General features: G+C 41.8%; 5 protein-coding genes and 2 long non-coding RNA genes across 11 annotated transcripts; all 7 read left to right on the plus strand.

Moving 5' to 3' along the window:
• Nucleotides 1-2,576: 2,576 nt before the first annotated feature.
• LOC140587716 (uncharacterized) lies at nucleotides 2,577-9,732 on the plus strand. Of its 2 annotated transcripts, none has more exons than XR_011989395.1 (13): nucleotides 2,577-3,404; nucleotides 3,662-3,801; nucleotides 3,905-4,109; nucleotides 4,216-4,628; nucleotides 4,718-4,859; nucleotides 5,520-5,605; nucleotides 5,876-5,956; nucleotides 6,210-6,295; nucleotides 7,302-7,365; nucleotides 8,719-8,785; nucleotides 9,001-9,159; nucleotides 9,268-9,378; nucleotides 9,560-9,732. It is a non-coding gene; the product is annotated as an uncharacterized lncRNA (long non-coding RNA). The 2 variants fall into 2 exon arrangements; XR_011989394.1 differs by having other exon boundaries at nucleotides 2,580-3,404; nucleotides 9,001-9,155.
• Nucleotides 9,733-16,048: 6,316 nt separating this feature from the next.
• Nucleotides 16,049-24,143, plus strand: LOC140587717 (uncharacterized). 4 transcript variants are annotated; one of them, XR_011989397.1, is made up of 14 exons: nucleotides 16,049-16,222; nucleotides 17,201-17,813; nucleotides 18,071-18,210; nucleotides 18,314-18,518; nucleotides 18,625-19,037; nucleotides 19,127-19,268; nucleotides 19,929-20,014; nucleotides 20,285-20,365; nucleotides 20,619-20,704; nucleotides 21,711-21,774; nucleotides 23,127-23,193; nucleotides 23,409-23,563; nucleotides 23,676-23,786; nucleotides 23,968-24,143. It is a non-coding gene; the product is annotated as an uncharacterized lncRNA (long non-coding RNA). The 4 variants fall into 4 exon arrangements; XR_011989398.1 differs by lacking the exon at nucleotides 16,049-16,222 and having other exon boundaries at nucleotides 16,734-17,386; nucleotides 17,471-17,813; XR_011989399.1 differs by lacking the exon at nucleotides 16,049-16,222 and having other exon boundaries at nucleotides 16,734-17,813; nucleotides 23,409-23,567.
• A 12,374-nt stretch (nucleotides 24,144-36,517) lies between these two features.
• LOC140587718 (uncharacterized) lies at nucleotides 36,518-38,707 on the plus strand (the record flags this gene model as incomplete). The annotated part of the gene is made up of 4 exons (XM_072709255.1): nucleotides 36,518-37,568; nucleotides 37,826-37,965; nucleotides 38,069-38,273; nucleotides 38,380-38,707. Coding segments are annotated over 4 exons (1,548 nt in total), but the record flags the coding sequence as incomplete, so codon positions are not given.
• Nucleotides 38,580-44,916, plus strand: LOC140587737 (uncharacterized; the record flags this gene model as incomplete). Its single annotated transcript, XM_072709264.1, has 10 exons — nucleotides 38,580-38,792; nucleotides 38,882-39,023; nucleotides 39,122-39,769; nucleotides 40,040-40,120; nucleotides 40,374-40,459; nucleotides 41,466-41,529; nucleotides 43,903-43,969; nucleotides 44,185-44,339; nucleotides 44,452-44,562; nucleotides 44,744-44,916. Coding segments are annotated over 6 exons (1,182 nt in total), but the record flags the coding sequence as incomplete, so codon positions are not given.
• A 15,970-nt stretch (nucleotides 44,917-60,886) lies between these two features.
• LOC140587738 (uncharacterized) lies at nucleotides 60,887-83,177 on the plus strand. The gene is made up of 15 exons (XM_072709265.1): nucleotides 60,887-60,907; nucleotides 75,711-76,791; nucleotides 77,049-77,188; nucleotides 77,292-77,496; nucleotides 77,603-77,707; nucleotides 77,822-78,015; nucleotides 78,105-78,246; nucleotides 78,345-78,992; nucleotides 79,263-79,343; nucleotides 79,597-79,682; nucleotides 80,689-80,752; nucleotides 82,164-82,230; nucleotides 82,446-82,600; nucleotides 82,713-82,823; nucleotides 83,005-83,177. Exons 1-11 carry the CDS (start codon nucleotides 60,887-60,889, stop codon nucleotides 80,698-80,700), a joined length of 2,715 nt encoding a protein of 904 aa, XP_072565366.1. The 3' UTR covers nucleotides 80,701-80,752; nucleotides 82,164-82,230; nucleotides 82,446-82,600; nucleotides 82,713-82,823; nucleotides 83,005-83,177.
• Nucleotides 83,178-94,529: 11,352 nt separating this feature from the next.
• Nucleotides 94,530-102,915, plus strand: LOC140587739 (uncharacterized; the record flags this gene model as incomplete). Its single annotated transcript, XM_072709266.1, has 14 exons — nucleotides 94,530-95,571; nucleotides 95,829-95,968; nucleotides 96,072-96,276; nucleotides 96,383-96,487; nucleotides 96,602-96,795; nucleotides 96,885-97,026; nucleotides 97,125-97,766; nucleotides 98,037-98,117; nucleotides 98,371-98,456; nucleotides 99,463-99,526; nucleotides 101,899-101,965; nucleotides 102,181-102,335; nucleotides 102,448-102,558; nucleotides 102,740-102,915. Coding segments are annotated over 10 exons (2,649 nt in total), but the record flags the coding sequence as incomplete, so codon positions are not given.
• Nucleotides 102,916-112,157: 9,242 nt separating this feature from the next.
• LOC140587719 (uncharacterized) lies at nucleotides 112,158-120,557 on the plus strand (the record flags this gene model as incomplete). The annotated part of the gene is made up of 14 exons (XM_072709256.1): nucleotides 112,158-113,208; nucleotides 113,466-113,605; nucleotides 113,709-113,913; nucleotides 114,020-114,124; nucleotides 114,239-114,432; nucleotides 114,522-114,663; nucleotides 114,762-115,409; nucleotides 115,680-115,760; nucleotides 116,014-116,099; nucleotides 117,106-117,169; nucleotides 119,544-119,610; nucleotides 119,826-119,980; nucleotides 120,093-120,203; nucleotides 120,385-120,557. Coding segments are annotated over 10 exons (2,664 nt in total), but the record flags the coding sequence as incomplete, so codon positions are not given.
• Between the last annotated feature and the right edge of the window lie 8,223 nt (nucleotides 120,558-128,780).

Genomic DNA, 128,780 nt, shown 5'->3' on the forward strand with positions numbered 1-128,780 from the left:
GATTATTAGGAACACCATACTAATATGGTGTTTGACCCCCTTTCGCCTTCAGAACTGCCTTAATTCTACGTGGCGTTGATTCAACAAGGTGCTGAAAGCATTCTTTAGAAATGTTGGCCCATATTGATAGGATAGCATCTTGCAGTTGATGGAGATTTGTGGGATGCACATCCAGGGCACGAAGCTCCCGTTCCACCACATCCCAAAGATGCTCTATTGGGTTGAGATCTGGTGACTGTGGGGGCCATTTTAGTACAGTGAACTCATTGTCATGTTCAAGAATCCAATTTGAAATGATTCGAGCTTTGTGACATGGTGCATTATCCTACTGGAAGTAGCCATCAGAGGATGGGTACATGGTGGTCATAAAGGGATGGACATGGTCAGAAACAATGCTCAGGTAGGCCGTGGCATTTAAACTAGAGATGGGCGATCCACGTTTTTTCAGTTCCGATCCGATTTCGATACACAACTGCCGATACCGATACAGATTCCGATACAAGAGCTCTTTTTACTTTGTTATACTTTACATATTATTTTTTTTAAGCTAGTAAATACAGATGGAAAAAATGTATGACAAAAAATATTTAATTAGGCTACTACAAACATACATAACGTACTGTTCCACCTCATTTGTTTTAAGCGTTTTTGAGGCATTTGCAGTTCAATATGAATATCTTCAAAGCAAATATACACAAGTGGCGAATGCTTAAAATTTTAACAGTTTTTCTCCCATTGGCATCAGCGCAGTTACACTTTTGTTGCGATGGCAGCCCCTCTTGTATCTCAAGCAATGAGTTCGCAAAACAGTCCAATTAAGTTAGCGACTCCCAAATCATCCATTGCTTTGTTTTGTCTCGCAGTTGCGTGCGCTTTGTTAAATGGGATTTTCCATTAAACGCTATTCCCACCTCAAAACCTTATTTTACATAGATTGCAAAACGCTGTGCTTCCGATTTCTGTTAAAAGCCTAAAATACTCCCAGATCGTCACGTCTTATCTTACGCTCCTCGTACTGCGAAGGGTATGCGCATGACCTCACAGCAGGCGGAAGTCACTGTACTCACACCCACTGAGTAGCAAAAAAGACTTAGGGGCAGTGATAGCGTTCGATTTGAATTCCGCAAAAACACACATGTAAAATGGGAAAGAGCTGTCGTGCGATTGATTGCCAAAAACTAAATAAGTAAGTATAGGACGTGGATCGGTCACGCATGGCCGATTCCCGATCCGTCAAATAGGTCTGGATCGGCGCCGATACCGATCCGAATATCGGTATCGGTGCATCTCTAGTAGAAAACAGACTATGACAGGTGCTTTTGAGTTTTTCTGATTATGATGACCGAATTGTTTTATTAAGAGTTATGGAGTATGTGACCGATACAGTATATTATTAAATTACACCAGCAACCTCAATGGTATTTATGTAAAAATAGTATATTATGATTGTTAATTATGCAGATGTTTAGGCTATATTATGATGCTCAGGATACCCAAGTTAATGCTGATGATATGAATGCTATATAAGATATTTTATCGATATCACAGCTGATAACCTTACAAGCTGCATTACTTCTGCATGCATGTTATGTTGTTAGAATGAGCGTGCACCTCAGAGTAACGGTAAGTTTACACAATGTTTTATTGTTTATGTTTTAAAGCATCCAACGCATTTACAGGCCAGTCCTGATGCAACAAGGTTTTGCCTAGATGGTGTGTTCAGATGCCCATGCTGCACTTATGCAACTGACCAACAATTCAAATTTACAACACACATTCAGAGCCACGTGAGACATGCAGTACAGCATAGAGGTAATTCCTAATGATGTTTATTGGTCTATTGATTTTGGTGGTTTTAAAACATACACATGCTTAAATGTAGAATGCACTTCTTACAATCAAGATAGACAAAATGATGTGGAGTTCCTTAGTGGGAGTCCCTGAAGTCATGTGAATATTGGTAAGCTAATTTACCTATGTTTGAGTTTTGTTTGACACTGTAACTTTCTGATCAGCTACTCCTGACCTCACTCCCCCAGTCCCGTTCTGTGTATACCTTTTTTTTCTGTTGATAGCTTTGGTCTTCATGTTGCCGTCTTGCAGGTTTCTTCATCAGCAAATGCAACAATTATTGCAGACCCACAGGACACTTTCATTGTCTTTATTGCAGCCAAACAATAATACGCAAAGACCAGTTTAAACATCATGTATCCCAATGCATCAGTGAAACCAAGCCAACCACAACGGAAGCGCATCAGTCACCTCCCGCCTCTCCTGCTCCCTCCTTTACTGCTTCTGAAGCTGCATGTCCCCCTCCCCCAGTCCCCATCCTCCACCCCTCACTTTCTTCATGTTCCTCTGATCCTGGCTCCTCAGCAGCACCAGCACTACCACCCCCTCACCCAAAGAAAGCAGAAAACAGTGAAGTGTACTAGCTGTGGCCTAATCCTTAATAGACGGAACCTACGGATACATCTTCGAAGACGTCACACTCCCATCAAAATGGACATTACGGCACAGAACCACCTCAGTGCTCAGTGTGTTGATTACACAAATGGAGTGTTTGCAGTAGCAAAGTCTTTTATAGCACCCAGCACACCAGTACGTGTCATTAAAAGGACATGGGGTCCTGACCAAAAAACAATGTGTGAGCTGGATATCTGCAGAATTAATGCAGAGTTTGCAGAGAGGTCAAACCTTCGTCCATTTGAGTGCCACCACATTCAGTCCCTCGTGTACTGCCCTCCAGCCAAAATGGACACTCCATCACTTACAGAGGATGTTTTGCAGGTGATGGTACATGACAAGTGGTTTGGGGAAGACAAAAAGGAAAGGTGTTTGGTACGTCAGAGAGAAGCAAATGATGCAGGAGTCCCGTTGTCCTGTCTGGTGACTGTGTGTGGACCCCCCTCCAAAAAGCACATTTCTGTATACGAGTCAACTATCTCCTATTACAGCCGGCTTGGCAGAGTGGTGGTAAGGTACAATTCTAAAATCATTTCATGGCATTGTCCTTGCGTGAACCCAAGGCAGTCATGCATACCTAAATATGTTGCCAAGTGGCATTTATTTGAAACAGACCAGGCACTCTTCAGAAAAACCAGAAGTGTGGAGGAGAACATCACAGAACATTTTCCAATTGACATGGAAAGTTTTGACCTAGAAGAAGGAGCTCCATACCCACCTGAAGGCAAAAAATCTGTCGCGGATGGTTCAATACATTTTTCATAAGAAGAAACTGCCTGCGATTTTCCCCTCAGACGTGGTCAAGACCATTCATTTCCCTGTGCACTTCATACCATCAGAAACCTTTTGCTCAGAATGTTTAGAGCCCACTCCTCTAAGCGAACCTGTGCTGATTACATCTAAGGCTAAAATCCTAACAATCACTGATGTCATAGAAGGTATGTTCTCTCTTTATTTAAATATTTATTATCGATATTTTAACATTTCATTACTCACTACATGTACTGTAAATGTCAGTGTAGCCATGACTTCCACTATCAGCAGCTTAGCCTCCTTCCCAGCAATTCACACTTGTATGCTTACTGAGATAATTTCATACACTGGCTTTTAGTACTGTGCAAAGTATAGAGACATGTCACAGTGTAAAATGGTGAAAGATAAATGTGTAACATTTACTGGTGCTTGTGTCCATTAGGAATTTCAGTGTACAGAAAATGGTGCTACAGGTGTGGTATGGCATATCGATACCAGGAGTGGACTGATGGTGTCCACAATTTCGATGACCACACACTTCTGTCCATATACATGTGCCATTTTCTACGCAATACACTTCAGGTAGGAACCATGTTCTGTTGTTTTAATCATTTAAAACAATTACGAATACTTTATCAAAATAATATATTGTAAAGCCTTTAAATGTCATACATCAATTTCACAGACTCATCAGGCAGTAGGGAGTGCCATGGATGTGTTGGAGAAGACCTCTGGTAAAACCTATCCATCCAGGGAAAGGGTCCTGCAGGCTTATTTAAGCTTTGAAGCACTGTCAGACCTCGGTTACACATATGCTTGTGTATCGTGTGGTTATCATCCAGTATCTGTTGTGATGGACCTTCATGAGAAGGGCGTTTTTAGCATGCCTGGTAAGTGAACACATTTATTCATTTTCTTAGTCTTACATTGTTTCAAGCACCACATATCCAGCTATGACTGTTTGGAACATGCTTACTTAAGTCTTGCTTTCCTTAGTGAGCAGCATTGAGGAACCATCTCAGACTTTTGATGGAAAGGTAAGTGTTGAAAATTTCTGGGAGATGGTTTCCCTTGAAATGATCAGCCGTGGGTTGGTCCCAAGTAAGTACAGTCCGCACAATGTTCTAGGTGGGATGACAGTATTCTAGCATTTACTTTGTTTATCGTGGAATAATGTACTGTTATGTTAATAATATTTTCTAACATCATTTAAAGGCAACAAGTCAAACCCATTTGTCGTCCATCCCAGTTACCATAGTTGGGCTCCGTGGATTGGTCCTCACACAAGAGATAGGGATGTTGTACTCAACACTGAATACAAAGAAGTGTATTCTGCTTGTAGTGCAAAGGAGGAATCTGAGTTTAACCTCACAGAGGACCGACTGACTGATGAACTTCTTAAGCTCAAGGTACTGAACTTAAGTCAATTTTTGTCAGTTTTGTCAAAGATGTGTGTTTTTGAACCACGCCAGACCAACTATACTAATGTTCATTATAGATGGAAGCTGTGCGTGCTCTGTGCCGACAGTGTGGCATAGACCCCAAAGGCTCACGGATGGACCTGGTAACGAGACTTCAACAAGAAATGAAGAACAGAGCGAGTTATGATAAGGTGTTTTCACAGATCTGGGGAGCTTCTGGTAAGTTGTGTTCTATTACTGAGAGACCGTTTTTACAGACAGTTCTTAGTTTCATTACTTGGAATGGTTGCACTCTGATTTACAGTTTCCTTAAACAGGTGGATGGGCTGTGGTCACCTGTCCTTGTGCTGTGGTGTATGGTGTTAAGTTCAACATAAGGGCTGAGAGCCCCCGGGACTTTGCTGACCTTTTATTGTCGATGAAACATTTTCCAAACATTGTATTATATGATTTTGCGAGAGGGTTGGCAACACATACCAACCTAAGAGATCCAGAATCATTACCCTTCAAACCTCATGGGGGTAGGTTACTTGAGCCTACTGAAGATAACATCAGATGTGCCACTACTGGACAGATAAAAGTGAGCTTGCCATGGCTAGTCACCAAGAAGCCAGTTCCTGATGAAAATGGCCACCCTATAACTGGATCGTCTGAGCATTATGCTCTTTATGATAGATTTCATGAGGCAAACTCAAAAGATGCCAGGGATGTCTTGCGAAAGGTGGAACTGGTCCCAGAGTTACGTGGTTGGATCAACAGCCCGTGTGCTGAACAGCTCTTTGCTGGAATGAGGAAAAACAATCATTTTCTCAACATGATGACTCCCTCATCGCATGTCTTTTTGATGCGAAATATTTTGTGTCACTACAACAATGCTAGAAATTCAAGAACCATAGAAAGCATGAAGAAGAGATTGGGCAAAGGAGTGGACATACAGTTAAATTCCAATGGTCAGACAGTTTTGGGTATGTATTCCACCCTCATTCTAAATTATTAGTGGTAATGTCATGTTTATGTCATGTTTATGTAATTTTGCTGTCCGGTGCCGTGAAGTTATATTTGTCTTTTAATTGTAGGTGATTCCTCATGTTTATTTTGCAATTTGAAAGATCATAAAGCTATAACTTACAAATCTGTCAGAAATGCTAGACAGCATAGCGTTGATGAGAAATGCATGCAGTACAACCGATTTAACTCATTCTAAATCATTTGGTTTAAAATGTGCTTTTTTGCAGCACCAGCTGAAGCACCAGCCGAACAAGCACAAACAACAACAGCAGCACCAGCTCATGGTATGACAACTGCAGCATCCCCTGGTATGAAGACAATATATATTTTTTGAGGGCCTGGTTGTACAACTTAATAAAAACCTTAACACATCCATGTCTTTTAGAATATGTATACTTATGTATGTTTGCAGTGGGTACTTGATCTGCAGCTAAATGTATACCAACCTTCAGCCACCCTAAGAAAGTGTTATATGCTTCATAAGATGGCTCAGTATCACAGAAATGTGGTGAAACACTTATTTGGTTAATATTTTCATGCATGGTCTGATATGTATGACAGGAGATCTACCAGTGTGCAGTGATGACTGCTGGGGACTACCACATCTGGAGCACACAAGTGCCCGATCGGAAATCAGAGACTCAGAGGTGCATGTTTTATGTTTTGTTCCTCCGTATTTGTTTGTTTGTTTATATATTGATTGACTCATTTGATTGATTGCCGCATGGGCTCTCTTAGTCGCAAATTTGGAAACCATTTAACAATTGGCAACCATTTCATGTAATACAGTTGTCATTGTTTATGGGTGTTATAACTTTTAACATCTAATGTATCGGTTATTATATTATTTATAACTTGGAAACAAACTATTCATTAATCAGTAATACAATTCCTTTTGTGTCATACTTTTTAAATATTTTCTGTGATGCCTCGTAGTGCATGGCATATAAGTGAAGTGATTAGTTGTCATTGACACACCACAGCACACAGTGCACAACAACAAAATGTGTACTCTGCATTTAACCTATATGACACCATGACATTGCAGAGGAGAGCAGTGCTTGGGGGTGGTACCTTGCTCAGGGTACTTCAGTGGCACCTTTCGATTACAAGTGCACTTCCCTATCCATTAGGCCACCACTGACCCTATTACAAACAGCAGCATAATTTAATGGAGTCAGATTAATTGGTCTTAGTGATCTGATCTGAAGGTGGGGATTAGGGTTGTAACGGTATGAGATTTTCACGGTATGATAATCGTCTCAGAAAATATCACGGTTTCGTGGTATACGGTATTAAACTATCATTATTATTAGTATAATCATCAGCTACAATGACCCTTAAATGAATAAAAAGAGATATGGTTTTTGGATGAACATGGTTTATTGTAACAAACTTTTTTTTAATGAAAATAAAAAAAACTTATGGAAGTATGAGTCTAACTTTTGGGGGAAAAATAAATAAAATAAAGCTGCGCATCTCCCATTTGAACAAAATAAGGAATAAGTTATTTCTCTTTATATTAGACAAGAATAAATCAAACTGTCCTTCCTCTTTAACAGCATATATGGGAGAGCAATATGTGCAGGGTCATGTTTGTTAATATTTTCCTGAGATTATCATAGCAGCATGCATTTCTTTGCTTTTTTTCAGGTCAGATTATGATGAAGAAATGTAAGCATGTTGAGATTTTCAGGGCTCAATCTTGACCGCTGAGGTGAGAGAATGTGTCCACTTGTACTAAACACCTATGAGTTTTCAGTTAGTGTATTTGATGATTATTCTTTTAAATAAAATTATAAAATGATCATTAAGTGTTCTCTTGAGAGTAGCTCTGGATATGTTCATGTGTTCACGTCTTCACATAGTGAATGAGACAGCAGACGCTTTAAAAACCATGACCATCATGCAGTGGCGGTTTTAGGCATGGGCGAACGGGGCAGCCGCCCGGGGCGGCACTTTTTCATGTCACGTGGGGGGCGGCACACGAACTTGGAGGAAAACAAAAATAATCTAAATAAAGCGTTTTTCTAGAGGATGGGCGAGCGGAGACGATAAGGGATGAAGTTGGGAGGGCGCCGGGAGGGATTCTATGGGGGGCGGCACACGAACCTGGAGGACAAAATAATCATCTGTGCCGCTGTGTGTGTGTGTGTGTGTGTGTGGGGGGGGGGGGGGGGGTAGTTGGTTAATGAGCAAGCGGCAGCCTTTTTGCGCTGTATATTCACAGACGCACATCGCGATTTAATTTGCTGCACAGCTATATTTTGATTTATTCATCCATCTATCTATCAAATCGGACATTTTACGTGGCATCTGAATTATACTGTAATTGACTCCAATTACATGACTGGATTCCGGGATTCCCTCTGCATCACAGAAATAATACGGCTTTAAGTTATAAATGGAACTTACCTTTATCTTCACGGAGGGATGGTGTTCGCGAATATGGGAGAACATGTTCGACGTATTTCCTCCTTTTGCGGCCACTGTTCGTCCACATTTCTTGCAAACTGGATATCCACCCCACGATCATTTTTCGGATACCCAAAATATTCCCATACTGCAGATTTTAATTTTTTTTTCGGCAGGAAATAGAGATTAGAATTTGCAGCCACTATCGGACATTTTCGCCGCTGTGCATTTATGGGTGGAGTCTAAGCAGTAAAGCGGAAAGAAGTTGCATATACACAGCAGCGCAGGTGAGATCTGGTTTCTTTTTTTTTTTTCCAAACCGCGGATAGGCAAATGTGCATGATATGATAATCGTACATGTCAATATCACAATAAACCGCCATACCGGTATACCGTTACAACCCTAGTGGGGATTGATACACCTTACAAAGTTGATGCTGTAATATTTATCACTCTGATGCATTGTTCTGACCCATATGCATATAAGCCTTTCAGTCTGACAAGCTGGTAGTATCATGACTGCCTTTTTCCAGGTCTGGTGCCCAACGTGATCAAATTGTTTTACACCTGTGCCCTCAGGTGGAGTCAACTCTATGTGATACCATTACAATATGTCATAGTTTTACAATAGTTGTGACAATATAATTTCTTTTAGGAAAATTCAATGTGTTGAAAGCACAGATGGTAGAGGAGGAGGAATGGGTTCCATCTCCATTGAACAGGTATTTATGTAGCTGATCTTACAGCTGAACCTGCTGTTTTTCTCTTTTTTTCTCTGTGCTTACTGTGCTGTACCCTACAAAAATGTGAAAACAATGAGCTTCATTTTAAGCAGTTGGAGTTGGAATGTAGAAGTCATGCTATTTTTGTCTGTTTTTGTTATATTACAGAACTATTGTAAAATAATATTTGCGTGCTTGTATGATTTCTTTCACAGATCCCCCTCGACGTCCTGGAGGATATCCTTTTAGAAGTAGTCCTGTTCGAGGGTGACAAAGCTTTTTTAAAGCTGTCACTTGTTTGTCACCTTTTTTTGGGACTTAGTCGGAAGGGAAACATTCCGTGCCCGAGCGCATTTTCAGTGGCTTGACAGTAGGTATAAAACATATTATGATATTTGAATACCCTTTGAGTTAGGATGTTTGTATTCCCATTAACAAGGGATTTTACTCTAATGAATCATTCTTAAATTTGAAACCTACAGGTGTAGTCCCATGGAAACTGTACAGTGCGGCCTATCAAGCACAATTCCGACGATTGTATCGCCTGGAATGCTGCCAGCACTGTCTAGAGACTTATAAGAACAGCTTACCAGGTATGCATACTGTGTAAGAATGTTGACAATTGTTGCTGAAGTCAGTGGTTGCAAAAAGAAAGTCACCAGAACAATTTATTGTGTGTCAGGTCCTGAATATTTTCTTGAAAGTATGCAATGAAAAACATTGTTGCTCTGTTTTGATACTAAGTATGCTTGCTTATTATTTATTGTCCCATAGGCTACATTGAGCGTGGAAGACGAGGGGAACTTCACACAGCCTGGGTTCTGCAGCGAGTTCTGCAAACACCTTACGGAAGACTTGGGTGTGTGAATGGGTGGGTGGGTCAGTGAGTGAGTGAGTGAATGGGTGGGTATGTAAGGAAAATAGCAAATTGGATGACTTTGGAATAAAAAAATAACAGCTACTATGCCTCTGTTTCCTTGTCTACACACAGACTACACACATGACCGAACCACATTTTAAGTTTTATCAGCTTTTCATTAAAAAGCACAGTGGCACCCAATTGTGATGAGTTACTGTATGTGGAAATGAGTGGCACCTCTGTATCATTTGTGAATAATTTGTCATATCGACATTAAATCATAAGTTTATTTAATTTTAATGTTGGCACAGAAATAAGTTACAGTGCCTTTGGAAATGCAATAAAATGCTCATTTGGAAAACGTTTAACTATCCTTTGTAATTGAGTAAAATTATGATAACTGAATACTTTTATAAGGCACTGTATACTTGATTGCAATGGGTTTTATTACTTTCCGGCTATATTAATACACCAATCAATATGTTAACCAATCATCACAGACAAGCATTACATCGATATCGGATTGAAACTATATTATGGCCATCCTACAGCTACATAAACAAGGGTAAATAGTCCTACTTTCACTGTCCTGGAGAGAGAGAGCGAGAGAGACAGAGATGTAAACATGTAAGCAGCAGCAGAATAAAATAGAAATATGATTTCAGAATGTTTTACTTACTGTATGCAAATGTCATTTTCGAGAAATGTTTGGCTCGCATTATCACCAAATTGATGACAATATCACCATTTACTACAAAACTTTGAACTCAATAATTAACAAAATAATATATAAGAAATAAATTGAGAAACTAAATTTCCTGTTACAGACAATTTATCTTAAAATAGTTTGATGTTCAGAATGCTCCTCACTCCACTTCACGCAACTTTAAAACACGCAAGGACCATGTTAGGCCAAAAGCTGAACAATGTTTGTGGGCAACACTCTTGATTTCCCCAGGAGATCTAGACATAGCATATATGCTCACCTAAAGGATTATTAGGAACACCTGTTCAATTTCTCATTAATGCAATTATCTAATCAACCAATCACATGGCAGTTGCTTCAATGCATTTAGGGGTGTGGTCCTGGTCAAGACAATCTCCTGAACTCCAAACTGAATGTCAGAATGGGAAAGAAAGGTGATTTAAGCAATTTTGAGCGTGGCATAGTTGTTGGTGCCAGACGGGCCGGTCTGAGTATTTCACAATCTGCTCAGTTACTGGGATTTTCACGCACAACCATTTCTAGGGTTTACAAAGAATGGTGTGCAAAGGGAAAAACATCCAGTATGCGGCAGTCCCGTTGGGCGAAAATGCCTTGTTGATGCTAGAGGTCAGAGGAGAATGGTCCGACTGATTCAAGCTGATAGAAGAGCAACTTTGGCTGAAATAACCACTCGTTACAACCGAGGTATGCAGCAAAGCATTTGTGAAGCCACAACACGCACAACCTTGAGGCGGATGGGCTACAACAGCAGAAGACCCCACCGGGTACCACTCATCTCCACTACAAATAGGAAAAAGAGGCTACAATTTGCACGAGCTCACCAAAATTGGACAGTTGAAGACTGGAAAAATGTTGCCTGGTCTGATGAGTCTCGATTTCTGTTGAGACATTCAAATGGTAGAGTCAGAATTTGGCGTAAACAGAATGAGAACATGGATCCATCATGCCTTGTTACCACTGTGCAGGCTGCTGGTGGTGGTGTAATGGTGTGGGGGATGTTTTCTTGGCACACTTTAGGCCCCTTAGTGCCAATTGGGCATCGTTTAAATGCCACGGCCTACCTGAGCATTGTTTCTGACCATGTCCATCCCTTTATGACCACCATGTACCCATCCTCTGATGGCTACTTCCAGCAGGATAATGCACCATGTCACAAAGCTCGAATCATTTCAAATTGATTTCTTGAACATGACAGTGAGTTCACTGTACTACAATGGCCCCAACAGTCACCAGATCTCAACCCAATAGAGCATCTTCGGGATGTGTTGGAACGGGAGCTTCGTGCCCTGGATGTGCATCCCACAAATCTCCATCAACTGCAAGATGCTATCCTATCAATATGGGCCAACATTTCTAAAGAATGCTTTCAGCACCTTGTTGAATCAATGCCACGTAGAATTAAGGCAGTTCTGAAGGCGAAAGGGGGTCAAACACCATATTAGTATGGTGTTCCTAATAATCCTTTAGGTGAGTGTATGTGTGTATGTGCACAATGAATGAATGGAATAAGCTGCTACAGTTACATTGAACCATGTGCTTGTGCTCATGTGCACAAGCACACACACACACACACACACACGCCGATGGGCTTTAAAGTTTAACTTTAGGTTTGTGAAAGCAGACATAATTATTTCTGTCAGGACCTCGATGTGTATCCAAGCCCCAAAAACACACTAACTCAGGCGTTCACGCAACTTATCGCGAAAAACCAGACAGAAATAGACTTGAAAATTTTAAAGAAAAGACATTAGCGGTTTTTGTTAATGTTTAAAGGTATAAAAAAAAACCTTTGCTGCCTTTCTTAAATGGCTAGAAAACATTGCCTCAACACTATTAAACACGGAATCCGCTGTTTGTAAACGGTCCGCATTTTACCCTCACCGCTAAAATAGTTGTGCTTGTTTCACACTTTCTCTTGTTTCGCTTGGGTATGCCTCTACTTAAATATTGTGTCTCTAGTTAAAAGTTTGGGACCTGTGTCTCATTCACATAGGCTTTCACATATGCAAATTGCCACCCCTCTTCTGGGCTAATGCCGTACGCTCATTTTGACAACGAATTGCCAGCGTTATTCGTTGATTTTTTTTGTCTAAAATGTTTATTATTCACATTGGTAGAAAAGTGCTTCAATACTTTAAAAAAAGGTCATGGTTTATTTGAAATAACTGGGCACTCCGTTTGTTGCTGCCATATTTTGAAATGGGTTGTCTAAGGAATCCTTATTCTTTGTTTGATGCCCCGGTTTCGGGTAAACATCCGCGACGGTTTATGACTACACCACATGGCCAAAGTGGCCTGCGAACGGACGATCACCCTGATAACAAAATACAACTAAATACATCTTTGTCAGGATGTGGGGCGGGGCAGGTCTATGACATTCGGGCTAAATGGGGGCAATAGCTTGGGGAGCCAGCCTATCTCAAAGCCTGTGGCCTGTTTGATTCTACCCCATGTTTCCTCCGTGTATGTCCGCTGTGATATGCTTAACAGACACGTTTGATGGCATTATTCTAACATAGCATGTTGCTAAATACCGCTCACTAGTTCCTACAGCTATTAAATGTATTTAAATGAAATCGGGGCATCTTGTTTAGAATAAAACTAAGAAAATACAGGAGATCGATCTTTCGCGTGTGTTGCTGCCGCCGCCATTTTGAAAGGCGCGTCTGCGTCACTGCGCATGCGCAAGCTTCGCATCCCATAAGGCAGTTATTTCGCCCGCATTGTTCAAACGGGTGGCACGCGCCTGGCCCTGCTCCTTGGATAATGGCAGCCTAGATCACGCTAGCTTTGTGCTACACTGACGGGACCCAGAGCCGCTATGGATGGATCTTCGCCTTTGGTGAAGTGTTTTTTTTTCTCTTTGACATTGAAATAAAACTGTTAAACTGATTACGGCTTTTTCTCATTTTTAAAAACTTGGGCTAAAGTAGTTGTGCTTGTTTCACACTTTCTCTTGTTTCGCTTGGGTATGCCTCTACTTAAATATTGTGTCTCTAGTTAAAAGTTTTGGACCTGTGTCTCATTCACATAGGCTTTCACATATGCAAATTGCCACCCCTCTTCTGGGCTAATGCCGTACGCTCATTTTGACAACGAATTACCAGCGTTATTCGTTGATTTTTTTTGTCTAAAATGTTTATTATTCACATTGGTAGAAAAGTGCTTCAATACTTTAAAAAAAGGTCATGGTTTATTTGAAATAACTGGGCACTCCGTTTGTTGCTGCCATATTTTGAAATGGGTTGTCTAAGGAATCCTTATTCTTTGTTTGATGCCCCGGTTTCGGGTAAACATCCGCGACGGTTTATGACTACACCACATGGCCAAAGTGGCCTGCGAACGGACGATCACCCTGATAACAAAATACAACTAAATACATCTTTGTCAGGATGTGGGGGGGGGGAGAGGTCTATGACATTCGGGCTAAATGGGGGCAACAGCTTGGGGAGCCAGCCTATCTCAAAGCCTGTGGCCTGTTTGATTCTACCCCATGTTTCCTCCGTGTATGTCCGCTGTGATATGCTTAACAGACACGTTTGATGGCATTATTCTAACATAGCATGTTGCTAAATACCGCTCACTAGTTCCTACAGCTATTAAATGTATTTAAATGAAATCGGGGCATCTTGTTTAGAATAAAACTAAGAAAATACAGGAGATCGATCTTTCGCGTGTGTTGCTGCCGCCGCCATTTTGAAAGGCGCGTCTGCGTCACTGCGCATGCGCAAGCTTCGCATCCCATAAGGCAGTTATTTCGCCCGCATTGTTCAAACGGGTGGCACGCGCCTGGCCCTGCTCCTTGGATAATGGCAGCCTAGATCACGCTAGCTTTGTGCTACACTGACGGGACCCAGAGCCGCTATGGATGGATCTTCGCCTTTGGTGAAGTGTTTTTTTTTCTCTTTGACATTGAAATAAAACTGTTAAACTGATTACGGCTTTTTCTCATTTTTAAAAACTTGGGCTAAAGTAGTTGTGCTTGTTTCACACTTTCTCTTGTTTCGCTTGGGTATGCCTCTACTTAAATATTGTGTCTCTAGTTAAAAGTTTTGGACCTGTGTCTCATTCACATAGGCTTTCACATATGCAAATTGCCACCCCTCTTCTGGGCTAATGCCGTACGCTCATTTTGACAACGAATTACCAGCGTTATTCGTTGATTTTTTTTGTCTAAAATGTTTATTATTCACATTGGTAGAAAAGTGCTTCAATACTTTAAAAAAGGTCATGGTTTATTTGAAATAACTGGGCACTCCGTTTGTTGCTGCCATATTTTGAAATGGGTTGTCTAAGGAATCCTTATTCTTTGTTTGATGCCCCGGTTTCGGGTAAACATCCGCGACGGTTTATGACTACACCACATGGCCAAAGTGGCCTGCGAACGGACGATCACCCTGATAACAAAATACAACTAAATACATCTTTGTCAGGATGTGGGGGGGGGGAGAGGTCTATGACATTCGGGCTAAATGGGGGCAATAGCTTGGGGAGCCAGCCTATCTCAAAGCCTGTGGCCTGTTTGATTCTACCCCATGTTTCCTCCGTGTATGTCCGCTGTGATATGCTTAACAGACACGTTTGATGGCATTATTCTAACATAGCATGTTGCTAAATACCGCTCACTAGTTCCTACAGCTATTAAATGTATTTAAATGAAATCGGGGCATCTTGTTTAGAATAAAACTAAGAAAATACAGGAGATCGATCTTTCGCGTGTGTTGCTGCCGCCGCCATTTTGAAAGGCGCGTCTGCGTCACTGCGCATGCGCAAGCTTCGCATCCCATAAGGCAGTTATTTCGCCCGCATTGTTCAAACGGGTGGCACGCGCCTGGCCCTGCTCCTTGGATAATGGCAGCCTAGATCACGCTAGCTTTGTGCTACGCTGACGGGACCCAGAGCCGCTATGGATGGATCTTCGCCTTTGGTGAAGTGTTTTTTTTTCTCTTTGACATTGAAATAAAACTGTTAAACTGATTACGGCTTTTTCTCATTTTTAAAAACTTGGGCTAAAGTAGTTGTGCTTGTTTCACACTTTCTCTTGTTTCGCTTGGGTATGCCTCTACTTAAATATTGTGTCTCTAGTTAAAATTTCCGGACTTGAAATGCCCTTAGATTCAGAACATGAGAAGGGTAACACATTGAATAGACTAAAATGAAATTTGAATAAATAAATCATGTATATATGTTTTGTTTTAGGGCGTAACACTAGAAAACGCAGACGGTACGTTTTGCTGCTAGGTTGTTTCTCTTTTGTTTCAGGGACCGCAGGTCTGGGCCTTATGTCCTAAAAATTATATGACAATATTGCAAAATATTTATCACAAATGCATATGTAGAAAACAGACTACGACAGGTGCTTTTGAGTTTTTCTGATTATGATGACCGAATTGTTTTATTAAGAGTTATGGAGTATGTGACCGATATATTATTAAATTACACCAACAACCTCAATGGTATTTATGTAAAAATAGTATATTATGATTGTTAATTATGCAGATGTTTAGGCTATATTATGATGCTCAGGATACTCAAGTTAATGCTGATGATATGAATGCTCTATAAGATATTTTATCGATATCACAGCCTGATAACCTTACAAGCTGCATTACTTCTGCATGCATGTTATGTTGTTAGAATGAGCGTGCACCTCAGAGTAACAGTAAGTTTACACAATGTTTTATTGTTTATGTTTTAAAGCATCCAACGCATTTACAGGCCAGTCCTGATGCAACAAGGTTTTGCCTAGACGGTGTGTTCAGATGCCCATGCTGCACTTATGCAACTGACCAACAATTCAAATTTACAACACACATTCAGAGCCACGTGAGACATGCAGTACAGCATAGAGGTAATTCCTAATGATGTTTATTGGTCTATTGATTTTGGTGGTTTTAAAACATACACATGCTTAAATGTAGAATGCACTTCTTACAATCAAGATAGACAAAATGATGTGGAGTTCCTTAGTGGGAGTCCCTGAAGTCATGTGAATATTGGTAAGCTAATTTACCTATGTTTGTGTTTTGTTTGACACTGTAACTTTCTGATCAGCTACTCCTGACCTCACTCCCCCAGTCCCGTTCTGTGTATACCTTTCTTTTCTGTTGATAGCTTTGGTCTTCATGTTGCCGTCTTGCAGGTTTCTTCATCAGCAAATGCAACAATTATTGCAGACCCACAGGACACTTTCATTGTCTTTATTGCAGCCAAACAATAATACGCAAAGACCAGTTTAAACATCATGTATCCCAATGCATCAGTGAAACCAAGCCAACCACAACGGAAGCGCATCAGTCACCTCCCGCCTCTCCTGCTCCCTCCTTTACTGCTTCTGAAGCTGCATGTCCCCCTCCCCCAGTCCCCATCCTCCACCCCTCACTTTCTTCATGTTCCTCTGATCCTGGCTCCTCAGCAGCACCAGCACTACCACCCTCTCACCCAAAGAAAGCAGAAAACAGTGAAGTGTACTAGCTGTGGCCTAATCCTTAATAGACGGAACCTACGGATACATCTTCGAAGACGTCACACTCCCATCAAAATGGACATTACGGCACAGAACCACCTCAGTGCTCAGTGTGTTGATTACACAAATGGAGTGTTTGCAGTAGCAAAGTCTTTTATAGCACCCAGCACACCAGTACGTGTCATTAAAAGGACATGGGGTCCTGAACAAAAAACAATGTGTGAGCTGGATATCTGCAGAATTAATGCAGAGTTTGCAGAGAGGTCAAACCTTCGTCCATTTGAGTGCCACCACATTCAGTCCCTCGTGTACTGCCCTCCAGCCAGAATGGACACTCCATCACTTACAGAGGATGTTTTGCAGGTGATGGTACATGACAAGTGGTTTGGGGAAGACAAAAAGGAAAGGTGTTTGGTACGTCAGAGAGAAGCAAATGATGCAGGAGTCCCGTTGTCCTGTCTGGTGACTGTGTGTGGACCCCCCTACAAAAAGCACATTTCTGTATACGAGTCAACTATCTCCTATTACAGCCGGCTTGGCAGAGTGGTGGTAAGGTACAATTCTAAAATCATTTCATGGCATTGTCCTTGCGCGAACCCAAGGCAGTCATGCATACCTAAATATGTTGCCAAGTGGCATTTATTTGAAACAGACCAGGCACTCTTCAGAAAAACCAGAAGTGTGGAGGAGAACATCACAGAACATTTTCCAATTGACATGGAAAGTTTTGACCTAGAAGAAGGAGCTCCATACTCACCTGAAGGCAAAAATCTGTCGCGGATGGTTCAATACATTTTTCATAAGAAGAAACTGCCTGCGATTTTCCCCTCAGACGTGGTCAAGACCATTCATTTCCCTGTGCACTTCATACCATCAGAAACCTTTTGCTCAGAATGTTTAGAGCCCACTCCTCTAAGCGAACCTGTGCTGATTACATCTAAGGCTAAAATCCTAACAATCACTGATGTCATAGAAGGTATGTTCTCTCTTTATTTAAATATTTATTATCGATATTTTAACATTTCATTACTCACTACATGTACTGTAAATGTCAGTGTAGCCATGACTTCCACTATCAGCAGCTTAGCCTCCTTCCCAGCAATTCACACTTGTATGCTTACTGAGATAATTTCATACACTGGCTTTTAGTACTGTGCAAAGTATAGAGACATGTCACAGTGTAAAATGGTGAAAGATAAATGTGTAACATTTACTGGTGCTTGTGTCCATTAGGAATTTCAGTGTACAGAAAATGGTGCTACAGGTGTGGTATGGCATATCGATACCAGGAGTGGACTGATGGTGTCCACAATTTCGATGACCACACACTTCTGTCCATATACATGTGCCATTTTCTACGCAATACACTTCAGGTAGGAACCATGTTCTGTTGTTTTAATCATTTAAAACAATTACGAATACTTTATCAAAATAATATATTGTAAAGCCTTTAAATGTCATACATCAATTTCACAGACTCATCAGGCAGTAGGGAGTGCCATGGATGTGTTGGAGAAGACCTCTGGTAAAACCTATCCATCCAGGGAAAGGGTCCTGCAGGCTTATTTAAGCTTTGAAGCACTGTCAGACCTCGGTTACACATATGCTTGTGTATCGTGTGGTTATCATCCAGTATCTGTTGTGATGGACCTTCATGAGAAGGGCGTTTTTAGCATGCCTGGTAAGTGAACACATTTATTCATTTTCTTAGTCTTACATTGTTTCAAGCACCACATATCCAGCTATGACTGTTTGGAACATGCTTACTTAAGTCTTGCTTTCCTTAGTGAGCAGCATTGAGGAACCATCTCAGACTTTTGATGGAAAGGTAAGTGTTGAAAATTTCTGGGAGATGGTTTCCCTTGAAATGATCAGCCGTGGGTTGGTCCCAAGTAAGTACAGTCCGCACAATGTTCTAGGTGGGATGACAGTATTCTAGCATTTACTTTGTTTATCGTGGAATAATGTACTGTTATGTTAATAATATTTTCTAACATCATTTAAAGGCAACAAGTCAAACCCATTTGTCGTCCATCCCAGTTACCATAGTTGGGCTCCGTGGATTGGTCCTCACACAAGAGATAGGGATGTTGTACTCAACACTGAATACAAAGAAGTGTATTCTGCTTGTAGTGCAAAGGAGGAATCTGAGTTTAACCTCACAGAGGACCGACTGACTGATGAACTTCTTAAGCTCAAGGTACTGAACTTAAGTCAATTTTTGTCAGTTTTGTCAAAGATGTGTGTTTTTGAACCACGCCAGACCAACTATACTAATGTTCATTATAGATGGAAGCTGTGCGTGCTCTGTGCCGACAGTGTGGCATAGACCCCAAAGGCTCACGGATGGACCTGGTAACGAGACTTCAACAAGAAATGAAGAACAGAGCGAGTTATGATAAGGTGTTTTCACAGATCTGGGGAGCTTCTGGTAAGTTGTGTTCTATTACTGAGAGACCGTTTTTACAGACAGTTCTTAGTTTCATTACTTGGAATGGTTGCACTCTGATTTACAGTTTCCTTAAACAGGTGGATGGGCTGTGGTCACCTGTCCTTGTGCTGTGGTGTATGGTGTTAAGTTCAACATAAGGGCTGAGAGCCCCCGGGACTTTGCTGACCTTTTATTGTCGATGAAACATTTTCCAAACATTGTATTATATGATTTTGCGAGAGGGTTGGCAACACATACCAACCTAAGAGATCCAGAATCATTACCCTTCAAACCTCATGGGGGTAGGTTACTTGAGCCTACTGAAGATAACATCAGATGTGCCACTACTGGACAGATAAAAGTGAGCTTGCCATGGCTAGTCACCAAGAAGCCAGTTCCTGATGAAAATGGCCACCCTATAACTGGATCGTCTGAGCATTATGCTCTTTATGATAGATTTCATGAGGCAAACTCAAAAGATGCCAGGGATGTCTTGCGAAAGGTGGAACTGGTCCCAGAGTTACGTGGTTGGATCAACAGCCCGTGTGCTGAACAGCTCTTTGCTGGAATGAGGAAAAACAATCATTTTCTCAACATGATGACTCCCTCATCGCATGTCTTTTTGATGCGAAATATTTTGTGTCACTACAACAATGCTAGAAATTCAAGAACCATAGAAAGCATGAAGAAGAGATTGGGCAAAGGAGTGGACATACAGTTAAATTCCAATGGTCAGACAGTTTTGGGTATGTATTCCACCCTCATTCTAAATTATTAGTGGTAATGTCATGTTTATGTCATGTTTATGTAATTTTGCTGTCCGGTGCCGTGAAGTTATATTTGTCTTTTAATTGTAGGTGATTCCTCATGTTTATTTTGCAATTTGAAAGATCATAAAGCTATAACTTACAAATCTGTCAGAAATGCTAGACAGCATAGCGTTGATGAGAAATGCATGCAGTACAACCGATTTAACTCATTCTAAATCATTTGGTTTAAAATGTGCTTTTTTGCAGCACCAGCTGAAGCACCAGCCGAACAAGCACAAACAACAACAGCAGCACCAGCTCATGGTATGACAACTGCAGCATCCCCTGGTATGAAGACAATATATATTTTTTGAGGGCCTGGTTGTACAACTTAATAAAAACCTTAACACATCCATGTTTTTTAGAATATGTATACTTATGTATGTTTGCAGTGGGTACTTGATCTGCAGCTAAATGTATACCAACCTTCAGCCACCCTAAGAAAGTGTTATATGCTTCATAAGATGGCTCAGTATCACAGAAATGTGGTGAAACACTTATTTGGTTAATATTTTCATGCATGGTCTGATATGTATGACAGGAGATCTACCAGTGTGCAGTGATGACTGCTGGGGACTACCACATCTGGAGCACACAAGTGCCCGATCGGAAATCAGAGACTCAGAGGTGCATGTTTTATGTTTTGTTCCTCCGTATTTGTTTGTTTGTTTATATATTGATTGACTCATTTGATTGATTGCCGCATGGGCTCTCTTAGTCGCAAATTTGGAAACCATTTAACAATTGGCAACCATTTCATGTAATACAGTTGTCATTGTTTATGGGTGTTATAACTTTTAACATCTAATGTATCGGTTATTATATTATTTATAACTTGGAAACAAACTATTCATTAATCAGTAATACAATTCCTTTTGTGTCATACTTTTTAAATATTTTCTGTGATGCCTCGTAGTGCATGGCATATAAGTGAAGTGATTAGTTGTCATTGACACACCACAGCACACAGTGCACAACAACAAAATGTGTACTCTGCATTTAACCTATATGACACCATGACATTGCAGAGGAGAGCAGTGCTTGGGGGTGGTACCTTGCTCAGGGTACTTCAGTGGCACCTTTCGATTACAAGTGCACTTCCCTATCCATTAGGCCACCACTGACCCTATTACAAACAGCAGCATAATTTAATGGAGTCAGATTAATTGGTCTTAGTGATCTGATCTGAAGGTGGGGATTAGGGTTGTAACGGTATGAGATTTTCACGGTATGATAATCGTCTCAGAAAATATCACGGTTTCGTGGTATACGGTATTAAACTATCATTATTATTAGTATAATCATCAGCTACAATGACCCTTAAATGAATAAAAAGAGATATGGTTTTTGGATGAACATGGTTTATTGTAACAAACTTTTTTTAATGAAAATAAAAAAAACTTATGGAAGTATGAGTCTAACTTTTGGGGGAAAAATAAATAAAATAAAGCTGCGCATCTCCCATTTGAACAAAATAAGGAATAAGTTATTTCTCTTTATATTAGACAAGAATAAATCAAACTGTCCTTCCTCTTTAACAGCATATATGGGAGAGCAATATGTGCAGGGTCATGTTTGTTAATATTTTCCTGAGATTATCATAGCAGCATGCATTTCTTTGCTTTTTTTTCAGGTCAGATTATGATGAAGAAATGTAAGCATGTTGAGATTTTCAGGGCTCAATCTTGACCGCTGAGGTGAGAGAATGTGTCCACTTGTACTAAACACCTATGAGTTTTCAGTTAGTGTATTTGATGATTATTCTTTTAAATAAAATTATAAAATGATCATTAAGTGTTCTCTTGAGAGTAGCTCTGGATATGTTCATGTGTTCACGTCTTCACATAGTGAATGAGACAGCAGACGCTTTAAAAACCATGACCATCATGCAGTGGCGGTTTTAGGCATGGGCGAACGGGGCAGCCGCCCGGGGCGGCACTTTTTCATGTCACGTGGGGGAGGCACACGAACTTGGAGGAAAACAAAAATAATCTAAATAAAGCGTTTTTCTAGAGGATGGGCGAGCGGAGACGATAAGGGATGAAGTTGGGAGGGCGCCGGGAGGGATTCTATGGGGGGCGGCACACGAACCTGGAGGACAAAATAATCATCTGTGCCGCTGTGTGTGTGTGTGTGTGTGTGTGGGGGGGGGGGGGGGGGTAGTTGGTTAATGAGCAAGCGGCAGCCTTTTTGCGCTGTATATTCACAGACGCACATCGCGATTTAATTTGCTGCACAGCTATATTTTGATTTATTCATCCATCTATCTATCAAATCGGACATTTTACGTGGCATCTGAATTATACTGTAATTGACTCCAATTACATGACTGGATTCCGGGATTCCCTCTGCATCACAGAAATAATACGGCTTTAAGTTATAAATGGAACTTACCTTTATCTTCACGGAGGGATGGTGTTCGCGAATATGGGAGAACATGTTCGACGTATTTCCTCCTTTTGCGGCCACTGTTCGTCCACATTTCTTGCAAACTGGATATCCACCCCACGATCATTTTTCGGATACCCAAAATATTCCCATACTGCAGATTTTAATTTTTTTTTCGGCGGGAAATAGAGATTAGAATTTGCAGCCACTATCGGACATTTTCGCCGCTGTGCATTTATGGGTGGAGTCTAAGCAGTAAAGCGGAAAGAAGTTGCATATACACAGCAGCGCAGGTGAGATCTGGTTTCTTTTTTTTTTTTCCAAACCGCGGATAGGCAAATGTGCATGATATGATAATCGTACATGTCAATATCACAATAAACCGCCATACCGGTATACCGTTACAACCCTAGTGGGGATTGATACACCTTACAAAGTTGATGCTGTAATATTTATCACTCTGATGCATTGTTCTGACCCATATGCATATAAGCCTTTCAGTCTGACAAGCTGGTAGTATCATGACTGCCTTTTTCCAGGTCTGGTGCCCAACGTGATCAAATTGTTTTACACCTGTGCCCTCAGGTGGAGTCAACTCTATGTGATACCATTACAATATGTCATAGTTTTACAATAGTTGTGACAATATAATTTCTTTTAGGAAAATTCAATGTGTTGAAAGCACAGATGGTAGAGGAGGAGGAATGGGTTCCATCTCCATTGAACAGGTATTTATGTAGCTGATCTTACAGCTGAACCTGCTGTTTTTCTCTTTTTTTCTCTGTGCTTACTGTGCTGTACCCTACAAAAATGTGAAAACAATGAGCTTCATTTTAAGCAGTTGGAGTTGGAATGTAGAAGTCATGCTATTTTTGTCTGTTTTTGTTATATTACAGAACTATTGTAAAATAATATTTGCGTGCTTGTATGATTTCTTTCACAGATCCCCCTCGACGTCCTGGAGGATATCCTTTTAGAAGTAGTCCTGTTCGAGGGTGACAAAGCTTTTTTAAAGCTGTCACTTGTTTGTCACCTTTTTTTGGGACTTAGTCGGAAGGGAAACATTCCGTGCCCGAGCGCATTTTCAGTGGCTTGACAGTAGGTATAAAACATATTATGATATTTGAATACCCTTTGAGTTAGGATGTTTGTATTCCCATTAACAAGGGATTTTACTCTAATGAATCATTCTTAAATTTGAAACCTACAGGTGTAGTCCCATGGAAACTGTACAGTGCGGCCTATCAAGCACAATTCCGACGATTGTATCGCCTGGAATGCTGCCAGCACTGTCTAGAGACTTATAAGAACAGCTTACCAGGTATGCATACTGTGTAAGAATGTTGACAATTGTTGCTGAAGTCAGTGGTTGCAAAAAGAAAGTCACCAGAACAATTTATTGTGTGTCAGGTCCTGAATATTTTCTTGAAAGTATGCAATGAAAAACATTGTTGCTCTGTTTTGATACTAAGTATGCTTGCTTATTATTTATTGTCCCATAGGCTACATTGGGCGTGGAAGACGAGGGGAACTTCACACAGCCTGGGTTCTGCAGCGAGTTCTGCAAACACCTTACGGAAGACTTGGGTGTGTGAATGGGTGGGTGGGTCAGTGAGTGAGTGAGTGAATGGGTGGGTATGTAAGGAAAATAGCAAATTGGATGACTTTGGAATAAAAAAATAACAGCTACTATGCCTCTGTTTCCTTGTCTACACACAGACTACACACATGACCGAACCACATTTTAAGTTTTATCAGCTTTTCATTAAAAAGCACAGTGGCACCCAATTGTGATGAGTTACTGTATGTGGAAATGAGTGGCACCTCTGTATCATTTGTGAATAATTTGTCATCTCATATCGACATTAAATCATAAGTTTATTTAATTTTAATGTTGGCACAGAAATAAGTTACAGTGCCTTTGGAAATGCAATAAAATGCTCATTTGGAAAACGTTTAACTATCCTTTGTAATTGAGTAAAATTATGATAACTGAATACTTTTATAAGGCACTGTATACTTGATTGCAATGGGTTTTATTACTTTCCGGCTATATTAATACACCAATCAATATGTTAACCAATCATCACAGACAAGCATTACATCGATATCGGATTGAAACTATATTATGGCCATCCTACAGCTACATAAACAAGGGTAAATAGTCCTACTTTCACTGTCCTGGAGAGAGAGAGCGAGAGAGACAGAGATGTAAACATGTAAGCAGCAGCAGAATAAAATAGAAATATGATTTCAGAATGTTTTACTTACTGTATGCAAATGTCATTTTCGAGAAATGTTTGGCTCGCATTATCACCAAATTGATGACAATATCACCATTTACTACAAAACTTTGAACTCAATAATTAACAAAATAATATATAAGAAATAAATTGAGAAACTAAATTTCCTGTTACAGACAATTTATCTTAAAATAGTTTGATGTTCAGAATGCTCCTCACTCCACTTCACGCAACTTTAAAACACGCAAGGACCATGTTAGGCCAAAAGCTGAACAATGTTTGTGGGCAACACTCTTGATTTCCCCAGGAGATCTAGACATAGCATATATGCTCACCTAAAGGATTATTAGGAACACCTGTTCAATTTCTCATTAATGCAATTATCTAATCAACCAATCACATGGCAGTTGCTTCAATGCATTTAGGGGTGTGGTCCTGGTCAAGACAATCTCCTGAACTCCAAACTGAATGTCAGAATGGGAAAGAAAGGTGATTTAAGCAATTTTGAGCGTGGCATAGTTGTTGGTGCCAGACGGGCCGGTCTGAGTATTTCACAATCTGCTCAGTTACTGGGATTTTCACGCACAACCATTTCTAGGGTTTACAAAGAATGGTGTGCAAAGGGAAAAACATCCAGTATGCGGCAGTCCCGTTGGGCGAAAATGCCTTGTTGATGCTAGAGGTCAGAGGAGAATGGTCCGACTGATTCAAGCTGATAGAAGAGCAACTTTGGCTGAAATAACCACTCGTTACAACCGAGGTATGCAGCAAAGCATTTGTGAAGCCACAACACGCACAACCTTGAGGCGGATGGGCTACAACAGCAGAAGACCCCACCGGGTACCACTCATCTCCACTACAAATAGGAAAAAGAGGCTACAATTTGCACGAGCTCACCAAAATTGGACAGTTGAAGACTGGAAAAATGTTGCCTGGTCTGATGAGTCTCGATTTCTGTTGAGACATTCAAATGGTAGAGTCAGAATTTGGCGTAAACAGAATGAGAACATGGATCCATCATGCCTTGTTACCACTGTGCAGGCTGCTGGTGGTGGTGTAATGGTGTGGGGGATGTTTTCTTGGCACACTTTAGGCCCCTTAGTGCCAATTGGGCATCGTTTAAATGCCACGGCCTACCTGAGCATTGTTTCTGACCATGTCCATCCCTTTATGACCACCATGTACCCATCCTCTGATGGCTACTTCCAGCAGGATAATGCACCATGTCACAAAGCTCGAATCATTTCAAATTGATTTCTTGAACATGACAGTGAGTTCACTGTACTACAATGGCCCCAACAGTCACCAGATCTCAACCCAATAGAGCATCTTCGGGATGTGTTGGAACGGGAGCTTCGTGCCCTGGATGTGCATCCCACAAATCTCCATCAACTGCAAGATGCTATCCTATCAATATGGGCCAACATTTCTAAAGAATGCTTTCAGCACCTTGTTGAATCAATGCCACGTAGAATTAAGGCAGTTCTGAAGGCGAAAGGGGGTCAAACACCATATTAGTATGGTGTTCCTAATAATCCTTTAGGTGAGTGTATGTGTGTATGTGCACAATGAATGAATGGAATAAGCTGCTACAGTTACATTGAACCATGTGCTTGTGCTCATGTGCACAAGCACACACACACACACACACACACACACACGCCGATGGGCTTTAAAGTTTAACTTTAGGTTTGTGAAAGCAGACATAATTATTTCTGTCAGGACCTCGATGTGTATCCAAGCCCCAAAAACACACTAACTCAGGCGTTCACGCAACTTATCGCGAAAAACCAGACAGAAATAGACTTGAAAATTTTAAAGAAAAGACATTAGCGGTTTTTGTTAATGTTTAAAGGTATAAAAAAAAACCTTTGCTGCCTTTCTTAAATGGCTAGAAAACATTGCCTCAACACTATTAAACACGGAATCCGCTGTTTGTAAACGGTCCGCATTTTACCCTCACCGCTAAAATAGTTGTGCTTGTTTCACACTTTCTCTTGTTTCGCTTGGGTATGCCTCTACTTAAATATTGTGTCTCTAGTTAAAAGTTTGGGACCTGTGTCTCATTCACATAGGCTTTCACATATGCAAATTGCCACCCCTCTTCTGGGCTAATGCCGTACGCTCATTTTGACAACGAATTGCCAGCGTTATTCGTTGATTTTTTTTGTCTAAAATGTTTATTATTCACATTGGTAGAAAAGTGCTTCAATACTTTAAAAAAAGGTCATGGTTTATTTGAAATAACTGGGCACTCCGTTTGTTGCTGCCATATTTTGAAGTGGGTTGTCTAAGGAATCCTTATTCTTTGTTTGATGCCCCGGTTTCGGGTAAACATCCGCGACGGTTTATGACTACACCACATGGCCAAAGTGGCCTGCGAACGGACGATCACCCTGATAACAAAATACAACTAAATACATCTTTGTCAGGATGTGGGGCGGGGCAGGTCTATGACATTCGGGCTAAATGGGGGCAATAGCTTGGGGAGCCAGCCTATCTCAAAGCCTGTGGCCTGTTTGATTCTACCCCATGTTTCCTCCGTGTATGTCCGCTGTGATATGCTTAACAGACACGTTTGATGGCATTATTCTAACATAGCATGTTGCTAAATACCGCTCACTAGTTCCTACAGCTATTAAATGTATTTAAATGAAATCGGGGCATCTTGTTTAGAATAAAACTAAGAAAATACAGGAGATCGATCTTTCGCGTGTGTTGCTGCCGCCGCCATTTTGAAAGGCGCGTCTGCGTCACTGCGCATGCGCAAGCTTCGCATCCCATAAGGCAGTTATTTCGCCCGCATTGTTCAAACGGGTGGCACGCGCCTGGTCCTGCTCCTTGGATAATGGCAGCCTAGATCACGCTAGCTTTGTGCTACGCTGACGGGACCCAGAGCCGCTATGGATGGATCTTCGCCTTTGGTGAAGTGTTTTTTTTTCTCTTTGACATTGAAATAAAACTGTTAAACTGATTACGGCTTTTTCTCATTTTTAAAAACTTGGGCTAAAGTAGTTGTGCTTGTTTCACACTTTCTCTTGTTTCGCTTGGGTATGCCTCTACTTAAATATTGTGTCTCTAGTTAAAAGTTTTGGACCTGTGTCTCATTCACATAGGCTTTCACATATGCAAATTGCCACCCCTCTTCTGGGCTAATGCCGTACGCTCATTTTGACAACGAATTACCAGCGTTATTCGTTGATTTTTTTTGTCTAAAATGTTTATTATTCACATTGGTAGAAAAGTGCTTCAATACTTTAAAAAAAAGGTCATGGTTTATTTGAAATAACTGGGCACTCCGTTTGTTGCTGCCATATTTTGAAATGGGTTGTCTAAGGAATCCTTATTCTTTGTTTGATGCCCCGGTTTCGGGTAAACATCCGCGACGGTTTATGACTACACCACATGGCCAAAGTGGCCTGCGAACGGACGATCACCCTGATAACAAAATACAACTAAATACATCTTTGTCAGGATGTGGGGGGGGGAGAGGTCTATGACATTCGGGCTAAATGGGGGCAATAGCTTGGGGAGCCAGCCTATCTCAAAGCCTGTGGCCTGTTTGATTCTACCCCATGTTTCCTCCGTGTATGTCCGCTGTGATATGCTTAACAGACACGTTTGATGGCATTATTCTAACATAGCATGTTGCTAAATACCGCTCACTAGTTCCTACAGCTATTAAATGTATTTAAATGAAATCGGGGCATCTTGTTTAGAATAAAACTAAGAAAATACAGGAGATCGATCTTTCGCGTGTGTTGCTGCCGCCGCCATTTTGAAAGGCGCGTCTGCGTCACTGCGCATGCGCAAGCTTCGCATCCCATAAGGCAGTTATTTCGCCCGCATTGTTCAAACGGGTGGCACGCGCCTGGCCCTGCTCCTTGGATAATGGCAGCCTAGATCACGCTAGCTTTGTGCTACGCTGACGGGACCCAGAGCCGCTATGGATGGATCTTCGCCTTTGGTGAAGTGTTTTTTTTTCTCTTTGACATTGAAATGAAACTGTTAAACTGATTACGGCTTTTTCTCATTTTTAAAAACTTGGGCTAAAGTAGTTGTGCTTGTTTCACACTTTCTCTTGTTTCGCTTGGGTATGCCTCTACTTAAATATTGTGTCTCTAGTTAAAAGTTTTGGACCTGTGTCTCATTCACATAGGCTTTCACATATGCAAATTGCCACCCCTCTTCTGGGCTAATGCCGTACGCTCATTTTGACAACGAATTACCAGCGTTATTCGTTGATTTTTTTTGTCTAAAATGTTTATTATTCACATTGGTAGAAAAGTGCTTCAATACTTTAAAAAAAAGGTCATGGTTTATTTGAAATAACTGGGCACTCCGTTTGTTGCTGCCATATTTTGAAATGGGTTGTCTAAGGAATCCTTATTCTTTGTTTGATGCCCCGGTTTCGGGTAAACATCCGCGACGGTTTATGACTACACCACATGGCCAAAGTGGCCTGCGAACGGACGATCACCCTGATAACAAAATACAACTAAATACATCTTTGTCAGGATGTGGGGGGGGGGGAGAGGTCTATGACATTCGGGCTAAATGGGGGCAATAGCTTGGGGAGCCAGCCTATCTCAAAGCCTGTGGCCTGTTTGATTCTACCCCATGTTTCCTCCGTGTATGTCCGCTGTGATATGCTTAACAGACACGTTTGATGGCATTATTCTAACATAGCATGTTGCTAAATACCGCTCACTAGTTCCTACAGCTATTAAATGTATTTAAATGAAATCGGGGCATCTTGTTTAGAATAAAACTAAGAAAATACAGGAGATCGATCTTTCGCGTGTGTTGCTGCCGCCGCCATTTTGAAAGGCGCGTCTGCGTCACTGCGCATGCGCAAGCTTCGCATCCCATAAGGCAGTTATTTCGCCCGCATTGTTCAAACGGGTGGCACGCGCCTGGCCCTGCTCCTTGGATAATGGCAGCCTAGATCACGCTAGCTTTGTGCTACGCTGACGGGACCCAGAGCCGCTATGGATGGATCTTCGCCTTTGGTGAAGTGTTTTTTTTTCTCTTTGACATTGAAATAAAACTGTTAAACTGATTACGGCTTTTTCTCATTTTTAAAAACTTGGGCTAAAGTAGTTGTGCTTGTTTCACACTTTCTCTTGTTTCGCTTGGGTATGCCTCTACTTAAATATTGTGTCTCTAGTTAAAAGTTTTGGACCTGTGTCTCATTCACATAGGCTTTCACATATGCAAATTGCCACCCCTCTTCTGGGCTAATGCCGTACGCTCATTTTGACAACGAATTACCAGCGTTATTCGTTGATTTTTTTTGTCTAAAATGTTTATTATTCACATTGGTAGAAAAGTGCTTCAATACTTTAAAAAAAAGGTCATGGTTTATTTGAAATAACTGGGCACTCCGTTTGTTGCTGCCATATTTTGAAATGGGTTGTCTAAGGAATCCTTATTCTTTGTTTGATGCCCCGGTTTCGGGTAAACATCCGCGACGGTTTATGACTACACCACATGGCCAAAGTGGCCTGCGAACGGACGATCACCCTGATAACAAAATACAACTAAATACATCTTTGTCAGGATGTGGGGGGGGGGGAGAGGTCTATGACATTCGGGCTAAATGGGGGCAATAGCTTGGGGAGCCAGCCTATCTCAAAGCCTGTGGCCTGTTTGATTCTACCCCATGTTTCCTCCGTGTATGTCCGCTGTGATATGCTTAACAGACACGTTTGATGGCATTATTCTAACATAGCATGTTGCTAAATACCGCTCACTAGTTCCTACAGCTATTAAATGTATTTAAATGAAATCGGGGCATCTTGTTTAGAATAAAACTAAGAAAATACAGGAGATCGATCTTTCGCGTGTGTTGCTGCCGCCGCCATTTTGAAAGGCGCGTCTGCGTCACTGCGCATGCGCAAGCTTCGCATCCCATAAGGCAGTTATTTCGCCCGCATTGTTCAAACGGGTGGCACGCGCCTGGCCCTGCTCCTTGGATAATGGCAGCCTAGATCACGCTAGCTTTGTGCTACGCTGACGGGACCCAGAGCCGCTATGGATGGATCTTCGCCTTTGGTGAAGTGTTTTTTTTTCTCTTTGACATTGAAATGAAACTGTTAAACTGATTACGGCTTTTTCTCATTTTTAAAAACTTGGGCTAAAGTAGTTGTGCTTGTTTCACACTTTCTCTTGTTTCGCTTGGGTATGCCTCTACTTAAATATTGTGTCTCTAGTTAAAAGTTTTGGACCTGTGTCTCATTCACATAGGCTTTCACATATGCAAATTGCCACCCCTCTTCTGGGCTAATGCCGTACGCTCATTTTGACAACGAATTACCAGCGTTATTCGTTGATTTTTTTTGTCTAAAATGTTTATTATTCACATTGGTAGAAAAGTGCTTCAATACTTTAAAAAAAAGGTCATGGTTTATTTGAAATAACTGGGCACTCCGTTTGTTGCTGCCATATTTTGAAATGGGTTGTCTAAGGAATCCTTATTCTTTGTTTGATGCCCCGGTTTCGGGTAAACATCCGCGACGGTTTATGACTACACCACATGGCCAAAGTGGCCTGCGAACGGACGATCACCCTGATAACAAAATACAACTAAATACATCTTTGTCAGGATGTGGGGGGGGGGAGAGGTCTATGACATTCGGGCTAAATGGGGGCAATAGCTTGGGGAGCCAGCCTATCTCAAAGCCTGTGGCCTGTTTGATTCTACCCCATGTTTCCTCCGTGTATGTCCGCTGTGATATGCTTAACAGACACGTTTGATGGCATTATTCTAACATAGCATGTTGCTAAATACCGCTCACTAGTTCCTACAGCTATTAAATGTATTTAAATGAAATCGGGGCATCTTGTTTAGAATAAAACTAAGAAAATACAGGAGATCGATCTTTCGCGTGTGTTGCTGCCGCCGCCATTTTGAAAGGCGCGTCTGCGTCACTGCGCATGCGCAAGCTTCGCATCCCATAAGGCAGTTATTTCGCCCGCATTGTTCAAACGGGTGGCACGCGCCTGGCCCTGCTCCTTGGATAATGGCAGCCTAGATCACGCTAGCTTTGTGCTACGCTGACGGGACCCAGAGCCGCTATGGATGGATCTTCGCCTTTGGTGAAGTGTTTTTTTTTCTCTTTGACATTGAAATAAAACTGTTAAACTGATTACGGCTTTTTCTCATTTTTAAAAACTTGGGCTAAAGTAGTTGTGCTTGTTTCACACTTTCTCTTGTTTCGCTTGGGTATGCCTCTACTTAAATATTGTGTCTCTAGTTAAAAGTTTTGGACCTGTGTCTCATTCACATAGGCTTTCACATATGCAAATTGCCACCCCTCTTCTGGGCTAATGCCGTACGCTCATTTTGACAACGAATTACCAGCGTTATTCGTTGATTTTTTTTTGTCTAAAATGTTTATTATTCACATTGGTAGAAAAGTGCTTCAATACTTTAAAAAAAAGGTCATGGTTTATTTGAAATAACTGGGCACTCCGTTTGTTGCTGCCATATTTTGAAATGGGTTGTCTAAGGAATCCTTATTCTTTGTTTGATGCCCCGGTTTCGGGTAAACATCCGCGACGGTTTATGACTACACCACATGGCCAAAGTGGCCTGCGAACGGACGATCACCCTGATAACAAAATACAACTAAATACATCTTTGTCAGGATGTGGGGGGGGGGGAGAGGTCTATGACATTCGGGCTAAATGGGGGCAATAGCTTGGGGAGCCAGCCTATCTCAAAGCCTGTGGCCTGTTTGATTCTACCCCATGTTTCCTCCGTGTATGTCCGCTGTGATATGCTTAACAGACACGTTTGATGGCATTATTCTAACATAGCATGTTGCTAAATACCGCTCACTAGTTCCTACAGCTATTAAATGTATTTAAATGAAATCGGGGCATCTTGTTTAGAATAAAACTAAGAAAATACAGGAGATCGATCTTTCGCGTGTGTTGCTGCCGCCGCCATTTTGAAAGGCGCGTCTGCGTCACTGCGCATGCGCAAGCTTCGCATCCCATAAGGCAGTTATTTCGCCCGCATTGTTCAAACGGGTGGCACGCGCCTGGCCCTGCTCCTTGGATAATGGCAGCCTAGATCACGCTAGCTTTGTGCTACGCTGACGGGACCCAGAGCCGCTATGGATGGATCTTCGCCTTTGGTGAAGTGTTTTTTTTTCTCTTTGACATTGAAATAAAACTGTTAAACTGATTACGGCTTTTTCTCATTTTTAAAAACTTGGGCTAAAGTAGTTGTGCTTGTTTCACACTTTCTCTTGTTTCGCTTGGGTATGCCTCTACTTAAATATTGTGTCTCTAGTTAAAAGTTTTGGACCTGTGTCTCATTCACATAGGCTTTCACATATGCAAATTGCCACCCCTCTTCTGGGCTAATGCCGTACGCTCATTTTGACAACGAATTACCAGCGTTATTCGTTGATTTTTTTTGTCTAAAATGTTTATTATTCACATTGGTAGAAAAGTGCTTCAATACTTTAAAAAAAAGGTCATGGTTTATTTGAAATAACTGGGCACTCCGTTTGTTGCTGCCATATTTTGAAATGGGTTGTCTAAGGAATCCTTATTCTTTGTTTGATGCCCCGGTTTCGGGTAAACATCCGCGACGGTTTATGACTACACCACATGGCCAAAGTGGCCTGCGAACGGACGATCACCCTGATAACAAAATACAACTAAATACATCTTTGTCAGGATGTGGGGGGGGGGAGGTCTATGACATTCGGGCTAAATGGGGGCAATAGCTTGGGGAGCCAGCCTATCTCAAAGCCTGTGGCCTGTTTGATTCTACCCCATGTTTCCTCCGTGTATGTCCGCTGTGATATGCTTAACAGACACGTTTGATGGCATTATTCTAACATAGCATGTTGCTAAATACCGCTCACTAGTTCCTACAGCTATTAAATGTATTTAAATGAAATCGGGGCATCTTGTTTAGAATAAAACTAAGAAAATACAGGAGATCGATCTTTCGCGTGTGTTGCTGCCGCCGCCATTTTGAAAGGCGCGTCTGCGTCACTGCGCATGCGCAAGCTTCGCATCCCATAAGGCAGTTATTTCGCCCGCATTGTTCAAACGGGTGGCACGCGCCTGGCCCTGCTCCTTGGATAATGGCAGCCTAGATCACGCTAGCTTTGTGCTACGCTGACGGGACCCAGAGCCGCTATGGATGGATCTTCGCCTTTGGTGAAGTGTTTTTTTTTCTCTTTGACATTGAAATAAAACTGTTAAACTGATTACGGCTTTTTCTCATTTTTAAAAACTTGGGCTAAAGTAGTTGTGCTTGTTTCACACTTTCTCTTGTTTCGCTTGGGTATGCCTCTACTTAAATATTGTGTCTCTAGTTAAAAGTTTTGGACCTGTGTCTCATTCACATAGGCTTTCACATATGCAAATTGCCACCCCTCTTCTGGGCTAATGCCGTACGCTCATTTTGACAACGAATTACCAGCGTTATTCGTTGATTTTTTTTGTCTAAAATGTTTATTATTCACATTGGTAGAAAAGTGCTTCAATACTTTAAAAAAAAGGTCATGGTTTATTTGAAATAACTGGGCACTCCGTTTGTTGCTGCCATATTTTGAAATGGGTTGTCTAAGGAATCCTTATTCTTTGTTTGATGCCCCGGTTTCGGGTAAACATCCGCGACGGTTTATGACTACACCACATGGCCAAAGTGGCCTGCGAACGGACGATCACCCTGATAACAAAATACAACTAAATACATCTTTGTCAGGATGTGGGGGGGGGGGAGAGGTCTATGACATTCGGGCTAAATGGGGGCAATAGCTTGGGGAGCCAGCCTATCTCAAAGCCTGTGGCCTGTTTGATTCTACCCCATGTTTCCTCCGTGTATGTCCGCTGTGATATGCTTAACAGACACGTTTGATGGCATTATTCTAACATAGCATGTTGCTAAATACCGCTCACTAGTTCCTACAGCTATTAAATGTATTTAAATGAAATCGGGGCATCTTGTTTAGAATAAAACTAAGAAAATACAGGAGATCGATCTTTCGCGTGTGTTGCTGCCGCCGCCATTTTGAAAGGCGCGTCTGCGTCACTGCGCATGCGCAAGCTTCGCATCCCATAAGGCAGTTATTTCGCCCGCATTGTTCAAACGGGTGGCACGCGCCTGGCCCTGCTCCTTGGATAATGGCAGCCTAGATCACGCTAGCTTTGTGCTACGCTGACGGGACCCAGAGCCGCTATGGATGGATCTTCGCCTTTGGTGAAGTGTTTTTTTTTCTCTTTGACATTGAAATGAAACTGTTAAACTGATTACGGCTTTTTCTCATTTTTAAAAACTTGGGCTAAAGTAGTTGTGCTTGTTTCACACTTTCTCTTGTTTCGCTTGGGTATGCCTCTACTTAAATATTGTGTCTCTAGTTAAAATTTCCGGACTTGAAATGCCCTTAGATTCAGAACATGAGAAGGGTAACACATTGAATAGACTAAAATGAAATTGGGTATGCCTCTACTTAAATATTGTGTCTCTAGTTAAAATTTCCGGACTTGAAATGCCCTTAGATTCAGAACATGAGAAGGGTAACACATTGAATAGACTAAAATGAAATTTGAATAAATAAATCATGTATATATGTTTTGTTTTAGGGCGTAACACTAGAAAACGCAGACGGTACGTTTTGCTGCTAGGTTGTTTCTCTTTTGTTTCAGGGACCGCAGGTCTGGGCCTTATGTCCTAAAAATTATATGACAATATTGCAAAATATTTATCACAAATGCATATGTAGAAAACAGACTACGACAGGTGCTTTTGAGTTTTTCTGATTATGATGACCGAATTGTTTTATTAAGAGTTATGGAGTATGTGACCGATATATTATTAAATTACACCAACAACCTCAATGGTATTTATGTAAAAATAGTATATTATGATTGTTAATTATGCAGATGTTTAGGCTATATTATGATGCTCAGGATACTCAAGTTAATGCTGATGATATGAATGCTCTATAAGATATTTTATCGATATCACAGCCTGATAACCTTACAAGCTGCATTACTTCTGCATGCATGTTATGTTGTTAGAATGAGCGTGCACCTCAGAGTAACAGTAAGTTTACACAATGTTTTATTGTTTATGTTTTAAAGCATCCAACGCATTTACAGGCCAGTCCTGATGCAACAAGGTTTTGCCTAGACGGTGTGTTCAGATGCCCATGCTGCACTTATGCAACTGACCAACAATTCAAATTTACAACACACATTCAGAGCCACGTGAGACATGCAGTACAGCATAGAGGTAATTCCTAATGATGTTTATTGGTCTATTGATTTTGGTGGTTTTAAAACATACACATGCTTAAATGTAGAATGCACTTCTTACAATCAAGATAGACAAAATGATGTGGAGTTCCTTAGTGGGAGTCCCTGAAGTCATGTGAATATTGGTAAGCTAATTTACCTATGTTTGTGTTTTGTTTGACACTGTAACTTTCTGATCAGCTACTCCTGACCTCACTCCCCCAGTCCCGTTCTGTGTATACCTTTCTTTTCTGTTGATAGCTTTGGTCTTCATGTTGCCGTCTTGCAGGTTTCTTCATCAGCAAATGCAACAATTATTGCAGACCCACAGGACACTTTCATTGTCTTTATTGCAGCCAAACAATAATACGCAAAGACCAGTTTAAACATCATGTATCCCAATGCATCAGTGAAACCAAGCCAACCACAACGGAAGCGCATCAGTCACCTCCCGCCTCTCCTGCTCCCTCCTTTACTGCTTCTGAAGCTGCATGTCCCCCTCCCCCAGTCCCCATCCTCCACCCCTCACTTTCTTCATGTTCCTCTGATCCTGGCTCCTCAGCAGCACCAGCACTACCACCCTCTCACCCAAAGAAAGCAGAAAACAGTGAAGTGTACTAGCTGTGGCCTAATCCTTAATAGACGGAACCTACGGATACATCTTCGAAGACGTCACACTCCCATCAAAATGGACATTACGGCACAGAACCACCTCAGTGCTCAGTGTGTTGATTACACAAATGGAGTGTTTGCAGTAGCAAAGTCTTTTATAGCACCCAGCACACCAGTACGTGTCATTAAAAGGACATGGGGTCCTGAACAAAAAACAATGTGTGAGCTGGATATCTGCAGAATTAATGCAGAGTTTGCAGAGAGGTCAAACCTTCGTCCATTTGAGTGCCACCACATTCAGTCCCTCGTGTACTGCCCTCCAGCCAGAATGGACACTCCATCACTTACAGAGGATGTTTTGCAGGTGATGGTACATGACAAGTGGTTTGGGGAAGACAAAAAGGAAAGGTGTTTGGTACGTCAGAGAGAAGCAAATGATGCAGGAGTCCCGTTGTCCTGTCTGGTGACTGTGTGTGGACCCCCCTACAAAAAGCACATTTCTGTATACGAGTCAACTATCTCCTATTACAGCCGGCTTGGCAGAGTGGTGGTAAGGTACAATTCTAAAATCATTTCATGGCATTGTCCTTGCGCGAACCCAAGGCAGTCATGCATACCTAAATATGTTGCCAAGTGGCATTTATTTGAAACGGACCAGGCACTCTTCAGAAAAACCAGAAGTGTGGAGGAGAACATCACAGAACATTTTCCAATTGACATGGAAAGTTTTGACCTAGAAGAAGGAGCTCCATACTCACCTGAAGGCAAAAATCTGTCGCGGATGGTTCAATACATTTTTCATAAGAAGAAACTGCCTGCGATTTTCCCCTCAGACGTGGTCAAGACCATTCATTTCCCTGTGCACTTCATACCATCAGAAACCTTTTGCTCAGAATGTTTAGAGCCCACTCCTCTAAGCGAACCTGTGCTGATTACATCTAAGGCTAAAATCCTAACAATCACTGATGTCATAGAAGGTATGTTCTCTCTTTATTTAAATATTTATTATCGATATTTTAACATTTCATTACTCACTACATGTACTGTAAATGTCAGTGTAGCCATGACTTCCACTATCAGCAGCTTAGCCTCCTTCCCAGCAATTCACACTTGTATGCTTACTGAGATAATTTCATACACTGGCTTTTAGTACTGTGCAAAGTATAGAGACATGTCACAGTGTAAAATGGTGAAAGATAAATGTGTAACATTTACTGGTGCTTGTGTCCATTAGGAATTTCAGTGTACAGAAAATGGTGCTACAGGTGTGGTATGGCATATCGATACCAGGAGTGGACTGATGGTGTCCACAATTTCGATGACCACACACTTCTGTCCATATACATGTGCCATTTTCTACGCAATACACTTCAGGTAGGAACCATGTTCTGTTGTTTTAATCATTTAAAACAATTACGAATACTTTATCAAAATAATATATTGTAAAGCCTTTAAATGTCATACATCAATTTCACAGACTCATCAGGCAGTAGGGAGTGCCATGGATGTGTTGGAGAAGACCTCTGGTAAAACCTATCCATCCAGGGAAAGGGTCCTGCAGGCTTATTTAAGCTTTGAAGCACTGTCAGACCTCGGTTACACATATGCTTGTGTATCGTGTGGTTATCATCCAGTATCTGTTGTGATGGACCTTCATGAGAAGGGCGTTTTTAGCATGCCTGGTAAGTGAACACATTTATTCATTTTCTTAGTCTTACATTGTTTCAAGCACCACATATCCAGCTATGACTGTTTGGAACATGCTTACTTAAGTCTTGCTTTCCTTAGTGAGCAGCATTGAGGAACCATCTCAGACTTTTGATGGAAAGGTAAGTGTTGAAAATTTCTGGGAGATGGTTTCCCTTGAAATGATCAGCCGTGGGTTGGTCCCAAGTAAGTACAGTCCGCACAATGTTCTAGGTGGGATGACAGTATTCTAGCATTTACTTTGTTTATCGTGGAATAATGTACTGTTATGTTAATAATATTTTCTAACATCATTTAAAGGCAACAAGTCAAACCCATTTGTCGTCCATCCCAGTTACCATAGTTGGGCTCCGTGGATTGGTCCTCACACAAGAGATAGGGATGTTGTACTCAACACTGAATACAAAGAAGTGTATTCTGCTTGTAGTGCAAAGGAGGAATCTGAGTTTAACCTCACAGAGGACCGACTGACTGATGAACTTCTTAAGCTCAAGGTACTGAACTTAAGTCAATTTTTGTCAGTTTTGTCAAAGATGTGTGTTTTTGAACCACGCCAGACCAACTATACTAATGTTCATTATAGATGGAAGCTGTGCGTGCTCTGTGCCGACAGTGTGGCATAGACCCCAAAGGCTCACGGATGGACCTGGTAACGAGACTTCAACAAGAAATGAAGAACAGAGCGAGTTATGATAAGGTGTTTTCACAGATCTGGGGAGCTTCTGGTAAGTTGTGTTCTATTACTGAGAGACCGTTTTTACAGACAGTTCTTAGTTTCATTACTTGGAATGGTTGCACTCTGATTTACAGTTTCCTTAAACAGGTGGATGGGCTGTGGTCACCTGTCCTTGTGCTGTGGTGTATGGTGTTAAGTTCAACATAAGGGCTGAGAGCCCCCGGGACTTTGCTGACCTTTTATTGTCGATGAAACATTTTCCAAACATTGTATTATATGATTTTGCGAGAGGGTTGGCAACACATACCAACCTAAGAGATCCAGAATCATTACCCTTCAAACCTCATGGGGGTAGGTTACTTGAGCCTACTGAAGATAACATCAGATGTGCCACTACTGGACAGATAAAAGTGAGCTTGCCATGGCTAGTCACCAAGAAGCCAGTTCCTGATGAAAATGGCCACCCTATAACTGGATCGTCTGAGCATTATGCTCTTTATGATAGATTTCATGAGGCAAACTCAAAAGATGCCAGGGATGTCTTGCGAAAGGTGGAACTGGTCCCAGAGTTACGTGGTTGGATCAACAGCCCGTGTGCTGAACAGCTCTTTGCTGGAATGAGGAAAAACAATCATTTTCTCAACATGATGACTCCCTCATCGCATGTCTTTTTGATGCGAAATATTTTGTGTCACTACAACAATGCTAGAAATTCAAGAACCATAGAAAGCATGAAGAAGAGATTGGGCAAAGGAGTGGACATACAGTTAAATTCCAATGGTCAGACAGTTTTGGGTATGTATTCCACCCTCATTCTAAATTATTAGTGGTAATGTCATGTTTATGTCATGTTTATGTAATTTTGCTGTCCGGTGCCGTGAAGTTATATTTGTCTTTTAATTGTAGGTGATTCCTCATGTTTATTTTGCAATTTGAAAGATCATAAAGCTATAACTTACAAATCTGTCAGAAATGCTAGACAGCATAGCGTTGATGAGAAATGCATGCAGTACAACCGATTTAACTCATTCTAAATCATTTGGTTTAAAATGTGCTTTTTTGCAGCACCAGCTGAAGCACCAGCCGAACAAGCACAAACAACAACAGCAGCACCAGCTCATGGTATGACAACTGCAGCATCCCCTGGTATGAAGACAATATATATTTTTTGAGGGCCTGGTTGTACAACTTAATAAAAACCTTAACACATCCATGTTTTTTAGAATATGTATACTTATGTATGTTTGCAGTGGGTACTTGATCTGCAGCTAAATGTATACCAACCTTCAGCCACCCTAAGAAAGTGTTATATGCTTCATAAGATGGCTCAGTATCACAGAAATGTGGTGAAACACTTATTTGGTTAATATTTTCATGCATGGTCTGATATGTATGACAGGAGATCTACCAGTGTGCAGTGATGACTGCTGGGGACTACCACATCTGGAGCACACAAGTGCCCGATCGGAAATCAGAGACTCAGAGGTGCATGTTTTATGTTTTGTTCCTCCGTATTTGTTTGTTTGTTTATATATTGATTGACTCATTTGATTGATTGCCGCATGGGCTCTCTTAGTCGCAAATTTGGAAACCATTTAACAATTGGCAACCATTTCATGTAATACAGTTGTCATTGTTTATGGGTGTTATAACTTTTAACATCTAATGTATCGGTTATTATATTATTTATAACTTGGAAACAAACTATTCATTAATCAGTAATACAATTCCTTTTGTGTCATACTTTTTAAATATTTTCTGTGATGCCTCGTAGTGCATGGCATATAAGTGAAGTGATTAGTTGTCATTGACACACCACAGCACACAGTGCACAACAACAAAATGTGTACTCTGCATTTAACCTATATGACACCATGACATTGCAGAGGAGAGCAGTGCTTGGGGGTGGTACCTTGCTCAGGGTACTTCAGTGGCACCTTTCGATTACAAGTGCACTTCCCTATCCATTAGGCCACCACTGACCCTATTACAAACAGCAGCATAATTTAATGGAGTCAGATTAATTGGTCTTAGTGATCTGATCTGAAGGTGGGGATTAGGGTTGTAACGGTATGAGATTTTCACGGTATGATAATCGTCTCAGAAAATATCACGGTTTCGTGGTATACGGTATTAAACTATCATTATTATTAGTATAATCATCAGCTACAATGACCCTTAAATGAATAAAAAGAGATATGGTTTTTGGATGAACATGGTTTATTGTAACAAACTTTTTTTTAATGAAAATAAAAAAAACTTATGGAAGTATGAGTCTAACTTTTGGGGGAAAAATAAATAAAATAAAGCTGCGCATCTCCCATTTGAACAAAATAAGGAATAAGTTATTTCTCTTTATATTAGACAAGAATAAATCAAACTGTCCTTCCTCTTTAACAGCATATATGGGAGAGCAATATGTGCAGGGTCATGTTTGTTAATATTTTCCTGAGATTATCATAGCAGCATGCATTTCTTTGCTTTTTTTCAGGTCAGATTATGATGAAGAAATGTAAGCATGTTGAGATTTTCAGGGCTCAATCTTGACCGCTGAGGTGAGAGAATGTGTCCACTTGTACTAAACACCTATGAGTTTTCAGTTAGTGTATTTGATGATTATTCTTTTAAATAAAATTATAAAATGATCATTAAGTGTTCTCTTGAGAGTAGCTCTGGATATGTTCATGTGTTCACGTCTTCACATAGTGAATGAGACAGCAGACGCTTTAAAAACCATGACCATCATGCAGTGGCGGTTTTAGGCATGGGCGAACGGGGCAGCCGCCCGGGGCGGCACTTTTTCATGTCACGTGGGGGGCGGCACACGAACTTGGAGGAAAACAAAAATAATCTAAATAAAGCGTTTTTCTAGAGGATGGGCGAGCGGAGACGATAAGGGATGAAGTTGGGAGGGCGCCGGGAGGGATTCTATGGGGGGCGGCACACGAACCTGGAGGACAAAATAATCATCTGTGCCGCTGTGTGTGTGTGTGTGTGTGTGTGTGTGGGGGGGGGGGGGGGGGGGGGTAGTTGGTTAATGAGCAAGCGGCAGCCTTTTTGCGCTGTATATTCACAGACGCACATCGCGATTTAATTTGCTGCACAGCTATATTTTGATTTATTCATCCATCTATCTATCAAATCGGACATTTTACGTGGCATCTGAATTATACTGTAATTGACTCCAATTACATGACTGGATTCCGGGATTCCCTCTGCATCACAGAAATAATACGGCTTTAAGTTATAAATGGAACTTACCTTTATCTTCACGGAGGGATGGTGTTCGCGAATATGGGAGAACATGTTCGACGTATTTCCTCCTTTTGCGGCCACTGTTCGTCCACATTTCTTGCAAACTGGATATCCACCCCACGATCATTTTTCGGATACCCAAAATATTCCCATACTGCAGATTTTAATTTTTTTTTCGGCGGGAAATAGAGATTAGAATTTGCAGCCACTATCGGACATTTTCGCCGCTGTGCATTTATGGGTGGAGTCTAAGCAGTAAAGCGGAAAGAAGTTGCATATACACAGCAGCGCAGGTGAGATCTGGTTTCTTTTTTTTTTTTTCCAAACCGCGGATAGGCAAATGTGCATGATATGATAATCGTACATGTCAATATCACAATAAACCGCCATACCGGTATACCGTTACAACCCTAGTCTTCACATAGTGAATGAGACAGCAGACGCTTTAAAAACCATGATCATCATGCAGTGGCGGTTTTAGGCATGGGCGAACGGGGCAGCCGCCTGGGGCGGCACTTTTTCATGTCACGTGGGGGGCGGCACACGAACTTGGAGGAAAACAAAAATAATCTAAATAAAGCGTTTTTCTAGAGGATGGGCGAGCGGAGACGATAAGGGATGAAGTTGGGAGGGCGCCGGGAGGGATTCTATGGGGGGCGGCACACGAACCTGGAGGACAAAATAATCATCTGTGCCGCTGTGTGTGTGTGTGTGTGTGTGTGTGTGTGTGTGTGTGTGTGTGTGTGTGTGTGTGTGTGTGTGTGTGTGTGTGTGTGTGTGGGGGTAGTTGGTTAATGAGCAAGCGGCAGCCTTTTTGCGCTGTATATTCACAGACGCACATCGCGATTTAATTTGCTGCACAGCTATATTTTGATTTATTCATCCATCTATCTATCAAATCGGACATTTTACGTGGCATCTGAATTATACTGTAATTGACTCCAATTACATGACTGGATTCCGGGATTCCCTCTGCATCACAGAAATAATACGGCTTTAAGTTATAAATGGAACTTACCTTTATCTTCACGGAGGGATGGTGTTCGCGAATATGGGAGAACATGTTCGACGTATTTCCTCCTTTTGCGGCCACTGTTCGTCCACATTTCTTGCAAACTGGATATCCACCCCACGATCATTTTTCGGATACCCAAAATATTCCCATACTGCAGATTTTAATTTTTTTTTCGGCGGGAAATAGAGATTAGAATTTGCAGCCACTATCGGACATTTTCGCCGCTGTGCATTTATGGGTGGAGTCTAAGCAGTAAAGCGGAAAGAAGTTGCATATACACAGCAGCGCAGGTGAGATCTGGTTTCTTTTTTTTTTTTCCAAACCGCGGATAGGCAAATGTGCATGATATGATAATCGTACATGTCAATATCACAATAAACCGCCATACCGGTATACCGTTACAACCCTAGTGGGGATTGATACACCTTACAAAGTTGATGCTGTAATATTTATCACTCTGATGCATTGTTCTGACCCATATGCATATAAGCCTTTCAGTCTGACAAGCTGGTAGTATCATGACTGCCTTTTTCCAGGTCTGGTGCCCAACGTGATCAAATTGTTTTACACCTGTGCCCTCAGGTGGAGTCAACTCTATGTGATACCATTACAATATGTCATAGTTTTACAATAGTTGTGACAATATAATTTCTTTTAGGAAAATTCAATGTGTTGAAAGCACAGATGGTAGAGGAGGAGGAATGGGTTCCATCTCCATTGAACAGGTATTTATGTAGCTGATCTTACAGCTGAACCTGCTGTTTTTCTCTTTTTTTCTCTGTGCTTACTGTGCTGTACCCTACAAAAATGTGAAAACAATGAGCTTCATTTTAAGCAGTTGGAGTTGGAATGTAGAAGTCATGCTATTTTTGTCTGTTTTTGTTATATTACAGAACTATTGTAAAATAATATTTGCGTGCTTGTATGATTTCTTTCACAGATCCCCCTCGACGTCCTGGAGGATATCCTTTTAGAAGTAGTCCTGTTCGAGGGTGACAAAGCTTTTTTAAAGCTGTCACTTGTTTGTCACCTTTTTTTGGGACTTAGTCGGAAGGGAAACATTCCGTGCCCGAGCGCATTTTCAGTGGCTTGACAGTAGGTATAAAACATATTATGATATTTGAATACCCTTTGAGTTAGGATGTTTGTATTCCCATTAACAAGGGATTTTACTCTAATGAATCATTCTTAAATTTGAAACCTACAGGTGTAGTCCCATGGAAACTGTACAGTGCGGCCTATCAAGCACAATTCCGACGATTGTATCGCCTGGAATGCTGCCAGCACTGTCTAGAGACTTATAAGAACAGCTTACCAGGTATGCATACTGTGTAAGAATGTTGACAATTGTTGCTGAAGTCAGTGGTTGCAAAAAGAAAGTCACCAGAACAATTTATTGTGTGTCAGGTCCTGAATATTTTCTTGAAAGTATGCAATGAAAAACATTGTTGCTCTGTTTTGATACTAAGTATGCTTGCTTATTATTTATTGTCCCATAGGCTACATTGGGCGTGGAAGACGAGGGGAACTTCACACAGCCTGGGTTCTGCAGCGAGTTCTGCAAACACCTTACGGAAGACTTGGGTGTGTGAATGGGTGGGTGGGTCAGTGAGTGAGTGAGTGAATGGGTGGGTATGTAAGGAAAATAGCAAATTGGATGACTTTGGAATAAAAAAATAACAGCTACTATGCCTCTGTTTCCTTGTCTACACACAGACTACACACATGACCGAACCACATTTTAAGTTTTATCAGCTTTTCATTAAAAAGCACAGTGGCACCCAATTGTGATGAGTTACTGTATGTGGAAATGAGTGGCACCTCTGTATCATTTGTGAATAATTTGTCATCTCATATCGACATTAAATCATAAGTTTATTTAATTTTAATGTTGGCACAGAAATAAGTTACAGTGCCTTTGGAAATGCAATAAAATGCTCATTTGGAAAACGTTTAACTATCCTTTGTAATTGAGTAAAATTATGATAACTGAATACTTTTATAAGGCACTGTATACTTGATTGCAATGGGTTTTATTACTTTCCGGCTATATTAATACACCAATCAATATGTTAACCAATCATCACAGACAAGCATTACATCGATATCGGATTGAAACTATATTATGGCCATCCTACAGCTACATAAACAAGGGTAAATAGTCCTACTTTCACTGTCCTGGAGAGAGAGAGCGAGAGAGACAGAGATGTAAACATGTAAGCAGCAGCAGAATAAAATAGAAATATGATTTCAGAATGTTTTACTTACTGTATGCAAATGTCATTTTCGAGAAATGTTTGGCTCGCATTATCACCAAATTGATGACAATATCACCATTTACTACAAAACTTTGAACTCAATAATTAACAAAATAATATATAAGAAATAAATTGAGAAACTAAATTTCCTGTTACAGACAATTTATCTTAAAATAGTTTGATGTTCAGAATGCTCCTCACTCCACTTCACGCAACTTTAAAACACGCAAGGACCATGTTAGGCCAAAAGCTGAACAATGTTTGTGGGCAACACTCTTGATTTCCCCAGGAGATCTAGACATAGCATATATGCTCACCTAAAGGATTATTAGGAACACCTGTTCAATTTCTCATTAATGCAATTATCTAATCAACCAATCACATGGCAGTTGCTTCAATGCATTTAGGGGTGTGGTCCTGGTCAAGACAATCTCCTGAACTCCAAACTGAATGTCAGAATGGGAAAGAAAGGTGATTTAAGCAATTTTGAGCGTGGCATAGTTGTTGGTGCCAGACGGGCCGGTCTGAGTATTTCACAATCTGCTCAGTTACTGGGATTTTCACGCACAACCATTTCTAGGGTTTACAAAGAATGGTGTGCAAAGGGAAAAACATCCAGTATGCGGCAGTCCCGTTGGGCGAAAATGCCTTGTTGATGCTAGAGGTCAGAGGAGAATGGTCCGACTGATTCAAGCTGATAGAAGAGCAACTTTGGCTGAAATAACCACTCGTTACAACCGAGGTATGCAGCAAAGCATTTGTGAAGCCACAACACGCACAACCTTGAGGCGGATGGGCTACAACAGCAGAAGACCCCACCGGGTACCACTCATCTCCACTACAAATAGGAAAAAGAGGCTACAATTTGCACGAGCTCACCAAAATTGGACAGTTGAAGACTGGAAAAATGTTGCCTGGTCTGATGAGTCTCGATTTCTGTTGAGACATTCAAATGGTAGAGTCAGAATTTGGCGTAAACAGAATGAGAACATGGATCCATCATGCCTTGTTACCACTGTGCAGGCTGCTGGTGGTGGTGTAATGGTGTGGGGGATGTTTTCTTGGCACACTTTAGGCCCCTTAGTGCCAATTGGGCATCGTTTAAATGCCACGGCCTACCTGAGCATTGTTTCTGACCATGTCCATCCCTTTATGACCACCATGTACCCATCCTCTGATGGCTACTTCCAGCAGGATAATGCACCATGTCACAAAGCTCGAATCATTTCAAATTGATTTCTTGAACATGACAGTGAGTTCACTGTACTACAATGGCCCCAACAGTCACCAGATCTCAACCCAATAGAGCATCTTCGGGATGTGTTGGAACGGGAGCTTCGTGCCCTGGATGTGCATCCCACAAATCTCCATCAACTGCAAGATGCTATCCTATCAATATGGGCCAACATTTCTAAAGAATGCTTTCAGCACCTTGTTGAATCAATGCCACGTAGAATTAAGGCAGTTCTGAAGGCGAAAGGGGGTCAAACACCATATTAGTATGGTGTTCCTAATAATCCTTTAGGTGAGTGTATGTGTGTATGTGCACAATGAATGAATGGAATAAGCTGCTACAGTTACATTGAACCATGTGCTTGTGCTCATGTGCACAAGCACACACACACACACACACACACACACGCCGATGGGCTTTAAAGTTTAACTTTAGGTTTGTGAAAGCAGACATAATTATTTCTGTCAGGACCTCGATGTGTATCCAAGCCCCAAAAACACACTAACTCAGGCGTTCACGCAACTTATCGCGAAAAACCAGACAGAAATAGACTTGAAAATTTTAAAGAAAAGACATTAGCGGTTTTTGTTAATGTTTAAAGGTATAAAAAAAAACCTTTGCTGCCTTTCTTAAATGGCTAGAAAACATTGCCTCAACACTATTAAACACGGAATCCGCTGTTTGTAAACGGTCCGCATTTTACCCTCACCGCTAAAATAGTTGTGCTTGTTTCACACTTTCTCTTGTTTCGCTTGGGTATGCCTCTACTTAAATATTGTGTCTCTAGTTAAAAGTTTGGGACCTGTGTCTCATTCACATAGGCTTTCACATATGCAAATTGCCACCCCTCTTCTGGGCTAATGCCGTACGCTCATTTTGACAACGAATTACCAGCGTTATTCGTTGATTTTTTTTGTCTAAAATGTTTATTATTCACATTGGTAGAAAAGTGCTTCAATACTTTAAAAAAAAGGTCATGGTTTATTTGAAATAACTGGGCACTCCGTTTGTTGCTGCCATATTTTGAAATGGGTTGTCTAAGGAATCCTTATTCTTTGTTTGATGCCCCGGTTTCGGGTAAACATCCGCGACGGTTTATGACTACACCACATGGCCAAAGTGGCCTGCGAACGGACGATCACCCTGATAACAAAATACAACTAAATACATCTTTGTCAGGATGTGGGGGGGGGGAGAGGTCTATGACATTCGGGCTAAATGGGGGCAATAGCTTGGGGAGCCAGCCTATCTCAAAGCCTGTGGCCTGTTTGATTCTACCCCATGTTTCCTCCGTGTATGTCCGCTGTGATATGCTTAACAGACACGTTTGATGGCATTATTCTAACATAGCATGTTGCTAAATACCGCTCACTAGTTCCTACAGCTATTAAATGTATTTAAATGAAATCGGGGCATCTTGTTTAGAATAAAACTAAGAAAATACAGGAGATCGATCTTTCGCGTGTGTTGCTGCCGCCGCCATTTTGAAAGGCGCGTCTGCGTCACTGCGCATGCGCAAGCTTCGCATCCCATAAGGCAGTTATTTCGCCCGCATTGTTCAAACGGGTGGCACGCGCCTGGCCCTGCTCCTTGGATAATGGCAGCCTAGATCACGCTAGCTTTGTGCTACGCTGACGGGACCCAGAGCCGCTATGGATGGATCTTCGCCTTTGGTGAAGTGTTTTTTTTTCTCTTTGACATTGAAATAAAACTGTTAAACTGATTACGGCTTTTTCTCATTTTTAAAAACTTGGGCTAAAGTAGTTGTGCTTGTTTCACACTTTCTCTTGTTTCGCTTGGGTATGCCTCTACTTAAATATTGTGTCTCTAGTTAAAAGTTTTGGACCTGTGTCTCATTCACATAGGCTTTCACATATGCAAATTGCCACCCCTCTTCTGGGCTAATGCCGTACGCTCATTTTGACAACGAATTACCAGCGTTATTCGTTGATTTTTTTTTGTCTAAAATGTTTATTATTCACATTGGTAGAAAAGTGCTTCAATACTTTAAAAAAAAGGTCATGGTTTATTTGAAATAACTGGGCACTCCGTTTGTTGCTGCCATATTTTGAAATGGGTTGTCTAAGGAATCCTTATTCTTTGTTTGATGCCCCGGTTTCGGGTAAACATCCGCGACGGTTTATGACTACACCACATGGCCAAAGTGGCCTGCGAACGGACGATCACCCTGATAACAAAATACAACTAAATACATCTTTGTCAGGATGTGGGGGGGGGGAGAGGTCTATGACATTCGGGCTAAATGGGGGCAATAGCTTGGGGAGCCAGCCTATCTCAAAGCCTGTGGCCTGTTTGATTCTACCCCATGTTTCCTCCGTGTATGTCCGCTGTGATATGCTTAACAGACACGTTTGATGGCATTATTCTAACATAGCATGTTGCTAAATACCGCTCACTAGTTCCTACAGCTATTAAATGTATTTAAATGAAATCGGGGCATCTTGTTTAGAATAAAACTAAGAAAATACAGGAGATCGATCTTTCGCGTGTGTTGCTGCCGCCGCCATTTTGAAAGGCGCGTCTGCGTCACTGCGCATGCGCAAGCTTCGCATCCCATAAGGCAGTTATTTCGCCCGCATTGTTCAAACGGGTGGCACGCGCCTGGCCCTGCTCCTTGGATAATGGCAGCCTAGATCACGCTAGCTTTGTGCTACGCTGACGGGACCCAGAGCCGCTATGGATGGATCTTCGCCTTTGGTGAAGTGTTTTTTTTTCTCTTTGACATTGAAATAAAACTGTTAAACTGATTACGGCTTTTTCTCATTTTTAAAAACTTGGGCTAAAGTAGTTGTGCTTGTTTCACACTTTCTCTTGTTTCGCTTGGGTATGCCTCTACTTAAATATTGTGTCTCTAGTTAAAAGTTTTGGACCTGTGTCTCATTCACATAGGCTTTCACATATGCAAATTGCCACCCCTCTTCTGGGCTAATGCCGTACGCTCATTTTGACAACGAATTACCAGCGTTATTCGTTGATTTTTTTTGTCTAAAATGTTTATTATTCACATTGGTAGAAAAGTGCTTCAATACTTTAAAAAAAAGGTCATGGTTTATTTGAAATAACTGGGCACTCCGTTTGTTGCTGCCATATTTTGAAATGGGTTGTCTAAGGAATCCTTATTCTTTGTTTGATGCCCCGGTTTCGGGTAAACATCCGCGACGGTTTATGACTACACCACATGGCCAAAGTGGCCTGCGAACGGACGATCACCCTGATAACAAAATACAACTAAATACATCTTTGTCAGGATGTGGGGGGGGGGAGAGGTCTATGACATTCGGGCTAAATGGGGGCAATAGCTTGGGGAGCCAGCCTATCTCAAAGCCTGTGGCCTGTTTGATTCTACCCCATGTTTCCTCCGTGTATGTCCGCTGTGATATGCTTAACAGACACGTTTGATGGCATTATTCTAACATAGCATGTTGCTAAATACCGCTCACTAGTTCCTACAGCTATTAAATGTATTTAAATGAAATCGGGGCATCTTGTTTAGAATAAAACTAAGAAAATACAGGAGATCGATCTTTCGCGTGTGTTGCTGCCGCCGCCATTTTGAAAGGCGCGTCTGCGTCACTGCGCATGCGCAAGCTTCGCATCCCATAAGGCAGTTATTTCGCCCGCATTGTTCAAACGGGTGGCACGCGCCTGGCCCTGCTCCTTGGATAATGGCAGCCTAGATCACGCTAGCTTTGTGCTACGCTGACGGGACCCAGAGCCGCTATGGATGGATCTTCGCCTTTGGTGAAGTGTTTTTTTTTCTCTTTGACATTGAAATAAAACTGTTAAACTGATTACGGCTTTTTCTCATTTTTAAAAACTTGGGCTAAAGTAGTTGTGCTTGTTTCACACTTTCTCTTGTTTCGCTTGGGTATGCCTCTACTTAAATATTGTGTCTCTAGTTAAAAGTTTTGGACCTGTGTCTCATTCACATAGGCTTTCACATATGCAAATTGCCACCCCTCTTCTGGGCTAATGCCGTACGCTCATTTTGACAACGAATTACCAGCGTTATTCGTTGATTTTTTTTGTCTAAAATGTTTATTATTCACATTGGTAGAAAAGTGCTTCAATACTTTAAAAAAAAGGTCATGGTTTATTTGAAATAACTGGGCACTCCGTTTGTTGCTGCCATATTTTGAAATGGGTTGTCTAAGGAATCCTTATTCTTTGTTTGATGCCCCGGTTTCGGGTAAACATCCGCGACGGTTTATGACTACACCACATGGCCAAAGTGGCCTGCGAACGGACGATCACCCTGATAACAAAATACAACTAAATACATCTTTGTCAGGATGTGGGGGGGGGGGGAGAGGTCTATGACATTCGGGCTAAATGGGGGCAATAGCTTGGGGAGCCAGCCTATCTCAAAGCCTGTGGCCTGTTTGATTCTACCCCATGTTTCCTCCGTGTATGTCCGCTGTGATATGCTTAACAGACACGTTTGATGGCATTATTCTAACATAGCATGTTGCTAAATACCGCTCACTAGTTCCTACAGCTATTAAATGTATTTAAATGAAATCGGGGCATCTTGTTTAGAATAAAACTAAGAAAATACAGGAGATCGATCTTTCGCGTGTGTTGCTGCCGCCGCCATTTTGAAAGGCGCGTCTGCGTCACTGCGCATGCGCAAGCTTCGCATCCCATAAGGCAGTTATTTCGCCCGCATTGTTCAAACGGGTGGCACGCGCCTGGCCCTGCTCCTTGGATAATGGCAGCCTAGATCACGCTAGCTTTGTGCTACGCTGACGGGACCCAGAGCCGCTATGGATGGATCTTCGCCTTTGGTGAAGTGTTTTTTTTTCTCTTTGACATTGAAATAAAACTGTTAAACTGATTACGGCTTTTTCTCATTTTTAAAAACTTGGGCTAAAGTAGTTGTGCTTGTTTCACACTTTCTCTTGTTTCGCTTGGGTATGCCTCTACTTAAATATTGTGTCTCTAGTTAAAAGTTTTGGACCTGTGTCTCATTCACATAGGCTTTCACATATGCAAATTGCCACCCCTCTTCTGGGCTAATGCCGTACGCTCATTTTGACAACGAATTACCAGCGTTATTCGTTGATTTTTTTTGTCTAAAATGTTTATTATTCACATTGGTAGAAAAGTGCTTCAATACTTTAAAAAAAAGGTCATGGTTTATTTGAAATAACTGGGCACTCCGTTTGTTGCTGCCATATTTTGAAATGGGTTGTCTAAGGAATCCTTATTCTTTGTTTGATGCCCCGGTTTCGGGTAAACATCCGCGACGGTTTATGACTACACCACATGGCCAAAGTGGCCTGCGAACGGACGATCACCCTGATAACAAAATACAACTAAATACATCTTTGTCAGGATGTGGGGGGGGGGGAGAGGTCTATGACATTCGGGCTAAATGGGGGCAATAGCTTGGGGAGCCAGCCTATCTCAAAGCCTGTGGCCTGTTTGATTCTACCCCATGTTTCCTCCGTGTATGTCCGCTGTGATATGCTTAACAGACACGTTTGATGGCATTATTCTAACATAGCATGTTGCTAAATACCGCTCACTAGTTCCTACAGCTATTAAATGTATTTAAATGAAATCGGGGCATCTTGTTTAGAATAAAACTAAGAAAATACAGGAGATCGATCTTTCGCGTGTGTTGCTGCCGCCGCCATTTTGAAAGGCGCGTCTGCGTCACTGCGCATGCGCAAGCTTCGCATCCCATAAGGCAGTTATTTCGCCCGCATTGTTCAAACGGGTGGCACGCGCCTGGCCCTGCTCCTTGGATAATGGCAGCCTAGATCACGCTAGCTTTGTGCTACGCTGACGGGACCCAGAGCCGCTATGGATGGATCTTCGCCTTTGGTGAAGTGTTTTTTTTTCTCTTTGACATTGAAATAAAACTGTTAAACTGATTACGGCTTTTTCTCATTTTTAAAAACTTGGGCTAAAGTAGTTGTGCTTGTTTCACACTTTCTCTTGTTTCGCTTGGGTATGCCTCTACTTAAATATTGTGTCTCTAGTTAAAAGTTTTGGACCTGTGTCTCATTCACATAGGCTTTCACATATGCAAATTGCCACCCCTCTTCTGGGCTAATGCCGTACGCTCATTTTGACAACGAATTACCAGCGTTATTCGTTGATTTTTTTTGTCTAAAATGTTTATTATTCACATTGGTAGAAAAGTGCTTCAATACTTTAAAAAAAAGGTCATGGTTTATTTGAAATAACTGGGCACTCCGTTTGTTGCTGCCATATTTTGAAATGGGTTGTCTAAGGAATCCTTATTCTTTGTTTGATGCCCCGGTTTCGGGTAAACATCCGCGACGGTTTATGACTACACCACATGGCCAAAGTGGCCTGCGAACGGACGATCACCCTGATAACAAAATACAACTAAATACATCTTTGTCAGGATGTGGGGGGGGGGAGAGGTCTATGACATTCGGGCTAAATGGGGGCAATAGCTTGGGGAGCCAGCCTATCTCAAAGCCTGTGGCCTGTTTGATTCTACCCCATGTTTCCTCCGTGTATGTCCGCTGTGATATGCTTAACAGACACGTTTGATGGCATTATTCTAACATAGCATGTTGCTAAATACCGCTCACTAGTTCCTACAGCTATTAAATGTATTTAAATGAAATCGGGGCATCTTGTTTAGAATAAAACTAAGAAAATACAGGAGATCGATCTTTCGCGTGTGTTGCTGCCGCCGCCATTTTGAAAGGCGCGTCTGCGTCACTGCGCATGCGCAAGCTTCGCATCCCATAAGGCAGTTATTTCGCCCGCATTGTTCAAACGGGTGGCACGCGCCTGGCCCTGCTCCTTGGATAATGGCAGCCTAGATCACGCTAGCTTTGTGCTACGCTGACGGGACCCAGAGCCGCTATGGATGGATCTTCGCCTTTGGTGAAGTGTTTTTTTTTCTCTTTGACATTGAAATAAAACTGTTAAACTGATTACGGCTTTTTCTCATTTTTAAAAACTTGGGCTAAAGTAGTTGTGCTTGTTTCACACTTTCTCTTGTTTCGCTTGGGTATGCCTCTACTTAAATATTGTGTCTCTAGTTAAAAGTTTTGGACCTGTGTCTCATTCACATAGGCTTTCACATATGCAAATTGCCACCCCTCTTCTGGGCTAATGCCGTACGCTCATTTTGACAACGAATTACCAGCGTTATTCGTTGATTTTTTTTGTCTAAAATGTTTATTATTCACATTGGTAGAAAAGTGCTTCAATACTTTAAAAAAAAGGTCATGGTTTATTTGAAATAACTGGGCACTCCGTTTGTTGCTGCCATATTTTGAAATGGGTTGTCTAAGGAATCCTTATTCTTTGTTTGATGCCCCGGTTTCGGGTAAACATCCGCGACGGTTTATGACTACACCACATGGCCAAAGTGGCCTGCGAACGGACGATCACCCTGATAACAAAATACAACTAAATACATCTTTGTCAGGATGTGGGGGGGGGGAGAGGTCTATGACATTCGGGCTAAATGGGGGCAATAGCTTGGGGAGCCAGCCTATCTCAAAGCCTGTGGCCTGTTTGATTCTACCCCATGTTTCCTCCGTGTATGTCCGCTGTGATATGCTTAACAGACACGTTTGATGGCATTATTCTAACATAGCATGTTGCTAAATACCGCTCACTAGTTCCTACAGCTATTAAATGTATTTAAATGAAATCGGGGCATCTTGTTTAGAATAAAACTAAGAAAATACAGGAGATCGATCTTTCGCGTGTGTTGCTGCCGCCGCCATTTTGAAAGGCGCGTCTGCGTCACTGCGCATGCGCAAGCTTCGCATCCCATAAGGCAGTTATTTCGCCCGCATTGTTCAAACGGGTGGCACGCGCCTGGCCCTGCTCCTTGGATAATGGCAGCCTAGATCACGCTAGCTTTGTGCTACGCTGACGGGACCCAGAGCCGCTATGGATGGATCTTCGCCTTTGGTGAAGTGTTTTTTTTTCTCTTTGACATTGAAATAAAACTGTTAAACTGATTACGGCTTTTTCTCATTTTTAAAAACTTGGGCTAAAGTAGTTGTGCTTGTTTCACACTTTCTCTTGTTTCGCTTGGGTATGCCTCTACTTAAATATTGTGTCTCTAGTTAAAAGTTTTGGACCTGTGTCTCATTCACATAGGCTTTCACATATGCAAATTGCCACCCCTCTTCTGGGCTAATGCCGTACGCTCATTTTGACAACGAATTACCAGCGTTATTCGTTGATTTTTTTTGTCTAAAATGTTTATTATTCACATTGGTAGAAAAGTGCTTCAATACTTTAAAAAAAAGGTCATGGTTTATTTGAAATAACTGGGCACTCCGTTTGTTGCTGCCATATTTTGAAATGGGTTGTCTAAGGAATCCTTATTCTTTGTTTGATGCCCCGGTTTCGGGTAAACATCCGCGACGGTTTATGACTACACCACATGGCCAAAGTGGCCTGCGAACGGACGATCACCCTGATAACAAAATACAACTAAATACATCTTTGTCAGGATGTGGGGGGGGGGGGAGAGGTCTATGACATTCGGGCTAAATGGGGGCAATAGCTTGGGGAGCCAGCCTATCTCAAAGCCTGTGGCCTGTTTGATTCTACCCCATGTTTCCTCCGTGTATGTCCGCTGTGATATGCTTAACAGACACGTTTGATGGCATTATTCTAACATAGCATGTTGCTAAATACCGCTCACTAGTTCCTACAGCTATTAAATGTATTTAAATGAAATCGGGGCATCTTGTTTAGAATAAAACTAAGAAAATACAGGAGATCGATCTTTCGCGTGTGTTGCTGCCGCCGCCATTTTGAAAGGCGCGTCTGCGTCACTGCGCATGCGCAAGCTTCGCATCCCATAAGGCAGTTATTTCGCCCGCATTGTTCAAACGGGTGGCACGCGCCTGGCCCTGCTCCTTGGATAATGGCAGCCTAGATCACGCTAGCTTTGTGCTACGCTGACGGGACCCAGAGCCGCTATGGATGGATCTTCGCCTTTGGTGAAGTGTTTTTTTTTCTCTTTGACATTGAAATAAAACTGTTAAACTGATTACGGCTTTTTCTCATTTTTAAAAACTTGGGCTAAAGTAGTTGTGCTTGTTTCACACTTTCTCTTGTTTCGCTTGGGTATGCCTCTACTTAAATATTGTGTCTCTAGTTAAAAGTTTTGGACCTGTGTCTCATTCACATAGGCTTTCACATATGCAAATTGCCACCCCTCTTCTGGGCTAATGCCGTACGCTCATTTTGACAACGAATTACCAGCGTTATTCGTTGATTTTTTTTGTCTAAAATGTTTATTATTCACATTGGTAGAAAAGTGCTTCAATACTTTAAAAAAAAGGTCATGGTTTATTTGAAATAACTGGGCACTCCGTTTGTTGCTGCCATATTTTGAAATGGGTTGTCTAAGGAATCCTTATTCTTTGTTTGATGCCCCGGTTTCGGGTAAACATCCGCGACGGTTTATGACTACACCACATGGCCAAAGTGGCCTGCGAACGGACGATCACCCTGATAACAAAATACAACTAAATACATCTTTGTCAGGATGTGGGGGGGGGGAGAGGTCTATGACATTCGGGCTAAATGGGGGCAATAGCTTGGGGAGCCAGCCTATCTCAAAGCCTGTGGCCTGTTTGATTCTACCCCATGTTTCCTCCGTGTATGTCCGCTGTGATATGCTTAACAGACACGTTTGATGGCATTATTCTAACATAGCATGTTGCTAAATACCGCTCACTAGTTCCTACAGCTATTAAATGTATTTAAATGAAATCGGGGCATCTTGTTTAGAATAAAACTAAGAAAATACAGGAGATCGATCTTTCGCGTGTGTTGCTGCCGCCGCCATTTTGAAAGGCGCGTCTGCGTCACTGCGCATGCGCAAGCTTCGCATCCCATAAGGCAGTTATTTCGCCCGCATTGTTCAAACGGGTGGCACGCGCCTGGCCCTGCTCCTTGGATAATGGCAGCCTAGATCACGCTAGCTTTGTGCTACGCTGACGGGACCCAGAGCCGCTATGGATGGATCTTCGCCTTTGGTGAAGTGTTTTTTTTTCTCTTTGACATTGAAATAAAACTGTTAAACTGATTACGGCTTTTTCTCATTTTTAAAAACTTGGGCTAAAGTAGTTGTGCTTGTTTCACACTTTCTCTTGTTTCGCTTGGGTATGCCTCTACTTAAATATTGTGTCTCTAGTTAAAAGTTTTGGACCTGTGTCTCATTCACATAGGCTTTCACATATGCAAATTGCCACCCCTCTTCTGGGCTAATGCCGTACGCTCATTTTGACAACGAATTACCAGCGTTATTCGTTGATTTTTTTTGTCTAAAATGTTTATTATTCACATTGGTAGAAAAGTGCTTCAATACTTTAAAAAAAAGGTCATGGTTTATTTGAAATAACTGGGCACTCCGTTTGTTGCTGCCATATTTTGAAATGGGTTGTCTAAGGAATCCTTATTCTTTGTTTGATGCCCCGGTTTCGGGTAAACATCCGCGACGGTTTATGACTACACCACATGGCCAAAGTGGCCTGCGAACGGACGATCACCCTGATAACAAAATACAACTAAATACATCTTTGTCAGGATGTGGGGGGGGGGAGAGGTCTATGACATTCGGGCTAAATGGGGGCAATAGCTTGGGGAGCCAGCCTATCTCAAAGCCTGTGGCCTGTTTGATTCTACCCCATGTTTCCTCCGTGTATGTCCGCTGTGATATGCTTAACAGACACGTTTGATGGCATTATTCTAACATAGCATGTTGCTAAATACCGCTCACTAGTTCCTACAGCTATTAAATGTATTTAAATGAAATCGGGGCATCTTGTTTAGAATAAAACTAAGAAAATACAGGAGATCGATCTTTCGCGTGTGTTGCTGCCGCCGCCATTTTGAAAGGCGCGTCTGCGTCACTGCGCATGCGCAAGCTTCGCATCCCATAAGGCAGTTATTTCGCCCGCATTGTTCAAACGGGTGGCACGCGCCTGGCCCTGCTCCTTGGATAATGGCAGCCTAGATCACGCTAGCTTTGTGCTACGCTGACGGGACCCAGAGCCGCTATGGATGGATCTTCGCCTTTGGTGAAGTGTTTTTTTTTCTCTTTGACATTGAAATAAAACTGTTAAACTGATTACGGCTTTTTCTCATTTTTAAAAACTTGGGCTAAAGTAGTTGTGCTTGTTTCACACTTTCTCTTGTTTCGCTTGGGTATGCCTCTACTTAAATATTGTGTCTCTAGTTAAAAGTTTTGGACCTGTGTCTCATTCACATAGGCTTTCACATATGCAAATTGCCACCCCTCTTCTGGGCTAATGCCGTACGCTCATTTTGACAACGAATTACCAGCGTTATTCGTTGATTTTTTTTGTCTAAAATGTTTATTATTCACATTGGTAGAAAAGTGCTTCAATACTTTAAAAAAAAGGTCATGGTTTATTTGAAATAACTGGGCACTCCGTTTGTTGCTGCCATATTTTGAAATGGGTTGTCTAAGGAATCCTTATTCTTTGTTTGATGCCCCGGTTTCGGGTAAACATCCGCGACGGTTTATGACTACACCACATGGCCAAAGTGGCCTGCGAACGGACGATCACCCTGATAACAAAATACAACTAAATACATCTTTGTCAGGATGTGGGGGGGGGGGGAGAGGTCTATGACATTCGGGCTAAATGGGGGCAATAGCTTGGGGAGCCAGCCTATCTCAAAGCCTGTGGCCTGTTTGATTCTACCCCATGTTTCCTCCGTGTATGTCCGCTGTGATATGCTTAACAGACACGTTTGATGGCATTATTCTAACATAGCATGTTGCTAAATACCGCTCACTAGTTCCTACAGCTATTAAATGTATTTAAATGAAATCGGGGCATCTTGTTTAGAATAAAACTAAGAAAATACAGGAGATCGATCTTTCGCGTGTGTTGCTGCCGCCGCCATTTTGAAAGGCGCGTCTGCGTCACTGCGCATGCGCAAGCTTCGCATCCCATAAGGCAGTTATTTCGCCCGCATTGTTCAAACGGGTGGCACGCGCCTGGCCCTGCTCCTTGGATAATGGCAGCCTAGATCACGCTAGCTTTGTGCTACGCTGACGGGACCCAGAGCCGCTATGGATGGATCTTCGCCTTTGGTGAAGTGTTTTTTTTTCTCTTTGACATTGAAATAAAACTGTTAAACTGATTACGGCTTTTTCTCATTTTTAAAAACTTGGGCTAAAGTAGTTGTGCTTGTTTCACACTTTCTCTTGTTTCGCTTGGGTATGCCTCTACTTAAATATTGTGTCTCTAGTTAAAAGTTTTGGACCTGTGTCTCATTCACATAGGCTTTCACATATGCAAATTGCCACCCCTCTTCTGGGCTAATGCCGTACGCTCATTTTGACAACGAATTACCAGCGTTATTCGTTGATTTTTTTTGTCTAAAATGTTTATTATTCACATTGGTAGAAAAGTGCTTCAATACTTTAAAAAAAAGGTCATGGTTTATTTGAAATAACTGGGCACTCCGTTTGTTGCTGCCATATTTTGAAATGGGTTGTCTAAGGAATCCTTATTCTTTGTTTGATGCCCCGGTTTCGGGTAAACATCCGCGACGGTTTATGACTACACCACATGGCCAAAGTGGCCTGCGAACGGACGATCACCCTGATAACAAAATACAACTAAATACATCTTTGTCAGGATGTGGGGGGGGGGGAGAGGTCTATGACATTCGGGCTAAATGGGGGCAATAGCTTGGGGAGCCAGCCTATCTCAAAGCCTGTGGCCTGTTTGATTCTACCCCATGTTTCCTCCGTGTATGTCCGCTGTGATATGCTTAACAGACACGTTTGATGGCATTATTCTAACATAGCATGTTGCTAAATACCGCTCACTAGTTCCTACAGCTATTAAATGTATTTAAATGAAATCGGGGCATCTTGTTTAGAATAAAACTAAGAAAATACAGGAGATCGATCTTTCGCGTGTGTTGCTGCCGCCGCCATTTTGAAAGGCGCGTCTGCGTCACTGCGCATGCGCAAGCTTCGCATCCCATAAGGCAGTTATTTCGCCCGCATTGTTCAAACGGGTGGCACGCGCCTGGCCCTGCTCCTTGGATAATGGCAGCCTAGATCACGCTAGCTTTGTGCTACGCTGACGGGACCCAGAGCCGCTATGGATGGATCTTCGCCTTTGGTGAAGTGTTTTTTTTTCTCTTTGACATTGAAATAAAACTGTTAAACTGATTACGGCTTTTTCTCATTTTTAAAAACTTGGGCTAAAGTAGTTGTGCTTGTTTCACACTTTCTCTTGTTTCGCTTGGGTATGCCTCTACTTAAATATTGTGTCTCTAGTTAAAAGTTTTGGACCTGTGTCTCATTCACATAGGCTTTCACATATGCAAATTGCCACCCCTCTTCTGGGCTAATGCCGTACGCTCATTTTGACAACGAATTACCAGCGTTATTCGTTGATTTTTTTTGTCTAAAATGTTTATTATTCACATTGGTAGAAAAGTGCTTCAATACTTTAAAAAAAAGGTCATGGTTTATTTGAAATAACTGGGCACTCCGTTTGTTGCTGCCATATTTTGAAATGGGTTGTCTAAGGAATCCTTATTCTTTGTTTGATGCCCCGGTTTCGGGTAAACATCCGCGACGGTTTATGACTACACCACATGGCCAAAGTGGCCTGCGAACGGACGATCACCCTGATAACAAAATACAACTAAATACATCTTTGTCAGGATGTGGGGGGGGGGAGAGGTCTATGACATTCGGGCTAAATGGGGGCAATAGCTTGGGGAGCCAGCCTATCTCAAAGCCTGTGGCCTGTTTGATTCTACCCCATGTTTCCTCCGTGTATGTCCGCTGTGATATGCTTAACAGACACGTTTGATGGCATTATTCTAACATAGCATGTTGCTAAATACCGCTCACTAGTTCCTACAGCTATTAAATGTATTTAAATGAAATCGGGGCATCTTGTTTAGAATAAAACTAAGAAAATACAGGAGATCGATCTTTCGCGTGTGTTGCTGCCGCCGCCATTTTGAAAGGCGCGTCTGCGTCACTGCGCATGCGCAAGCTTCGCATCCCATAAGGCAGTTATTTCGCCCGCATTGTTCAAACGGGTGGCACGCGCCTGGCCCTGCTCCTTGGATAATGGCAGCCTAGGTTTATGACTCACATTGGTAGAAAAGTGCTTCAATACTTTAAAAAAAAGGTCATGGTTTATTTGAAATAACTGGGCACTCCGTTTGTTGCTGCCATATTTTGAAATGGGTTGTCTAAGGAATCCTTATTCTTTGTTTGATGCCCCGGTTTCGGGTAAACATCCGCGACGGTTTATGACTACACCACATGGCCAAAGTGGCCTGCGAACGGACGATCACCCTGATAACAAAATACAACTAAATACATCTTTGTCAGGATGTGGGGGGGGGGAGAGGTCTATGACATTCGGGCTAAATGGGGGCAATAGCTTGGGGAGCCAGCCTATCTCAAAGCCTGTGGCCTGTTTGATTCTACCCCATGTTTCCTCCGTGTATGTCCGCTGTGATATGCTTAACAGACACGTTTGATGGCATTATTCTAACATAGCATGTTGCTAAATACCGCTCACTAGTTCCTACAGCTATTAAATGTATTTAAATGAAATCGGGGCATCTTGTTTAGAATAAAACTAAGAAAATACAGGAGATCGATCTTTCGCGTGTGTTGCTGCCGCCGCCATTTTGAAAGGCGCGTCTGCGTCACTGCGCATGCGCAAGCTTCGCATCCCATAAGGCAGTTATTTCGCCCGCATTGTTCAAACGGGTGGCACGCGCCTGGCCCTGCTCCTTGGATAATGGCAGCCTAGATCACGCTAGCTTTGTGCTACGCTGACGGGACCCAGAGCCGCTATGGATGGATCTTCGCCTTTGGTGAAGTGTTTTTTTTTCTCTTTGACATTGAAATAAAACTGTTAAACTGATTACGGCTTTTTCTCATTTTTAAAAACTTGGGCTAAAGTAGTTGTGCTTGTTTCACACTTTCTCTTGTTTCGCTTGGGTATGCCTCTACTTAAATATTGTGTCTCTAGTTAAAAGTTTTGGACCTGTGTCTCATTCACATAGGCTTTCACATATGCAAATTGCCACCCCTCTTCTGGGCTAATGCCGTACGCTCATTTTGACAACGAATTACCAGCGTTATTCGTTGATTTTTTTTGTCTAAAATGTTTATTATTCACATTGGTAGAAAAGTGCTTCAATACTTTAAAAAAAAAGGTCATGGTTTATTTGAAATAACTGGGCACTCCGTTTGTTGCTGCCATATTTTGAAATGGGTTGTCTAAGGAATCCTTATTCTTTGTTTGATGCCCCGGTTTCGGGTAAACATCCGCGACGGTTTATGACTACACCACATGGCCAAAGTGGCCTGCGAACGGACGATCACCCTGATAACAAAATACAACTAAATACATCTTTGTCAGGATGTGGGGGGGGGGAGAGGTCTATGACATTCGGGCTAAATGGGGGCAATAGCTTGGGGAGCCAGCCTATCTCAAAGCCTGTGGCCTGTTTGATTCTACCCCATGTTTCCTCCGTGTATGTCCGCTGTGATATGCTTAACAGACACGTTTGATGGCATTATTCTAACATAGCATGTTGCTAAATACCGCTCACTAGTTCCTACAGCTATTAAATGTATTTAAATGAAATCGGGGCATCTTGTTTAGAATAAAACTAAGAAAATACAGGAGATCGATCTTTCGCGTGTGTTGCTGCCGCCGCCATTTTGAAAGGCGCGTCTGCGTCACTGCGCATGCGCAAGCTTCGCATCCCATAAGGCAGTTATTTCGCCCGCATTGTTCAAACGGGTGGCACGCGCCTGGCCCTGCTCCTTGGATAATGGCAGCCTAGATCACGCTAGCTTTGTGCTACGCTGACGGGACCCAGAGCCGCTATGGATGGATCTTCGCCTTTGGTGAAGTGTTTTTTTTTCTCTTTGACATTGAAATAAAACTGTTAAACTGATTACGGCTTTTTCTCATTTTTAAAAACTTGGGCTAAAGTAGTTGTGCTTGTTTCACACTTTCTCTTGTTTCGCTTGGGTATGCCTCTACTTAAATATTGTGTCTCTAGTTAAAAGTTTTGGACCTGTGTCTCATTCACATAGGCTTTCACATATGCAAATTGCCACCCCTCTTCTGGGCTAATGCCGTACGCTCATTTTGACAACGAATTACCAGCGTTATTCGTTGATTTTTTTTGTCTAAAATGTTTATTATTCACATTGGTAGAAAAGTGCTTCAATACTTTAAAAAAAAGGTCATGGTTTATTTGAAATAACTGGGCACTCCGTTTGTTGCTGCCATATTTTGAAATGGGTTGTCTAAGGAATCCTTATTCTTTGTTTGATGCCCCGGTTTCGGGTAAACATCCGCGACGGTTTATGACTACACCACATGGCCAAAGTGGCCTGCGAACGGACGATCACCCTGATAACAAAATACAACTAAATACATCTTTGTCAGGATGTGGGGGGGGGGGGAGAGGTCTATGACATTCGGGCTAAATGGGGGCAATAGCTTGGGGAGCCAGCCTATCTCAAAGCCTGTGGCCTGTTTGATTCTACCCCATGTTTCCTCCGTGTATGTCCGCTGTGATATGCTTAACAGACACGTTTGATGGCATTATTCTAACATAGCATGTTGCTAAATACCGCTCACTAGTTCCTACAGCTATTAAATGTATTTAAATGAAATCGGGGCATCTTGTTTAGAATAAAACTAAGAAAATACAGGAGATCGATCTTTCGCGTGTGTTGCTGCCGCCGCCATTTTGAAAGGCGCGTCTGCGTCACTGCGCATGCGCAAGCTTCGCATCCCATAAGGCAGTTATTTCGCCCGCATTGTTCAAACGGGTGGCACGCGCCTGGCCCTGCTCCTTGGATAATGGCAGCCTAGATCACGCTAGCTTTGTGCTACGCTGACGGGACCCAGAGCCGCTATGGATGGATCTTCGCCTTTGGTGAAGTGTTTTTTTTTCTCTTTGACATTGAAATAAAACTGTTAAACTGATTACGGCTTTTTCTCATTTTTAAAAACTTGGGCTAAAGTAGTTGTGCTTGTTTCACACTTTCTCTTGTTTCGCTTGGGTATGCCTCTACTTAAATATTGTGTCTCTAGTTAAAAGTTTTGGACCTGTGTCTCATTCACATAGGCTTTCACATATGCAAATTGCCACCCCTCTTCTGGGCTAATGCCGTACGCTCATTTTGACAACGAATTACCAGCGTTATTCGTTGATTTTTTTTGTCTAAAATGTTTATTATTCACATTGGTAGAAAAGTGCTTCAATACTTTAAAAAAAAGGTCATGGTTTATTTGAAATAACTGGGCACTCCGTTTGTTGCTGCCATATTTTGAAATGGGTTGTCTAAGGAATCCTTATTCTTTGTTTGATGCCCCGGTTTCGGGTAAACATCCGCGACGGTTTATGACTACACCACATGGCCAAAGTGGCCTGCGAACGGACGATCACCCTGATAACAAAATACAACTAAATACATCTTTGTCAGGATGTGGGGGGGGGGGGAGAGGTCTATGACATTCGGGCTAAATGGGGGCAATAGCTTGGGGAGCCAGCCTATCTCAAAGCCTGTGGCCTGTTTGATTCTACCCCATGTTTCCTCCGTGTATGTCCGCTGTGATATGCTTAACAGACACGTTTGATGGCATTATTCTAACATAGCATGTTGCTAAATACCGCTCACTAGTTCCTACAGCTATTAAATGTATTTAAATGAAATCGGGGCATCTTGTTTAGAATAAAACTAAGAAAATACAGGAGATCGATCTTTCGCGTGTGTTGCTGCCGCCGCCATTTTGAAAGGCGCGTCTGCGTCACTGCGCATGCGCAAGCTTCGCATCCCATAAGGCAGTTATTTCGCCCGCATTGTTCAAACGGGTGGCACGCGCCTGGCCCTGCTCCTTGGATAATGGCAGCCTAGATCACGCTAGCTTTGTGCTACGCTGACGGGACCCAGAGCCGCTATGGATGGATCTTCGCCTTTGGTGAAGTGTTTTTTTTTCTCTTTGACATTGAAATAAAACTGTTAAACTGATTACGGCTTTTTCTCATTTTTAAAAACTTGGGCTAAAGTAGTTGTGCTTGTTTCACACTTTCTCTTGTTTCGCTTGGGTATGCCTCTACTTAAATATTGTGTCTCTAGTTAAAAGTTTTGGACCTGTGTCTCATTCACATAGGCTTTCACATATGCAAATTGCCACCCCTCTTCTGGGCTAATGCCGTACGCTCATTTTGACAACGAATTACCAGCGTTATTCGTTGATTTTTTTTGTCTAAAATGTTTATTATTCACATTGGTAGAAAAGTGCTTCAATACTTTAAAAAAAAGGTCATGGTTTATTTGAAATAACTGGGCACTCCGTTTGTTGCTGCCATATTTTGAAATGGGTTGTCTAAGGAATCCTTATTCTTTGTTTGATGCCCCGGTTTCGGGTAAACATCCGCGACGGTTTATGACTACACCACATGGCCAAAGTGGCCTGCGAACGGACGATCACCCTGATAACAAAATACAACTAAATACATCTTTGTCAGGATGTGGGGGGGGGGGGAGAGGTCTATGACATTCGGGCTAAATGGGGGCAATAGCTTGGGGAGCCAGCCTATCTCAAAGCCTGTGGCCTGTTTGATTCTACCCCATGTTTCCTCCGTGTATGTCCGCTGTGATATGCTTAACAGACACGTTTGATGGCATTATTCTAACATAGCATGTTGCTAAATACCGCTCACTAGTTCCTACAGCTATTAAATGTATTTAAATGAAATCGGGGCATCTTGTTTAGAATAAAACTAAGAAAATACAGGAGATCGATCTTTCGCGTGTGTTGCTGCCGCCGCCATTTTGAAAGGCGCGTCTGCGTCACTGCGCATGCGCAAGCTTCGCATCCCATAAGGCAGTTATTTCGCCCGCATTGTTCAAACGGGTGGCACGCGCCTGGCCCTGCTCCTTGGATAATGGCAGCCTAGATCACGCTAGCTTTGTGCTACGCTGACGGGACCCAGAGCCGCTATGGATGGATCTTCGCCTTTGGTGAAGTGTTTTTTTTTCTCTTTGACATTGAAATAAAACTGTTAAACTGATTACGGCTTTTTCTCATTTTTAAAAACTTGGGCTAAAGTAGTTGTGCTTGTTTCACACTTTCTCTTGTTTCGCTTGGGTATGCCTCTACTTAAATATTGTGTCTCTAGTTAAAAGTTTTGGACCTGTGTCTCATTCACATAGGCTTTCACATATGCAAATTGCCACCCCTCTTCTGGGCTAATGCCGTACGCTCATTTTGACAACGAATTACCAGCGTTATTCGTTGATTTTTTTTGTCTAAAATGTTTATTATTCACATTGGTAGAAAAGTGCTTCAATACTTTAAAAAAAAGGTCATGGTTTATTTGAAATAACTGGGCACTCCGTTTGTTGCTGCCATATTTTGAAATGGGTTGTCTAAGGAATCCTTATTCTTTGTTTGATGCCCCGGTTTCGGGTAAACATCCGCGACGGTTTATGACTACACCACATGGCCAAAGTGGCCTGCGAACGGACGATCACCCTGATAACAAAATACAACTAAATACATCTTTGTCAGGATGTGGGGGGGGGGAGAGGTCTATGACATTCGGGCTAAATGGGGGCAATAGCTTGGGGAGCCAGCCTATCTCAAAGCCTGTGGCCTGTTTGATTCTACCCCATGTTTCCTCCGTGTATGTCCGCTGTGATATGCTTAACAGACACGTTTGATGGCATTATTCTAACATAGCATGTTGCTAAATACCGCTCACTAGTTCCTACAGCTATTAAATGTATTTAAATGAAATCGGGGCATCTTGTTTAGAATAAAACTAAGAAAATACAGGAGATCGATCTTTCGCGTGTGTTGCTGCCGCCGCCATTTTGAAAGGCGCGTCTGCGTCACTGCGCATGCGCATGCTTCGCATCCCATAAGGCAGTTATTTCGCCCGCATTGTTCAAACGGGTGGCACGCGCCTGGCCCTGCTCCTTGGATAATGGCAGCCTAGATCACGCTAGCTTTGTGCTACGCTGACGGGACCCAGAGCCGCTATGGATGGATCTTCGCCTTTGGTGAAGTGTTTTTTTTTCTCTTTGACATTGAAATAAAACTGTTAAACTGATTACGGCTTTTTCTCATTTTTAAAAACTTGGGCTAAAGTAGTTGTGCTTGTTTCACACTTTCTCTTGTTTCGCTTGGGTCTGCCTCTACTTAAATATTGTGTCTCTAGTTAAAAGTTTTGGACCTGTGTCTCATTCACATAGGCTTTCACATATGCAAATTGCCACCCCTCTTCTGGGCTAATGCCGTACGCTCATTTTGACAACGAATTACCAGCGTTATTCGTTGATTTTTTTTGTCTAAAATGTTTATTATTCACATTGGTAGAAAAGTGCTTCAATACTTTAAAAAAAAGGTCATGGTTTATTTGAAATAACTGGGCACTCCGTTTGTTGCTGCCATATTTTGAAATGGGTTGTCTAAGGAATCCTTATTCTTTGTTTGATGCCCCGGTTTCGGGTAAACATCCGCGACGGTTTATGACTACACCACATGGCCAAAGTGGCCTGCGAACGGACGATCACCCTGATAACAAAATACAACTAAATACATCTTTGTCAGGATGTGGGGGGGGGGAGAGGTCTATGACATTCAGGCTAAATGGGGGCAATAGCTTGGGGAGCCAGCCTATCTCAAAGCCTGTGGCCTGTTTGATTCTACCCCATGTTTCCTCCGTGTATGTCCGCTGTGATATGCTTAACAGACACGTTTGATGGCATTATTCTAACATAGCATGTTGCTAAATACCGCTCACTAGTTCCTACAGCTATTAAATGTATTTAAATGAAATCGGGGCATCTTGTTTAGAATAAAACTAAGAAAATACAGGAGATCGATCTTTCGCGTGTGTTGCTGCCGCCGCCATTTTGAAAGGCGCGTCTGCGTCACTGCGCATGCGCAAGCTTCGCATCCCATAAGGCAGTTATTTCGCCCGCATTGTTCAAACGGGTGGCACGCGCCTGGCCCTGCTCCTTGGATAATGGCAGCCTAGATCACGCTAGCTTTGTGCTACGCTGACGGGACCCAGAGCCGCTATGGATGGATCTTCGCCTTTGGTGAAGTGTTTTTTTTTCTCTTTGACATTGAAATAAAACTGTTAAACTGATTACGGCTTTTTCTCATTTTTAAAAACTTGGGCTAAAGTAGTTGTGCTTGTTTCACACTTTCTCTTGTTTCGCTTGGGTATGCCTCTACTTAAATATTGTGTCTCTAGTTAAAAGTTTTGGACCTGTGTCTCATTCACATAGGCTTTCACATATGCAAATTGCCACCCCTCTTCTGGGCTAATGCCGTACGCTCATTTTGACAACGAATTACCAGCGTTATTCGTTGATTTTTTTTGTCTAAAATGTTTATTATTCACATTGGTAGAAAAGTGCTTCAATACTTTAAAAAAAAGGTCATGGTTTATTTGAAATAACTGGGCACTCCGTTTGTTGCTGCCATATTTTGAAATGGGTTGTCTAAGGAATCCTTATTCTTTGTTTGATGCCCCGGTTTCGGGTAAACATCCGCGACGGTTTATGACTACACCACATGGCCAAAGTGGCCTGCGAACGGACGATCACCCTGATAACAAAATACAACTAAATACATCTTTGTCAGGATGTGGGGGGGGGGAGAGGTCTATGACATTCGGGCTAAATGGGGGCAATAGCTTGGGGAGCCAGCCTATCTCAAAGCCTGTGGCCTGTTTGATTCTACCCCATGTTTCCTCCGTGTATGTCCGCTGTGATATGCTTAACAGACACGTTTGATGGCATTATTCTAACATAGCATGTTGCTAAATACCGCTCACTAGTTCCTACAGCTATTAAATGTATTTAAATGAAATCGGGGCATCTTGTTTAGAATAAAACTAAGAAAATACAGGAGATCGATCTTTCGCGTGTGTTGCTGCCGCCGCCATTTTGAAAGGCGCGTCTGCGTCACTGCGCATGCGCATGCTTCGCATCCCATAAGGCAGTTATTTCGCCCGCATTGTTCAAACGGGTGGCACGCGCCTGGCCCTGCTCCTTGGATAATGGCAGCCTAGATCACGCTAGCTTTGTGCTACGCTGACGGGACCCAGAGCCGCTATGGATGGATCTTCGCCTTTGGTGAAGTGTTTTTTTTTCTCTTTGACATTGAAATAAAACTGTTAAACTGATTACGGCTTTTTCTCATTTTTAAAAACTTGGGCTAAAGTAGTTGTGCTTGTTTCACACTTTCTCTTGTTTCGCTTGGGTCTGCCTCTACTTAAATATTGTGTCTCTAGTTAAAAGTTTTGGACCTGTGTCTCATTCACATAGGCTTTCACATATGCAAATTGCCACCCCTCTTCTGGGCTAATGCCGTACGCTCATTTTGACAACGAATTACCAGCGTTATTCGTTGATTTTTTTTGTCTAAAATGTTTATTATTCACATTGGTAGAAAAGTGCTTCAATACTTTAAAAAAAAGGTCATGGTTTATTTGAAATAACTGGGCACTCCGTTTGTTGCTGCCATATTTTGAAATGGGTTGTCTAAGGAATCCTTATTCTTTGTTTGATGCCCCGGTTTCGGGTAAACATCCGCGACGGTTTATGACTACACCACATGGCCAAAGTGGCCTGCGAACGGACGATCACCCTGATAACAAAATACAACTAAATACATCTTTGTCAGGATGTGGGGGGGGGGAGAGGTCTATGACATTCAGGCTAAATGGGGGCAATAGCTTGGGGAGCCAGCCTATCTCAAAGCCTGTGGCCTGTTTGATTCTACCCCATGTTTCCTCCGTGTATGTCCGCTGTGATATGCTTAACAGACACGTTTGATGGCATTATTCTAACATAGCATGTTGCTAAATACCGCTCACTAGTTCCTACAGCTATTAAATGTATTTAAATGAAATCGGGGCATCTTGTTTAGAATAAAACTAAGAAAATACAGGAGATCGATCTTTCGCGTGTGTTGCTGCCGCCGCCATTTTGAAAGGCGCGTCTGCGTCACTGCGCATGCGCAAGCTTCGCATCCCATAAGGCAGTTATTTCGCCCGCATTGTTCAAACGGGTGGCACGCGCCTGGCCCTGCTCCTTGGATAATGGCAGCCTAGATCACGCTAGCTTTGTGCTACGCTGACGGGACCCAGAGCCGCTATGGATGGATCTTCGCCTTTGGTGAAGTGTTTTTTTTTCTCTTTGACATTGAAATAAAACTGTTAAACTGATTACGGCTTTTTCTCATTTTTAAAAACTTGGGCTAAAGTAGTTGTGCTTGTTTCACACTTTCTCTTGTTTCGCTTGGGTATGCCTCTACTTAAATATTGTGTCTCTAGTTAAAAGTTTTGGACCTGTGTCTCATTCACATAGGCTTTCACATATGCAAATTGCCACCCCTCTTCTGGGCTAATGCCGTACGCTCATTTTGACAACGAATTACCAGCGTTATTCGTTGATTTTTTTTGTCTAAAATGTTTATTATTCACATTGGTAGAAAAGTGCTTCAATACTTTAAAAAAAGGTCATGGTTTATTTGAAATAACTGGGCACTCCGTTTGTTGCTGCCATATTTTGAAATGGGTTGTCTAAGGAATCCTTATTCTTTGTTTGATGCCCCGGTTTCGGGTAAACATCCGCGACGGTTTATGACTACACCACATGGCCAAAGTGGCCTGCGAACGGACGATCACCCTGATAACAAAATACAACTAAATACATCTTTGTCAGGATGTGGGGGGGGGGGAGAGGTCTATGACATTCGGGCTAAATGGGGGCAATAGCTTGGGGAGCCAGCCTATCTCAAAGCCTGTGGCCTGTTTGATTCTACCCCATGTTTCCTCCGTGTATGTCCGCTGTGATATGCTTAACAGACACGTTTGATGGCATTATTCTAACATAGCATGTTGCTAAATACCGCTCACTAGTTCCTACAGCTATTAAATGTATTTAAATGAAATCGGGGCATCTTGTTTAGAATAAAACTAAGAAAATACAGGAGATCGATCTTTCGCGTGTGTTGCTGCCGCCGCCATTTTGAAAGGCGCGTCTGCGTCACTGCGCATGCGCATGCTTCGCATCCCATAAGGCAGTTATTTCGCCCGCATTGTTCAAACGGGTGGCACGCGCCTGGCCCTGCTCCTTGGATAATGGCAGCCTAGATCACGCTAGCTTTGTGCTACGCTGACGGGACCCAGAGCCGCTATGGATGGATCTTCGCCTTTGGTGAAGTGTTTTTTTTTCTCTTTGACATTGAAATAAAACTGTTAAACTGATTACGGCTTTTTCTCATTTTTAAAAACTTGGGCTAAAGTAGTTGTGCTTGTTTCACACTTTCTCTTGTTTCGCTTGGGTCTGCCTCTACTTAAATATTGTGTCTCTAGTTAAAAGTTTTGGACCTGTGTCTCATTCACATAGGCTTTCACATATGCAAATTGCCACCCCTCTTCTGGGCTAATGCCGTACGCTCATTTTGACAACGAATTACCAGCGTTATTCGTTGATTTTTTTTGTCTAAAATGTTTATTATTCACATTGGTAGAAAAGTGCTTCAATACTTTAAAAAAAAGGTCATGGTTTATTTGAAATAACTGGGCACTCCGTTTGTTGCTGCCATATTTTGAAATGGGTTGTCTAAGGAATCCTTATTCTTTGTTTGATGCCCCGGTTTCGGGTAAACATCCGCGACGGTTTATGACTACACCACATGGCCAAAGTGGCCTGCGAACGGACGATCACCCTGATAACAAAATACAACTAAATACATCTTTGTCAGGATGTGGGGGGGGGGAGAGGTCTATGACATTCAGGCTAAATGGGGGCAATAGCTTGGGGAGCCAGCCTATCTCAAAGCCTGTGGCCTGTTTGATTCTACCCCATGTTTCCTCCGTGTATGTCCGCTGTGATATGCTTAACAGACACGTTTGATGGCATTATTCTAACATAGCATGTTGCTAAATACCGCTCACTAGTTCCTACAGCTATTAAATGTATTTAAATGAAATCGGGGCATCTTGTTTAGAATAAAACTAAGAAAATACAGGAGATCGATCTTTCGCGTGTGTTGCTGCCGCCGCCATTTTGAAAGGCGCGTCTGCGTCACTGCGCATGCGCAAGCTTCGCATCCCATAAGGCAGTTATTTCGCCCGCATTGTTCAAACGGGTGGCACGCGCCTGGCCCTGCTCCTTGGATAATGGCAGCCTAGATCACGCTAGCTTTGTGCTACGCTGACGGGACCCAGAGCCGCTATGGATGGATCTTCGCCTTTGGTGAAGTGTTTTTTTTTCTCTTTGACATTGAAATAAAACTGTTAAACTGATTACGGCTTTTTCTCATTTTTAAAAACTTGGGCTAAAGTAGTTGTGCTTGTTTCACACTTTCTCTTGTTTCGCTTGGGTATGCCTCTACTTAAATATTGTGTCTCTAGTTAAAAGTTTTGGACCTGTGTCTCATTCACATAGGCTTTCACATATGCAAATTGCCACCCCTCTTCTGGGCTAATGCCGTACGCTCATTTTGACAACGAATTACCAGCGTTATTCGTTGATTTTTTTTGTCTAAAATGTTTATTATTCACATTGGTAGAAAAGTGCTTCAATACTTTAAAAAAAGGTCATGGTTTATTTGAAATAACTGGGCACTCCGTTTGTTGCTGCCATATTTTGAAATGGGTTGTCTAAGGAATCCTTATTCTTTGTTTGATGCCCCGGTTTCGGGTAAACATCCGCGACGGTTTATGACTACACCACATGGCCAAAGTGGCCTGCGAACGGACGATCACCCTGATAACAAAATACAACTAAATACATCTTTGTCAGGATGTGGGGGGGGGGGGGAGGTCTATGACATTCGGGCTAAATGGGGGCAATAGCTTGGGGAGCCAGCCTATCTCAAAGCCTGTGGCCTGTTTGATTCTACCCCATGTTTCCTCCGTGTATGTCCGCTGTGATATGCTTAACAGACACGTTTGATGGCATTATTCTAACATAGCATGTTGCTAAATACCGCTCACTAGTTCCTACAGCTATTAAATGTATTTAAATGAAATCGGGGCATCTTGTTTAGAATAAAACTAAGAAAATACAGGAGATCGATCTTTCGCGTGTGTTGCTGCCGCCGCCATTTTGAAAGGCGCGTCTGCGTCACTGCGCATGCGCAAGCTTCGCATCCCATAAGGCAGTTATTTCGCCCGCATTGTTCAAACGGGTGGCACGCGCCTGGCCCTGCTCCTTGGATAATGGCAGCCTAGATCACGCTAGCTTTGTGCTACGCTGACGGGACCCAGAGCCGCTATGGATGGATCTTCGCCTTTGGTGAAGTGTTTTTTTTTCTCTTTGACATTGAAATAAAACTGTTAAACTGATTACGGCTTTTTCTCATTTTTAAAAACTTGGGCTAAAGTAGTTGTGCTTGTTTCACACTTTCTCTTGTTTCGCTTGGGTATGCCTCTACTTAAATATTGTGTCTCTAGTTAAAAGTTTTGGACCTGTGTCTCATTCACATAGGCTTTCACATATGCAAATTGCCACCCCTCTTCTGGGCTAATGCCGTACGCTCATTTTGACAACGAATTACCAGCGTTATTCGTTGATTTTTTTTGTCTAAAATGTTTATTATTCACATTGGTAGAAAAGTGCTTCAATACTTTAAAAAAAAGGTCATGGTTTATTTGAAATAACTGGGCACTCCGTTTGTTGCTGCCATATTTTGAAATGGGTTGTCTAAGGAATCCTTATTCTTTGTTTGATGCCCCGGTTTCGGGTAAACATCCGCGACGGTTTATGACTACACCACATGGCCAAAGTGGCCTGCGAACGGACGATCACCCTGATAACAAAATACAACTAAATACATCTTTGTCAGGATGTGGGGGGGGGAGAGGTCTATGACATTCGGGCTAAATGGGGGCAATAGCTTGGGGAGCCAGCCTATCTCAAAGCCTGTGGCCTGTTTGATTCTACCCCATGTTTCCTCCGTGTATGTCCGCTGTGATATGCTTAACAGACACGTTTGATGGCATTATTCTAACATAGCATGTTGCTAAATACCGCTCACTAGTTCCTACAGCTATTAAATGTATTTAAATGAAATCGGGGCATCTTGTTTAGAATAAAACTAAGAAAATACAGGAGATCGATCTTTCGCGTGTGTTGCTGCCGCCGCCATTTTGAAAGGCGCGTCTGCGTCACTGCGCATGCGCAAGCTTCGCATCCCATAAGGCAGTTATTTCGCCCGCATTGTTCAAACGGGTGGCATGCGCCTGGCCCTGCTCCTTGGATAATGGCAGCCTAGATCACGCTAGCTTTGTGCTACGCTGACGGGACCCAGAGCCGCTATGGATGGATCTTCGCCTTTGGTGAAGTGTTTTTTTTTCTCTTTGACATTGAAATAAAACTGTTAAACTGATTACGGCTTTTTCTCATTTTTAAAAACTTGGGCTAAAGTAGTTGTGCTTGTTTCACACTTTCTCTTGTTTCGCTTGGGTATGCCTCTACTTAAATATTGTGTCTCTAGTTAAAATTTCCGGACTTGAAATGCCCTTAGATTCAGAACATGAGAAGGGTAACACATTGAATAGACTAAAATGAAATTGGGTATGCCTCTACTTAAATATTGTGTCTCTAGTTAAAATTTCCGGACTTGAAATGCCCTTAGATTCAGAACATGAGAAGGGTAACACATTGAATAGACTAAAATGAAATTTGAATAAATAAATCATGTATATATGTTTTGTTTTAGGGCGTAACACTAGAAAACGCAGACGGTACGTTTTGCTGCTAGGTTGTTTCTCTTTTGTTTCAGGGACCGCAGGTCTGGGCCTTATGTCCTAAAAATTATATGACAATATTGCAAAATATTTATCACAAATGCATATGTAGAAAACAGACTACGACAGGTGCTTTTGAGTTTTTCTGATTATGATGACCGAATTGTTTTATTAAGAGTTATGGAGTATGTGACCGATATATTATTAAATTACACCAACAACCTCAATGGTATTTATGTAAAAATAGTATATTATGATTGTTAATTATGCAGATGTTTAGGCTATATTATGATGCTCAGGATACTCAAGTTAATGCTGATGATATGAATGCTCTATAAGATATTTTATCGATATCACAGCCTGATAACCTTACAAGCTGCATTACTTCTGCATGCATGTTATGTTGTTAGAATGAGCGTGCACCTCAGAGTAACAGTAAGTTTACACAATGTTTTATTGTTTATGTTTTAAAGCATCCAACGCATTTACAGGCCAGTCCTGATGCAACAAGGTTTTGCCTAGACGGTGTGTTCAGATGCCCATGCTGCACTTATGCAACTGACCAACAATTCAAATTTACAACACACATTCAGAGCCACGTGAGACATGCAGTACAGCATAGAGGTAATTCCTAATGATGTTTATTGGTCTATTGATTTTGGTGGTTTTAAAACATACACATGCTTAAATGTAGAATGCACTTCTTACAATCAAGATAGACAAAATGATGTGGAGTTCCTTAGTGGGAGTCCCTGAAGTCATGTGAATATTGGTAAGCTAATTTACCTATGTTTGTGTTTTGTTTGACACTGTAACTTTCTGATCAGCTACTCCTGACCTCACTCCCCCAGTCCCGTTCTGTGTATACCTTTCTTTTCTGTTGATAGCTTTGGTCTTCATGTTGCCGTCTTGCAGGTTTCTTCATCAGCAAATGCAACAATTATTGCAGACCCACAGGACACTTTCATTGTCTTTATTGCAGCCAAACAATAATACGCAAAGACCAGTTTAAACATCATGTATCCCAATGCATCAGTGAAACCAAGCCAACCACAACGGAAGCGCATCAGTCACCTCCCGCCTCTCCTGCTCCCTCCTTTACTGCTTCTGAAGCTGCATGTCCCCCTCCCCCAGTCCCCATCCTCCACCCCTCACTTTCTTCATGTTCCTCTGATCCTGGCTCCTCAGCAGCACCAGCACTACCACCCTCTCACCCAAAGAAAGCAGAAAACAGTGAAGTGTACTAGCTGTGGCCTAATCCTTAATAGACGGAACCTACGGATACATCTTCGAAGACGTCACACTCCCATCAAAATGGACATTACGGCACAGAACCACCTCAGTGCTCAGTGTGTTGATTACACAAATGGAGTGTTTGCAGTAGCAAAGTCTTTTATAGCACCCAGCACACCAGTACGTGTCATTAAAAGGACATGGGGTCCTGAACAAAAAACAATGTGTGAGCTGGATATCTGCAGAATTAATGCAGAGTTTGCAGAGAGGTCAAACCTTCGTCCATTTGAGTGCCACCACATTCAGTCCCTCGTGTACTGCCCTCCAGCCAGAATGGACACTCCATCACTTACAGAGGATGTTTTGCAGGTGATGGTACATGACAAGTGGTTTGGGGAAGACAAAAAGGAAAGGTGTTTGGTACGTCAGAGAGAAGCAAATGATGCAGGAGTCCCGTTGTCCTGTCTGGTGACTGTGTGTGGACCCCCCTACAAAAAGCACATTTCTGTATACGAGTCAACTATCTCCTATTACAGCCGGCTTGGCAGAGTGGTGGTAAGGTACAATTCTAAAATCATTTCATGGCATTGTCCTTGCGCGAACCCAAGGCAGTCATGCATACCTAAATATGTTGCCAAGTGGCATTTATTTGAAACAGACCAGGCACTCTTCAGAAAAACCAGAAGTGTGGAGGAGAACATCACAGAACATTTTCCAATTGACATGGAAAGTTTTGACCTAGAAGAAGGAGCTCCATACTCACCTGAAGGCAAAAATCTGTCGCGGATGGTTCAATACATTTTTCATAAGAAGAAACTGCCTGCGATTTTCCCCTCAGACGTGGTCAAGACCATTCATTTCCCTGTGCACTTCATACCATCAGAAACCTTTTGCTCAGAATGTTTAGAGCCCACTCCTCTAAGCGAACCTGTGCTGATTACATCTAAGGCTAAAATCCTAACAATCACTGATGTCATAGAAGGTATGTTCTCTCTTTATTTAAATATTTATTATCGATATTTTAACATTTCATTACTCACTACATGTACTGTAAATGTCAGTGTAGCCATGACTTCCACTATCAGCAGCTTAGCCTCCTTCCCAGCAATTCACACTTGTATGCTTACTGAGATAATTTCATACACTGGCTTTTAGTACTGTGCAAAGTATAGAGACATGTCACAGTGTAAAATGGTGAAAGATAAATGTGTAACATTTACTGGTGCTTGTGTCCATTAGGAATTTCAGTGTACAGAAAATGGTGCTACAGGTGTGGTATGGCATATCGATACCAGGAGTGGACTGATGGTGTCCACAATTTCGATGACCACACACTTCTGTCCATATACATGTGCCATTTTCTACGCAATACACTTCAGGTAGGAACCATGTTCTGTTGTTTTAATCATTTAAAACAATTACGAATACTTTATCAAAATAATATATTGTAAAGCCTTTAAATGTCATACATCAATTTCACAGACTCATCAGGCAGTAGGGAGTGCCATGGATGTGTTGGAGAAGACCTCTGGTAAAACCTATCCATCCAGGGAAAGGGTCCTGCAGGCTTATTTAAGCTTTGAAGCACTGTCAGACCTCGGTTACACATATGCTTGTGTATCGTGTGGTTATCATCCAGTATCTGTTGTGATGGACCTTCATGAGAAGGGCGTTTTTAGCATGCCTGGTAAGTGAACACATTTATTCATTTTCTTAGTCTTACATTGTTTCAAGCACCACATATCCAGCTATGACTGTTTGGAACATGCTTACTTAAGTCTTGCTTTCCTTAGTGAGCAGCATTGAGGAACCATCTCAGACTTTTGATGGAAAGGTAAGTGTTGAAAATTTCTGGGAGATGGTTTCCCTTGAAATGATCAGCCGTGGGTTGGTCCCAAGTAAGTACAGTCCGCACAATGTTCTAGGTGGGATGACAGTATTCTAGCATTTACTTTGTTTATCGTGGAATAATGTACTGTTATGTTAATAATATTTTCTAACATCATTTAAAGGCAACAAGTCAAACCCATTTGTCGTCCATCCCAGTTACCATAGTTGGGCTCCGTGGATTGGTCCTCACACAAGAGATAGGGATGTTGTACTCAACACTGAATACAAAGAAGTGTATTCTGCTTGTAGTGCAAAGGAGGAATCTGAGTTTAACCTCACAGAGGACCGACTGACTGATGAACTTCTTAAGCTCAAGGTACTGAACTTAAGTCAATTTTTGTCAGTTTTGTCAAAGATGTGTGTTTTTGAACCACGCCAGACCAACTATACTAATGTTCATTATAGATGGAAGCTGTGCGTGCTCTGTGCCGACAGTGTGGCATAGACCCCAAAGGCTCACGGATGGACCTGGTAACGAGACTTCAACAAGAAATGAAGAACAGAGCGAGTTATGATAAGGTGTTTTCACAGATCTGGGGAGCTTCTGGTAAGTTGTGTTCTATTACTGAGAGACCGTTTTTACAGACAGTTCTTAGTTTCATTACTTGGAATGGTTGCACTCTGATTTACAGTTTCCTTAAACAGGTGGATGGGCTGTGGTCACCTGTCCTTGTGCTGTGGTGTATGGTGTTAAGTTCAACATAAGGGCTGAGAGCCCCCGGGACTTTGCTGACCTTTTATTGTCGATGAAACATTTTCCAAACATTGTATTATATGATTTTGCGAGAGGGTTGGCAACACATACCAACCTAAGAGATCCAGAATCATTACCCTTCAAACCTCATGGGGGTAGGTTACTTGAGCCTACTGAAGATAACATCAGATGTGCCACTACTGGACAGATAAAAGTGAGCTTGCCATGGCTAGTCACCAAGAAGCCAGTTCCTGATGAAAATGGCCACCCTATAACTGGATCGTCTGAGCATTATGCTCTTTATGATAGATTTCATGAGGCAAACTCAAAAGATGCCAGGGATGTCTTGCGAAAGGTGGAACTGGTCCCAGAGTTACGTGGTTGGATCAACAGCCCGTGTGCTGAACAGCTCTTTGCTGGAATGAGGAAAAACAATCATTTTCTCAACATGATGACTCCCTCATCGCATGTCTTTTTGATGCGAAATATTTTGTGTCACTACAACAATGCTAGAAATTCAAGAACCATAGAAAGCATGAAGAAGAGATTGGGCAAAGGAGTGGACATACAGTTAAATTCCAATGGTCAGACAGTTTTGGGTATGTATTCCACCCTCATTCTAAATTATTAGTGGTAATGTCATGTTTATGTCATGTTTATGTAATTTTGCTGTCCGGTGCCGTGAAGTTATATTTGTCTTTTAATTGTAGGTGATTCCTCATGTTTATTTTGCAATTTGAAAGATCATAAAGCTATAACTTACAAATCTGTCAGAAATGCTAGACAGCATAGCGTTGATGAGAAATGCATGCAGTACAACCGATTTAACTCATTCTAAATCATTTGGTTTAAAATGTGCTTTTTTGCAGCACCAGCTGAAGCACCAGCCGAACAAGCACAAACAACAACAGCAGCACCAGCTCATGGTATGACAACTGCAGCATCCCCTGGTATGAAGACAATATATATTTTTTGAGGGCCTGGTTGTACAACTTAATAAAAACCTTAACACATCCATGTTTTTTAGAATATGTATACTTATGTATGTTTGCAGTGGGTACTTGATCTGCAGCTAAATGTATACCAACCTTCAGCCACCCTAAGAAAGTGTTATATGCTTCATAAGATGGCTCAGTATCACAGAAATGTGGTGAAACACTTATTTGGTTAATATTTTCATGCATGGTCTGATATGTATGACAGGAGATCTACCAGTGTGCAGTGATGACTGCTGGGGACTACCACATCTGGAGCACACAAGTGCCCGATCGGAAATCAGAGACTCAGAGGTGCATGTTTTATGTTTTGTTCCTCCGTATTTGTTTGTTTGTTTATATATTGATTGACTCATTTGATTGATTGCCGCATGGGCTCTCTTAGTCGCAAATTTGGAAACCATTTAACAATTGGCAACCATTTCATGTAATACAGTTGTCATTGTTTATGGGTGTTATAACTTTTAACATCTAATGTATCGGTTATTATATTATTTATAACTTGGAAACAAACTATTCATTAATCAGTAATACAATTCCTTTTGTGTCATACTTTTTAAATATTTTCTGTGATGCCTCGTAGTGCATGGCATATAAGTGAAGTGATTAGTTGTCATTGACACACCACAGCACACAGTGCACAACAACAAAATGTGTACTCTGCATTTAACCTATATGACACCATGACATTGCAGAGGAGAGCAGTGCTTGGGGGTGGTACCTTGCTCAGGGTACTTCAGTGGCACCTTTCGATTACAAGTGCACTTCCCTATCCATTAGGCCACCACTGACCCTATTACAAACAGCAGCATAATTTAATGGAGTCAGATTAATTGGTCTTAGTGATCTGATCTGAAGGTGGGGATTAGGGTTGTAACGGTATGAGATTTTCACGGTATGATAATCGTCTCAGAAAATATCACGGTTTCGTGGTATACGGTATTAAACTATCATTATTATTAGTATAATCATCAGCTACAATGACCCTTAAATGAATAAAAAGAGATATGGTTTTTGGATGAACATGGTTTATTGTAACAAACTTTTTTTTAATGAAAATAAAAAAAACTTATGGAAGTATGAGTCTAACTTTTGGGGGAAAAATAAATAAAATAAAGCTGCGCATCTCCCATTTGAACAAAATAAGGAATAAGTTATTTCTCTTTATATTAGACAAGAATAAATCAAACTGTCCTTCCTCTTTAACAGCATATATGGGAGAGCAATATGTGCAGGGTCATGTTTGTTAATATTTTCCTGAGATTATCATAGCAGCATGCATTTCTTTGCTTTTTTTCAGGTCAGATTATGATGAAGAAATGTAAGCATGTTGAGATTTTCAGGGCTCAATCTTGACCGCTGAGGTGAGAGAATGTGTCCACTTGTACTAAACACCTATGAGTTTTCAGTTAGTGTATTTGATGATTATTCTTTTAAATAAAATTATAAAATGATCATTAAGTGTTCTCTTGAGAGTAGCTCTGGATATGTTCATGTGTTCACGTCTTCACATAGTGAATGAGACAGCAGACGCTTTAAAAACCATGACCATCATGCAGTGGCGGTTTTAGGCATGGGCGAACGGGGCAGCCGCCCGGGGCGGCACTTTTTCATGTCACGTGGGGGGCGGCACACGAACTTGGAGGAAAACAAAAATAATCTAAATAAAGCGTTTTTCTAGAGGATGGGCGAGCGGAGACGATAAGGGATGAAGTTGGGAGGGCGCCGGGAGGGATTCTATGGGGGGCGGCACACGAACCTGGAGGACAAAATAATCATCTGTGCCGCTGTGTGTGTGTGTGTGTGTGTGTGTGTGTGTGTGTGTGTGTGTGTGTGTGTGTGTGTGTGTGTGTGTGTGTGTGTGTGTGTGGGGGGGGGGGGGGGGGTAGTTGGTTAATGAGCAAGCGGCAGCCTTTTTGCGCTGTATATTCACAGACGCACATCGCGATTTAATTTGCTGCACAGCTATATTTTGATTTATTCATCCATCTATCTATCAAATTGGACATTTTACGTGGCATCTGAATTATACTGTAATTGACTCCAATTACATGACTGGATTCCGGGATTCCCTCTGCATCACAGAAATAATACGGCTTTAAGTTATAAATGGAACTTACCTTTATCTTCACGGAGGGATGGTGTTCGCGAATATGGGAGAACATGTTCGACGTATTTCCTCCTTTTGCGGCCACTGTTCGTCCACATTTCTTGCAAACTGGATATCCACCCCACGATCATTTTTCGGATACCCAAAATATTCCCATACTGCAGATTTTAATTTTTTTTTCGGCGGGAAATAGAGATTAGAATTTGCAGCCACTATCGGACATTTTCGCCGCTGTGCATTTATGGGTGGAGTCTAAGCAGTAAAGCGGAAAGAAGTTGCATATACACAGCAGCGCAGGTGAGATCTGGTTTCTTTTTTTTTTTTCCAAACCGCGGATAGGCAAATGTGCATGATATGATAATCGTACATGTCAATATCACAATAAACCGCCATACCGGTATACCGTTACAACCCTAGTGGGGATTGATACACCTTACAAAGTTGATGCTGTAATATTTATCACTCTGATGCATTGTTCTGACCCATATGCATATAAGCCTTTCAGTCTGACAAGCTGGTAGTATCATGACTGCCTTTTTCCAGGTCTGGTGCCCAACGTGATCAAATTGTTTTACACCTGTGCCCTCAGGTGGAGTCAACTCTATGTGATACCATTACAATATGTCATAGTTTTACAATAGTTGTGACAATATAATTTCTTTTAGGAAAATTCAATGTGTTGAAAGCACAGATGGTAGAGGAGGAGGAATGGGTTCCATCTCCATTGAACAGGTATTTATGTAGCTGATCTTACAGCTGAACCTGCTGTTTTTCTCTTTTTTTCTCTGTGCTTACTGTGCTGTACCCTACAAAAATGTGAAAACAATGAGCTTCATTTTAAGCAGTTGGAGTTGGAATGTAGAAGTCATGCTATTTTTGTCTGTTTTTGTTATATTACAGAACTATTGTAAAATAATATTTGCGTGCTTGTATGATTTCTTTCACAGATCCCCCTCGACGTCCTGGAGGATATCCTTTTAGAAGTAGTCCTGTTCGAGGGTGACAAAGCTTTTTTAAAGCTGTCACTTGTTTGTCACCTTTTTTTGGGACTTAGTCGGAAGGGAAACATTCCGTGCCCGAGCGCATTTTCAGTGGCTTGACAGTAGGTATAAAACATATTATGATATTTGAATACCCTTTGAGTTAGGATGTTTGTATTCCCATTAACAAGGGATTTTACTCTAATGAATCATTCTTAAATTTGAAACCTACAGGTGTAGTCCCATGGAAACTGTACAGTGCGGCCTATCAAGCACAATTCCGACGATTGTATCGCCTGGAATGCTGCCAGCACTGTCTAGAGACTTATAAGAACAGCTTACCAGGTATGCATACTGTGTAAGAATGTTGACAATTGTTGCTGAAGTCAGTGGTTGCAAAAAGAAAGTCACCAGAACAATTTATTGTGTGTCAGGTCCTGAATATTTTCTTGAAAGTATGCAATGAAAAACATTGTTGCTCTGTTTTGATACTAAGTATGCTTGCTTATTATTTATTGTCCCATAGGCTACATTGGGCGTGGAAGACGAGGGGAACTTCACACAGCCTGGGTTCTGCAGCGAGTTCTGCAAACACCTTACGGAAGACTTGGGTGTGTGAATGGGTGGGTGGGTCAGTGAGTGAGTGAGTGAATGGGTGGGTATGTAAGGAAAATAGCAAATTGGATGACTTTGGAATAAAAAAATAACAGCTACTATGCCTCTGTTTCCTTGTCTACACACAGACTACACACATGACCGAACCACATTTTAAGTTTTATCAGCTTTTCATTAAAAAGCACAGTGGCACCCAATTGTGATGAGTTACTGTATGTGGAAATGAGTGGCACCTCTGTATCATTTGTGAATAATTTGTCATCTCATATCGACATTAAATCATAAGTTTATTTAATTTTAATGTTGGCACAGAAATAAGTTACAGTGCCTTTGGAAATGCAATAAAATGCTCATTTGGAAAACGTTTAACTATCCTTTGTAATTGAGTAAAATTATGATAACTGAATACTTTTATAAGGCACTGTATACTTGATTGCAATGGGTTTTATTACTTTCCGGCTATATTAATACACCAATCAATATGTTAACCAATCATCACAGACAAGCATTACATCGATATCGGATTGAAACTATATTATGGCCATCCTACAGCTACATAAACAAGGGTAAATAGTCCTACTTTCACTGTCCTGGAGAGAGAGAGCGAGAGAGACAGAGATGTAAACATGTAAGCAGCAGCAGAATAAAATAGAAATATGATTTCAGAATGTTTTACTTACTGTATGCAAATGTCATTTTCGAGAAATGTTTGGCTCGCATTATCACCAAATTGATGACAATATCACCATTTACTACAAAACTTTGAACTCAATAATTAACAAAATAATATATAAGAAATAAATTGAGAAACTAAATTTCCTGTTACAGACAATTTATCTTAAAATAGTTTGATGTTCAGAATGCTCCTCACTCCACTTCACGCAACTTTAAAACACGCAAGGACCATGTTAGGCCAAAAGCTGAACAATGTTTGTGGGCAACACTCTTGATTTCCCCAGGAGATCTAGACATAGCATATATGCTCACCTAAAGGATTATTAGGAACACCTGTTCAATTTCTCATTAATGCAATTATCTAATCAACCAATCACATGGCAGTTGCTTCAATGCATTTAGGGGTGTGGTCCTGGTCAAGACAATCTCCTGAACTCCAAACTGAATGTCAGAATGGGAAAGAAAGGTGATTTAAGCAATTTTGAGCGTGGCATAGTTGTTGGTGCCAGACGGGCCGGTCTGAGTATTTCACAATCTGCTCAGTTACTGGGATTTTCACGCACAACCATTTCTAGGGTTTACAAAGAATGGTGTGCAAAGGGAAAAACATCCAGTATGCGGCAGTCCCGTTGGGCGAAAATGCCTTGTTGATGCTAGAGGTCAGAGGAGAATGGTCCGACTGATTCAAGCTGATAGAAGAGCAACTTTGGCTGAAATAACCACTCGTTACAACCGAGGTATGCAGCAAAGCATTTGTGAAGCCACAACACGCACAACCTTGAGGCGGATGGGCTACAACAGCAGAAGACCCCACCGGGTACCACTCATCTCCACTACAAATAGGAAAAAGAGGCTACAATTTGCACGAGCTCACCAAAATTGGACAGTTGAAGACTGGAAAAATGTTGCCTGGTCTGATGAGTCTCGATTTCTGTTGAGACATTCAAATGGTAGAGTCAGAATTTGGCGTAAACAGAATGAGAACATGGATCCATCATGCCTTGTTACCACTGTGCAGGCTGCTGGTGGTGGTGTAATGGTGTGGGGGATGTTTTCTTGGCACACTTTAGGCCCCTTAGTGCCAATTGGGCATCGTTTAAATGCCACGGCCTACCTGAGCATTGTTTCTGACCATGTCCATCCCTTTATGACCACCATGTACCCATCCTCTGATGGCTACTTCCAGCAGGATAATGCACCATGTCACAAAGATCGAATCATTTCAAATTGATTTCTTGAACATGACAGTGAGTTCACTGTACTACAATGGCCCCAACAGTCACCAGATCTCAACCCAATAGAGCATCTTCGGGATGTGTTGGAACGGGAGCTTCGTGCCCTGGATGTGCATCCCACAAATCTCCATCAACTGCAAGATGCTATCCTATCAATATGGGCCAACATTTCTAAAGAATGCTTTCAGCACCTTGTTGAATCAATGCCACGTAGAATTAAGGCAGTTCTGAAGGCGAAAGGGGGTCAAACACCATATTAGTATGGTGTTCCTAATAATCCTTTAGGTGAGTGTATGTGTGTATGTGCACAATGAATGAATGGAATAAGCTGCTACAGTTACATTGAACCATGTGCTTGTGCTCATGTGCACAAGCACACACACACACACACACACACACACACGCCGATGGGCTTTAAAGTTTAACTTTAGGTTTGTGAAAGCAGACATAATTATTTCTGTCAGGACCTCGATGTGTATCCAAGCCCCAAAAACACACTAACTCAGGCGTTCACGCAACTTATCGCGAAAAACCAGACAGAAATAGACTTGAAAATTTTAAAGAAAAGACATTAGCGGTTTTTGTTAATGTTTAAAGGTATAAAAAAAAAACCTTTGCTGCCTTTCTTAAATGGCTAGAAAACATTGCCTCAACACTATTAAACACGGAATCCGCTGTTTGTAAACGGTCCGCATTTTACCCTCACCGCTAAAATAGTTGTGCTTGTTTCACACTTTCTCTTGTTTCGCTTGGGTATGCCTCTACTTAAATATTGTGTCTCTAGTTAAAAGTTTGGGACCTGTGTCTCATTCACATAGGCTTTCACATATGCAAATTGCCACCCCTCTTCTGGGCTAATGCCGTACGCTCATTTTGACAACGAATTACCAGCGTTATTCGTTGATTTTTTTTGTCTAAAATGTTTATTATTCACATTGGTAGAAAAGTGCTTCAATACTTTAAAAAAAAGGTCATGGTTTATTTGAAATAACTGGGCACTCCGTTTGTTGCTGCCATATTTTGAAATGGGTTGTCTAAGGAATCCTTATTCTTTGTTTGATGCCCCGGTTTCGGGTAAACATCCGCGACGGTTTATGACTACACCACATGGCCAAAGTGGCCTGCGAACGGACGATCACCCTGATAACAAAATACAACTAAATACATCTTTGTCAGGATGTGGGGGGGGGGAGAGGTCTATGACATTCGGGCTAAATGGGGGCAATAGCTTGGGGAGCCAGCCTATCTCAAAGCCTGTGGCCTGTTTGATTCTACCCCATGTTTCCTCCGTGTATGTCCGCTGTGATATGCTTAACAGACACGTTTGATGGCATTATTCTAACATAGCATGTTGCTAAATACCGCTCACTAGTTCCTACAGCTATTAAATGTATTTAAATGAAATCGGGGCATCTTGTTTAGAATAAAACTAAGAAAATACAGGAGATCGATCTTTCGCGTGTGTTGCTGCCGCCGCCATTTTGAAAGGCGCGTCTGCGTCACTGCGCATGCGCAAGCTTCGCATCCCATAAGGCAGTTATTTCGCCCGCATTGTTCAAACGGGTGGCACGCGCCTGGCCCTGCTCCTTGGATAATGGCAGCCTAGATCACGCTAGCTTTGTGCTACGCTGACGGGACCCAGAGCCGCTATGGATGGATCTTCGCCTTTGGTGAAGTGTTTTTTTTTCTCTTTGACATTGAAATAAAACTGTTAAACTGATTACGGCTTTTTCTCATTTTTAAAAACTTGGGCTAAAGTAGTTGTGCTTGTTTCACACTTTCTCTTGTTTCGCTTGGGTATGCCTCTACTTAAATATTGTGTCTCTAGTTAAAAGTTTTGGACCTGTGTCTCATTCACATAGGCTTTCACATATGCAAATTGCCACCCCTCTTCTGGGCTAATGCCGTACGCTCATTTTGACAACGAATTACCAGCGTTATTCGTTGATTTTTTTTGTCTAAAATGTTTATTATTCACATTGGTAGAAAAGTGCTTCAATACTTTAAAAAAAAAGGTCATGGTTTATTTGAAATAACTGGGCACTCCGTTTGTTGCTGCCATATTTTGAAATGGGTTGTCTAAGGAATCCTTATTCTTTGTTTGATGCCCCGGTTTCGGGTAAACATCCGCGACGGTTTATGACTACACCACATGGCCAAAGTGGCCTGCGAACGGACGATCACCCTGATAACAAAATACAACTAAATACATCTTTGTCAGGATGTGGGGGGGGGGAGAGGTCTATGACATTCGGGCTAAATGGGGGCAATAGCTTGGGGAGCCAGCCTATCTCAAAGCCTGTGGCCTGTTTGATTCTACCCCATGTTTCCTCCGTGTATGTCCGCTGTGATATGCTTAACAGACACGTTTGATGGCATTATTCTAACATAGCATGTTGCTAAATACCGCTCACTAGTTCCTACAGCTATTAAATGTATTTAAATGAAATCGGGGCATCTTGTTTAGAATAAAACTAAGAAAATACAGGAGATCGATCTTTCGCGTGTGTTGCTGCCGCCGCCATTTTGAAAGGCGCGTCTGCGTCACTGCGCATGCGCAAGCTTCGCATCCCATAAGGCAGTTATTTCGCCCGCATTGTTCAAACGGGTGGCACGCGCCTGGCCCTGCTCCTTGGATAATGGCAGCCTAGATCACGCTAGCTTTGTGCTACGCTGACGGGACCCAGAGCCGCTATGGATGGATCTTCGCCTTTGGTGAAGTGTTTTTTTTTCTCTTTGACATTGAAATAAAACTGTTAAACTGATTACGGCTTTTTCTCATTTTTAAAAACTTGGGCTAAAGTAGTTGTGCTTGTTTCACACTTTCTCTTGTTTCGCTTGGGTATGCCTCTACTTAAATATTGTGTCTCTAGTTAAAAGTTTTGGACCTGTGTCTCATTCACATAGGCTTTCACATATGCAAATTGCCACCCCTCTTCTGGGCTAATGCCGTACGCTCATTTTGACAACGAATTACCAGCGTTATTCGTTGATTTTTTTTGTCTAAAATGTTTATTATTCACATTGGTAGAAAAGTGCTTCAATACTTTAAAAAAAAGGTCATGGTTTATTTGAAATAACTGGGCACTCCGTTTGTTGCTGCCATATTTTGAAATGGGTTGTCTAAGGAATCCTTATTCTTTGTTTGATGCCCCGGTTTCGGGTAAACATCCGCGACGGTTTATGACTACACCACATGGCCAAAGTGGCCTGCGAACGGACGATCACCCTGATAACAAAATACAACTAAATACATCTTTGTCAGGATGTGGGGGGGGGGGGGAGAGGTCTATGACATTCGGGCTAAATGGGGGCAATAGCTTGGGGAGCCAGCCTATCTCAAAGCCTGTGGCCTGTTTGATTCTACCCCATGTTTCCTCCGTGTATGTCCGCTGTGATATGCTTAACAGACACGTTTGATGGCATTATTCTAACATAGCATGTTGCTAAATACCGCTCACTAGTTCCTACAGCTATTAAATGTATTTAAATGAAATCGGGGCATCTTGTTTAGAATAAAACTAAGAAAATACAGGAGATCGATCTTTCGCGTGTGTTGCTGCCGCCGCCATTTTGAAAGGCGCGTCTGCGTCACTGCGCATGCGCAAGCTTCGCATCCCATAAGGCAGTTATTTCGCCCGCATTGTTCAAACGGGTGGCACGCGCCTGGCCCTGCTCCTTGGATAATGGCAGCCTAGATCACGCTAGCTTTGTGCTACGCTGACGGGACCCAGAGCCGCTATGGATGGATCTTCGCCTTTGGTGAAGTGTTTTTTTTTCTCTTTGACATTGAAATAAAACTGTTAAACTGATTACGGCTTTTTCTCATTTTTAAAAACTTGGGCTAAAGTAGTTGTGCTTGTTTCACACTTTCTCTTGTTTCGCTTGGGTATGCCTCTACTTAAATATTGTGTCTCTAGTTAAAAGTTTTGGACCTGTGTCTCATTCACATAGGCTTTCACATATGCAAATTGCCACCCCTCTTCTGGGCTAATGCCGTACGCTCATTTTGACAACGAATTACCAGCGTTATTCGTTGATTTTTTTTGTCTAAAATGTTTATTATTCACATTGGTAGAAAAGTGCTTCAATACTTTAAAAAAAAGGTCATGGTTTATTTGAAATAACTGGGCACTCCGTTTGTTGCTGCCATATTTTGAAATGGGTTGTCTAAGGAATCCTTATTCTTTGTTTGATGCCCCGGTTTCGGGTAAACATCCGCGACGGTTTATGACTACACCACATGGCCAAAGTGGCCTGCGAACGGACGATCACCCTGATAACAAAATACAACTAAATACATCTTTGTCAGGATGTGGGGGGGGGGGGAGAGGTCTATGACATTCGGGCTAAATGGGGGCAATAGCTTGGGGAGCCAGCCTATCTCAAAGCCTGTGGCCTGTTTGATTCTACCCCATGTTTCCTCCGTGTATGTCCGCTGTGATATGCTTAACAGACACGTTTGATGGCATTATTCTAACATAGCATGTTGCTAAATACCGCTCACTAGTTCCTACAGCTATTAAATGTATTTAAATGAAATCGGGGGCATCTTGTTTAGAATAAAACTAAGAAAATACAGGAGATCGATCTTTCGCGTGTGTTGCTGCCGCCGCCATTTTGAAAGGCGCGTCTGCGTCACTGCGCATGCGCAAGCTTCGCATCCCATAAGGCAGTTATTTCGCCCGCATTGTTCAAACGGGTGGCACGCGCCTGGCCCTGCTCCTTGGATAATGGCAGCCTAGATCACGCTAGCTTTGTGCTACACTGACGGGACCCAGAGCCGCTATGGATGGATCTTCGCCTTTGGTGAAGTGTTTTTTTTTCTCTTTGACATTGAAATAAAACTGTTAAACTGATTACGGCTTTTTCTCATTTTTAAAAACTTGGGCTAAAGTAGTTGTGCTTGTTTCACACTTTCTCTTGTTTCGCTTGGGTATGCCTCTACTTAAATATTGTGTCTCTAGTTAAAAGTTTTGGACCTGTGTCTCATTCACATAGGCTTTCACATATGCAAATTGCCACCCCTCTTCTGGGCTAATGCCGTACGCTCATTTTGACAACGAATTACCAGCGTTATTCGTTGATTTTTTTTGTCTAAAATGTTTATTATTCACATTGGTAGAAAAGTGCTTCAATACTTTAAAAAAAAGGTCATGGTTTATTTGAAATAACTGGGCACTCCGTTTGTTGCTGCCATATTTTGAAATGGGTTGTCTAAGGAATCCTTATTCTTTGTTTGATGCCCCGGTTTCGGGTAAACATCCGCGACGGTTTATGACTACACCACATGGCCAAAGTGGCCTGCGAACGGACGATCACCCTGATAACAAAATACAACTAAATACATCTTTGTCAGGATGTGGGGGGGGGGGAGGTCTATGACATTCGGGCTAAATGGGGGCAATAGCTTGGGGAGCCAGCCTATCTCAAAGCCTGTGGCCTGTTTGATTCTACCCCATGTTTCCTCCGTGTATGTCCGCTGTGATATGCTTAACAGACACGTTTGATGGCATTATTCTAACATAGCATGTTGCTAAATACCGCTCACTAGTTCCTACAGCTATTAAATGTATTTAAATGAAATCGGGGCATCTTGTTTAGAATAAAACTAAGAAAATACAGGAGATCGATCTTTCGCGTGTGTTGCTGCCGCCGCCATTTTGAAAGGCGCGTCTGCGTCACTGCGCATGCGCAAGCTTCGCATCCCATAAGGCAGTTATTTCGCCCGCATTGTTCAAACGGGTGGCACGCGCCTGGCCCTGCTCCTTGGATAATGGCAGCCTAGATCACGCTAGCTTTGTGCTACACTGACGGGACCCAGAGCCGCTATGGATGGATCTTCGCCTTTGGTGAAGTGTTTTTTTTTCTCTTTGACATTGAAATAAAACTGTTAAACTGATTACGGCTTTTTCTCATTTTTAAAAACTTGGGCTAAAGTAGTTGTGCTTGTTTCACACTTTCTCTTGTTTCGCTTGGGTATGCCTCTACTTAAATATTGTGTCTCTAGTTAAAAGTTTTGGACCTGTGTCTCATTCACATAGGCTTTCACATATGCAAATTGCCACCCCTCTTCTGGGCTAATGCCGTACGCTCATTTTGACAACGAATTACCAGCGTTATTCGTTGATTTTTTTTGTCTAAAATGTTTATTATTCACATTGGTAGAAAAGTGCTTCAATACTTTAAAAAAAGGTCATGGTTTATTTGAAATAACTGGGCACTCCGTTTGTTGCTGCCATATTTTGAAATGGGTTGTCTAAGGAATCCTTATTCTTTGTTTGATGCCCCGGTTTCGGGTAAACATCCGCGACGGTTTATGACTACACCACATGGCCAAAGTGGCCTGCGAACGGACGATCACCCTGATAACAAAATACAACTAAATACATCTTTGTCAGGATGTGGGGGGGGGGGGGAGGTCTATGACATTCGGGCTAAATGGGGGCAATAGCTTGGGGAGCCAGCCTATCTCAAAGCCTGTGGCCTGTTTGATTCTACCCCATGTTTCCTCCGTGTATGTCCGCTGTGATATGCTTAACAGACACGTTTGATGGCATTATTCTAACATAGCATGTTGCTAAATACCGCTCACTAGTTCCTACAGCTATTAAATGTATTTAAATGAAATCGGGGCATCTTGTTTAGAATAAAACTAAGAAAATACAGGAGATCGATCTTTCGCGTGTGTTGCTGCCGCCGCCATTTTGAAAGGCGCGTCTGCGTCACTGCGCATGCGCAAGCTTCGCATCCCATAAGGCAGTTATTTCGCCCGCATTGTTCAAACGGGTGGCACGCGCCTGGCCCTGCTCCTTGGATAATGGCAGCCTAGATCACGCTAGCTTTGTGCTACGCTGACGGGACCCAGAGCCGCTATGGATGGATCTTCGCCTTTGGTGAAGTGTTTTTTTTTCTCTTTGACATTGAAATAAAACTGTTAAACTGATTACGGCTTTTTCTCATTTTTAAAAACTTGGGCTAAAGTAGTTGTGCTTGTTTCACACTTTCTCTTGTTTCGCTTGGGTATGCCTCTACTTAAATATTGTGTCTCTAGTTAAAAGTTTTGGACCTGTGTCTCATTCACATAGGCTTTCACATATGCAAATTGCCACCCCTCTTCTGGGCTAATGCCGTACGCTCATTTTGACAACGAATTACCAGCGTTATTCGTTGATTTTTTTTGTCTAAAATGTTTATTATTCACATTGGTAGAAAAGTGCTTCAATACTTTAAAAAAAAGGTCATGGTTTATTTGAAATAACTGGGCACTCCGTTTGTTGCTGCCATATTTTGAAATGGGTTGTCTAAGGAATCCTTATTCTTTGTTTGATGCCCCGGTTTCGGGTAAACATCCGCGACGGTTTATGACTACACCACATGGCCAAAGTGGCCTGCGAACGGACGATCACCCTGATAACAAAATACAACTAAATACATCTTTGTCAGGATGTGGGGGGGGGGGGAGAGGTCTATGACATTCGGGCTAAATGGGGGCAATAGCTTGGGGAGCCAGCCTATCTCAAAGCCTGTGGCCTGTTTGATTCTACCCCATGTTTCCTCCGTGTATGTCCGCTGTGATATGCTTAACAGACACGTTTGATGGCATTATTCTAACATAGCATGTTGCTAAATACCGCTCACTAGTTCCTACAGCTATTAAATGTATTTAAATGAAATCGGGGCATCTTGTTTAGAATAAAACTAAGAAAATACAGGAGATCGATCTTTCGCGTGTGTTGCTGCCGCCGCCATTTTGAAAGGCGCGTCTGCGTCACTGCGCATGCGCAAGCTTCGCATCCCATAAGGCAGTTATTTCGCCCGCATTGTTCAAACGGGTGGCACGCGCCTGGCCCTGCTCCTTGGATAATGGCAGCCTAGATCACGCTAGCTTTGTGCTACGCTGACGGGACCCAGAGCCGCTATGGATGGATCTTCGCCTTTGGTGAAGTGTTTTTTTTTCTCTTTGACATTGAAATAAAACTGTTAAACTGATTACGGCTTTTTCTCATTTTTAAAAACTTGGGCTAAAGTAGTTGTGCTTGTTTCACACTTTCTCTTGTTTCGCTTGGGTATGCCTCTACTTAAATATTGTGTCTCTAGTTAAAATTTCCGGACTTGAAATGCCCTTAGATTCAGAACATGAGAAGGGTAACACATTGAATAGACTAAAATGAAATTGGGTATGCCTCTACTTAAATATTGTGTCTCTAGTTAAAATTTCCGGACTTGAAATGCCCTTAGATTCAGAACATGAGAAGGGTAACACATTGAATAGACTAAAATGAAATTTGAATAAATAAATCATGTATATATGTTTTGTTTTAGGGCGTAACACTAGAAAACGCAGACGGTACGTTTTGCTGCTAGGTTGTTTCTCTTTTGTTTCAGGGACCGCAGGTCTGGGCCTTATGTCCTAAAAATTATATGACAATATTGCAAAATATTTATCACAAATGCATATGTAGAAAACAGACTACGACAGGTGCTTTTGAGTTTTTCTGATTATGATGACCGAATTGTTTTATTAAGAGTTATGGAGTATGTGACCGATATATTATTAAATTACACCAACAACCTCAATGGTATTTATGTAAAAATAGTATATTATGATTGTTAATTATGCAGATGTTTAGGCTATATTATGATGCTCAGGATACTCAAGTTAATGCTGATGATATGAATGCTCTATAAGATATTTTATCGATATCACAGCCTGATAACCTTACAAGCTGCATTACTTCTGCATGCATGTTATGTTGTTAGAATGAGCGTGCACCTCAGAGTAACAGTAAGTTTACACAATGTTTTATTGTTTATGTTTTAAAGCATCCAACGCATTTACAGGCCAGTCCTGATGCAACAAGGTTTTGCCTAGACGGTGTGTTCAGATGCCCATGCTGCACTTATGCAACTGACCAACAATTCAAATTTACAACACACATTCAGAGCCACGTGAGACATGCAGTACAGCATAGAGGTAATTCCTAATGATGTTTATTGGTCTATTGATTTTGGTGGTTTTAAAACATACACATGCTTAAATGTAGAATGCACTTCTTACAATCAAGATAGACAAAATGATGTGGAGTTCCTTAGTGGGAGTCCCTGAAGTCATGTGAATATTGGTAAGCTAATTTACCTATGTTTGTGTTTTGTTTGACACTGTAACTTTCTGATCAGCTACTCCTGACCTCACTCCCCCAGTCCCGTTCTGTGTATACCTTTCTTTTCTGTTGATAGCTTTGGTCTTCATGTTGCCGTCTTGCAGGTTTCTTCATCAGCAAATGCAACAATTATTGCAGACCCACAGGACACTTTCATTGTCTTTATTGCAGCCAAACAATAATACGCAAAGACCAGTTTAAACATCATGTATCCCAATGCATCAGTGAAACCAAGCCAACCACAACGGAAGCGCATCAGTCACCTCCCGCCTCTCCTGCTCCCTCCTTTACTGCTTCTGAAGCTGCATGTCCCCCTCCCCCAGTCCCCATCCTCCACCCCTCACTTTCTTCATGTTCCTCTGATCCTGGCTCCTCAGCAGCACCAGCACTACCACCCCCTCACCCAAAGAAAGCAGAAAACAGTGAAGTGTACTAGCTGTGGCCTAATCCTTAATAGACGGAACCTACGGATACATCTTCGAAGACGTCACACTCCCATCAAAATGGACATTACGGCACAGAACCACCTCAGTGCTCAGTGTGTTGATTACACAAATGGAGTGTTTGCAGTAGCAAAGTCTTTTATAGCACCCAGCACACCAGTACGTGTCATTAAAAGGACATGGGGTCCTGAACAAAAAACAATGTGTGAGCTGGATATCTGCAGAATTAATGCAGAGTTTGCAGAGAGGTCAAACCTTCGTCCATTTGAGTGCCACCACATTCAGTCCCTCGTGTACTGCCCTCCAGCCAGAATGGACACTCCATCACTTACAGAGGATGTTTTGCAGGTGATGGTACATGACAAGTGGTTTGGGGAAGACAAAAAGGAAAGGTGTTTGGTACGTCAGAGAGAAGCAAATGATGCAGGAGTCCCGTTGTCCTGTCTGGTGACTGTGTGTGGACCCCCCTACAAAAAGCACATTTCTGTATACGAGTCAACTATCTCCTATTACAGCCGGCTTGGCAGAGTGGTGGTAAGGTACAATTCTAAAATCATTTCATGGCATTGTCCTTGCGCGAACCCAAGGCAGTCATGCATACCTAAATATGTTGCCAAGTGGCATTTATTTGAAACAGACCAGGCACTCTTCAGAAAAACCAGAAGTGTGGAGGAGAACATCACAGAACATTTTCCAATTGACATGGAAAGTTTTGACCTAGAAGAAGGAGCTCCATACTCACCTGAAGGCAAAAATCTGTCGCGGATGGTTCAATACATTTTTCATAAGAAGAAACTGCCTGCGATTTTCCCCTCAGACGTGGTCAAGACCATTCATTTCCCTGTGCACTTCATACCATCAGAAACCTTTTGCTCAGAATGTTTAGAGCCCACTCCTCTAAGCGAACCTGTGCTGATTACATCTAAGGCTAAAATCCTAACAATCACTGATGTCATAGAAGGTATGTTCTCTCTTTATTTAAATATTTATTATCGATATTTTAACATTTCATTACTCACTACATGTACTGTAAATGTCAGTGTAGCCATGACTTCCACTATCAGCAGCTTAGCCTCCTTCCCAGCAATTCACACTTGTATGCTTACTGAGATAATTTCATACACTGGCTTTTAGTACTGTGCAAAGTATAGAGACATGTCACAGTGTAAAATGGTGAAAGATAAATGTGTAACATTTACTGGTGCTTGTGTCCATTAGGAATTTCAGTGTACAGAAAATGGTGCTACAGGTGTGGTATGGCATATCGATACCAGGAGTGGACTGATGGTGTCCACAATTTCGATGACCACACACTTCTGTCCATATACATGTGCCATTTTCTACGCAATACACTTCAGGTAGGAACCATGTTCTGTTGTTTTAATCATTTAAAACAATTACGAATACTTTATCAAAATAATATATTGTAAAGCCTTTAAATGTCATACATCAATTTCACAGACTCATCAGGCAGTAGGGAGTGCCATGGATGTGTTGGAGAAGACCTCTGGTAAAACCTATCCATCCAGGGAAAGGGTCCTGCAGGCTTATTTAAGCTTTGAAGCACTGTCAGACCTCGGTTACACATATGCTTGTGTATCGTGTGGTTATCATCCAGTATCTGTTGTGATGGACCTTCATGAGAAGGGCGTTTTTAGCATGCCTGGTAAGTGAACACATTTATTCATTTTCTTAGTCTTACATTGTTTCAAGCACCACATATCCAGCTATGACTGTTTGGAACATGCTTACTTAAGTCTTGCTTTCCTTAGTGAGCAGCATTGAGGAACCATCTCAGACTTTTGATGGAAAGGTAAGTGTTGAAAATTTCTGGGAGATGGTTTCCCTTGAAATGATCAGCCGTGGGTTGGTCCCAAGTAAGTACAGTCCGCACAATGTTCTAGGTGGGATGACAGTATTCTAGCATTTACTTTGTTTATCGTGGAATAATGTACTGTTATGTTAATAATATTTTCTAACATCATTTAAAGGCAACAAGTCAAACCCATTTGTCGTCCATCCCAGTTACCATAGTTGGGCTCCGTGGATTGGTCCTCACACAAGAGATAGGGATGTTGTACTCAACACTGAATACAAAGAAGTGTATTCTGCTTGTAGTGCAAAGGAGGAATCTGAGTTTAACCTCACAGAGGACCGACTGACTGATGAACTTCTTAAGCTCAAGGTACTGAACTTAAGTCAATTTTTGTCAGTTTTGTCAAAGATGTGTGTTTTTGAACCACGCCAGACCAACTATACTAATGTTCATTATAGATGGAAGCTGTGCGTGCTCTGTGCCGACAGTGTGGCATAGACCCCAAAGGCTCACGGATGGACCTGGTAACGAGACTTCAACAAGAAATGAAGAACAGAGCGAGTTATGATAAGGTGTTTTCACAGATCTGGGGAGCTTCTGGTAAGTTGTGTTCTATTACTGAGAGACCGTTTTTACAGACAGTTCTTAGTTTCATTACTTGGAATGGTTGCACTCTGATTTACAGTTTCCTTAAACAGGTGGATGGGCTGTGGTCACCTGTCCTTGTGCTGTGGTGTATGGTGTTAAGTTCAACATAAGGGCTGAGAGCCCCCGGGACTTTGCTGACCTTTTATTGTCGATGAAACATTTTCCAAACATTGTATTATATGATTTTGCGAGAGGGTTGGCAACACATACCAACCTAAGAGATCCAGAATCATTACCCTTCAAACCTCATGGGGGTAGGTTACTTGAGCCTACTGAAGATAACATCAGATGTGCCACTACTGGACAGATAAAAGTGAGCTTGCCATGGCTAGTCACCAAGAAGCCAGTTCCTGATGAAAATGGCCACCCTATAACTGGATCGTCTGAGCATTATGCTCTTTATGATAGATTTCATGAGGCAAACTCAAAAGATGCCAGGGATGTCTTGCGAAAGGTGGAACTGGTCCCAGAGTTACGTGGTTGGATCAACAGCCCGTGTGCTCTTCCAGCTGGAATGAGGAAAAACAATCATTTTCTCAACATGATGACTCCCTCATCGCATGTCTTTTTGATGCGAAATATTTTGTGTCACTACAACAATGCTAGAAATTCAAGAACCATAGAAAGCATGAAGAAGAGATTGGGCAAAGGAGTGGACATACAGTTAAATTCCAATGGTCAGACAGTTTTGGGTATGTATTCCACCCTCATTCTAAATTATTAGTGGTAATGTCATGTTTATGTCATGTTTATGTAATTTTGCTGTCCGGTGCCGTGAAGTTATATTTGTCTTTTAATTGTAGGTGATTCCTCATGTTTATTTTGCAATTTGAAAGATCATAAAGCTATAACTTACAAATCTGTCAGAAATGCTAGACAGCATAGCGTTGATGAGAAATGCATGCAGTACAACCGATTTAACTCATTCTAAATCATTTGGTTTAAAATGTGCTTTTTTGCAGCACCAGCTGAAGCACCAGCCGAACAAGCACAAACAACAACAGCAGCACCAGCTCATGGTATGACAACTGCAGCATCCCCTGGTATGAAGACAATATATATTTTTTGAGGGCCTGGTTGTACAACTTAATAAAAACCTTAACACATCCATGTTTTTTAGAATATGTATACTTATGTATGTTTGCAGTGGGTACTTGATCTGCAGCTAAATGTATACCAACCTTCAGCCACCCTAAGAAAGTGTTATATGCTTCATAAGATGGCTCAGTATCACAGAAATGTGGTGAAACACTTATTTGGTTAATATTTTCATGCATGGTCTGATATGTATGACAGGAGATCTACCAGTGTGCAGTGATGACTGCTGGGGACTACCACATCTGGAGCACACAAGTGCCCGATCGGAAATCAGAGACTCAGAGGTGCATGTTTTATGTTTTGTTCCTCCGTATTTGTTTGTTTGTTTATATATTGATTGACTCATTTGATTGATTGCCGCATGGGCTCTCTTAGTCGCAAATTTGGAAACCATTTAACAATTGGCAACCATTTCATGTAATACAGTTGTCATTGTTTATGGGTGTTATAACTTTTAACATCTAATGTATCGGTTATTATATTATTTATAACTTGGAAACAAACTATTCATTAATCAGTAATACAATTCCTTTTGTGTCATACTTTTTAAATATTTTCTGTGATGCCTCGTAGTGCATGGCATATAAGTGAAGTGATTAGTTGTCATTGACACACCACAGCACACAGTGCACAACAACAAAATGTGTACTCTGCATTTAACCTATATGACACCATGACATTGCAGAGGAGAGCAGTGCTTGGGGGTGGTACCTTGCTCAGGGTACTTCAGTGGCACCTTTCGATTACAAGTGCACTTCCCTATCCATTAGGCCACCACTGACCCTATTACAAACAGCAGCATAATTTAATGGAGTCAGATTAATTGGTCTTAGTGATCTGATCTGAAGGTGGGGATTAGGGTTGTAACGGTATGAGATTTTCACGGTATGATAATCGTCTCAGAAAATATCACGGTTTCGTGGTATACGGTATTAAACTATCATTATTATTAGTATAATCATCAGCTACAATGACCCTTAAATGAATAAAAAGAGATATGGTTTTTGGATGAACATGGTTTATTGTAACAAACTTTTTTTTAATGAAAATAAAAAAAACTTATGGAAGTATGAGTCTAACTTTTGGGGGAAAAATAAATAAAATAAAGCTGCGCATCTCCCATTTGAACAAAATAAGGAATAAGTTATTTCTCTTTATATTAGACAAGAATAAATCAAACTGTCCTTCCTCTTTAACAGCATATATGGGAGAGCAATATGTGCAGGGTCATGTTTGTTAATATTTTCCTGAGATTATCATAGCAGCATGCATTTCTTTGCTTTTTTTCAGGTCAGATTATGATGAAGAAATGTAAGCATGTTGAGATTTTCAGGGCTCAATCTTGACCGCTGAGGTGAGAGAATGTGTCCACTTGTACTAAACACCTATGAGTTTTCAGTTAGTGTATTTGATGATTATTCTTTTAAATAAAATTATAAAATGATCATTAAGTGTTCTCTTGAGAGTAGCTCTGGATATGTTCATGTGTTCACGTCTTCACATAGTGAATGAGACAGCAGACGCTTTAAAAACCATGACCATCATGCAGTGGCGGTTTTAGGCATGGGCGAACGGGGCAGCCGCCCGGGGCGGCACTTTTTCATGTCACGTGGGGGGCGGCACACGAACTTGGAGGAAAACAAAAATAATCTAAATAAAGCGTTTTTCTAGAGGATGGGCGAGCGGAGACGATAAGGGATGAAGTTGGGAGGGCGCCGGGAGGGATTCTATGGGGGGCGGCACACGAACCTGGAGGACAAAATAATCATCTGTGCCGCTGTGTGTGTGTGTGTGTGTGTGTGTGTGTGTGTGTGGGGGGGGGGGGGGTAGTTGGTTAATGAGCAAGCGGCAGCCTTTTTGCGCTGTATATTCACAGACGCACATCGCGATTTAATTTGCTGCACAGCTATATTTTGATTTATTCATCCATCTATCTATCAAATCGGACATTTTACGTGGCATCTGAATTATACTGTAATTGACTCCAATTACATGACTGGATTCCGGGATTCCCTCTGCATCACAGAAATAATACGGCTTTAAGTTATAAATGGAACTTACCTTTATCTTCACGGAGGGATGGTGTTCGCGAATATGGGAGAACATGTTCGACGTATTTCCTCCTTTTGCGGCCACTGTTCGTCCACATTTCTTGCAAACTGGATATCCACCCCACGATCATTTTTCGGATACCCAAAATATTCCCATACTGCAGATTTTAATTTTTTTTTCGGCGGGAAATAGAGATTAGAATTTGCAGCCACTATCGGACATTTTCGCCGCTGTGCATTTATGGGTGGAGTCTAAGCAGTAAAGCGGAAAGAAGTTGCATATACACAGCAGCGCAGGTGAGATCTGGTTTCTTTTTTTTTTTTTCCAAACCGCGGATAGGCAAATGTGCATGATATGATAATCGTACATGTCAATATCACAATAAACCGCCATACCGGTATACCGTTACAACCCTAGTCTTCACATAGTGAATGAGACAGCAGACGCTTTAAAAACCATGATCATCATGCAGTGGCGGTTTTAGGCATGGGCGAACGGGGCAGCCGCCTGGGGCGGCACTTTTTCATGTCACGTGGGGGGCGGCACACGAACTTGGAGGAAAACAAAAATAATCTAAATAAAGCGTTTTTCTAGAGGATGGGCGAGCGGAGACGATAAGGGATGAAGTTGGGAGGGCGCCGGGAGGGATTCTATGGGGGGCGGCACACGAACCTGGAGGACAAAATAATCATCTGTGCCGCTGTGTGTGTGTGTGTGTGTGTGTGTGTGTGTGTGTGTGTGTGTGTGTGTGTGTGTGTGTGTGTGTGTGTGGGGGGGGGGGGGGGTAGTTGGTTAATGAGCAAGCGGCAGCCTTTTTGCGCTGTATATTCACAGACGCACATCGCGATTTAATTTGCTGCACAGCTATATTTTGATTTATTCATCCATCTATCTATCAAATTGGACATTTTACGTGGCATCTGAATTATACTGTAATTGACTCCAATTACATGACTGGATTCCGGGATTCCCTCTGCATCACAGAAATAATACGGCTTTAAGTTATAAATGGAACTTACCTTTATCTTCACGGAGGGATGGTGTTCGCGAATATGGGAGAACATGTTCGACGTATTTCCTCCTTTTGCGGCCACTGTTCGTCCACATTTCTTGCAAACTGGATATCCACCCCACGATCATTTTTCGGATACCCAAAATATTCCCATACTGCAGATTTTAATTTTTTTTTCGGCGGGAAATAGAGATTAGAATTTGCAGCCACTATCGGACATTTTCGCCGCTGTGCATTTATGGGTGGAGTCTAAGCAGTAAAGCGGAAAGAAGTTGCATATACACAGCAGCGCAGGTGAGATCTGGTTTCTTTTTTTTTTTTCCAAACCGCGGATAGGCAAATGTGCATGATATGATAATCGTACATGTCAATATCACAATAAACCGCCATACCGGTATACCGTTACAACCCTAGTGGGGATTGATACACCTTACAAAGTTGATGCTGTAATATTTATCACTCTGATGCATTGTTCTGACCCATATGCATATAAGCCTTTCAGTCTGACAAGCTGGTAGTATCATGACTGCCTTTTTCCAGGTCTGGTGCCCAACGTGATCAAATTGTTTTACACCTGTGCCCTCAGGTGGAGTCAACTCTATGTGATACCATTACAATATGTCATAGTTTTACAATAGTTGTGACAATATAATTTCTTTTAGGAAAATTCAATGTGTTGAAAGCACAGATGGTAGAGGAGGAGGAATGGGTTCCATCTCCATTGAACAGGTATTTATGTAGCTGATCTTACAGCTGAACCTGCTGTTTTTCTCTTTTTTTCTCTGTGCTTACTGTGCTGTACCCTACAAAAATGTGAAAACAATGAGCTTCATTTTAAGCAGTTGGAGTTGGAATGTAGAAGTCATGCTATTTTTGTCTGTTTTTGTTATATTACAGAACTATTGTAAAATAATATTTGCGTGCTTGTATGATTTCTTTCACAGATCCCCCTCGACGTCCTGGAGGATATCCTTTTAGAAGTAGTCCTGTTCGAGGGTGACAAAGCTTTTTTAAAGCTGTCACTTGTTTGTCACCTTTTTTTGGGACTTAGTCGGAAGGGAAACATTCCGTGCCCGAGCGCATTTTCAGTGGCTTGACAGTAGGTATAAAACATATTATGATATTTGAATACCCTTTGAGTTAGGATGTTTGTATTCCCATTAACAAGGGATTTTACTCTAATGAATCATTCTTAAATTTGAAACCTACAGGTGTAGTCCCATGGAAACTGTACAGTGCGGCCTATCAAGCACAATTCCGACGATTGTATCGCCTGGAATGCTGCCAGCACTGTCTAGAGACTTATAAGAACAGCTTACCAGGTATGCATACTGTGTAAGAATGTTGACAATTGTTGCTGAAGTCAGTGGTTGCAAAAAGAAAGTCACCAGAACAATTTATTGTGTGTCAGGTCCTGAATATTTTCTTGAAAGTATGCAATGAAAAACATTGTTGCTCTGTTTTGATACTAAGTATGCTTGCTTATTATTTATTGTCCCATAGGCTACATTGGGCGTGGAAGACGAGGGGAACTTCACACAGCCTGGGTTCTGCAGCGAGTTCTGCAAACACCTTACGGAAGACTTGGGTATGTGAATGGGTGGGTGGGTCAGTGAGTGAGTGAGTGAATGGGTGGGTATGTAAGGAAAATAGCAAATTGGATGACTTTGGAATAAAAAAATAACAGCTACTATGCCTCTGTTTCCTTGTCTACACACAGACTACACACATGACCGAACCACATTTTAAGTTTTATCAGCTTTTCATTAAAAAGCACAGTGGCACCCAATTGTGATGAGTTACTGTATGTGGAAATGAGTGGCACCTCTGTATCATTTGTGAATAATTTGTCATCTCATATCGACATTAAATCATAAGTTTATTTAATTTTAATGTTGGCACAGAAATAAGTTACAGTGCCTTTGGAAATGCAATAAAATGCTCATTTGGAAAACGTTTAACTATCCTTTGTAATTGAGTAAAATTATGATAACTGAATACTTTTATAAGGCACTGTATACTTGATTGCAATGGGTTTTATTACTTTCCGGCTATATTAATACACCAATCAATATGTTAACCAATCATCACAGACAAGCATTACATCGATATCGGATTGAAACTATATTATGGCCATCCTACAGCTACATAAACAAGGGTAAATAGTCCTACTTTCACTGTCCTGGAGAGAGAGAGCGAGAGAGACAGAGATGTAAACATGTAAGCAGCAGCAGAATAAAATAGAAATATGATTTCAGAATGTTTTACTTACTGTATGCAAATGTCATTTTCGAGAAATGTTTGGCTCGCATTATCACCAAATTGATGACAATATCACCATTTACTACAAAACTTTGAACTCAATAATTAACAAAATAATATATAAGAAATAAATTGAGAAACTAAATTTCCTGTTACAGACAATTTATCTTAAAATAGTTTGATGTTCAGAATGCTCCTCACTCCACTTCACGCAACTTTAAAACACGCAAGGACCATGTTAGGCCAAAAGCTGAACAATGTTTGTGGGCAACACTCTTGATTTCCCCAGGAGATCTAGACATAGCATATATGCTCACCTAAAGGATTATTAGGAACACCTGTTCAATTTCTCATTAATGCAATTATCTAATCAACCAATCACATGGCAGTTGCTTCAATGCATTTAGGGGTGTGGTCCTGGTCAAGACAATCTCCTGAACTCCAAACTGAATGTCAGAATGGGAAAGAAAGGTGATTTAAGCAATTTTGAGCGTGGCATAGTTGTTGGTGCCAGACGGGCCGGTCTGAGTATTTCACAATCTGCTCAGTTACTGGGATTTTCACGCACAACCATTTCTAGGGTTTACAAAGAATGGTGTGCAAAGGGAAAAACATCCAGTATGCGGCAGTCCCGTTGGGCGAAAATGCCTTGTTGATGCTAGAGGTCAGAGGAGAATGGTCCGACTGATTCAAGCTGATAGAAGAGCAACTTTGGCTGAAATAACCACTCGTTACAACCGAGGTATGCAGCAAAGCATTTGTGAAGCCACAACACGCACAACCTTGAGGCGGATGGGCTACAACAGCAGAAGACCCCACCGGGTACCACTCATCTCCACTACAAATAGGAAAAAGAGGCTACAATTTGCACGAGCTCACCAAAATTGGACAGTTGAAGACTGGAAAAATGTTGCCTGGTCTGATGAGTCTCGATTTCTGTTGAGACATTCAAATGGTAGAGTCAGAATTTGGCGTAAACAGAATGAGAACATGGATCCATCATGCCTTGTTACCACTGTGCAGGCTGCTGGTGGTGGTGTAATGGTGTGGGGGATGTTTTCTTGGCACACTTTAGGCCCCTTAGTGCCAATTGGGCATCGTTTAAATGCCACGGCCTACCTGAGCATTGTTTCTGACCATGTCCATCCCTTTATGACCACCATGTACCCATCCTCTGATGGCTACTTCCAGCAGGATAATGCACCATGTCACAAAGATCGAATCATTTCAAATTGATTTCTTGAACATGACAGTGAGTTCACTGTACTACAATGGCCCCAACAGTCACCAGATCTCAACCCAATAGAGCATCTTCGGGATGTGTTGGAACGGGAGCTTCGTGCCCTGGATGTGCATCCCACAAATCTCCATCAACTGCAAGATGCTATCCTATCAATATGGGCCAACATTTCTAAAGAATGCTTTCAGCACCTTGTTGAATCAATGCCACGTAGAATTAAGGCAGTTCTGAAGGCGAAAGGGGGTCAAACACCATATTAGTATGGTGTTCCTAATAATCCTTTAGGTGAGTGTATGTGTGTATGTGCACAATGAATGAATGGAATAAGCTGCTACAGTTACATTGAACCATGTGCTTGTGCTCATGTGCACAAGCACACACACACACACACACACACACACGCCGATGGGCTTTAAAGTTTAACTTTAGGTTTGTGAAAGCAGACATAATTATTTCTGTCAGGACCTCGATGTGTATCCAAGCCCCAAAAACACACTAACTCAGGCGTTCACGCAACTTATCGCGAAAAACCAGACAGAAATAGACTTGAAAATTTTAAAGAAAAGACATTAGCGGTTTTTGTTAATGTTTAAAGGTATAAAAAAAAAACCTTTGCTGCCTTTCTTAAATGGCTAGAAAACATTGCCTCAACACTATTAAACACGGAATCCGCTGTTTGTAAACGGTCCGCATTTTACCCTCACCGCTAAAATAGTTGTGCTTGTTTCACACTTTCTCTTGTTTCGCTTGGGTATGCCTCTACTTAAATATTGTGTCTCTAGTTAAAAGTTTGGGACCTGTGTCTCATTCACATAGGCTTTCACATATGCAAATTGCCACCCCTCTTCTGGGCTAATGCCGTACGCTCATTTTGACAACGAATTACCAGCGTTATTCGTTGATTTTTTTTGTCTAAAATGTTTATTATTCACATTGGTAGAAAAGTGCTTCAATACTTTAAAAAAAAGGTCATGGTTTATTTGAAATAACTGGGCACTCCGTTTGTTGCTGCCATATTTTGAAATGGGTTGTCTAAGGAATCCTTATTCTTTGTTTGATGCCCCGGTTTCGGGTAAACATCCGCGACGGTTTATGACTACACCACATGGCCAAAGTGGCCTGCGAACGGACGATCACCCTGATAACAAAATACAACTAAATACATCTTTGTCAGGATGTGGGGGGGGGGAGAGGTCTATGACATTCGGGCTAAATGGGGGCAATAGCTTGGGGAGCCAGCCTATCTCAAAGCCTGTGGCCTGTTTGATTCTACCCCATGTTTCCTCCGTGTATGTCCGCTGTGATATGCTTAACAGACACGTTTGATGGCATTATTCTAACATAGCATGTTGCTAAATACCGCTCACTAGTTCCTACAGCTATTAAATGTATTTAAATGAAATCGGGGCATCTTGTTTAGAATAAAACTAAGAAAATACAGGAGATCGATCTTTCGCGTGTGTTGCTGCCGCCGCCATTTTGAAAGGCGCGTCTGCGTCACTGCGCATGCGCAAGCTTCGCATCCCATAAGGCAGTTATTTCGCCCGCATTGTTCAAACGGGTGGCACGCGCCTGGCCCTGCTCCTTGGATAATGGCAGCCTAGATCACGCTAGCTTTGTGCTACGCTGACGGGACCCAGAGCCGCTATGGATGGATCTTCGCCTTTGGTGAAGTGTTTTTTTTTCTCTTTGACATTGAAATAAAACTGTTAAACTGATTACGGCTTTTTCTCATTTTTAAAAACTTGGGCTAAAGTAGTTGTGCTTGTTTCACACTTTCTCTTGTTTCGCTTGGGTATGCCTCTACTTAAATATTGTGTCTCTAGTTAAAAGTTTTGGACCTGTGTCTCATTCACATAGGCTTTCACATATGCAAATTGCCACCCCTCTTCTGGGCTAATGCCGTACGCTCATTTTGACAACGAATTACCAGCGTTATTCGTTGATTTTTTTTGTCTAAAATGTTTATTATTCACATTGGTAGAAAAGTGCTTCAATACTTTAAAAAAAAGGTCATGGTTTATTTGAAATAACTGGGCACTCCGTTTGTTGCTGCCATATTTTGAAATGGGTTGTCTAAGGAATCCTTATTCTTTGTTTGATGCCCCGGTTTCGGGTAAACATCCGCGACGGTTTATGACTACACCACATGGCCAAAGTGGCCTGCGAACGGACGATCACCCTGATAACAAAATACAACTAAATACATCTTTGTCAGGATGTGGGGGGGGGGAGAGGTCTATGACATTCGGGCTAAATGGGGGCAATAGCTTGGGGAGCCAGCCTATCTCAAAGCCTGTGGCCTGTTTGATTCTACCCCATGTTTCCTCCGTGTATGTCCGCTGTGATATGCTTAACAGACACGTTTGATGGCATTATTCTAACATAGCATGTTGCTAAATACCGCTCACTAGTTCCTACAGCTATTAAATGTATTTAAATGAAATCGGGGCATCTTGTTTAGAATAAAACTAAGAAAATACAGGAGATCGATCTTTCGCGTGTGTTGCTGCCGCCGCCATTTTGAAAGGCGCGTCTGCGTCACTGCGCATGCGCAAGCTTCGCATCCCATAAGGCAGTTATTTCGCCCGCATTGTTCAAACGGGTGGCACGCGCCTGGCCCTGCTCCTTGGATAATGGCAGCCTAGATCACGCTAGCTTTGTGCTACGCTGACGGGACCCAGAGCCGCTATGGATGGATCTTCGCCTTTGGTGAAGTGTTTTTTTTTCTCTTTGACATTGAAATAAAACTGTTAAACTGATTACGGCTTTTTCTCATTTTTAAAAACTTGGGCTAAAGTAGTTGTGCTTGTTTCACACTTTCTCTTGTTTCGCTTGGGTATGCCTCTACTTAAATATTGTGTCTCTAGTTAAAAGTTTTGGACCTGTGTCTCATTCACATAGGCTTTCACATATGCAAATTGCCACCCCTCTTCTGGGCTAATGCCGTACGCTCATTTTGACAACGAATTACCAGCGTTATTCGTTGATTTTTTTTGTCTAAAATGTTTATTATTCACATTGGTAGAAAAGTGCTTCAATACTTTAAAAAAAAGGTCATGGTTTATTTGAAATAACTGGGCACTCCGTTTGTTGCTGCCATATTTTGAAATGGGTTGTCTAAGGAATCCTTATTCTTTGTTTGATGCCCCGGTTTCGGGTAAACATCCGCGACGGTTTATGACTACACCACATGGCCAAAGTGGCCTGCGAACGGACGATCACCCTGATAACAAAATACAACTAAATACATCTTTGTCAGGATGTGGGGGGGGGGGAGAGGTCTATGACATTCGGGCTAAATGGGGGCAATAGCTTGGGGAGCCAGCCTATCTCAAAGCCTGTGGCCTGTTTGATTCTACCCCATGTTTCCTCCGTGTATGTCCGCTGTGATATGCTTAACAGACACGTTTGATGGCATTATTCTAACATAGCATGTTGCTAAATACCGCTCACTAGTTCCTACAGCTATTAAATGTATTTAAATGAAATCGGGGCATCTTGTTTAGAATAAAACTAAGAAAATACAGGAGATCGATCTTTCGCGTGTGTTGCTGCCGCCGCCATTTTGAAAGGCGCGTCTGCGTCACTGCGCATGCGCAAGCTTCGCATCCCATAAGGCAGTTATTTCGCCCGCATTGTTCAAACGGGTGGCACGCGCCTGGCCCTGCTCCTTGGATAATGGCAGCCTAGATCACGCTAGCTTTGTGCTACGCTGACGGGACCCAGAGCCGCTATGGATGGATCTTCGCCTTTGGTGAAGTGTTTTTTTTTCTCTTTGACATTGAAATAAAACTGTTAAACTGATTACGGCTTTTTCTCATTTTTAAAAACTTGGGCTAAAGTAGTTGTGCTTGTTTCACACTTTCTCTTGTTTCGCTTGGGTATGCCTCTACTTAAATATTGTGTCTCTAGTTAAAAGTTTTGGACCTGTGTCTCATTCACATAGGCTTTCACATATGCAAATTGCCACCCCTCTTCTGGGCTAATGCCGTACGCTCATTTTGACAACGAATTACCAGCGTTATTCGTTGATTTTTTTTGTCTAAAATGTTTATTATTCACATTGGTAGAAAAGTGCTTCAATACTTTAAAAAAAAGGTCATGGTTTATTTGAAATAACTGGGCACTCCGTTTGTTGCTGCCATATTTTGAAATGGGTTGTCTAAGGAATCCTTATTCTTTGTTTGATGCCCCGGTTTCGGGTAAACATCCGCGACGGTTTATGACTACACCACATGGCCAAAGTGGCCTGCGAACGGACGATCACCCTGATAACAAAATACAACTAAATACATCTTTGTCAGGATGTGGGGGGGGGGAGGTCTATGACATTCGGGCTAAATGGGGGCAATAGCTTGGGGAGCCAGCCTATCTCAAAGCCTGTGGCCTGTTTGATTCTACCCCATGTTTCCTCCGTGTATGTCCGCTGTGATATGCTTAACAGACACGTTTGATGGCATTATTCTAACATAGCATGTTGCTAAATACCGCTCACTAGTTCCTACAGCTATTAAATGTATTTAAATGAAATCGGGGCATCTTGTTTAGAATAAAACTAAGAAAATACAGGAGATCGATCTTTCGCGTGTGTTGCTGCCGCCGCCATTTTGAAAGGCGCGTCTGCGTCACTGCGCATGCGCAAGCTTCGCATCCCATAAGGCAGTTATTTCGCCCGCATTGTTCAAACGGGTGGCACGCGCCTGGCCCTGCTCCTTGGATAATGGCAGCCTAGATCACGCTAGCTTTGTGCTACGCTGACGGGACCCAGAGCCGCTATGGATGGATCTTCGCCTTTGGTGAAGTGTTTTTTTTTCTCTTTGACATTGAAATAAAACTGTTAAACTGATTACGGCTTTTTCTCATTTTTAAAAACTTGGGCTAAAGTAGTTGTGCTTGTTTCACACTTTCTCTTGTTTCGCTTGGGTATGCCTCTACTTAAATATTGTGTCTCTAGTTAAAAGTTTTGGACCTGTGTCTCATTCACATAGGCTTTCACATATGCAAATTGCCACCCCTCTTCTGGGCTAATGCCGTACGCTCATTTTGACAACGAATTACCAGCGTTATTCGTTGATTTTTTTTGTCTAAAATGTTTATTATTCACATTGGTAGAAAAGTGCTTCAATACTTTAAAAAAAAGGTCATGGTTTATTTGAAATAACTGGGCACTCCGTTTGTTGCTGCCATATTTTGAAATGGGTTGTCTAAGGAATCCTTATTCTTTGTTTGATGCCCCGGTTTCGGGTAAACATCCGCGACGGTTTATGACTACACCACATGGCCAAAGTGGCCTGCGAACGGACGATCACCCTGATAACAAAATACAACTAAATACATCTTTGTCAGGATGTGGGGGGGGGGGAGAGGTCTATGACATTCGGGCTAAATGGGGGCAATAGCTTGGGGAGCCAGCCTATCTCAAAGCCTGTGGCCTGTTTGATTCTACCCCATGTTTCCTCCGTGTATGTCCGCTGTGATATGCTTAACAGACACGTTTGATGGCATTATTCTAACATAGCATGTTGCTAAATACCGCTCACTAGTTCCTACAGCTATTAAATGTATTTAAATGAAATCGGGGCATCTTGTTTAGAATAAAACTAAGAAAATACAGGAGATCGATCTTTCGCGTGTGTTGCTGCCGCCGCCATTTTGAAAGGCGCGTCTGCGTCACTGCGCATGCGCAAGCTTCGCATCCCATAAGGCAGTTATTTCGCCCGCATTGTTCAAACGGGTGGCACGCGCCTGGCCCTGCTCCTTGGATAATGGCAGCCTAGATCACGCTAGCTTTGTGCTACGCTGACGGGACCCAGAGCCGCTATGGATGGATCTTCGCCTTTGGTGAAGTGTTTTTTTTTCTCTTTGACATTGAAATGAAACTGTTAAACTGATTACGGCTTTTTCTCATTTTTAAAAACTTGGGCTAAAGTAGTTGTGCTTGTTTCACACTTTCTCTTGTTTCGCTTGGGTATGCCTCTACTTAAATATTGTGTCTCTAGTTAAAATTTCCGGACTTGAAATGCCCTTAGATTCAGAACATGAGAAGGGTAACACATTGAATAGACTAAAATGAAATTGGGTATGCCTCTACTTAAATATTGTGTCTCTAGTTAAAATTTCCGGACTTGAAATGCCCTTAGATTCAGAACATGAGAAGGGTAACACATTGAATAGACTAAAATGAAATTTGAATAAATAAATCATGTATATATGTTTTGTTTTAGGGCGTAACACTAGAAAACGCAGACGGTACGTTTTGCTGCTAGGTTGTTTCTCTTTTGTTTCAGGGACCGCAGGTCTGGGCCTTATGTCCTAAAAATTATATGACAATATTGCAAAATATTTATCACAAATGCATATGTAGAAAACAGACTACGACAGGTGCTTTTGAGTTTTTCTGATTATGATGACCGAATTGTTTTATTAAGAGTTATGGAGTATGTGACCGATATATTATTAAATTACACCAACAACCTCAATGGTATTTATGTAAAAATAGTATATTATGATTGTTAATTATGCAGATGTTTAGGCTATATTATGATGCTCAGGATACTCAAGTTAATGCTGATGATATGAATGCTCTATAAGATATTTTATCGATATCACAGCCTGATAACCTTACAAGCTGCATTACTTCTGCATGCATGTTATGTTGTTAGAATGAGCGTGCACCTCAGAGTAACAGTAAGTTTACACAATGTTTTATTGTTTATGTTTTAAAGCATCCAACGCATTTACAGGCCAGTCCTGATGCAACAAGGTTTTGCCTAGACGGTGTGTTCAGATGCCCATGCTGCACTTATGCAACTGACCAACAATTCAAATTTACAACACACATTCAGAGCCACGTGAGACATGCAGTACAGCATAGAGGTAATTCCTAATGATGTTTATTGGTCTATTGATTTTGGTGGTTTTAAAACATACACATGCTTAAATGTAGAATGCACTTCTTACAATCAAGATAGACAAAATGATGTGGAGTTCCTTAGTGGGAGTCCCTGAAGTCATGTGAATATTGGTAAGCTAATTTACCTATGTTTGTGTTTTGTTTGACACTGTAACTTTCTGATCAGCTACTCCTGACCTCACTCCCCCAGTCCCGTTCTGTGTATACCTTTCTTTTCTGTTGATAGCTTTGGTCTTCATGTTGCCGTCTTGCAGGTTTCTTCATCAGCAAATGCAACAATTATTGCAGACCCACAGGACACTTTCATTGTCTTTATTGCAGCCAAACAATAATACGCAAAGACCAGTTTAAACATCATGTATCCCAATGCATCAGTGAAACCAAGCCAACCACAACGGAAGCGCATCAGTCACCTCCCGCCTCTCCTGCTCCCTCCTTTACTGCTTCTGAAGCTGCATGTCCCCCTCCCCCAGTCCCCATCCTCCACCCCTCACTTTCTTCATGTTCCTCTGATCCTGGCTCCTCAGCAGCACCAGCACTACCACCCTCTCACCCAAAGAAAGCAGAAAACAGTGAAGTGTACTAGCTGTGGCCTAATCCTTAATAGACGGAACCTACGGATACATCTTCGAAGACGTCACACTCCCATCAAAATGGACATTACGGCACAGAACCACCTCAGTGCTCAGTGTGTTGATTACACAAATGGAGTGTTTGCAGTAGCAAAGTCTTTTATAGCACCCAGCACACCAGTACGTGTCATTAAAAGGACATGGGGTCCTGAACAAAAAACAATGTGTGAGCTGGATATCTGCAGAATTAATGCAGAGTTTGCAGAGAGGTCAAACCTTCGTCCATTTGAGTGCCACCACATTCAGTCCCTCGTGTACTGCCCTCCAGCCAGAATGGACACTCCATCACTTACAGAGGATGTTTTGCAGGTGATGGTACATGACAAGTGGTTTGGGGAAGACAAAAAGGAAAGGTGTTTGGTACGTCAGAGAGAAGCAAATGATGCAGGAGTCCCGTTGTCCTGTCTGGTGACTGTGTGTGGACCCCCCTACAAAAAGCACATTTCTGTATACGAGTCAACTATCTCCTATTACAGCCGGCTTGGCAGAGTGGTGGTAAGGTACAATTCTAAAATCATTTCATGGCATTGTCCTTGCGCGAACCCAAGGCAGTCATGCATACCTAAATATGTTGCCAAGTGGCATTTATTTGAAACGGACCAGGCACTCTTCAGAAAAACCAGAAGTGTGGAGGAGAACATCACAGAACATTTTCCAATTGACATGGAAAGTTTTGACCTAGAAGAAGGAGCTCCATACTCACCTGAAGGCAAAAATCTGTCGCGGATGGTTCAATACATTTTTCATAAGAAGAAACTGCCTGCGATTTTCCCCTCAGACGTGGTCAAGACCATTCATTTCCCTGTGCACTTCATACCATCAGAAACCTTTTGCTCAGAATGTTTAGAGCCCACTCCTCTAAGCGAACCTGTGCTGATTACATCTAAGGCTAAAATCCTAACAATCACTGATGTCATAGAAGGTATGTTCTCTCTTTATTTAAATATTTATTATCGATATTTTAACATTTCATTACTCACTACATGTACTGTAAATGTCAGTGTAGCCATGACTTCCACTATCAGCAGCTTAGCCTCCTTCCCAGCAATTCACACTTGTATGCTTACTGAGATAATTTCATACACTGGCTTTTAGTACTGTGCAAAGTATAGAGACATGTCACAGTGTAAAATGGTGAAAGATAAATGTGTAACATTTACTGGTGCTTGTGTCCATTAGGAATTTCAGTGTACAGAAAATGGTGCTACAGGTGTGGTATGGCATATCGATACCAGGAGTGGACTGATGGTGTCCACAATTTCGATGACCACACACTTCTGTCCATATACATGTGCCATTTTCTACGCAATACACTTCAGGTAGGAACCATGTTCTGTTGTTTTAATCATTTAAAACAATTACGAATACTTTATCAAAATAATATATTGTAAAGCCTTTAAATGTCATACATCAATTTCACAGACTCATCAGGCAGTAGGGAGTGCCATGGATGTGTTGGAGAAGACCTCTGGTAAAACCTATCCATCCAGGGAAAGGGTCCTGCAGGCTTATTTAAGCTTTGAAGCACTGTCAGACCTCGGTTACACATATGCTTGTGTATCGTGTGGTTATCATCCAGTATCTGTTGTGATGGACCTTCATGAGAAGGGCGTTTTTAGCATGCCTGGTAAGTGAACACATTTATTCATTTTCTTAGTCTTACATTGTTTCAAGCACCACATATCCAGCTATGACTGTTTGGAACATGCTTACTTAAGTCTTGCTTTCCTTAGTGAGCAGCATTGAGGAACCATCTCAGACTTTTGATGGAAAGGTAAGTGTTGAAAATTTCTGGGAGATGGTTTCCCTTGAAATGATCAGCCGTGGGTTGGTCCCAAGTAAGTACAGTCCGCACAATGTTCTAGGTGGGATGACAGTATTCTAGCATTTACTTTGTTTATCGTGGAATAATGTACTGTTATGTTAATAATATTTTCTAACATCATTTAAAGGCAACAAGTCAAACCCATTTGTCGTCCATCCCAGTTACCATAGTTGGGCTCCGTGGATTGGTCCTCACACAAGAGATAGGGATGTTGTACTCAACACTGAATACAAAGAAGTGTATTCTGCTTGTAGTGCAAAGGAGGAATCTGAGTTTAACCTCACAGAGGACCGACTGACTGATGAACTTCTTAAGCTCAAGGTACTGAACTTAAGTCAATTTTTGTCAGTTTTGTCAAAGATGTGTGTTTTTGAACCACGCCAGACCAACTATACTAATGTTCATTATAGATGGAAGCTGTGCGTGCTCTGTGCCGACAGTGTGGCATAGACCCCAAAGGCTCACGGATGGACCTGGTAACGAGACTTCAACAAGAAATGAAGAACAGAGCGAGTTATGATAAGGTGTTTTCACAGATCTGGGGAGCTTCTGGTAAGTTGTGTTCTATTACTGAGAGACCGTTTTTACAGACAGTTCTTAGTTTCATTACTTGGAATGGTTGCACTCTGATTTACAGTTTCCTTAAACAGGTGGATGGGCTGTGGTCACCTGTCCTTGTGCTGTGGTGTATGGTGTTAAGTTCAACATAAGGGCTGAGAGCCCCCGGGACTTTGCTGACCTTTTATTGTCGATGAAACATTTTCCAAACATTGTATTATATGATTTTGCGAGAGGGTTGGCAACACATACCAACCTAAGAGATCCAGAATCATTACCCTTCAAACCTCATGGGGGTAGGTTACTTGAGCCTACTGAAGATAACATCAGATGTGCCACTACTGGACAGATAAAAGTGAGCTTGCCATGGCTAGTCACCAAGAAGCCAGTTCCTGATGAAAATGGCCACCCTATAACTGGATCGTCTGAGCATTATGCTCTTTATGATAGATTTCATGAGGCAAACTCAAAAGATGCCAGGGATGTCTTGCGAAAGGTGGAACTGGTCCCAGAGTTACGTGGTTGGATCAACAGCCCGTGTGCTGAACAGCTCTTTGCTGGAATGAGGAAAAACAATCATTTTCTCAACATGATGACTCCCTCATCGCATGTCTTTTTGATGCGAAATATTTTGTGTCACTACAACAATGCTAGAAATTCAAGAACCATAGAAAGCATGAAGAAGAGATTGGGCAAAGGAGTGGACATACAGTTAAATTCCAATGGTCAGACAGTTTTGGGTATGTATTCCACCCTCATTCTAAATTATTAGTGGTAATGTCATGTTTATGTCATGTTTATGTAATTTTGCTGTCCGGTGCCGTGAAGTTATATTTGTCTTTTAATTGTAGGTGATTCCTCATGTTTATTTTGCAATTTGAAAGATCATAAAGCTATAACTTACAAATCTGTCAGAAATGCTAGACAGCATAGCGTTGATGAGAAATGCATGCAGTACAACCGATTTAACTCATTCTAAATCATTTGGTTTAAAATGTGCTTTTTTGCAGCACCAGCTGAAGCACCAGCCGAACAAGCACAAACAACAACAGCAGCACCAGCTCATGGTATGACAACTGCAGCATCCCCTGGTATGAAGACAATATATATTTTTTGAGGGCCTGGTTGTACAACTTAATAAAAACCTTAACACATCCATGTTTTTTAGAATATGTATACTTATGTATGTTTGCAGTGGGTACTTGATCTGCAGCTAAATGTATACCAACCTTCAGCCACCCTAAGAAAGTGTTATATGCTTCATAAGATGGCTCAGTATCACAGAAATGTGGTGAAACACTTATTTGGTTAATATTTTCATGCATGGTCTGATATGTATGACAGGAGATCTACCAGTGTGCAGTGATGACTGCTGGGGACTACCACATCTGGAGCACACAAGTGCCCGATCGGAAATCAGAGACTCAGAGGTGCATGTTTTATGTTTTGTTCCTCCGTATTTGTTTGTTTGTTTATATATTGATTGACTCATTTGATTGATTGCCGCATGGGCTCTCTTAGTCGCAAATTTGGAAACCATTTAACAATTGGCAACCATTTCATGTAATACAGTTGTCATTGTTTATGGGTGTTATAACTTTTAACATCTAATGTATCGGTTATTATATTATTTATAACTTGGAAACAAACTATTCATTAATCAGTAATACAATTCCTTTTGTGTCATACTTTTTAAATATTTTCTGTGATGCCTCGTAGTGCATGGCATATAAGTGAAGTGATTAGTTGTCATTGACACACCACAGCACACAGTGCACAACAACAAAATGTGTACTCTGCATTTAACCTATATGACACCATGACATTGCAGAGGAGAGCAGTGCTTGGGGGTGGTACCTTGCTCAGGGTACTTCAGTGGCACCTTTCGATTACAAGTGCACTTCCCTATCCATTAGGCCACCACTGACCCTATTACAAACAGCAGCATAATTTAATGGAGTCAGATTAATTGGTCTTAGTGATCTGATCTGAAGGTGGGGATTAGGGTTGTAACGGTATGAGATTTTCACGGTATGATAATCGTCTCAGAAAATATCACGGTTTCGTGGTATACGGTATTAAACTATCATTATTATTAGTATAATCATCAGCTACAATGACCCTTAAATGAATAAAAAGAGATATGGTTTTTGGATGAACATGGTTTATTGTAACAAACTTTTTTTTAATGAAAATAAAAAAAACTTATGGAAGTATGAGTCTAACTTTTGGGGGAAAAATAAATAAAATAAAGCTGCGCATCTCCCATTTGAACAAAATAAGGAATAAGTTATTTCTCTTTATATTAGACAAGAATAAATCAAACTGTCCTTCCTCTTTAACAGCATATATGGGAGAGCAATATGTGCAGGGTCATGTTTGTTAATATTTTCCTGAGATTATCATAGCAGCATGCATTTCTTTGCTTTTTTTCAGGTCAGATTATGATGAAGAAATGTAAGCATGTTGAGATTTTCAGGGCTCAATCTTGACCGCTGAGGTGAGAGAATGTGTCCACTTGTACTAAACACCTATGAGTTTTCAGTTAGTGTATTTGATGATTATTCTTTTAAATAAAATTATAAAATGATCATTAAGTGTTCTCTTGAGAGTAGCTCTGGATATGTTCATGTGTTCACGTCTTCACATAGTGAATGAGACAGCAGACGCTTTAAAAACCATGACCATCATGCAGTGGCGGTTTTAGGCATGGGCGAACGGGGCAGCCGCCCGGGGCGGCACTTTTTCATGTCACGTGGGGGGCGGCACACGAACTTGGAGGAAAACAAAAATAATCTAAATAAAGCGTTTTTCTAGAGGATGGGCGAGCGGAGACGATAAGGGATGAAGTTGGGAGGGCGCCGGGAGGGATTCTATGGGGGGCGGCACACGAACCTGGAGGACAAAATAATCATCTGTGCCGCTGTGTGTGTGTGTGTGTGTGTGTGTGTGGGGGGGGGGGGGGGGGGGGGTAGTTGGTTAATGAGCAAGCGGCAGCCTTTTTGCGCTGTATATTCACAGACGCACATCGCGATTTAATTTGCTGCACAGCTATATTTTGATTTATTCATCCATCTATCTATCAAATCGGACATTTTACGTGGCATCTGAATTATACTGTAATTGACTCCAATTACATGACTGGATTCCGGGATTCCCTCTGCATCACAGAAATAATACGGCTTTAAGTTATAAATGGAACTTACCTTTATCTTCACGGAGGGATGGTGTTCGCGAATATGGGAGAACATGTTCGACGTATTTCCTCCTTTTGCGGCCACTGTTCGTCCACATTTCTTGCAAACTGGATATCCACCCCACGATCATTTTTCGGATACCCAAAATATTCCCATACTGCAGATTTTAATTTTTTTTTCGGCGGGAAATAGAGATTAGAATTTGCAGCCACTATCGGACATTTTCGCCGCTGTGCATTTATGGGTGGAGTCTAAGCAGTAAAGCGGAAAGAAGTTGCATATACACAGCAGCGCAGGTGAGATCTGGTTTCTTTTTTTTTTTTTCCAAACCGCGGATAGGCAAATGTGCATGATATGATAATCGTACATGTCAATATCACAATAAACCGCCATACCGGTATACCGTTACAACCCTAGTCTTCACATAGTGAATGAGACAGCAGACGCTTTAAAAACCATGATCATCATGCAGTGGCGGTTTTAGGCATGGGCGAACGGGGCAGCCGCCTGGGGCGGCACTTTTTCATGTCACGTGGGGGGCGGCACACGAACTTGGAGGAAAACAAAAATAATCTAAATAAAGCGTTTTTCTAGAGGATGGGCGAGCGGAGACGATAAGGGATGAAGTTGGGAGGGCGCCGGGAGGGATTCTATGGGGGGCGGCACACGAACCTGGAGGACAAAATAATCATCTGTGCCGCTGTGTGTGTGTGTGTGTGTGTGTGTGTGTGTGTGTGTGTGTGTGTGTGTGTGTGTGTGTGTGTGTGTGTGTGTGTGTGTGTGGGGGGTAGTTGGTTAATGAGCAAGCGGCAGCCTTTTTGCGCTGTATATTCACAGACGCACATCGCGATTTAATTTGCTGCACAGCTATATTTTGATTTATTCATCCATCTATCTATCAAATCGGACATTTTACGTGGCATCTGAATTATACTGTAATTGACTCCAATTACATGACTGGATTCCGGGATTCCCTCTGCATCACAGAAATAATACGGCTTTAAGTTATAAATGGAACTTACCTTTATCTTCACGGAGGGATGGTGTTCGCGAATATGGGAGAACATGTTCGACGTATTTCCTCCTTTTGCGGCCACTGTTCGTCCACATTTCTTGCAAACTGGATATCCACCCCACGATCATTTTTCGGATACCCAAAATATTCCCATACTGCAGATTTTAATTTTTTTTTCGGCGGGAAATAGAGATTAGAATTTGCAGCCACTATCGGACATTTTCGCCGCTGTGCATTTATGGGTGGAGTCTAAGCAGTAAAGCGGAAAGAAGTTGCATATACACAGCAGCGCAGGTGAGATCTGGTTTCTTTTTTTTTTTTCCAAACCGCGGATAGGCAAATGTGCATGATATGATAATCGTACATGTCAATATCACAATAAACCGCCATACCGGTATACCGTTACAACCCTAGTGGGGATTGATACACCTTACAAAGTTGATGCTGTAATATTTATCACTCTGATGCATTGTTCTGACCCATATGCATATAAGCCTTTCAGTCTGACAAGCTGGTAGTATCATGACTGCCTTTTTCCAGGTCTGGTGCCCAACGTGATCAAATTGTTTTACACCTGTGCCCTCAGGTGGAGTCAACTCTATGTGATACCATTACAATATGTCATAGTTTTACAATAGTTGTGACAATATAATTTCTTTTAGGAAAATTCAATGTGTTGAAAGCACAGATGGTAGAGGAGGAGGAATGGGTTCCATCTCCATTGAACAGGTATTTATGTAGCTGATCTTACAGCTGAACCTGCTGTTTTTCTCTTTTTTTCTCTGTGCTTACTGTGCTGTACCCTACAAAAATGTGAAAACAATGAGCTTCATTTTAAGCAGTTGGAGTTGGAATGTAGAAGTCATGCTATTTTTGTCTGTTTTTGTTATATTACAGAACTATTGTAAAATAATATTTGCGTGCTTGTATGATTTCTTTCACAGATCCCCCTCGACGTCCTGGAGGATATCCTTTTAGAAGTAGTCCTGTTCGAGGGTGACAAAGCTTTTTTAAAGCTGTCACTTGTTTGTCACCTTTTTTTGGGACTTAGTCGGAAGGGAAACATTCCGTGCCCGAGCGCATTTTCAGTGGCTTGACAGTAGGTATAAAACATATTATGATATTTGAATACCCTTTGAGTTAGGATGTTTGTATTCCCATTAACAAGGGATTTTACTCTAATGAATCATTCTTAAATTTGAAACCTACAGGTGTAGTCCCATGGAAACTGTACAGTGCGGCCTATCAAGCACAATTCCGACGATTGTATCGCCTGGAATGCTGCCAGCACTGTCTAGAGACTTATAAGAACAGCTTACCAGGTATGCATACTGTGTAAGAATGTTGACAATTGTTGCTGAAGTCAGTGGTTGCAAAAAGAAAGTCACCAGAACAATTTATTGTGTGTCAGGTCCTGAATATTTTCTTGAAAGTATGCAATGAAAAACATTGTTGCTCTGTTTTGATACTAAGTATGCTTGCTTATTATTTATTGTCCCATAGGCTACATTGGGCGTGGAAGACGAGGGGAACTTCACACAGCCTGGGTTCTGCAGCGAGTTCTGCAAACACCTTACGGAAGACTTGGGTGTGTGAATGGGTGGGTGGGTCAGTGAGTGAGTGAGTGAATGGGTGGGTATGTAAGGAAAATAGCAAATTGGATGACTTTGGAATAAAAAAATAACAGCTACTATGCCTCTGTTTCCTTGTCTACACACAGACTACACACATGACCGAACCACATTTTAAGTTTTATCAGCTTTTCATTAAAAAGCACAGTGGCACCCAATTGTGATGAGTTACTGTATGTGGAAATGAGTGGCACCTCTGTATCATTTGTGAATAATTTGTCATCTCATATCGACATTAAATCATAAGTTTATTTAATTTTAATGTTGGCACAGAAATAAGTTACAGTGCCTTTGGAAATGCAATAAAATGCTCATTTGGAAAACGTTTAACTATCCTTTGTAATTGAGTAAAATTATGATAACTGAATACTTTTATAAGGCACTGTATACTTGATTGCAATGGGTTTTATTACTTTCCGGCTATATTAATACACCAATCAATATGTTAACCAATCATCACAGACAAGCATTACATCGATATCGGATTGAAACTATATTATGGCCATCCTACAGCTACATAAACAAGGGTAAATAGTCCTACTTTCACTGTCCTGGAGAGAGAGAGCGAGAGAGACAGAGATGTAAACATGTAAGCAGCAGCAGAATAAAATAGAAATATGATTTCAGAATGTTTTACTTACTGTATGCAAATGTCATTTTCGAGAAATGTTTGGCTCGCATTATCACCAAATTGATGACAATATCACCATTTACTACAAAACTTTGAACTCAATAATTAACAAAATAATATATAAGAAATAAATTGAGAAACTAAATTTCCTGTTACAGACAATTTATCTTAAAATAGTTTGATGTTCAGAATGCTCCTCACTCCACTTCACGCAACTTTAAAACACGCAAGGACCATGTTAGGCCAAAAGCTGAACAATGTTTGTGGGCAACACTCTTGATTTCCCCAGGAGATCTAGACATAGCATATATGCTCACCTAAAGGATTATTAGGAACACCTGTTCAATTTCTCATTAATGCAATTATCTAATCAACCAATCACATGGCAGTTGCTTCAATGCATTTAGGGGTGTGGTCCTGGTCAAGACAATCTCCTGAACTCCAAACTGAATGTCAGAATGGGAAAGAAAGGTGATTTAAGCAATTTTGAGCGTGGCATAGTTGTTGGTGCCAGACGGGCCGGTCTGAGTATTTCACAATCTGCTCAGTTACTGGGATTTTCACGCACAACCATTTCTAGGGTTTACAAAGAATGGTGTGCAAAGGGAAAAACATCCAGTATGCGGCAGTCCCGTTGGGCGAAAATGCCTTGTTGATGCTAGAGGTCAGAGGAGAATGGTCCGACTGATTCAAGCTGATAGAAGAGCAACTTTGGCTGAAATAACCACTCGTTACAACCGAGGTATGCAGCAAAGCATTTGTGAAGCCACAACACGCACAACCTTGAGGCGGATGGGCTACAACAGCAGAAGACCCCACCGGGTACCACTCATCTCCACTACAAATAGGAAAAAGAGGCTACAATTTGCACGAGCTCACCAAAATTGGACAGTTGAAGACTGGAAAAATGTTGCCTGGTCTGATGAGTCTCGATTTCTGTTGAGACATTCAAATGGTAGAGTCAGAATTTGGCGTAAACAGAATGAGAACATGGATCCATCATGCCTTGTTACCACTGTGCAGGCTGCTGGTGGTGGTGTAATGGTGTGGGGGATGTTTTCTTGGCACACTTTAGGCCCCTTAGTGCCAATTGGGCATCGTTTAAATGCCACGGCCTACCTGAGCATTGTTTCTGACCATGTCCATCCCTTTATGACCACCATGTACCCATCCTCTGATGGCTACTTCCAGCAGGATAATGCACCATGTCACAAAGCTCGAATCATTTCAAATTGATTTCTTGAACATGACAGTGAGTTCACTGTACTACAATGGCCCCAACAGTCACCAGATCTCAACCCAATAGAGCATCTTCGGGATGTGTTGGAACGGGAGCTTCGTGCCCTGGATGTGCATCCCACAAATCTCCATCAACTGCAAGATGCTATCCTATCAATATGGGCCAACATTTCTAAAGAATGCTTTCAGCACCTTGTTGAATCAATGCCACGTAGAATTAAGGCAGTTCTGAAGGCGAAAGGGGGTCAAACACCATATTAGTATGGTGTTCCTAATAATCCTTTAGGTGAGTGTATGTGTGTATGTGCACAATGAATGAATGGAATAAGCTGCTACAGTTACATTGAACCATGTGCTTGTGCTCATGTGCACAAGCACACACACACACACACACACACACACGCCGATGGGCTTTAAAGTTTAACTTTAGGTTTGTGAAAGCAGACATAATTATTTCTGTCAGGACCTCGATGTGTATCCAAGCCCCAAAAACACACTAACTCAGGCGTTCACGCAACTTATCGCGAAAAACCAGACAGAAATAGACTTGAAAATTTTAAAGAAAAGACATTAGCGGTTTTTGTTAATGTTTAAAGGTATAAAAAAAAACCTTTGCTGCCTTTCTTAAATGGCTAGAAAACATTGCCTCAACACTATTAAACACGGAATCCGCTGTTTGTAAACGGTCCGCATTTTACCCTCACCGCTAAAATAGTTGTGCTTGTTTCACACTTTCTCTTGTTTCGCTTGGGTATGCCTCTACTTAAATATTGTGTCTCTAGTTAAAAGTTTGGGACCTGTGTCTCATTCACATAGGCTTTCACATATGCAAATTGCCACCCCTCTTCTGGGCTAATGCCGTACGCTCATTTTGACAACGAATTACCAGCGTTATTCGTTGATTTTTTTTGTCTAAAATGTTTATTATTCACATTGGTAGAAAAGTGCTTCAATACTTTAAAAAAAAGGTCATGGTTTATTTGAAATAACTGGGCACTCCGTTTGTTGCTGCCATATTTTGAAATGGGTTGTCTAAGGAATCCTTATTCTTTGTTTGATGCCCCGGTTTCGGGTAAACATCCGCGACGGTTTATGACTACACCACATGGCCAAAGTGGCCTGCGAACGGACGATCACCCTGATAACAAAATACAACTAAATACATCTTTGTCAGGATGTGGGGGGGGGGAGAGGTCTATGACATTCGGGCTAAATGGGGGCAATAGCTTGGGGAGCCAGCCTATCTCAAAGCCTGTGGCCTGTTTGATTCTACCCCATGTTTCCTCCGTGTATGTCCGCTGTGATATGCTTAACAGACACGTTTGATGGCATTATTCTAACATAGCATGTTGCTAAATACCGCTCACTAGTTCCTACAGCTATTAAATGTATTTAAATGAAATCGGGGCATCTTGTTTAGAATAAAACTAAGAAAATACAGGAGATCGATCTTTCGCGTGTGTTGCTGCCGCCGCCATTTTGAAAGGCGCGTCTGCGTCACTGCGCATGCGCAAGCTTCGCATCCCATAAGGCAGTTATTTCGCCCGCATTGTTCAAACGGGTGGCACGCGCCTGGCCCTGCTCCTTGGATAATGGCAGCCTAGATCACGCTAGCTTTGTGCTACGCTGACGGGACCCAGAGCCGCTATGGATGGATCTTCGCCTTTGGTGAAGTGTTTTTTTTTCTCTTTGACATTGAAATAAAACTGTTAAACTGATTACGGCTTTTTCTCATTTTTAAAAACTTGGGCTAAAGTAGTTGTGCTTGTTTCACACTTTCTCTTGTTTCGCTTGGGTATGCCTCTACTTAAATATTGTGTCTCTAGTTAAAAGTTTTGGACCTGTGTCTCATTCACATAGGCTTTCACATATGCAAATTGCCACCCCTCTTCTGGGCTAATGCCGTACGCTCATTTTGACAACGAATTACCAGCGTTATTCGTTGATTTTTTTTTGTCTAAAATGTTTATTATTCACATTGGTAGAAAAGTGCTTCAATACTTTAAAAAAAAGGTCATGGTTTATTTGAAATAACTGGGCACTCCGTTTGTTGCTGCCATATTTTGAAATGGGTTGTCTAAGGAATCCTTATTCTTTGTTTGATGCCCCGGTTTCGGGTAAACATCCGCGACGGTTTATGACTACACCACATGGCCAAAGTGGCCTGCGAACGGACGATCACCCTGATAACAAAATACAACTAAATACATCTTTGTCAGGATGTGGGGGGGGGGAGAGGTCTATGACATTCGGGCTAAATGGGGGCAATAGCTTGGGGAGCCAGCCTATCTCAAAGCCTGTGGCCTGTTTGATTCTACCCCATGTTTCCTCCGTGTATGTCCGCTGTGATATGCTTAACAGACACGTTTGATGGCATTATTCTAACATAGCATGTTGCTAAATACCGCTCACTAGTTCCTACAGCTATTAAATGTATTTAAATGAAATCGGGGCATCTTGTTTAGAATAAAACTAAGAAAATACAGGAGATCGATCTTTCGCGTGTGTTGCTGCCGCCGCCATTTTGAAAGGCGCGTCTGCGTCACTGCGCATGCGCAAGCTTCGCATCCCATAAGGCAGTTATTTCGCCCGCATTGTTCAAACGGGTGGCACGCGCCTGGCCCTGCTCCTTGGATAATGGCAGCCTAGATCACGCTAGCTTTGTGCTACGCTGACGGGACCCAGAGCCGCTATGGATGGATCTTCGCCTTTGGTGAAGTGTTTTTTTTTCTCTTTGACATTGAAATAAAACTGTTAAACTGATTACGGCTTTTTCTCATTTTTAAAAACTTGGGCTAAAGTAGTTGTGCTTGTTTCACACTTTCTCTTGTTTCGCTTGGGTATGCCTCTACTTAAATATTGTGTCTCTAGTTAAAAGTTTTGGACCTGTGTCTCATTCACATAGGCTTTCACATATGCAAATTGCCACCCCTCTTCTGGGCTAATGCCGTACGCTCATTTTGACAACGAATTACCAGCGTTATTCGTTGATTTTTTTTGTCTAAAATGTTTATTATTCACATTGGTAGAAAAGTGCTTCAATACTTTAAAAAAAAGGTCATGGTTTATTTGAAATAACTGGGCACTCCGTTTGTTGCTGCCATATTTTGAAATGGGTTGTCTAAGGAATCCTTATTCTTTGTTTGATGCCCCGGTTTCGGGTAAACATCCGCGACGGTTTATGACTACACCACATGGCCAAAGTGGCCTGCGAACGGACGATCACCCTGATAACAAAATACAACTAAATACATCTTTGTCAGGATGTGGGGGGGGGGAGAGGTCTATGACATTCGGGCTAAATGGGGGCAATAGCTTGGGGAGCCAGCCTATCTCAAAGCCTGTGGCCTGTTTGATTCTACCCCATGTTTCCTCCGTGTATGTCCGCTGTGATATGCTTAACAGACACGTTTGATGGCATTATTCTAACATAGCATGTTGCTAAATACCGCTCACTAGTTCCTACAGCTATTAAATGTATTTAAATGAAATCGGGGCATCTTGTTTAGAATAAAACTAAGAAAATACAGGAGATCGATCTTTCGCGTGTGTTGCTGCCGCCGCCATTTTGAAAGGCGCGTCTGCGTCACTGCGCATGCGCATGCTTCGCATCCCATAAGGCAGTTATTTCGCCCGCATTGTTCAAACGGGTGGCACGCGCCTGGCCCTGCTCCTTGGATAATGGCAGCCTAGATCACGCTAGCTTTGTGCTACGCTGACGGGACCCAGAGCCGCTATGGATGGATCTTCGCCTTTGGTGAAGTGTTTTTTTTTCTCTTTGACATTGAAATAAAACTGTTAAACTGATTACGGCTTTTTCTCATTTTTAAAAACTTGGGCTAAAGTAGTTGTGCTTGTTTCACACTTTCTCTTGTTTCGCTTGGGTATGCCTCTACTTAAATATTGTGTCTCTAGTTAAAAGTTTTGGACCTGTGTCTCATTCACATAGGCTTTCACATATGCAAATTGCCACCCCTCTTCTGGGCTAATGCCGTACGCTCATTTTGACAACGAATTACCAGCGTTATTCGTTGATTTTTTTTGTCTAAAATGTTTATTATTCACATTGGTAGAAAAGTGCTTCAATACTTTAAAAAAAAGGTCATGGTTTATTTGAAATAACTGGGCACTCCGTTTGTTGCTGCCATATTTTGAAATGGGTTGTCTAAGGAATCCTTATTCTTTGTTTGATGCCCCGGTTTCGGGTAAACATCCGCGACGGTTTATGACTACACCACATGGCCAAAGTGGCCTGCGAACGGACGATCACCCTGATAACAAAATACAACTAAATACATCTTTGTCAGGATGTGGGGGGGGGGAGAGGTCTATGACATTCAGGCTAAATGGGGGCAATAGCTTGGGGAGCCAGCCTATCTCAAAGCCTGTGGCCTGTTTGATTCTACCCCATGTTTCCTCCGTGTATGTCCGCTGTGATATGCTTAACAGACACGTTTGATGGCATTATTCTAACATAGCATGTTGCTAAATACCGCTCACTAGTTCCTACAGCTATTAAATGTATTTAAATGAAATCGGGGCATCTTGTTTAGAATAAAACTAAGAAAATACAGGAGATCGATCTTTCGCGTGTGTTGCTGCCGCCGCCATTTTGAAAGGCGCGTCTGCGTCACTGCGCATGCGCAAGCTTCGCATCCCATAAGGCAGTTATTTCGCCCGCATTGTTCAAACGGGTGGCACGCGCCTGGCCCTGCTCCTTGGATAATGGCAGCCTAGATCACGCTAGCTTTGTGCTACGCTGACGGGACCCAGAGCCGCTATGGATGGATCTTCGCCTTTGGTGAAGTGTTTTTTTTTCTCTTTGACATTGAAATAAAACTGTTAAACTGATTACGGCTTTTTCTCATTTTTAAAAACTTGGGCTAAAGTAGTTGTGCTTGTTTCACACTTTCTCTTGTTTCGCTTGGGTATGCCTCTACTTAAATATTGTGTCTCTAGTTAAAAGTTTTGGACCTGTGTCTCATTCACATAGGCTTTCACATATGCAAATTGCCACCCCTCTTCTGGGCTAATGCCGTACGCTCATTTTGACAACGAATTACCAGCGTTATTCGTTGATTTTTTTTGTCTAAAATGTTTATTATTCACATTGGTAGAAAAGTGCTTCAATACTTTAAAAAAAAGGTCATGGTTTATTTGAAATAACTGGGCACTCCGTTTGTTGCTGCCATATTTTGAAATGGGTTGTCTAAGGAATCCTTATTCTTTGTTTGATGCCCCGGTTTCGGGTAAACATCCGCGACGGTTTATGACTACACCACATGGCCAAAGTGGCCTGCGAACGGACGATCACCCTGATAACAAAATACAACTAAATACATCTTTGTCAGGATGTGGGGGGGGGGAGAGGTCTATGACATTCGGGCTAAATGGGGGCAATAGCTTGGGGAGCCAGCCTATCTCAAAGCCTGTGGCCTGTTTGATTCTACCCCATGTTTCCTCCGTGTATGTCCGCTGTGATATGCTTAACAGACACGTTTGATGGCATTATTCTAACATAGCATGTTGCTAAATACCGCTCACTAGTTCCTACAGCTATTAAATGTATTTAAATGAAATCGGGGCATCTTGTTTAGAATAAAACTAAGAAAATACAGGAGATCGATCTTTCGCGTGTGTTGCTGCCGCCGCCATTTTGAAAGGCGCGTCTGCGTCACTGCGCATGCGCAAGCTTCGCATCCCATAAGGCAGTTATTTCGCCCGCATTGTTCAAACGGGTGGCATGCGCCTGGCCCTGCTCCTTGGATAATGGCAGCCTAGATCACGCTAGCTTTGTGCTACGCTGACGGGACCCAGAGCCGCTATGGATGGATCTTCGCCTTTGGTGAAGTGTTTTTTTTTCTCTTTGACATTGAAATAAAACTGTTAAACTGATTACGGCTTTTTCTCATTTTTAAAAACTTGGGCTAAAGTAGTTGTGCTTGTTTCACACTTTCTCTTGTTTCGCTTGGGTATGCCTCTACTTAAATATTGTGTCTCTAGTTAAAATTTCCGGACTTGAAATGCCCTTAGATTCAGAACATGAGAAGGGTAACACATTGAATAGACTAAAATGAAATTGGGTATGCCTCTACTTAAATATTGTGTCTCTAGTTAAAATTTCCGGACTTGAAATGCCCTTAGATTCAGAACATGAGAAGGGTAACACATTGAATAGACTAAAATGAAATTTGAATAAATAAATCATGTATATATGTTTTGTTTTAGGGCGTAACACTAGAAAACGCAGACGGTACGTTTTGCTGCTAGGTTGTTTCTCTTTTGTTTCAGGGACCGCAGGTCTGGGCCTTATGTCCTAAAAATTATATGACAATATTGCAAAATATTTATCACAAATGCATATGTAGAAAACAGACTACGACAGGTGCTTTTGAGTT

The sequence above is a fragment of the Paramormyrops kingsleyae genome, chromosome 2 (assembly GCF_048594095.1).
Source record: "Paramormyrops kingsleyae isolate MSU_618 chromosome 2, PKINGS_0.4, whole genome shotgun sequence".
Lineage (NCBI taxonomy): Eukaryota > Metazoa > Chordata > Actinopteri > Osteoglossiformes > Mormyridae > Paramormyrops > Paramormyrops kingsleyae.

Bases quoted from the DNA above. Each gene is read 5' to 3' on its own strand.
- LOC140587738 (XM_072709265.1), top strand. From the start codon at position 60,887: ATGACTCACATTGGTAGAAAA. The intron at 76,792-77,048 runs GTATGTTCTCTC...TGTGTCCATTAG, and splicing joins AATCACTGATGTCATAGAAG to GAATTTCAGTGTACAGAAAA. The intron at 77,189-77,291 runs GTAGGAACCATG...TCAATTTCACAG, and splicing joins TTCTACGCAATACACTTCAG to ACTCATCAGGCAGTAGGGAG.